The sequence below is a fragment of the Xyrauchen texanus genome, chromosome 6 (assembly GCF_025860055.1).
Source record: "Xyrauchen texanus isolate HMW12.3.18 chromosome 6, RBS_HiC_50CHRs, whole genome shotgun sequence".
Lineage (NCBI taxonomy): Eukaryota > Metazoa > Chordata > Actinopteri > Cypriniformes > Catostomidae > Xyrauchen > Xyrauchen texanus.
Window position 1 is genome coordinate 28,332,589 of NC_068281.1, and position 107,820 is coordinate 28,440,408.

Sequence of the window (107,820 nt, forward strand, 5' to 3'; positions counted from 1 at the left end):
GTTCTCCATCGGGTTTGCATACTGGTCTGAATCGGTTCGCGATTCACTTAGAATCAATCGGACGCCCCACGCACCCAAATACCACTCAAATCCTAACATATTAGGATTTTTTATATATATATATATATATATATACCCCTGTAGCAAACCTAACACATATACTACCAAACACAAACTGATACATTTTATTGGATATTGTAAAATAAGGAAAAGCACAAAACACACCCATATAATTTTTGAAGCTCTTAAAATGTATTTTCCTTGTTTATTTTGTTTTGGTGGATATTGTTGTGAATGTTACAATGGCACATTGTAAAGATTGATTGTGCTTGTATGTTATTCCTCAATGTTCAAGAAAATGAATAAAAGTATTTTAGTAATGTATATACCGTCATCTCTCACCCTTTTGATATAAAAGGTCTGCATTGACATGTGTCTCTCAATGTGATTTTGCTGTTTTATGGTCATTTAACGCATTTGATTGTTCATACTTGAGTGACGTGAGAACATCTCCAGTCACAGAACGACAGCTGAGCGTCTTACGTCACAGCTAGTGAATGCGCATGCGCATTGACACAACGTGACTATACTGCCCAGGATTTAATAACAGCTGAGCCGCTTGAGTGCAGGCGAGTCTGGGCAATTTTGATTCAATTAGTATACGTTATAAGCCAGTTATAAGCCAGTTTTTGTTAAAGTAAGAAGTCTCCACTATAGTACAGTTTACTGTTTGTGTTTATATTCGTGGGCTGACGTTGAGGATCATGAAATAACAGTGTTGCCCGTTGCATCGCGGCATGCCCTATCTGTGTTGGATTCTTTGATGGGGCTTTTAAGAGTGAAGATGCCGCCGAAGTTTCAGCTACTGGCTCTATTGGCCTTCGCGATTGCCATGATTTTCTTGGAAAACCAAATTCAGAAGCTTGAGGAGTCACGGGGAAAGCTGGGTGAGAATCACACTCCTTTACTCTTAATGTCACGTCCTGGTGTCAGTCAGCACATTTTATTCATTTGTTAGAGAATTTACTGGGTTTAACGAGCATTCGTGTGTTTTTTTGTGCTACATGTTCCACCATGTCTAAGGCAGCAGCTGTATTTTCATTCAAACGAGATACAAGATCAGTTTACTCAGTTGTTGTGCAATGGATATTTTTGTACGTCAGTATCCATCATGCATCTGTTGCACATTAAATGGAACTGCTGCATCAAACATGCCACTATTGCACATTAAAGTAAGTAGTTGTCCATTGCTTCAGGCTGGTCAGTACTCTTGGAACCCATTTAATTCTGTAAAGTAACATTTCTTATCTTTGTTACAAAAGAATTATTAAAGTAATCAATATACAAGAAGGTTAAAAATCTTTGGAGTTTCTCTGCTGAGTGTTCAGTTGATTTCAAGGTGTGATTTCAAACACAGGCCAAGTGTCTAACAAGTTCCTGAGCCAAGTCAAACCCACATGCCTAGAGTGATTGGATATGGGCTATTTCATGTCCTGAACTGGATATTTTGAATGCTTTACCAATTGGACTGTAACGCATCACTTTTGCTTTGTATCTGTTTCACAGCACCTTCACAGAGATGCACTATATCTGTGCCACTCTCAAGTTATTATAATTCTTTGTTTGTTTCTTTAAATAAATTACATTAATGCCTGGGTAGCTCAACAAGTAAAGACGCTGACTACCACACCTGGAGTCGCAAGTTTGAGTCCAGGGTGTGCTGAGTGACTCCAGCCAGGCTTCCAAAGCAACCAATTGGCCCAGTTGCTAGGGTGGGTAGAGTCACGTTGGGATAACCTCCTCGTGGGCGCTATAATGTGGTTCTCGCTTTCGGTGGGGCGTGTGGTGAGTTGTTAGTGGATGCCACGTAGAATAGCATGAACCTTCACACGTGCTAGGTATCCGCGGTAATGCACTCAATTTCAGCCACGTGATAAGATGCACAGGTTTATGATCTCAGATGCTGAGGCAACTGCGATTCATCCTCCGCCACCCAGATTGAGGTGAGTCACTACGCCACCATGAGTAGAGCACATTGGGAATTGGACATGCCAAATTGGGGAGAAAAGGGGAAGAATATGCTAAAAAACTACTTGACATTGTGGTTTAGTTTGGCTTAGCTGGTTCCCACCATGTTGAGTTATTTATTTTACATCAACTAATTGCCATTGCATATCTACAGAGAAATTTGAGACAAGTTAGCAGCCAGAGAGGTGAGCGAGAGGTTTTTTCCAACTGGTTCTAATAACTTGAGTGAGCAGTCCATCTCAGCGCTGGTAAATTGATATTGATTATGAACCTGTCAGTCATCCTCATACACATCTTGGTTAACTGTAAGACATAGATAGTGTAAACTGTTTTATAAATGTGCATCAATAGCTAAAGAGTATTTTCTCACTGTCCTTTATGTCAATTAAACACTTTGATTTATCTCATTTTTCCATTTACTGTAATGATGACAGCTTACAAGCACTTTCACGGTTCATCAGTATTGGAAAGTTATTTGATATCTAACCTGATAAATGTTTGTCTCCATTTGCTAATGGAAGTTCCGGGATTCCCTTTGAACACAGTTCAGTTTGGTACTGTTTTTAGCCCTGATGTGAGCTGTGAATGAATCAATGCCATGTATTATGGCTTGGCGCACACACACACTACTTTACATTTTTGGATCCAAAATAGCCGTGTTTATGAGGTCTAAAGTCACTTTGAAAGCACTGTTGATTGTTGAAAAAGATTTAGAAGTCAGCGGATGGCATAAAGCCTAAACAAAATATTTCTCCATCCTCCAAAAGATCTGATTGGAGGGTTTATATAAACGATAATGGCATTAAGTACACTATCCATGTACACTGGATTTGTAGATTTGCTACAATTTGTAGCATAAGTCTTTACCACTCTAACTTTTTTAAATGAAAGACAAATACATCTTTGTTTACATGTGACGAACAGAATTTCAACCAAACAAACTGAAAAATTAGTTTTGGAGTGCTTGCATTGCTCTCAGAAAATTACAGTTTATAAATAGGCTACTAATCTTACACATGTGTGTAATAAAAATTCAGAATCAGTTGGTAGATTTTGTGTTTACCCAGATGGTATAAGTACTTTATAAGCCTTAGACTTTACTGTTTTACAAAAAATTAAAGATTGAGACAAATAAGATTTAGCAAATAATAGCATGCTGTTTCAAATTAACAATTATATCACTGTTTCTACTTAATTTACTTGGCTCTAAAAAAAATATAATAACTCAGTCATGAGGTCAGTCATTAAACTTGATTCGTTGAAGAATAAAGCTGCACTTCAGTTATTCATATGCACAAGGAAAAATTACATGAATTGAACAGGATCCAATTAGACTACTAATGTAACACTAATCACCTTAATGGTGACTTTACATGAAACGGCTATTTATAGTAAAACAACATCAATAACACTGAAAATAGCAAAAATCTCTATGAATTGTTAATAGTTATAAACTTATTAAATGCCAATGTAAGTTCCTTTTGGCCAAACAAACATGCTTAATTTTTTTAAACCGCAATGGCTGATGGCTGTTCCCCAAAATCTCAGTTCAGTACTTTATTGTTTGAGTTGGTAGTACTTCAAATCTTAATTTTATGGATTTCTTTCAGGAACTTGCGATTTACTTTAATGTGACTCTCTAAGTTCAGCTTTTGTGTTGTACACTTTAATGAAAATGAAGTAAAGCTGAAAAAGTCATAAAATATTTACATTTTTGAGTTGAAGCCATACAATTTCATACGTTATGATGGTTGAGCCAACAAATCAGGTTTTTTTTTTTTTTTGTGTACTTGCATTTTGAGTCAATTTATACTGCATTGTTTACACTGAAGACACCAGATGGGTTTATTCTTTTGTACTGAAAATGCCACACTATCCCATTTACACAGCCTTAGTCGTTCTGTCAAGGCAGTAAACTTGCTGCATGAGAACTGAATTAACAGACCTTGGTTATCAAGGATCAACATAAAAATAGCCCCAAGGTGACCTTCATGTTGTCTCTCTGAATCATTGAAAAGACATCAGTCAGAGTAAAACTCGTCAGGTTTGACAGCTGACCGTGATAAATCCTCCTCCCCTCCAGAGCTGCTCGACACTTGTAGATATTAAATTTCATTCGCTCATCATATTATTTTAGGCCTTAACTGTAACAAGACACCTTTCCCATTAAGACGTTTTTGCAGTGTCATTTTACATTCATGAGTCATTATGTTTTAATCACTTTACTGTCTTTAAATGTAGTATTACTAATTAATTAATGCTTAGGACACAAGTAGCTTTTCTGCGTATGTTTTTCCCTGTTTTTTAGGAAAGTACAGACATGAATTGACTGAAAGACATGATGGCAAAAATTATTTTCTAATGCATAAAGACAGAATACCAAAAAAAAATGCAGGGACATTTCTTTCTTGGTTGTTGGACTTCTGAAGTGGTGCTCATCATTAGAGGCACAGCGTGTGAACTTCCAGTCTTATAGCATCAGTTACAGCCTGAGGGCCCTTTCACTGCCTGTCCAGTTTTAAATGAACACTTTCATTCAGCATAATGCAGCAGTTTTGTTTCCCTTAAGTAGGAAATAGGTAATGATTTTAAGGCATTTTTCTCATTAACTTCCAATTATATTATTACATTAGGCTGGGTTGGGAATTGCAGTAGTAATGAGAAATAAGATGCTGAAACAGCCTGGTACACGGTTTACCCATAAATGCTTGAGCTTTGACTCTTCTTTTACCTCAAAACAATTCCCCATTGCAGCTCGTCACACACAAATCAATTTAAGGTTGGTTTTGTTATATAGTGGAGGCAAAAGACTAATACAAGTTTGTGAATTTCTTTAGTGCAGATTAGTCTTATCTGGCACTTATCACGAATAGGGTACACTTTGGTGACTTATTATTTATTTTTTTAAAACCATAGCCACAAATCTCATGTTTTTTTTTCATATGTGAGAATCAATTATCAAACATTAAATTAACCCACAGTAGCATGAAAAGTAAATTGTCTGTACCCCGAACCCCTGCATTTATCAAGCTCAGCCACACAAGCCTGTCATCCAAGTTATTATGTTGAAAAATTAAATACAATTGAATTATTTTTCTTTAATGAATTGGAAATATAAGTTTCTCAATAACAGCAAACCTTTGTTTGGTCCTAAATCCAATCTGGCTGGTGTCTGTTGAGTGAAATCTCAATTTAGGCAAAATTTGTAACCCTGTTAACTGCAAATCTGTAACCCATTCTGTTGTAGTTATTTACTTAATGTTTAATTACAAGTTAAACAAATCACATTTTTAACATTTAATTAGTTGTTTTTATCATTTATGTCATAAGACATTTTGGTAATAGGTTTACAAAAATTGCACATTATCATATAAAATTAATACAAAATAAAATGACCAATAGTATTAAGTCTTGTTGGAAATTTCTGAAGGTTAATTACCTCCTTTCACTGACATTGGATGAAAAAAGGGAATGACTTTAGTTTTAGGACTTTATTCTGTAATTGTTTTTATAGAAAGTGTTTTCATAGAAAATTCAGTTTCCTGATGATTATAAAATAGAAATGCCATTCGCAAGAGCAGCAAGATCCTGTCATTTGTCGATGTCGGGTTTGACATCATAATGTGGGACAGCAACAGTTGTTGTCATGGGCAGCACCAGTTGTCTGTGTGTGATGGCTGGGGACTGGTTTTTTGAACAAGAGCAGTCACAGAGGGAATGTGCTGTGGTTGGCTTGACATCACTTTACAAGAGCAGCTGCCCGGACACCAGCTTGCATGCATTCACACACTAAGTGTCACCACATGACCACTGTCTATTGTCCATCCTGAGATCCCAAGAGTGTTATGAGTCCAGAAGCCAAATTTCCTTGTCTGTTTTGTCTAATTAAGTAGGCATAGTTTTGGCCTGTATTTTGCATTACTCAAATATGATATTGTGCATTTATTTAAATGATAAATATTCATTTAGCAGATGCTTTTATACTGCAAAAAGAGGAGTTGTACAGATTTCAGTAAAAAAAAAAAAAAAAACTTTTTTATTCCATAATAGTGTATGACCACCTTTTCTTTTCAAAGCTTCAGCGAAACAGATACAGTGGGGTTCATAGTTCTGAGAATTCAAAACATTTTCAAATATGGATTTCAAAACTTGTTCAAAACTTAAACCTGAAAAGAAACAGTAGGTTTTAGGATTTTTAACAATGTAAAACAAAACCATGTTATGAATTAATGTGATGAACATAATATGAATTAGAAATACTTAAGATGCTTAATATTTAAGATTAAGGAAAGGTCAGATTTCTTTCAGGAAGATTCTTAAATCATGCTGGCATAACATGGATCATCAGGCTAAAACTGCCCATGCTGTCATTAAAAGGGGGTCATACAGTACCAAATACTAATACATTCTGAACTGAAATGTTTCACATAAATTGTCATAGAAATATTATAGTTTTTACTGGAAAAAACATTATTAAAACAGAAAAAAAGAAGCATTGTCATGTGTGGACAAGTGTTCCTTGGTTGTTAATTTTTAAAGGAATTCACCCAAAAATTTAAATTCTCTCATCATTTATTAACCCTCATGCCATCCCAGATGTGTATGACATTCTTTCTTCTGCAGAACACAAACAAAGATTTTTGGAAGAACATATATGTAGGTTCAAATTAAATTTGGAAGCTCTAAAAAGCACATATAGCCAGCATAAAAGTAATCCATACAACGCCAGTGGATTCATCAATGTCTTCTGAAATGAAATGCTAAGTGTGTGTAAGAAATTGTTCAATATTTAAGTTTATTTTTACTAAAAACGTTAGCTTCGGCAAGCTGTGGTATGCATGTTTATGAGTGTGGAGTTCAAACTGTCTCTTGCATGATGTAAGTGCGTTGGCATGCCGATATCTCCGGATCCCTTGGCTGGTTTAAAATCGGCAGGGGAAAAAAGTTTCACAACACACCTTCTATATTTTGAGTGACTTGATGGGTGTATTGAGTCAACAAGCAGCCATAGTTTCAGTCCCTCAGGATCATTGATAGGGAATATGTGAAAAGTCTTTCCTCTTGCGATGAGACCTGCAGACGTCATCTAACGTTTTTCAGTAGGTTAAGGCATCCAGGAATACACAAGGAAGCACCATTTTGAAAAAGAGAACCAATTCAGCTTCTGTATAACATTCCTCCTTTTATAAACAACAATGTACTTCTGTATTTTTCATTATTCACGTGTCAGTTCTTGCATGATCTTGCCATCACACTTATGTTACATGAGAGGCTGCATGACCTCGACCCTCATGAATATGTAAAACATACCACAGCTGGCCGGAAGCGATCATTTGTAGTATAAAAAGGTTTACATATTGATTTCTTACACACCTTGTATTTCACTTCTGAAGACTAATTAATCCACTGGAGTCATATGGATGGATCACTTTTATGATGGAGCATCAACATTTTGGCACCCATTCACTTGCATTCTTCTAAAAATCACAATTTGTGTTCTGCAGAAGAAAGAAAGTCATGCACATCTGGAATGGCATGAGGTTGAGTAAATGGTGAGAGAATTTTAAGTTTTGGGTGAACTATCGCTTTAGCCATTTATTGGGATTCTAGTATTCAGTAACTAGTAAACTAGACTAGTAAAGAAGACTCCGATATTAATTTACCCTTAGGGGATGATTTATACAAGCTCCAGTAGTCTTTTCAATTCCGCTCAACTCTCATATGTTACTGCAAGCATTTCTGTACATATATTGTATGGCAAGTTAATTTTTTATATTGCATTAAACATATATTTAAATGGATCATGCAAAAATGCCTCCTCATCTTAGAGGTCAAACAGATTTGTTTTGATCATCTCTCCCCCTACATTGCAGAACGAGCAATTGCCATACATGAGGTACGAGAGATTGAGCAGCGGCACATTCAGGAGTGGGCAAAGGAGGACGTGCAAGAGGAAGACAATATGGTGATCATCTACAACAGAGTACCAAAAACAGCCAGCACCTCCTTTACCAACATTGCCTATGACCTGTGTAACAAGAACCACTACCATGTGCTGCACATTAATACTAGCAAAAACAACCCAGTCATGTCCCTTCAGGACCAGGTCAGAGACTACTTTCTTCTCAAATTATCAAATAATGCAAGATCAGAGTCAGTAAGCCAAAAGTGTGGGCTTTTGACTTGACTTTGACCTTACTAAATTGTTGTTGTACAATTTGTGGATGTTCGTTGTCAGCGTTTCCCACTTGCAGCCATCCAAAGAGCAGATTATAATACTGAAAGCATCCCTATGTTTCCATTTATTGAAATGCCCCAAACAGTCTCTAAATGACAAAAAGCATTTCCTTAATAGTAGAGTACAGCAGATGTTCAGTATGATTGCATTATATTATTCCATGCCTTTAGGAGACTTAAGAGGCACATTTTAATCTTGTGAAACTCTAGAGTATAACTATTATTTTTAACTTTAAAACCGAAGTGTGTAATTTTATCGCTACTAGCATCACCAAACGGAATTGCAAAAATAATGACATTCCTTCTGTCTTCCATTGGTAAAAAAAACAGTTTCGCCCAAATCCACACAATTGGTTGAGCCAGTGTTGCTATGTTGGGCTATTTGTGATGCTCAAACAAACAGAGCTATATTTTGATGGCACCAAAGACACCAAGTGTTTACAATTTTTGGGGGGAATCAACCTACAAATGGCTAACTTGGTTGTCGCTGCATATTAAGCTGGAAAAAGAGAAATTATTTTAACATTTATTTGTTTTTTCCAGGTAAGATTTGTCAAGAATGTGACATTATGGAAGGAGATGAAGCCTGCATTCTACCATGGACACATTTCCTTTCTGGACTTCACTAAGTGAGTGACGTTCCCCACCACTTGCAGTGATCATGTATAGAAATCACCTTGATGCTGCTGACTCCTGGTGGATTTGAAAAGAATTGCTCAAGTCCTCTCACTGTATATTCTTCTAATCTATACAATACAATGATGTTGTTAGTTTTCAGTTTTGTTGGTCTTTAAATACACTTTAAGAGGAATTTTTAGAGTGACACAGAGACATTGTGTTTACCTTTCTTTTTTTTTTATTTATCTATAATGGCTTCGTTATTATTGTCTATATAGAGAAAGTATTTTAACACTGAAAAAGTTACACACTTCAACTTTAAAATATAGATGCTGTTCCTTTCTTTCTCAGATTTGGGGTGAAGAAAAAGCCTATTTACATAAATGTAATTCGGGACCCAATTGAGCGCCTGGTGTCTTATTACTACTTCCTGCGATTTGGTGATGACTACAGGCCAGGCCTACGGCGCAGGAAGCAGGGGGACAAAAAGGTCATTTTTAGATGAAGTGTCAGTATTGATGTCATCGCTTTGATGTTAAAGTCTGTTTTATAAACTCTAAGATCTTTGTGTTTTTCAGACGTTTGATGAGTGTGTGGCTGCAGGAGGATCTGATTGTGCTCCAGAGAAACTGTGGCTTCAAATTCCCTTCTTCTGCGGTCACTACTCTGAGTGCTGGTAGGCTGTTCAGTGTCTTTCAGTATACTTGAGACTTATTTTCTTATTATTTTCATCTTATTTTCTCATCTTTTTTTTCCCCCCACAGGAACATTGGCAGCAAATGGGCTTTGGAGCAGGCCAAATTCAACCTTGTGAATGAATATATGTTAGTTGGGGTGACAGAGGAGTTGGAAGACTTTGTTATGATGCTGGAGGCAGCAATTCCCCGTTTTTTTAAAGGGGCCACAGAGCTCTATCGAACTGGTAGGATTGCTTAAGGATCTTGACTTTATAAAAATTGTAGATTCATTTTAAATTGGGTTGTCTTTTGAAACAATTCGTGGGAAAAAAAAACTAAACGTAGAAACACAGAGTGTGATGATTATCTCATATGTGTGTGTCTCTGTCTGCCTCTAAAGGGAAGAAATCACACTTAAGAAAGACGAGTGAGAAGAAGGCACCCACCAAAGAGTCCATTGCCAGACTGCAGCAGTCAGACATCTGGAAAATGGAGAACGAGTTTTATGAGTTTGCACTAGAGCAGTTCCAGTATGTTCGGGCCCATGCGGTGAGAGAAAAAGATGGAGAACTGTATCTACTGGCACAGAATTTCTTCTATGAGAAGATTTACCCAAAGACTACCTGAGACTCAAAAGTGCTCCATAATGTTGTATACTGTTGTCAGAAACACTGGAGGGGAGAATACCTTACATTTATAGGTACATTCTCCTTACCTGTTCTCCATCTGGATTTGTACATTTAGAGGAACCGAATTGAGTAAGTACCACAGGAAAGAGTATGGGTCATATTACTAATACATATGATTTCAAAACTCTCAGCTGAGCTTTAAGTGACAGCTTTATCTTGCCATTATTGAAAACAACCTTCACATTTCTGCCATATGCTATTTGACTTTAAATAGGTGCTGCCACATTTCTTGAGAGATTTTTCTGTAAAATGTCTTTGACAGTGATTTAATAATTTGATGGTTATTGTTGTTCTGTAACTGAATGCTGCTGCTTGAGAGTTTTTATATCTTATTTTAAAGTGGAAGTCTACTAAGCACTCTGAATATATTGAAGTTCTTTATCAGGCTCAGAATGGTAATTGAGCCCTAGGGACAAAATGTGGAGTTGGACTTAACATTTCTGGAACTTTCAAAAGACTGTTTATGGAATGTATAGGGAATACACAGATTAGATTAGACAGGATTATTGTACATTGTTAAAAATATGTCATTCTTTGACATGCCTGAATCTTTTTTTATATATATAATCCCAACCTTCTGCTCACAAACCTGAGGTTCATTCCTTCATTTTTTTTTTTTTTCAGCAATTACAGAAAATATATTTTTATCTAAAAATATATATGTAAATACTGGTCATTTTGTTATGGTTGGACCAAAAGGTTTAAATACGGGAGAATAAAGGATTGAAGATGAATGTTTTTTTTGTTTTTTGTTTTTTAAATGAACCATGTCTACATGTGGATAATTTTATGGTTAAGGATTAATGGCAAACATCAGTTGTATATTATTATTATTATTAATTACTTATTTGCTTTTATATTAAGAACGTTATGACTGCAGTGTCTTGTTTTTTTGTTTTTGTTTTTTGTGGTTTTTTGTTTTAGCTATTTCAGTTTTTTAATTTTTTACATTTGCTGTTCAAACCTAAATCTTTTGTCAGTCTTCTTATTGCAACATACCATTAGTTTACTTCTTTACCATTGCAAGATCTTAGACTTTAAATGTGAATGTTCATTGAGATGTGAAAGAATATGAAATGGGACTGCTTTGTTAGGAATGTGCCTTTTTTCTATGACAAATTCTGTGACACAGCTGTTTCTACAGCCTGTGTAAATATGACTTGACATCAGCATGTGAATATTTTCATTTTTACATGTTCAAATTGATGGTACATTAGCATAGATTGCTCTTCAAAAAATTATGGATGTGAATTTCAACTTTGATGTTTCAAAGTTAAAAAGAAATGCACCACTGTAAAATATTTTTCCCTTTGTAATGTTACTAAAACAGTGAAACTGAAGTTAATTTGGATAATGTGAGGTCTCATATGTAATAAGTGTTTATGTTGATATTTCTTGCCACAGATTTGTGCATGTTCCTGCTATACAATCAGGGTTGGTAGTAACGGAATGCATGTAACGGGATTACGTATTCAAAATACAAGTAACTGTATTCCACTACAGTTACAGTTTAAATCATTGGCATTAAGTTACATTCAAAAAGTATTTTGATTACTGAAGAGTTTACTTTGCATTTTATTGTCATTTGTTTCATTTAATATTTAGTCCTTTCAGATGGAAAACATTTATACATATAAATAATTCGATCCAAAGTGCATTTGAACAGCAGTGAAACACTTTCTTATGATGCAATTCATAAAAAATTAATACGAACAGACAAATAAGTACGTTTGAAGCAGAAAAAATAGAAATAAACCTTGTGTAAATTGTCATCTTTATACTACGATAAAATGCTGTTTCTAGCCATTTTACATGCACGTTACCAGGCATGATCATATTTTTTTATCAGGATAATTTACATTAGATCATAATTTCTTTGATATTAGGGCAAAAATTGTATTCCTGTTAATTTTTTTATTGTTTTCCTGTAAAAACATTTTTTACAAATCCTTAAAACAAGAACAATTAGATTAATCTTGTTTTAGAAACAACACTGCATGAGAATGTATTTTTAGTGTGCATTTTGTCTTACTGTACTGGGAGAGTTTTTAAAGTCAAAACAAGTGAAAATAAAATCTACCAGTGCTGAAGAAGAAATCTAAAGTATTTAGTATGAGTGAGTGGTGGTGGCATAGTGGGCTAAAGCACTGAACTAGTAAGCAGAAGGTTGGTGGTTCGATCCCCTTTGGATAAAAGCGTCTGCCAAATGCAAAAATGTAAATGTAGAATGCATTACTGACCTTGAGTAATCTAACGGAATACATTACAAATTACATTTTACAGCATGTAATCTGTAGTGGAATACATTTCAAAAGTAACTCTCTTAACCCTGTATACAGTATATAGTTTGCTTAGGGAAGAAAATGGGTGCTGGAATTGCACATTTGCCCCCAAATCTTCGAAGACACAATGTGCATAGAACAGGTCTTTGTGACAAAATCAGTATTTTGAGGTATTGCAGATCATTTTGAAGTTTTATGGAGTATCAATGCAATGTATAATGAAACACAAGAGTAGTGTTTTTTTGTTGTTGCTGTCTTTGTTTTCACTTCCAAATGCTGCTCTATTCTTTGTTCTTCATTTAAACAATAATGAGACTGCAGGAGATTTGCTCATCTTTTCAGCTTACAACATCGAGTTTGATTTTAAAACAGACTGATTTTTGTGTATGTCAGCCACAATGAAGACTGTTTGATTTATTTAGAAGGTTTTTGCTGCTATTCCCCAAGCAATTTAATATTAAGTTAACAGCATTGTCAGTTTTTGTCTTTGAAGAATATTTTCCTTTTAAACAAAATATAAAATAAAGCATAATGACGCATACCGTGTACATGGTGCCTTCATTATGAGACAATTGCATTGGACATTAGACAACAAAAACTGTGCTTTTGTTTCAGTGCAAACTTTTTGTGTTAAATTTAATATTCTTTGCCTTTGATTTTAACTACACAAACACAGAAAGTGTCTTCCTTTTTGAAGAATATTTTTTCACCCACAAACTTCTTTAATCTAATAAAATTACCAGAATTGCTCTTTATCCAACATAAGTTTAACCCATTGGTCTAACCTCACTCCGTAGCACACCACAGACATTATTATATGGGAAATACTTAAAACATGCAAAAACAGAGCTTGCCTTAGCAATGATGTGCATTACAGCAAAATCTTCTCCATCCGAAATTAAATGAAGGGCTGTCTGTAGCCTCTGATGGTCATTGTCAGCTGTTTTTAGTTCCCCCCGCTTAGATCTCGATGGTTGTTTGAGCTGTCATAGCAACTAATAAAGGGCTATTCAAATAATCCCTTTCTGTATTTGATCAACCGTCAGGCTCCATTTTATAATTGTTGGGTATGGTCAATAAGAAAAGGATACATTCATTAGGGAAATTTTTTTTTTTATTTGTCTGAAAAATGTTTATTTGCCTGATCAAAACAATTGCACATAATTTACACACACACACACACATGTATACACACACACATATATATATATATGTACAATATATGAGTACATCCAATACATTCAGATACCTTTTATAAATAATGAAATCTGTTTTGCTGTTTGCGTGTGTTTAGCTTACTGTATGCTTAGACAGCTCCCACCCTTTGTCACTGTGAGCCTTCACCTGATACATCACAACATGTCTCTGCTCAGCAAACAATTAAAGTAATGGAGCTGTGGAGAAAATGACTTATTTTTCCATTACACCTTATACCATTAAACTCCCCTTTCTACATGCATATAATCATGCAATTTCAAATACTGTGCTCCACCATTAGATCAGCGACTGGGACTTCATTATATAAACATAATGATCTAGTAAACGGGGATGGGGGATATACTGCAGTAAGGGTTGGTTTGCTTTTACAAAGAAATTTTGAATCAGTGTAACAGCGCATGCATAACATTCAGATACATTTGAACTTTCAGATGCTTTCATGCACATTTGTAATATTGTATGATTCTATGCTTGTGTTTTAGTTGCGTTTCAGTGGTAGGTTATCTTTTTTAATTTAAATAAAGTGTAAAGTTCACAGACGTTAGAGTTCATACAATGAAGTGTATTTGCAAAAATAAGCAGGATTAAAAGGATAGTTCACCCAAAAATGAAAATTCTCTCATAATTTACTCACCCTCATGCCATCCCAGATCTGAATGACTTTTTTTCTTCTGTTGAACACAAAGATTTTTTTGAAGAATATTTCAGCTCTGTAGGTCAATAATGCAAGTGAATGGTGGCCATAAATTTTAAGCTCAAAAAAGCAAATAAAGCCATCATAAAAGTAATCCATACAACTCCAGTGGTTTAATCCATGGCAAGTGCTCTGTTCTTTGCTGTGGTGTGCTGGGGAGAGGGTGCTCGCATGGGAGATCTAAATCGAGTCAACAAATTGATAAAGAATGCAGGATCGGTTGTGGGGACTAAATTTGATATGATCCAGCGTGTGGTTGAGAAAAGAATACTCTCTATACTAAAATCAATCACGGACAATCCCTTACATCCAATCCATGCTCTTGGGGTGATCAACAAGAGCACTTTTAGCCATAGATTGATCGCACCAAAGTGCAAGTCTGAACGTACCAGGAAGTCCTTTGTACCAGCGGCCATCAGAATGTTGAATGATTTATGAATATTCACCTGTTACTGAATATATTGTTATTAATTCTGCTATTGAATATCCTGTTTTGAATATGCATCTGTTACTGATTATTCGATATAGGTATTATTGTTATGTATTATGTATTGTTATTGAGTGTTAAAGCTGCCGTGACAATATAATTTCCTGCAAAGGATCAATAAAGTATCAACAACAACAACAACAACATGTCTTCAGAACTTTATACTCTTTATACAGAACCTATAAAACTCCATTTGCAAACTGCCCTCCTAAGCACTCTTCTCTCCCACGATTCCTTCTTTTGTTTTTGCCGATTTGCCATCGTGCATTTGGCCACCTACTGGGAAACAGATGAATATGTAAGTCTGTTTTTACTATAAATCTCTACTTTCACATCCACATTCTTCTTCTTTTGTTTCATGGTGATTTGAATTCTCCATGCATTTCGCCACCTACTGGGCAGGGAGGAGAATTTATAGTAAATAAGGACTTATTGATCTGTTCTCACCCAAACTTATCATATTTCCTCAGAAGTCATGGATTTCACTTCTGAAGTAGTATGGATTACTTTTATGATGCCTTTATGTGCTTATTGGAGTTTCAAATTTTTCTGGTTCCCATACACTTGCATTGCTCTTGCATTGTATGGACCTACAGAGCTGGGATATTTTTCTAAAAATCTTCGTTTGTGTTCAGCAGATGAAAGAAAGTCATACACATATGGGATGGCTTGAGGGTGAGTAAATGAAGATAACATTTTCATTTTTGGGTGAACTATCCCTTTAAAATAAAAATCAGACAGCCTATAGAAATAAAAGTTTTTAAACGCAAACAGCATCCTACACAAACACAACACTCTCCCCCCTCCTTCCCTTGTGTGTGTATACTAGAGTGTGCAGATTTGAATTAAGATCAATTGACAAGATAAACAGTTTTTCCGGGTTCCCATGACTACCACTTTTCAACCAAGCTAATTTGATTGTATTTAATCTGGTGGTAAGCAAGTCAAAATGTCTATGGAGAATCCTAATAAAGATAGCTACACCGCGTGCGCGCGCGTGTGTGTAATTAGGTCATTAATAAGGGTTAAAAAGCCCTCATTGTAAAGGACTCCAGATGAGAAATATGAAGCAGCTCTTAAAAGTGTTCTCTAAAGTCACTTTGACAAATCAGTTTTGGTGTAGGCCTGTATATGGAGGCCAGTTTTGTGATTTACAATTAAAATGATCAGCTCGTTAAATATCAGTGGTCAAATGATGACTGCGCCATTGAGATGTCGATAACATCAATGATAATGCAGTATCTACATTTTTCATCTGCTCGAGCAGGAGACCAAAATTTAGGAGACTGGTGATTGGCTGAAACGTGCCTGACGTCACCTAACGGATGGGGATTGAAGTGCGTTAACGTAGCGCTGCGTTCAGTACAACGTTAACCTACGGGCTTCGCATGGGTATGTCATGTTAAATTTAAGTTAATGAAGTCTCATCTGTATTGATGAGATCTCTCTTTTTTGCCTAAAATAGACAAGATATGGTCTGACATCGGTGTCAATACAAATTGGTGAACTGAACAGAAATAAACAGGATTTATTTTCTAGTGCAAGGACGCGTTTGGTGTGAATGGCTCTTAAATGTGTAAAGTTACATTTGTGTACTAGTTAAACAGTAAGATGGCTTACAGATGAGGTTCAATCGAGATTGCCAGCTGTTGCTTGTCCAGTTACTATAATTATCTTATGTTCTCTGTTATGAAACATATGTTTCGTTTACCTGAAATCTTTTCAGGTAGTGACAGAAATGTCATGGTAAACGCTCATGTCAGAAAGGGGACTCTGGCATGGAATATTTCCAACCGGTTCCTCCTGTTTGCTTTGTATGGATACTGGCACTGCCACTGTCTCAAGTGTTCCTGCTGACAACCACAGCTGGCAGAAATGGGCTCTTCGTGTTTCACCAAGCATGATCCTCTGCAAAAGAGACTATATAAAGTCAGACTACAGGAACAACACTCAGTTTTGTTGTTAGCTGCTTTATGAATAACATTTATAACTATAATCCAATTTAATTATTCTCTGTTACTGTAACAAGACAAATTATTTGCTAATGGTGGTGCCTGCAGGGCTTGCAATAAATCCATCCGGGCACAGGGAAATGTTTTCCACGTCAAGGTAATCCATTTTATTAAACTGAGTCATTCAAATACATTTAATTCGGAAATGATAAACATTTGTAATCCTGGTTTATAGGCTTTATGATAAAGTGTATTTTTATTGCTAGTGTGTGTGTGTGTGTGTGTGTGTGTGTAATGTAAATTAGGTTAACCATTGGAGACTGAAAAGCAATATCTTCAAGCACCCTTGTGTCATAATACATTATGGATTGGTTTGCACAGATTGACCTTTCTTGTATATATGGTACTGTACACCTGCAATAATTTTGTTTGGGTGTCTAATAGTCCTAAAATTGTGCTTTACTGCATACTGAACTTCAGTGGGCTACCTCTGCAACTGTGCCTGCTGACAATACACACAACCCCATCATTCACTGGTGTGTGAGTGACATTTTTCTTTTAATAATGGGATAGCTGTTTAACTTTTTAACAGATGTTTCCTTCAAGCAGTCCAACTTTTTTACCAGTTAGCTAACTAATCTGGTTCCCTGCATCTTTTGAGAATTCTTTCCAGGGATATCAATGGGATTATTGTTGTTGTTTTGTTTTTTGTTTTTCTCTAATGTGTGTCATGTAACATGTACTATTTTCTTTGTTCATTATAATTAAAATCTTTCAAACAAACTTTTAAAAGGAACTCTGTTTAATCATTTGTGTTCTCAGTATTTGTGATCAATATAAGAAGTCTAAAAACTAAATGGACAGACAGTAAATCTATGCAAAACATCTCCCTCTGTTGGCTGAAGGAAAACTGTAACTATCTATAGTAATTTATTTGCATGACAATAAGATAAGCATAAATTAAAAAAAAGTGTTTTCGTTATGCTGCATTGCAAAAACTATTAGCGTAATAGTTATATGCAGGATTAAACATGCACAAGTATTTTTTTTCCCCCATTAAAAAATGTACTCCTAAAGACAAGAAATTTAATTTTGAAACATATGTATAAAATCATGAGCACTCACATGAGATGAGAACTTTAGTCATATCAGTAACCTTATAAAAGCTGTTTTATATTTCATGGGGCAGGGGGCCCATGGGGGCAGCCATTTTAAAATCGCATGACCAGCTGAATACTACTCGCTTAATCTCAGTAACCATCTTGTCATTGGACAATTTCACTCTTCGATTAAATTAAGCATGGTTGACTGTGAATAGTGAATTTCTACAATGTCATCTGTAACTGAAAACTATTGATTTTAAATTATGCTGCATCCACACAACTAGATGTCACTGTAAGTCCAAGTTGACACAAACAAAAAGATACTGAGTGCGCCTTTAACACCTTAAATGTTTGTAGATTGGAAATAAAGTTAAAAGTGGAAACTGAATTTTTTATATAATAAAAAAGACTACAAGTAAACCTATGTGTCATGGTAAATACCATTTAAGCTCCACTCCATCACCTGCAGCACATATTCTTCTTGTGACCCAGTCCACGTTATAGATGCTTTTAGCCTACCATTTGACTATGCTTCTGCCTTCTTTCTTTACTATTTGTCTCTCTTAAGTCTCAGTCCATATTTCTGACTTTTCATCTTTGTTCTTGATTTGCTATTATAATTTTTTTCTAATAAGGATTTTCCCCTTAAATTATGGCATTCCTCCAATGAATGAATTCCATTAGATTAAGTTGTTCTGCACCTATAGCCTACCCCAAAAAGATGTGTCTTGCTCTTCCACTTAAAACATATTTTAGCCTATTCTTAAAATGTACGCATCTATTTTTTCAATCAAAATGAAGAAAAAAAAAAGAGTAATCTGTAATAGTACTTTGGAGTAAAAAAAATAATATTTTAAGTTTTATTCATTTAATTTGGGAAAATATTACACAATTCAATCTGATATAATTTTGCTGTGAAATTAAAATGCGTAAATCTTAAAAAAAATTTAGTGTACATAATAAATCATATTATAATTAGTTATATTGCATCTACAGAATAAATCCCCATAGACTAAGGCCTTAGAATGGCTGGTGCGAATAGAATAAGCCACAATAAATTATAAAACGTGGTGTTGCTTCTATAGAATATATCCAAATAAAATATCGAATTTGGTTTAAACATTGGAAAATGTTAAATGCACATATGCACCTTTAAAACAAATCACAATGGAATTAACGGTATTGCTTCCACAGAATAAGTGCAGAATGAGAAACGTGTTGTGTTGAAGCCTCTGTGTTTGTGAAACTGTTATTGATCACATGATCCAGGGTGGTCGTGGCTGCACTGGGTGCGGGAACAGAAACTTGCACTTGGGGCGTTCTACCACCCGCCTCCCCTTTCGATAATAGCAGCACAGTTCTGTGCGTTCACCCCAGATGCGCGGATCTCCGCTATGAGCTTTGAGTACATGGTCTTGATTCATAGCAAACCAAGAGCTCAACCAACCATGGGAGCCCCTGCGTCCACTGGTCATCCTGTGGATCGTACCCCATACACAGCCCTTTTCGCTTGAGACGGAAACACAACAGGGTTGTTTTTTGGGAGTGACTCACCTCCCCTTCCCCACAGAGTTTGATTCAAAAAAGTTCACAACCAAAATGGCCGCTGATCTCATGCAGGTAGGAAAAGTTTTGTATTTCATGAAATGTTGATGTAAAGTGCGCGTCCGATTGTTTGAACTTTTGGGTATAAAATACGACATGCACGCAATGCGCCGCTCACTCTCTCTCTCTTTCAAACCACAACTTTTCTTCTTTTGGCAAGAGCTGCTGCCTCCGCCGAAATCTTATGTCACGGGAAAACAGGGAATTGGGCCTGATAAACAGTTATGACAGGAGTTTAGAGGAAAGGTTTTTACTCTGTGAAGTTGCAGTGTCTCTGGATAAAAAAAAATGCACTGATTGATTTTATGCGATGTTGTCCAAAGGAAAACTTGGTGTAGTTATGGATTAAAATTCCCAGTTGTACACACTGGGGTGATTCTTACGAAACATGTCAAGAAAATGTCCATGTCATATTGAATCTCAAATCAATATGAAATATTTAAACTATTTATGAAAATATAATGCATAAAGAAAATGAATAAAAACATTTAAAACCAGTGAGATAGGACATTTTGTTTAGCACACTTAAGCATATTTTAAATATATATATATATATATTTAAATAATTTTGAAGTTAAATAGGACCAGAACATTTTATTAAATTGAGAAAAACTTTTCCACGCAATTAAATTAAATTTTTTTCCAACAAAAAATGCATTGGTTTGAACTGACTGGCTCTAGTTGCACAAACTTAAATTAATTTAGTCAGACTTAGATAAGATGTAATTAATTGTCTTAAGTTGGTCCAACTAATTAAATTTGATTAACCTATAGTATATGCCAGGTAAGCAATCCTCAACCTAAGAACAGGCGCAAATCTTCATCACAATAGTAACTCAAAAAACTCCAGCCTAACAAACATTCCTTTTAAATGTCAATATAGCCTAACACAACATTAAACATGAACACATCTCCTCCTGTTGTTATCTTACTCAAAAATGCACAAAACACTTAGTTTCAACATTTGTTAACCCCATCCAGTCACCTGCAAAGCATGCTGGGAAATGGAAATCCCCTGCCCAGTTTAATGAAGCTACAAAAAAGTATTCATGTATAAAGTATTCATCCTAATGCAAACTGATTAAGTAAACATCAATTTTACAAATTTAATTGGATAGAACATAAAGAAACCAAGTTATGACAAAGTGTATAAAAATGTGTTGCTTTAGTTCATTTTAATTAAGTAAACTGAACAACCTGTAAAAATAATTTTTTTGAGGGCAGGTTTTGTGAGAATCACCCACTGGCTGCGTCTCAATCAAGTGAGCTGACTGCCTAGATAGGCAGCATACTTGGACATCATGCTGCATTTTTATGAAGTTTTAAGACATTTACATTTATGCATTTGGCAGACGCTTTTTTCCAAAGCGACTTACAGAGCCCTTATTACAGGGACAATCCCCCTGGAGCAACCTGGAGTTAAGTGCCTTGCTAGGTTAAGACATAACCTAAAACAGATTTACCTATAGCTAATGCACAGTTGTAACTTAACAGTTTCTGTATGTTTTTAAAATGTGTTTAAATTGTGTTTTCCTACCAAAGAAATTGTGTTGATTTGTTTTTGTTTTCGGTATTGTGGTCTTGCTCCTTTTGAACATTTTGAAGCTGTTCTTAAAGATAAACATAAGCTGTTTACAGTGTACTCTTTTTCCCTAAACGCTACTTCGCACGTCTTGCCCTGAATCCAATGGCATAGCCAAGGGTGGGCTCAGAATATTACAGCTTATTCAAATATATATTTATAAAAGTAGTTTAAAAAATGCAGAAATTCAGAATTCTTAACGTGTGAAAGAATTATTTGAATGCGGTGCTTTTTGCAGTGGAATTTTGACAATTCTAATCCAGAATTGTCAAAATAGCTAAAACAGAATAAACAAGATAAGTGCAAAATAGTGTCTGGATCCTTTAAATAAGACTCTTGAGTTAACACATTTTCTCAAAGAACATCAAACGTTTACCTGAAGTGAATTATACAGTGGTGCTATTGATACTGAGCCCATCTACATGAGAGAGGAGATGAAATGGTAGATGCTTGAAATGTATTTCCTCAGTGGTAAGGTTCAGTCAGGCTTCCTAAGCAACCAAATTGGCCCGGTTGCTAGGGTGGGTAGAGTCACGCTGGGTTAACCTCCTCGTGGTTGCTATAATGTGCTTCTCGCTCTCGGTGGGGTGTGGTGAGTTGTGTGTGGATTCCGCAGAGAATAGCGTGAAGCCTCCACACGCGCTAGGTCTCGTGCTCAACAAGCCACGTGATAAGATGCATGGATTGACTGTCTCAGATGCGTAGGCAACTCTAAACTCTATCTATCAAGCTTAAAATTAGCTGTCAAAAATGTTGTTCACCTACCAGAGATGAGTGCTACAGTTGTTAGTACTGCATGTATCCAGCCATCTTGCTTCACTGCAGTGGTTCATGAATCCATTTGTGTTTGTTTTTCTCAGAGATCTAAACTCTTTAATTTCTGGTAGCTCCAGGCAGTCAGGGAGCATCCAGCCACCGAACAACACGGTTCGAATTTTAATAACATACTATTACAATCGTATTAATAGTAAAAACGTTAATCGTGTTAAAGTCACTTTGAATTAAGTGCCTCCTGCTGTTCTGAAAGAGTTTGACATCAAACCAGAAATGTTCAAGGGGCAAAGACGTTACTTCCTTAAACCGATGAACAGTCCTTGAAATGGTCAATAACGCTTACATCAGTAAAGGACGTGAGACTGTTAATTATTGACTTTAATTCTTGCTGAATTGATTATTAGTTCTACTCCATCTATTACACTTAGTTTGATGTCCAGGAACAGACATACTCACAAGATTTCTGTATTCTGAGCTTTTGTGAATTCAGTATCTTGGAATCCTGAATCATTTGTTGACAGATGTCATTTTGCCTGTGTATTCTGGAGAGTTGTTCTTAGTTCTCAGTTTCTCAGTTAAAAAGTTGAAGATGCACTACAGCTTAATAATTTGGTTTAATATCCTGAATAAGAGGTTTTAAACAGTGTTTTTTGAAAAAATTATAAAGAAGTCGGTGTTGGTTTGATCATTCAGAGCAGAAAGCCTTAATGATCAAAACCCTTTATAACTGCAACCATTATTTTTCTACTGCAGATTGTGCTGTTTTAATATTGTCATTTTGTGACCTGAAGTGTGCAGTACAAGCGAGGAAGAGATATGGTGCTACTGGTGTTTTCCCACTGATAGTACCTAAAATGTAAGACAGGACAGAAGTTGTTTTTCCATGACCTTCAGCTGACTCATGAGTAATAGTTGTCCGCTCAAGCAGAGTCAAAACATTTACATGAGTGATTTTTATTTAGCTGATCAGCAGACAGTGGGATTTCAAGTGGGTCACATAAGCTATACAGTTTCAGAAGATTCACTATGTTTCCGCTTTTAGTGATAAGAGCAAATCTAAAGTGATTTAGATTATTTCTGATGTAGAAGCATAATCAGCAGGATAATTTATGAATTCAAATGTACAGTAGCCCAAAATATTTATTGTACACAAAGCTGAAGTGTGTAACTTTGAAGTGTGTAACTCTGTGTTCAGATATTTTCTCTTATACCAGTTTAATGTGCAGAGACAATTCTAAGTCAATAAATCACACTTAAAAAAGTTTGATTGTCACTGCATTAAATAACAAAAGAATTAAACCAATTGCATTTAATTTAAAGAAAGCATTCTTTTGAATCAAAACATTTCACAAAATATTTGTTGAGTTTTAAGTAAATCAAAAGATGTCATGCTCCAAATTAGGATGGAAGTATTTGGATGATGTCAAACAGGAACATGTATAGTTAATGTGAACCACACCTGTTACTCTGTTAGCACATCTGAACTTGAGGGTCACTGACCTCATACATCCACTAAAAATACTTTGGGACCAGCTGGTTAAAATTACAAAAAATGGAAAGAAAAGTGTTAGTTTTGAAGTTAGGTTTAGCATCATGTGTTGGCAGATGCCACTTGGTCTGTGCAATGAACTTTAGACAATTTTAAGTGTTGCTAAAGTGTCCAAAAGTGTCTATTTGGGGCTGCTGTATTTTGAATGTATAATTGTCTGAAGCGTTATTGATTGACCTCACATTCACGCTCCCCTAGACTTAGCTTAATAGATCTGCCTTGTTTTTAAGCTTTATTTATGGCTACACTGTCCCCCTGGAGGAAGATTAAATGACCCGTGTTAGTTCTCTTACATGTTGTCTGTGAGCTCTTGAAGAGCTGGTCTAAGCAGGATTTGACTCACCCACTCAGACAAGATATTCTCCCTGCTGATGTCAGTGATACTGTGTGTGTTTATGTGTAAGTGCACCTGTGTGTGTGTTTGTGTGCACATACATTAATGCACGACAGTGGGGTTAGTGTGCAGAGTGCACTAGGAGATGAATGCAGTACAATGACTCATGTTACTGCAGGCGATATTTCTGATTTAGGAGGGAATTTCCTGCAGGTGCTTACTATGGATATGTTCTTTTTTCTTTCATTTTTGAAAGCAAAGCAATTATAGCATAAAGAGTTACTCTTGGACTTTTCTCAACTAATATTGTGCATAAAGTTATAGGACATTGATATATGAGTCATAGACAGCCAAATATGTTTCATTCGTGTGTTTTTCTTTTGATTACTGTATACTTAAACATTTATTTTGTACAGGCTCACATGGTTTCGGAGCAGCTGGGCCTGGGACACAATCTTGACCTGTCTGATACCATGGTCCAACAGAAGCTAGACGAAATCAAGGAACAGATAAAGAGGGAGATCCGCAAAGAGCTGAAGATCAAAGAGGGGGTGGAGAACCTTAGAAAGGTCACCACTGAAAAAAAGAGACTGGCATATGTTGATAATATGCTCAAAAAGTCCAACAAAAAGTTAGAAGAGCTGCATCAAGAGCTGCAGGAACTCAACGCCCATATTGTGGTGAAGGATCCAGAAGATCTCCTCTTAGGTATGAACAAGGCTCCTGCCAATAAATTATTTCAACCTTACAGATTTTGAATAATTTCCATGCCAGATTTAGCCTGGCATGGAAAAATTTGAGAGGGGTCTTTTGTTTAGTGACGCAACAGTAGAGGAATGTTGCCACACGCCACACCTCTGTGTCAATCTCTTTTGTCTGTGTCTATCTATGCTGAGCAGAAATCAGCAGATCTGCTTTCAGAAAACAGCCCTCTAGTGTGAGTCCCCCATTGATGATGTCATAGTGCTCTTCTGTTGCTCAGCACTTGTCAGGACTCCAGTGAAGTGGGTGAGGCTGTAGTGACCCGGGTGAAGCACTCTGCTTTGGACAGGCCCTGCCTGTGTGTTCATCTCATACTTCTGCAGTGACTGTATTTAATGTGGCAATTGTCCATTACATGTACTTCAGGGGAAGAATGTTATTTAATTTCAACAGAAATTGAGCAACTATGTCATTCATGACATGCCATACAGTACATCATATAATGTTTCTGTAATGTTTGAATGATTGAATGCAACTGCCATTGAGTAGCTGACATAAAATACATTGTAAAGTTTACATTGTCCTGTGTTATGACATGCCGTACTCCATCCAAAACATTTCAAACTACTTTTTGCTTATTCTTTTAAAAATATTACGTATGCAGTTTATTACCCAAAAACGTAAATTGTCATAATTTACTCACACTCATGCTATTCCAAATGTGTATGGCTTTCTTTCTTCCGCTGAACACAAATACATTTTTTAGAAGAATATTCCCGCTTTTGAGTGAAATATCCCTTTAATTTAATATTTGTACTTTATCACACCAAAGGGCCATTTGAAATGAACTAGTGAAGGTAAAGAGTTGATTAAAAATTAAGAAAAACTTTAAATGAAATGGTGATTAGTCACTGAACAGAAGACATTCACTTTGTCTTGAGCATTTGTTTTTAACAATTTTAAGCTAAAATCTTGATATTGATTAGCAAAGTCCATGTTACGTGTCAACTACCTCATTACACCATCAACTTAATTAAGTCACATCAGTGGCATCAATCAATCAATGGCACTTAGCTCAAGGTTCAGTATTTATTTTTGTGTCTAACATAGTTTTTTTTTATTATTATTGTTTATTTTAGTACATTGTAAATTTGTCCAGTATTTTAAAGCCTTTTAATCTGCTTTGAGTCTCATTGTAATAGATTGGTAATCCCTGCTGTGTGGATGCATTATTCTATTATACCCTGCAGTCTCTCATTTTTAAAAACTACAACAGAGGCATCTGTATTATGTAATGATGTGACTCCATAGTCTCCAGGTGCTCAACAAAAGACAACTCTTCCTTATTAACAATTGCTTCTCATACTAAGGTGCTCTGTAAAATAAAATAATTAATGACAGACTACCTTGCATCTGCATCGAACCACCAAACAGGCAATGAAAGATTTACTACACAACCATTCAAAATACAAAAGAAAAATAGCATATCAGCACTTGAATTAAATGTAATCAGCATTCCAACTGGATTTTGTATAAATATATATATTAATATTATATATTAAATTTACATTTATATATATGTAAAATACTCTCTCCCTCTATTGCACCTGTTGCCTCAGGGTAACAAATAAATATAAATAAATCTCAAAGTATAACTCACTTTATAAATACCCCTCAATAAAGAAGAAATGACTTAATAAACCAATCAAAAGCATTGACCTGGCCACACTACATCTTGGTGCCAATTTGGCAGATTTCTGTATTGGAGAACTACCCATAGAAAAGAAAATTCAAATTAGTTGGTGAGTAAACTATATTTTTAAAGGTGCTTTCATAATGCATGCAATGAAGGGTTAAGTTTCAGTGTTGGTACATATTGATTGATGTTGTTGACATAGTTGGATTTCTGAAAGCTGACGTTCTTGGCTGTTAAAGGCAGAAGTCAAACAGGTTGCATTCATCTTTGTGAAATAGTAGGGGTGGGGGAGTTTTTCTAGTCTGGACATGAAAAGTAGTGCGGTGCTTTATTTAAATGATATTGTTTTCCTCCTTTGTGTCTGTCTCTTAAATGTATGGATTGTAACTGTTCTATAATGTGGTTGTGCACTGATTGCATTCTTGAATTTTTAAGTCCATTAGTTTACCCAATATTAAGGGAATACAGGCTTAAGAAGAATTTTGATTATTGTTATTAATGTTTACAACCCATACATATGTTTATTTTGTTTATTATATAAACTAGGCATAAGAAATGATAAATCTTGGATAAGTGCAGATTCTAAATGTCACTCTTAATGAATCTCAAAGGTCAAACAAACAAACAGTCAGTTACACTGTTGCTACATCCTTCCTGTTATTTGTGGTTAAGCTAAAAATCTGGACATTGTAGCCATAGAGAACTGCATAAAATATTTTGTTGCTCCTAGACTAAAGTCTCACTCCTGGGTAGTATCCTTTTTTATTGATCTTTTCTGGTGGTGGTGTGGCAAAGTGGTTCAAGATCTTGTCTCGTTAATCAAGGTTGTAGGTGTTATCCATCCCCATTGTGCACTCAAGCATGACACCTAACCCTAGGTTGCAACAGAAGGGTTGACCTTGGAATTTCTTTGGATGAAAAGACCTGCTAAAGCCAAGCACACACTACAAGACTCATGCGTGTCACATTTGATGTTTTGATTTGGCGACTAGTATGTGACCAAAAGTCCCAGATTATATTGTGTGCTTTAATGACTACCTACTTTTCTGCCATTCTTTTTTCCAGAGTGCTCTCTCACGCTGGACAGCCCCAGAAGTGAAGCACGAACATGCACTAGCAGCAGCAGACTAGCTGCCCTGAAAAAACAGAACGACATTGAATTGAAGGTGAAGCAGGGGGCCGAGAACATGATCCAGATGTATTCAAATGGCTCAACAAAGGTAATCTACCATTTGTTTTTATTTATTTATTCTTTCTGCTTGAGGTTTTTTGTCCGGTGATGCAGAATCCAGGATTTTTATGTTTACAAACCACATGAGAGTAGGCTCTCTGTGATACAGATGTGCAGGGAAAAGGGCCATTTAAAATTTTTCAGAAAACAAACATGTTTAAGTTATCAGACTACACAATTTTTTTATTTAAAAACTCACCATTAATGACCCAGTTTACATGTACTTAAGAAAACAGCTTACTCTAGGGTTTTTGCAGAAAGCAAAGTTTTGAAATGTCACGTAAACGTGAATCCTGTTTTCCTTGCGTCATTTAAGGAATTAAGAGAAAGTAGTTTAACACACCTAGGTTTCTGCCGGAAAAAACATGATCGCATGGGAAGTCGGCATGTTTTTTCTGAGAGTTTCAATACCCAGGATCGTATCGGTTACCTAATGTAACCTCGGTTCTCTCTAGATGAGGGAACGAGTATTGCGTAAGCTAGCTTACGCTACGGGAAAGATTAATCTTTTCTGAGATATTGAAGCCAAAAAATTATCCTTAATTTTGTATCCATTGTCAACGCAGTGCGGCAGCTGCAGACCTTGAGCGGGCTAGCTAGCGAACTCAATGGTTGCTCTGCGGCAACTGCTGCAGCCTATAGACGAGCTTGGGCGAACTCGCATCCAATGAGAGGCGTCCGCGCGCTCACTGCATCAAAGCCCGCCAAAAAGGGCGTGACTAGAGTGCATATAAGCGTAGTTCGTAGGCTAGAACCCTGGTTTTCATTGACTGAAGCGAAAAGTCGCTCGTGGCGCGAGCACGGCCGGCTACGCAATACTCGTTCCCTCATCTAGAGAGAACCGAGGTTACGTTAGGTAACCGATACGTTCTCTTACGAGAGGTTTTCTCGTATTGCGTAAGCTAGCTTACGCTACGGGAACCCATTGTCAACGCCGTGCGCACCAAGCATCCACTGTATGAGCCCCAGGGAATTAAGGGGGAATCCGGGGGAGCCCTTATGAGTGGGGAAATAAGATTTGGCCGGCAAGAATGCGGGTCAGTGTTTGTGTAATATATAAGCACATAGTGGGAAGGGAACGACAGAGCGGCGGTGCCGGTCTGTGTGGAATGTGTCCCATCAGTGCAGCTCACCAGGGGAGCTGTAGCGTATTAAACCGCTAGTAGTTTTGCCTGCAGAGTGGGCACTTCCATATTGTAAAATCTGACAAATGTGGAGGGGGAAGTCCATCCCGCTGCCACACATATGTCGTGAATGGGAATCCCGCTGGACCATGCCCACGAGGATGCCATGCCTCTAGTGGAGTGAGCCCTAATGCCCAACGGGCATGGCAGGTCTTTTGACGCGTATGCAGCAGCAATAGCGTCCACTATCCATCTAGATAGTGTCTGTTTCGCGGCGGCGAAACCTTTGGTGCACCCTCCGAACGAAACGAAAAGCTGCTCAGAGCGTCTGAAAGCGGCGGAGCGCGTGGTATACAATCTCAGTGCTCTGACTGGGCAAAGGAGATTGGCGTCGCGTTCGCTATCGGATGCTGGTAGCGCCGATAGGGAAATGACCTGTGCTCTGAAAGGAGTACCGATCACCTTGGGAACATAGCCGTGTCTAGGTTTTAAAATGACCTTGGAGTCACTTGGTCCAAACTCAAGACACGCAGCGCTGACAGACAGCGCGTGAAGGTCTCACACACGTTTGACTGATGACAGGGCAGTCAGAAAAACGGTTTTGAGTGAAAGGTATTTCAAATCCACGGATTGAAGTGGTTCGAAAGGGGGGGGGCTTTCATAGTTTCGAGAACTATAGAAAGATCCCAGATAGGAACCGATGGGGGGCGCGGGGGGTTCATCCTTCTAGCTCCCCTAAGGAAGCGGATGACCAGCTCGTTTTTTCCCCATGACTGGCCGTGCAGGGGTTCAGCGAACGCCGCAACGGCTGTCACATACACTTTGAGCGTGGATGGGGATCTGCCCTTATCCAGCAGCTCTTGTAGATATACGAGCAGCGACGACACCCCACATGTCCGCGGGTCCAGGTCTCTGTCGGTGCACCATTTTGAGAACACAGACCATTTTGACGCATAGAGTCTTCTTGTGGAAGGGGCTCTAGCGTGTATAATGGTATTTATTACTCCTGGCAGAGCGACGGGTAGTCGTTGATCACCCACGCATGCAGCGCCCAGCGCTCTGGGTGGGGGTGCCAGATTGTGCCGCGAGCTTGAGAGAGGAGATCTGCTCTCACTGGGATGGGCCACGGCGCTGTCAGTGACAGCTGCGTAAGCTCCGGGAACCATGTCTGATTCTCCCAACGCGGGGCTATGAGGAGCACCGAGTGACGCGTTTCCCTGATCCTCTGCATTACCTGTGGCAATAGCGAGACGGGGGGGGGAGGCGTAAAGCAGGCGCCTGGGCCGTGAGAGTTCTCTTCTGACGCAAAGAGGTCTATCTCTGCTCTGCCGAATAGGTGCCATAACGTCTGGACTGTTTGAGCGTGCAGGGACCATTCCCCTGGGGGAATATTGTCTCTGGACAGTCTGTCCGGGCCGTCGTTCAGGTGGCCTGGCACGTGCGTCGCCCTCAGCGAGCGCAGGTGGCACTGGGACCAACTCAGTATGCGTTCCGTCAGATGGAAAAGGTTCCTGGATCTGACACCGCCCTGATGGTTTAGGTAGGATACCACAGATCTGTTGTCCGAACGGACCAGGACGTGGTGACCCTGAATGACCGGGAGAAAGCGCACGAGCGCGTACTCGACCGCTATCATTTCCAGACAATTTATGTGAAGGAGCTTTTCCTGAACTGACCATAGGTGGCCCAAGCCCGGCGAGACACGCGGGTGCTTAGCCAATGCTGAAGCGGGCGCATGTGCAGTAAACCCAGCTGAAGTACTGCTGCGGCCATGTAACCTAGCACTCTCTGGAATTTCTTCAGTGGCGTGAGGCTGTTCATCTGAAAAGATGCGGCTAGTCGCTGAACACGGCGCTGTGTAGATAAGCGAGCCGTCATTGCCACGGAGTCTAGTTCTATCCCAAGGAAGGAAATTGTCTGACTGGGCTGTAGTGAGCTCTTGGTCCAATTGACTGCAAGACCCAAACTGTTCAGATGGCTGAGGAGAACTGCTCTGTGAGACAGAAGCTCCATATGTGACTGAGCCATAATCAGCCAGTCGTCCAAATAGTTCAGAATTCGCAAACCCTGACTCCGCAGGGGTGCGAGCGCCGCATCCATGCACTTCGTGAAAGTACGGGGTGCTAAGGACAGGCCGAACGGAAGGACGGTGTATTGATAAACCTGGCCGTCGAAGGCGAATCTCAAGAATGGCCTGTGACGGGGATTTATCTGAATCTGAAAGTATGCATCTTTCAGATCGAGAGAAATAAACCAGTCCCCCTGGCGCACATGCGCGAGGAGTTTCCTGATTGTAAGCATTTTGAACGGTCTTTTTGCAAGCACCTTGTTCAAAACCCTGAGATCTAATATGGGTCTGAGGCCGCCGTCTTTCTTGGGAACAAGAAAATAACGGCTGTAAAGCCCCGACTCGCTCAGAGAGGGTGGCACTTTCTCTATGGCCCTTTTGCACAGAAGGCTTGCTATTTCTGAACGAAGCATGCACGCTGCTTCCGTGTTCACAGTGGTTTCGAGCCGCGCTCTGAAGCGAGGAGGGCGGCGATCGAACTGTAGCAAATAGCCCTGTTGTATTGTGCTTAACACCCACTTGGATATCCCTGGAATAGCTTCCCACGCTTTGAAGCGTAACGCTAGAGGGTGAATGGCCAATTCGCTCTGATTGCCGCACACAGAGCGCTGAACAAAATGTGTGAGCGCGTTTAGTGTGTTTATGCATGATTGCTCGCAGACAGCATGAACAGGCTGTTTTGTGAGTGACTTCCCGATTGGAATGAATGGGGAAAGAGTCACATCTGTTACGTGATGCGCAAGCATAGTCATGGGCACGGGACTTACACACAGAGGAATGTTTGCTGGCCGTGTAACAGAGCGGGCAGAGAATGGGCGCGCGCACGTATTCGTGGGCGCATTTATTGACTCTAGTGCTCGAGCAGTTCGTAACCGCTTTATGTGAGCGTGCTCTGGTGGGGACACGAGACATGCTGTGCTTGTGTGCAGAAGTGAACACTGGATTGTGGGCACGTTTTCTACACATAGGGCTGGTCGTGTGACAGAGCGGCCAGAGAATGGGCGCGCGCACGCATTTGTGGGCGCCTTCATTGACTCTGACGCTCGAGCGGTTCGTAACCGCTTTATGAGAGCGTGCTCTGATAGGGGCACGGGATGTGTTATGCTTGTGTGTAGGGGCGAACACAGGGTTGTGGGCACATTTTCTACACATAAGACATGTTTGCTCTTTACAAGATTTATTTGGGTCGCCGTGAAAACGGCGTTTGAGTGCAGGCAAGCGGGCAGTGTCACCGGCTTGTTGGCTGCTAAATTCACCACTGCAGTAGCCTGAGAGAAGGGGACTGACAGGGGGCGAAGCTTTGACAGTGGTCCGGCCGCGGCGGGACTGAGCCGTCGTTTGTTCAACAAAGCTAGGAGGACTTCGGTTGTTCAGGTTTCAGCGCAATCTTAGGCCGAGGCCCGCGGGGGGGCGGTGGTCTACGGCGGCTGTCTGAGCGCGATCTGGGGCGGCCGCCCTGTCGGCGCTGGGAAGTCTGGCTTTGTTGAGCTGGGCGCTGTGAAGATGCTCGCGCAGGAGGGTGGTTACTTGGGCGGCCTGCAGAGGAGCTAGCGCGGCGAGGCAGGAAGAGATTCATGGCTTGGGTGGCTTTCTGGACTTCCGAAAAACGGTCAACAATGCCACTTACCGCGGAACCGAAGAGACCGGACGGAGAGAGCGGCGCGTTGAGGAACGTGGAGCGCTCAGTTTCTCCCATGTCGGCTAGCGTCAGCCACAGGTGTCTCTCGGTTACAGTCAGCGAGGCCATGCACTTCCCTATAGCTTGGGCTGCAGCTTTGGTGGCGCGAAGGGCGAGGTCTGTCACGCTCCTTAGATCTGTAACAGCCTCTGGGTGCCTGCCTCTCTCATCCCACTCCCGAAGAAGGTCCGCTTGGAGGATCTGCAAGACGGCCATGGAATGCAGAGCAGATGCGGCTTGGCCGGCGGCGGAATAGGCGCGGCCAACACAGGCGGAAGTAGTTCTGCAGGCCTTAGACGGGAGCACTGGTTTAGACCGCCATCTCGCGGAGGGCGGGCAAAGGTGTGCTGCTACCGAATCCTCGACCGGGGGGATGGAAGAGTAGCCCTTCTCGGCGGCGCCGTCCACTGAAGCGAGAGCGGTGGAGACGTGGGATCGAGTCCTGGCCGAGAGGCGCGTTCCACGATTTAGAGAGCTCGGCGTGGAGTTCCGGCAGGAAGGGAGCGGCCCGGCCGCTGGCGCCAGCGGTGACAGCTTTGAAGAAAACAGCCGTCGAGTCTGTTGGGAGCCTGCTCAGGGGGCGGTGACCACTCGAGCCCGAGGCGGTCAACGGCCTGTGTGAGGAGGCGTATCAGTTCCCCTTCGACTCCGGCGCAGGTCCTGCTGGATTCCTGGGCCGTTGAGGATGCTTGTGACCACTCCTCGCTGTCCGAAGCCATGATGGAACAGCAGCCTTTGTCCTCCGCCTCGCTCTCCGAGGTGGCAGCAGTGCGGCCGCTCGGCGGCAACTGCGCGTCCTGGGGGGGGCGGGGAGGGTGAACGCGATGCTCGAGGGAGGGGCTCCGGCGAGACAGTCGCTTCTAAAACTGGTTCCGGCAGCCTTTGGGAGCGGCGCTTCTTCCGGCGCGGCGAAACAGAAGGCGCGCGGCAGCTCCGGTTTTGCGTACTTCGAGTCGAGCCCGCAGGGTCGACATCGGAAGCTCCTCGCAGAGGTCGCATCCGCCGTCAGCGAGGGCGAGCTCTGCATGCCCCAGTCCCAGGCAGAGAGCGCAGATTATGTGTCGGTCTCCGGCGCTGAGAGGAGCGCGGCATGAGCCGCAGGAAGTGCGAGGCATCTTTAAAAAGACGCTCGATACTCTTTTGTGAAGTTCGCTGAGGAACTTAGCTTGCTCTAAAAAAGGATATGTTGCCGGATGGTGTAGCTCGCAGGATGGCTGAAGGTGGCGAAGACGGCCGGCTTCTTCGAGCGCTGTCCACGCTTGCTAGATGCCCCTCGAACGGCGACGCGGCTTCCAGTTCAGAGATGCGAAGAGCTTCGCTGAAGAGATGAAAATCAGGGTTCCAGCCTACGAACTACGCTTATATGCACTCTAGTCACGCCCTTTTTGGCGGGCTTTGATGCAGTGAGCGCACGGACGCCTCTCATTGGATGCGAGTTCGCCCAAGCTCGTCTATAGGCTGCAGCAGTTGCCGCAGAGCAACCAATGAGCTCGCTAGCTAGCCCGCTCAAGGTCTGCAGCTGCCGCACTGCGTTGACAATGGATACAAAATTAAGGATAATTTTTTGGCTTCAATATCTCAGAAAAGATGAATCTTTCCCGTAGCATAAGCTAGCTTACGCAATACGAGAGAACCTCATCGTAAGAGAACAGTCACTTAACGCTGACCAACCAACAAGATCAGTCTCCGATCAGACAGGTTCGCATCGGCTCCAATGTGCTTGCCTTTCCCTGTGGCACAACTGGAAGCGCATTGCGTCAGCAGCGTGGGAGATCCAGGTTCTGATCCTGCATTGAAACCAGAAGTAATCACATTTGCATAATCAGTGATGAGTACGATTAAGAGTTTGCAGTTTTCCCCACTTGCATTACATTTTTACTTCACTTATGGTTAGGTATGGAATGATATTCCGGACATTATTCAAAAGGAATTGCAAATTGTATTTGCAATTGCGTTTTCAATTTGTGGACGCATAAAATGTGACATAATCCAAACGCAATTGCAAATCGCGCATTACGGTTTGCATTTTCGTTTAAGCGAACGCACAGTGACTGCCAGATTTCAAATGGAAAAGCAAAGTCCGTTTGCAACTGTGTTTCCCATATCTTACGAGTTTTGGCCCTGTCATATTTAAATAGCAATTTCAATTACCACGTCTGCTTTTTCACTTTCTCAGCGTCGTGTATGTAGCCAACCAAAACTCAAATGGAATACTATTTTTTTTTTTTTTTTTTTTTATTGCAATATTAACAAACAGAACAAGACGATACATACAAGAAATATAAACAATCTTTCAAAACAAAAGAGAAATTATGGTTCAGAATACATTAAGAGAGGAAATGTGAAAGAAATTTAAATATATTCAACAATAGTCTAAAAAGAAAAGAGAGTAAGAGAAGAAAGAAAAAAAAAAGAAGAAGAGGGCACAAAAGAAAAAAACATTAAGAGAGAATATTAAACATGGCACTAATTCTGGACGTTTTCATTGCTTTCTTGTTAACAGAAGTTGAAATTGTATTTAAATACATCTTCAATTCTTCTTTGAAAAAGCTAAAGTGGGGTTTACTTTTCATATATTTACATTTATGGATATGAAACTTTCCAATATATAAAAGAAGGTTTATACAAAAACATGCATTAATTAGATTCTTGTCTTTAACATAAAATCCAAAAAGAATGTGTCTATATGATAAAGAAAAGTTACATAAAACCTTTTGGACAATCAGAGCATCAATATTGTTCCAGAAAGACCGAGTAAAAAGACATTCCCAAAACAAATGATCAACAGTTTCAGAGGAGGCTTCACAAAAGAGCAGGAAGTATCAATATCATTTCTAAATTTCTTTAAAAAGTATTTAACTGGATAAAATCTATGAATAATTTTATAGGATATTTCTTTAACTTTATTAGTTAGAAAGAATTTCTGAGGAAGTGACCAAACATATGACCATTTAATATCATCAAAAAGGTTATTCCAATAAGAAATGGAGGAAGGAATTGAAGTAACAGGGTCCAAAAATAATGACCTAATTTTATAATTGGATTTATGTATTGAAAAACAAACAGAACCAACCACAGTAGATTCAGGGCTAGGGGAGAAACAGAAGTCACTGTAGCACTATTATTGTTTCTAAACAGCATACAGATTTCCAAAGAGATGGCCTTGAAAACTATATTAAATTCTTTACTAGATACTGGGAATTGGTATCCTGAAACAAAATCGGAATAATTAAATAAATTACCTTCACTATCAAATAGCTGGTTTACTAATATCACCCCATTATTGAACCAGTTTTCAAGAAATAAAGATTTCCTCTTATGAAGAATATTACAGTTGTTCCAAATTAAAAAATTGTGTGGCGAGAAAAAATGCTTGTAAATAAGTTTCCAAGCCATAAGCATCTGCTGATGATAATTGGAAGGTTTGACAGGAAGTTTACTAATTGAATAATTGCACATTAAAAGAAAATGTATACCTCCTAATTGAGAAAAAATATATCTTGGGATTATACTCCAAATAGAAGATTGATCGTGAAGGAAACGTTTAAGCCAATTAATTTTTAAGGTATTGTTAAGAGAATCAAAATCAATGAAATTTAAGCCATCTTTATTATAAGAATTCAAAATAACTGATTTTCTAATACTCAAGTGGAATACTAATTCCCTTAGTATTTCCATTTCCGATACCTTACACAGAAACCTGTCAATCAGGGTCAAGGGTTGGATTATGCTATGGGGCGTGTTTGTCTTGGGAAGTGACGTCACTCACAGTCCACGGTCAAGAGGTGATGCCCTGAACAGACGCCGATTTATCAAATCAAATCAAATCACTTTATTGTCATACTACCATGTACACAAGTGCAACAGTATGTGAAATTCTTGTGTGCAGTTCCGAGCAACATAGCAGTCATGACAGTGACGAGACATATACCAATTACAGTAAACAACATACTTACACAACACAATTTACATATCAAATGTACACATACTTACACAAAACAATTTACAAATCAGATGTACACATACTTACACAACACATATACAATGTACAGTAAACAATAAACACAATATACAATACAATAAGTAGGAGTATATGAAATATATATATATATATATATAAAGTAGTATATTGAGGAGAATATGTTGACAGTCCAGTGTGAGATTATAGATGAATAAAGTGTAGTGCTAATTATTAATCCTGATAGACTGTGAGTGATGTCACTTCCCAAGACAAACAGGCCCCATAGCATAATCCCACCCTTGACACTGATTGACAGGTTTCTGTGTAAGGCATCGGAAATGGAAATACTAAGGGAATTAGTATTCCACTTGAGTTTTGGCTGGCCACATACGCGATGCTGAGAAAGTGAAAAAGCAGACGTGGTAATTGAAATTGCTATTTAAATATGACAGGGCCAAAACTCATAAGATATGGGAAACACAGTTGCAAACGGACTTTGCTTTTCCATTTGAAATCTGGCAGTCACTGTGCGTTCGCTTAAACGAAAATGCAAACGGTAATGCGCGATTTGCAATTTATGCGTCCACAAATTGAAAATGCAATTGCAAATACAATTTGCAATTCCTTTTGAATAATGTCCGGAATATCATCACCACAACTCGCTTTGGCGCCCCTCCGTGGACATTTCACTTGGAAAATGGAGCTTATACATGCCCATACGCCTAGCAACACACCACTTTGGCCACTGGGGGGGGGGGGGTGCAGAGTTTCAAATTTCAGTAAGCACAGACCAATTTCAGCTAAAGAAAAGTCAACGTCTTGTATCCGATTTCACTGTGAGATCAGGCAGCAGAGAACGCAGCTTATGTGGCCATGTAAACACATTAGCAACATTCTTACAGGTTTTCAGAGAGTGTGCATGTGTGTTTGCGCTCAAGTGCACTGGGGGTATCCCACTTTGCAAAGTAATGCCGTGGCAGGTCTCGTTGGAAAGTTTTTAAACAAATACGGCAACAACTGTGGGACATCTGGAAAAATGCAAAGTAAAAGAAAAAAGAAACACAGATGTCCTCAGGCGCCATGTTCATCATTTACACCAGTGGTGCAGTGGTTAGAGTGTATCCCCCTGACAATGAACAGCTTTCTGGTATCCATGTAAATGAGCTTATAATGGAAATTTCAGTTTATCTGGGAATCAGGTAAAACCCTTCTAACTAGCTGGGGTCTCACAGCCACAAAAGCCCCTATCAACACTTCAACTGCATTGGCTTTGACTTGCTAATTTTTTTCTTGTGCCTTCAGTGCAAAAGGGTGCAATAATTGATTTCCTCATTAAAAAGTTTTACCCTTAAGGTGTAGTTCATTAAAAAAAAAGGTTTATCACTTAGTCATTTTGTTACAAACTCATAAGACTGGAACACATAATGACAGATGTTAGGCAGAATGTTAGCATCAATCACCATTCATTTTCATTGCATAATTTTTTTCCAAAACAATTATGTGAATGTTGACTAAATCACTCATTCTGATTTGAAACAACTTGAAGATTAGTAAATGATGACAAAATTAAAATTCTTCCAGAATTTTCAATTTAATGTATGCTATATCGGCCATCACAACATATGCAAAAAATATATGAGTATACTTTTAAGTCTCAGTCTAGACTGATGGAGAGAGATTGGTTTTTCTCTAGACTCTAGAGGTTAAATGGTCAAAAGTATCGATTTTAATTTACTCCATTAGAAACAGAGGCCCAGTACTGCTACCTCACTTTTAATGACATGTTAAAAATGCAACTACTGTGGCGTGGTTGAGAGGTTTGGCCACAGGAGCAGCCTGACTGTGAGCTCGCCCCTGTGGCTCAACAAACCCACATAAACGCACACCCACAAACGTGGCGTCAGGATGTGAGCTCTGCAGCATAGGCAGCCCTATGGGAAATTAAGCAAGGGCTGATGTCAACTAGGAAACAACAACTTTGTCTCACACAATGTCAGCACGGTAACCCTGGAATTTGGTGGAATTTGGAGGGAGCTTGATTACCATTTGACCAGCTTGCACAAAAGTGCAAGTACCAACATTAAAAATAGTATTACAAATGGTCTACAGAATTTGTCATAAACAGGTATAAAAATGATAATAACGGACTTTAGTTATAAGAGAATTTCTTGTCAGTCTATATTCCACCACTTAAAATCTGTGTTTGTGTCTTTATGTTTGCATGCGCCCTTTTGTGGTTAAGACTTGATTTGGTAACACTTTACAATAAGGTTCCATTTGTTGACATTAGTTAACTGCATTAGTTAACATGAACTAACAATGAACAATATTTTACAGCATTTATTAATCTTGGTTAATGTTAATTTCAACATAAACATTGCATTCTAGGACAGAAAACTGCTTGCAACAGCACAGCAGATGCTCCAAGACAGCAAAACCAAGATTGAGTTCATCAGAATGCAGATCCTCAAAGCCAGCCAAACCAGCGAACTCAGCTTTGACAACAATGATGTCATTGGTAATGCTCAAACTTTGTATATATATATATATATATATATATATATATATATATATATATATACAGTGGAGTATGGAAAGTATTCAGACCCCCTTACATTTTTCACTCTTTGTTATATTGCAGCCATGTGTACTTAGGACCATGTGATATTTCAGTTTTTCTTTTTTAATAAATGTGCAAAAATGTCAACAATTCTGTGTTTTTCTGTCAATATGGGGTGCTGTGTGTACAATAATGAGGAAAAAAAATGAACTTAAATGAGGAAAAAAATGAACTTAAATGATTTTAGCAAATGGCTGCAATATAACAAAGAGTGAAAAATTTAAGGGGGTCTGAATACTTTCCGTACCCACTGTATATATGTTCTACGAAATTATCTGTATTGTAACAGTTTGTTATTTGTCTGGTGGTGTTTGTGCAGCCAAGCCCATCATCAGTCCACTGGACCTGCGGGTGGAAGAACTCTGCCATCACACGCGGATAGAGTACGCTGTGGCTGAGGGGGCCAAGAATGTCATGAAGCTGCTGGGCTCTGGCAAACTGACTGAGAAGAGGGCTCACTCTGAGGTATATTCAACTGCATAATCATCAAAACTGAACTTTTTGGGATTCTTCTGGACTGTGGCACTCTGTTTCCTTGAAGGTTTGACATGTGGAGCAAAGTGCTGTCTGTCTTTTTTTGGATTTTTGGATATTTTAAAGTGCTGTAATCAATGTTAGCCATTTTGCTAACTTCTGCCACACATAGCACTGGTATTAGACCACATTCCCTCTTTCAAAAATCCTGCTCTCACCTCATAGTCTTCTTATTGGCTAACAACAGTTTTCTGCAAGATTCTTTTTTTGCTGTTTACAAGTGTCAGAAATTAACAAAATTAATAATAAATAAAATAAATAAAACATTTAATTCTCAGCAATTTTTTTCTAACTATTTTCTAAAAATATACTGTGTCATCCTTTCAGGTTAAAAACTTTAATTTAACCAGTTCATTAACAATAAGAAGAGATAAAATGATAGCTGGGCATAGAATAGAATACTAAGAACTGTACTAGATGTAATGAATAACACATTTATTATGAGGACATTTTCAACCTGCACATTTTAAAGGGAAATTCTGGGTTCAATACAAGTTTAGATCAATCGACAGCATTTGTGGCAAAATGTTAATTACCACAAAATTTTATTTGGAAAAAAATCTGGGTAACAGTGTGGCACTTACAATGGAAGTGAATGTGGCCAATTGTTGGAGGGTTTAAAACGCTTGCATTAATTCTTCTGTTGTATTTGTACTTTCTGTAGTATGAGAGCTGTAAAGTTGTTTAAATCGTTGTTTTTGAGGCGGACTACTAAATTACTGGGATTGCAGGGTTTAAAATGTTACGTCGTCATTGCAACAAAGTTGTAAAATTGGACTTAACTTTACACAGAAAAAGTTAGTAAGTGATTTTATCAAAAAAAAATTTTTTTGTGGCTATATCGACAGAAACAGTATTTTAACATTTACACATTGGTCCATTTGATTTCTATTTCCCAAGCCCCCCTTAATTTCTGACAGCATGCAAGCCAGAAATGAATGAAATAAATAATAAAAAGCTAGTAACGAATGCCACTTCAATACCTTAGTTGTAATCTTAGCATCTGTAAACAAAAGTACCCAATTTCACATCTATGCTTTTATGTAATTTCCATTAATTCGTCCTATGTTGTAATACTGTGTTATCCAGGCCCAAGCCAGATTCAATGAGTCCAATCAGAAGCTGGATCTATTGAAGTATTCCCTGGAGCAGAGACTCAATGAGCTTCCCAAGAACCACCCCAAGAGCACTCTGATCATGGAGGAGTTATCCCTTATGTCCTCTCCTGCTCTCAGTCCCCGCCAGAGCTTCGTATCCACACAGAACCAACACAGCACTGTGAAGAACCAGTGCAGCACCAAGCCAGCGGCACTCACAGGTGACCAAGACCTAATTCCTTCAGAATTGGCTTAACATGGTACTTAAGTGTTAAATGAACAGGGTTTAACGGTAAGGATGGCCCATGGCTGGTGAGAGAGAGTTTAAGACCAATTGACAGAACTGTCACTTCCCCTACTGGGCCAGTGTGGTGTTTTCACTTCAACTTAAATTAGTTGATCATGTGCATGTGTTTTTATGCCGTGCAAACTTAAACATTTGGATTTTTGTGATGTATTGAACATTGTTGTCCCCCAATGTAACATTATCTGTCTTGGATTTCACAAAATAGTCTTGGAAGCTTCAGTGAGAATGCATTCAAAATTATAATTATAGTCATTATATAATTTTTATAGCAACAGTTTTTTTTTGCTAAATTGTTGCTATAAAAATAGCTGTTTATCATATTTGTGGCCAGTAAAAATATTGTCAAATCAAGTAAAAATGTCAACCACTGGCTAGCAGCAGACATTCAAATAGTTGAGTCCTGATAGAGCTGCAGCTGCATAAAACTATGTTAATGGCGACTTCTATTGTCTTAAATTAGGTAAGTTAGAGGTTCGACTGATGGGATGCCAGGACCTTTTAGAAAATGTTCCAGGCCGGTCTAAAGCCACATCGGTGCCGCTGCCAGGCTGGAGCCCCAGTGAAACACGCTCTTCTTTCATGAGCCGTGGGAACCGCAGAGGAACCAGCATTCGAAATCTCTCCAAAACTGACGACTTATCCAGTTGAGTGCTTCTAAGTACTTGCCTACAAATCGGTTCTCCTCAAGCCTTTCTTTTTGTCATAACACAGTTAATCAGGCAAAATTATTGTGTCAATTGAGGGCTTAATTGTTTTCAGAAATATTTTTTCTATTTGTGTCCAGATGAGATTAGTGCTGTTCTGAAGCTTGACAACACAGTAGTTGGACAGACCAGTTGGAAACCTGTCAGCAATCAGTCGTGGGACCAGAAGTTTACATTAGAGCTAGATCGGGTACATTTTGGCTTTCATTTTAAGTTAAAACTGAAGTGTGTAATTTTTTCGGTGTTAAAATACTTCCGTTTAAAATGCAGCGCTGACCATGCAGTAAGTAAGCCATTAGTAGGTTGACTTCCTGAAGACTGTAAACACTGTTGCTCTGTGGTGCTATCAAATCATTGCTTTGTTGGAGGATTCTGACCAACCTGACATAGGCTGTCATTGGCTCAACCAATGGCATGAGCTTTGAGCTTGAATATATTTTTTCCTGACTAATGGCAGACCTTTTTTAAAAACCACAACAATCCATGTAGTGACAAAATGAAACACTTCAGCTTTAGTTTATTTACACATGATCCATTCATGTCAGTACTGGGTGTTTGAATATCCTACAGTAAATGTTTGTGTGTACCATAGTCTCGGGAGCTGGAGATCTCCGTGTATTGGAGAGATTGGCGGTCTCTTTGTGCAGTGAAATTCCTTCGACTGGAGGACTTCCTGGACAACCAGCGCCATGGAATGTGCCTTTACCTTGAGCCACAAGGGACTCTATTTGCAGAGGTACCTTTACAATATTGTCTCTCACCAATCAGTATGTTTCCACAAAGAGGCCTCTGATTAGCAGCCTAGAGAACTGTGAGAAAATCAAAGAGGAATTCCTCATGCTCAGTGGCCCATTAAACCCTCAAGCAGGTTTTCCCAACCTGAGCCAAGTAGTCCCCTCAAGTGACATTTGATTATTTTTTAGAGCGTGATCTAAAAGCCATGTTTGTATTACAGGTTACCTTTTTTAATCCTGTCATTGAGCGGAGAACTAAACTCCAAAGGCAGAAGAAGATTTTTTCAAAGCAACAAGGTGAGGGCATTTCTAAATGATGTTTGTAAGCTTTGGAAGTAGTCTGTTTGGTTGAGTTGTTTTTTTTGGTAAATCAATGATTTTTTTTTTTATTGCTTTATAGGAGTAGTTTACCCAAAATTAAAAAAACCTCTCATCATTTACTCACCCTCGTGCCATCCACAGGGTTGGGAGGGTTACTTTTGAAATGTATTCCACTACAGATTACATGCTGTAAAATGTAATTTGTAACATATTCCGTTGATTACTCAAGGTCAGTAACATATACTAAATACTTTGGATTACTTCTTCAGCACTGGTAGATATTTTCACTTGTTTTGACTATAAAAACTCTCCCAGTACAGTAAGACAAAATACACATGTTAAAAATACATTCTCTGAAAACCTAAATATCTCGTGCAGTGTTGTTTCTAAAACAAGATAAATTAAATTTAGCTTGTTTTAAGGATTTTTACATATTTTTACAGGAAAACAATATGAAAATTATTTGCCCTAATATCAAAGGTCTTACTAGAAAAAAGAAATTATGATCTAATGTGAATTTTCTTGATAAAAAATCATGCCTGGTGACATGTGCATGTAAAATGGCTAGAAATAGCATTTTAGCTTAGCATAAAGCTGACAATTTACACAAGGTTTATTTCTATTTCTTCTGCTCCAAACTTACTTCAATCTTACTTCTCTGTCTGCTTGTATGAATGTAATACATCATAAGAAAGTGTTTCACTGCTGTTCAAATACAGTTTGGATCAAATTATTTATATGTGTAAATGTTTTCCATCTGGACCAATGAACTAAATATTAAATGAAACAAATGACAATAAAATTCAAAGTAATCTCATTAGTAATCAAAATACTTCTTGAATGTAACTGTATTCTAATTACCAATTATTTAAATTGTAACTGTAGTGGAATACAGTTACTTATATTTTGTATTTTAAATACGTAATCCCGTTACATGTATTCCGTTAGGGCCATAAAGCCACGATTGTGAGTGTGATATTGCTTATTTACAACAGTTCAATGAACAAGTAAATTTTTTAAATTCGGAAAAACTGAGTACGGTCATAAAAAACGCGTTTGCACGTGGAACTACTTTCTTACATGGCGGATCAGATTTTTGTTATTGAAAAAACAAGGATGTGTGTGTGTGTGTGTGTGTGTGTGTGTGTGTGTGTGTGTGTGTGTGTGTGTGTGTGTGTGTGTGTGTGTGAGTGAGAGAGAGAGCATGTGCGATCACCTGTTGCCACACCCAAGCAGAGATGCTTACAGCTTTCTGAAGATCAGCTTTCTCAGTGGAAAAATAGCATCCAAGCAGGGGTATTTCTCCCTATTTCGAGGTAGCCGGTGCACAAGAGTAGATCACTATAGAAGCCACAATGTCCTCCGACGTTTTAAAGAGCACCCATTGTGTAATTAATCAGTCTGTTGTATCTCTCAGTTGTGATGAGCCGTAATGCTGAAGTTACAAGTTTAAAGCCGTTTAAAGCTATTTCATAACTTTAGAAGTGTAGTAAGCGATCAGGAAGAGCTGTTGTATGTAAACATGGATTCACTTCACGTCACCTAACTGGCTCATTTTACACACAAAATGTATCTTTTGCCACCACCTGCTGGCTAACATATGTAATGTGAAAAAAAAAAAGACAAACATAAGCTCTTAACACACATGCACTCCTGTTACTCTTTAGTTTAGATCAGAACGAACACAAGTGGATTGATACAAACAGTGAAGTATTGGAGTGCTGATGGTGTCAGTGGCCAATCAGATTCGAGGACCGGAACTAACTGTTGTATATATTCTAAATAACTACAGATCTCCTGAACACTATAGACAGGAAAATGTAGAAATATCACGTACAAAAACCTATGCATCCCACTTCACCTGTATTATACATTTAGACACATTTTTCATAATTTGCAGCACAACAGTGTATTCTTGTATTCAAGCTACATCATTGTATATTTGTCTGCATTCAGTTGGTGGGCTGTCAGATAAATTCATTGTCTGGTTGCCTTAATAGATCTAAAAAAACAAAAAAATTATATTATATAAAAAAATGTTCAAATGCATTGTCTACACATTTCCGTGCAACAATAAATCTCGCAGTTTTGCAATAAGTATCTTTTCACATTGAATTGAGCCAATAGGTCAGCTTGCGATGTTTCAGTCTAATGGGTCGCACGTCCCCTTGTCATACGTATTCACGGTTCAGAGTTCCCCAAACTTGAACTTTGGTACACAGAATAGTTTTTATATTTTTTTATTATTATTGGACAATGCAAATATACAAACAAATATGTTAATATTATAGAAGTCCTGAACCACAAGGTGGAAAATAAAATGGTGATTTTCTTTTTTAATATAAATTGGGTAAAAAAAAAAATTCTCTCATCAAAATAAACATTTGTCATAAAAAAAAAAAATCTCTCTCTCTTCGAAAAAAAATAGTTTTTGAAGATTATTTTTTTTACTTTGGCTCAGGAAGACACAATAGACAAAAACAAATGTACAAATGTCTCCTCTGCTATCTGCTAAATTATGTATCGTTTTATTTTGTGTTTGTGTATTTGTATTTATTCCCTTGGCAATGTTATTGTTGTTCAAGCATTAATCAAAAAATAATAATAATAAAAATAGGCCCCCAAACTAGCTCTTCTAATTGGCCAGAATTCTCTGATCTCTGAACAGTTCCCCCCACTGCCTCTACAGATGCACAAATCACTTTTGCTCCACATTTTACACAGATATGTGGTGCAAAAGTGAGAGCATGTGAAACTTGTCATTTGCAAGCGAAAAACAGTGTTTGAGACTCGTAGCAGCAGATTCAAGCAGTTGTAGTTATGTACTTGTGATTGTGCTAGAAAAATATCCAAGAAAAAAAAAATTCATGAGAAAATATCCTACAAGTGTGCGACTTTCATTGGATGAATTCACATATTGATTTGTGGAAGAGCAAAATTTGTCTGTGACTTCACATTTTTTGCTGCGAGTGTGTGAATGTGTTTTGCACCATATTTACTGCAACAACTGTAGCAAAAATGTGAGCGTATGAGTTTCTTAATTTGTGATTCGTAGAAAAGGATTTGTGCACCTGCAATGAAGAATTTGAGAAGGTGTAACTGTTGAGTTGTGTTTGTGGGAGAGAAAACAAATCTGCAAGTATGCATTTTTTTCTGATACACATGTGTGGCTATTCTCTACAACTACAAAATCCACTGTCACAGGCGCTCTGTTGTTTTGCTCCAAAAATCATAAATTACCATTAAATATAAGGGATGGGAGTTCGCATAAACCATCAATGGAGTTTACAAAAGTGTTTTGTACTAAATGAAGAAAAGGTACGCAGCGTAGTACGAATTTCCTTCGCATGAGCTTATGTTTCCTTTTTGCTGCATTCGGATGCATTTGAAAGGGAGTGAATGGAGCGCAAAGTGTAGTGCAACAGCACCTTAATGTCTAGATAATATAACACAAGGTACAGTGATATAAATACATGTAGAATCATGTACATTAAGAATAACAGGTATATAAAATGATCCAGAATATATTAAAATAATATAAATAAATATCTTGGCTCCTTGTCTTTATTAATATGATTGCAATATTTTATTATATTATCCTTGCAATACAAATAGCAGCTTGGATCTGCAATTCATTTGTTTACAGTACATAGCATGTAAAGAGTCTCTTCCGGGGATTTTCTACAAGCTCAGTGCAAACGAATTGCCAAGCCTCGCTGCTATATTTAATGCCATGAGAATATAACAGGCACATGGATATACATATTAAATAATGTGCATTAAGACACAAAAACCATAAGCAGACTTTCAAAAACAGAACAGGTTTATTTTTGCAGTACAAAGGTTTCATGCAAGTATGCCGGTTGATTAGCACCACCAACACGCTGGATTGAGCAGCTGCAGCGACTGACAAAAAGCTTGTATCTCATTGTTCAGTTAGTTTTCATCGCAGTCTGAAGGAGAAGAAAAGCTGAACACTCTCCGTAAAATAACAAAAAACTTTTTCGGTGAATGATTTGTTGTACCCGATGTGCATAGTGCCATAGAAATGCATTTACTGTACAAAAGATTGTTCTGAGTGAACTTGGTGTGAACAGGCCTTTATTCTGATGGGTTTCATTGAGGCCGGTGTTGTGTCGAAATCTGTTTCCCCCTAGCAGATCTGTATGGGGGAACGCATTCTGACAGCGGAGAATGTTACGGTCAGACACCGTTCCCCCAAACAGAATGCATTCCCCCGCACAAACTTGAGCCTAAACCCAGGGTTGTTTCAGACCATTCTGGCGCCCTAGGCCTCCTCTTTGGTGCCCTCCCAGCAGGTGGCACCCTAGGCGACCACCTAGTTCACCTATGACTAGAAACGGCCTTGCCTAACCCTTCCCTATCCTAATGTGCACTACCTACCCTAACCCGTGACAGCGCAGGTTGCCTTTTTCAGTTTTTTTGCCTATTTTATTTTATTTTTTTAAATTAAAAAACTAAATTCAAAGCATAATTTATTTTTTTGTTTGTTTTTTAACTATTCCATTAAGGTTTCTTGGACCAAAACAGCTGAAAATTAGTTTGTGTTGATCATTTTCGAACTTCTCTCTGACCCTTCGAATAAATGAGTCATTTTTTGTTACTGTACTTTTAAAACATCTATGTAAACACATTTTCACATGTGAAACGGGTAACAATATAGCCCAAATATGTGTTCTTGATGTGTAAATGTGGGTGGCCGTGTGTTAATGTATTTATTCTTGTGATGTCACAAAAGCACACATTTCAGAAAAGGTTATTTTTGCAGTGTAGTTTTAGTAGATAGTCTTTTTTTTAACTAAGGAGCGAGTTCTGAATGTTATAGCATATTTACATGGTACTTCAAACTGTTTTATTACAAAACATCAAGGAAAATGTGATCAATATTACCCCTGTAAGAGCAGATGTTGAAATTAAGCAGATGATTTGAACACCTTGAAAATGGGCCAAAATTGTGATGTCTTCCAGCCTCTCAGCAGACCTTTTATTTAGGCCCAGATCTGCACACCACCTACAGATTCTGGCAGCTTTCTTTTGTGAAAAAGCATTTGCTTCAAGTTGAGAGATTTTCTTTTGTAACCGCTTTGATTATACTACCCGAGTCTAAGTGTCTAAGTGAAGAGTTGTATAGGCGTCAGTTCATTGTGTTTCCTCTTCATGCTCTTGGATTGATCTGATGGCTGCTCTTGTGTGTCTATAGGGAGAACATTCCTGCAGGCACCTCAGATGAGCATTGAGACCTGGGGCCGGCTGGTGAGGAGAGCCATTCCCTCACCGAATAACTCATTTAGTCCACAAGTAGCAGAGCTGGCAGCTGAGACTGGCCACAGTAGTAATCCAGGAACCCCTGTTTTGAAGAGGTATGAACATACACAACACCCATACATTTGTAAGCATGCACACTTACACCATGCCTTAACCAAGCATGACAAGTGATAAAAGGTTATTTGCTGGCTTGGGCTAGGTTACGCAGCACTATCTTGTTCAGTGCGAACAGACAAATTGTTTGACGTTGGAATCTTCTGCATTGTGTCTGGTTTGGACACAATGTTTAATGCCAATTTTTGAAGATGGGGGCTTTGATTTTGTTGTTTGTGTTTGTATGTCCTCTATAGTGACCCAATAGTGACAAAACTAAACTTTGACAAAGATGCTACACCAAAGCACTACTCTCCTGTTAGTTTTAGAGAAGCTCTGCCTGAGGACAAGGTCACCAAGAAAGACAGAGTACAGGTAAGATTACACACTCATGTGGTTGCTGTATAGATAAGCAGTGCAGTTATCTGTATTGATACCATCTGTTTCCTGGAAAGGACGTGTACAGTTAAAGACTTCTTTAAACTCCAAGTATAAAGATCTTAAGCAGACATGTAATTCATGTCTATTCTCTCATCTTCTCCTTTATATTTTAAAAGAAAAGGAAATCCCTTTACCCTTACCCTCATTTAGCATAAAGATAACGTACTATTCCATCTCATCTTGTATAAATGGCTGAATTGAAACTAGTGGCGTAAGAAAGGCATATTTTTCTTACTTCTGCAGGACACCTTGACCACATTCGACTTTCGAAATGATAGGAACAGCATCATTGTTCAGTCTGATCTTGAAGATGTTGTGGAACATGAGACAAAGCCATCACCACAATTACAATTCATAGCTGTCCAAACAAACGCAGATATAAGGTGCAATATTTAATTTAATGTATATGTATATATGTATGCATGTATGCATGTATGTATGTATATATGTATATATGTATAAAAATTATGTACACATAATCTAGGTTGCTACAAATATTATTATATATTTTTCTTTTTTAGGGAAGAGGAGGACGAACAACAATTTCATTTCAGCCTTAAAGACTTTAAATGTGTTGCAGTGTTAGGCCGTGGCCATTTTGGAAAAGTAGGTGACTGGTTGTGCTTACCTTTTAATTTTTCAGTTATGAATCCATATAGTACTTTTCTTTTCTCCACAGGTGTTACTTGCCGAATACAGTATTACAGGTGAAATGTTTGCCATTAAAGCCCTGAAGAAGGGAGATATTGTCACCCGTGATGAGGTTGAAAGGTGATTCTTCTCCTTTGTTTGATGGACAGTGGTCCCAGAAGTATTTGGACACATAAGACAATCTATGAATTTTATTGCATTTAATAACAAAATATCAAACCATGTCAGGATTCCCACGCTTCCTGGAATTTTGCAATGCAGTTTTCCAGTCTTGGAAAAAAAAAAAATCAAATGTCCTGGAAAATAATTATTTGTCCTGGAAAATATTTTGTTAAAGAATCCCTGTCACATAGTACATTCTCTGCTCATCTGCCGTTATCGCTACTTCTCTCCGACGAAATTGTTTAAGTATTGATTTAGTATAAAATAATATTTTCTTTTTCTCGTTTCAACATTGCTAAGTAAAAAACACATAAGTTATATACTTTAGACAACAATGACTGTAAGACCACAGATTTGTCTTTTTTTTAAGTAATTCACAACCTGGGTAAGTAACATGGCGATTCAGCCTTAATACCTTGGGATGTGAATTAGTTTTCAATAATTAAATTATCGCAGTCAGCTTATAATGTGGTTACCAGATCTAATATGTGGCAAAACATGTACAGAATCACGGAATCTAGTTGTAAAAAATGGCATTAGCTGTAAAACACAGGAAATCATGGAATATTACTTATTCGGATGACAGTTAATGTTTGAATTAATGCACAATTAAACAAATTAAAATTACGATATATCCTAGTGTGACAATGTAATTGCAAAAGTATGTGATTTATTTAAACATATATAGTAATCTGCAAGTGATGCATGCTTCTAAATGAATGTGTGAAGCCACTCATACACTAAAAACACTACATGATCATCATGCGTGCGTTTGAGTGTAGAGAGCAGAGCACTTTGAAGTGCGCAGCACATACAGACGATGTATTTATTGAATTAAATCACAGTTTTACTAGTGTTAATAATCATACTGGGTCATGTAGCAAACTGCTTATCTGGAGGTCAGAAACTACCGTTAATAACACAGAAACGGCAAAATAAAAGCTCAAATTAAATGGACGCATGTGTTTTTGCTTCAATATTGAACTTGTTGGGCACATAAAATATCAAGTAGGAACTCTGCAAACAATCTGCAGTTGATGCTACATGCTTTTGTCAAAACTATCTTAACTTACTTGGGCATATTTGCAATTACATTCTTTCACCTGTTTTGCTTTATGTATGCGTGTATGATCTTTCTTTAAAAGTAAATGTCAGTTGGTTTGAATATAAAATGCAATGACATTCATTGATTTTTAAGTGTACTTGATCTACTTTTTGGGTCCACAATCTGATCATTTGAGAGCAAGACTTATCAACTAATGTCACTATTTAATGCTTTTTGTGTTGTTTTTGTTTTCAATTCAGCTTGATGTGTGAGAAGAGGATATTTGAGACTGTGAACAGTGTACGACACCCGTTCTTGGTCAATCTTTTTGCATGTTTCCAGACAAAGGAGCATGTGTGTTTTGTGATGGAGTATGCAGCGGGAGGAGACCTGATGATGCACATTCATGCAGATGTGTTTTCAGAGCCACGAGCCATGTGAGTGATACACACATGAGGACTGCAATGTATTGTTTCTCCAGCAGCAACCTGATCTTTTCTGACACACAACAGACGACTTCTCAGAGTGTAACGTGTATTCAGCTTTATTTTTTTTCTTTCTTTTTTGTTGTTTCAGGTTTTATGCAGCTTGTGTTGTCTTGGGATTACAGTTTTTACACAAGCACAAGATTGTATACAGGTATAAGGAAAAAAATGTTGGGGCTCTGTGGTAGGCTATACTGTATTCGCCTGTAATGGTATTCACTTTCATTGTAATTTTAATCCAGTAATTTGAGGATGATTAAATCTATTCTGCAGAGATCTGAAGCTGGATAACTTACTGCTAGACACAGAGGGATTTGTCAAGATTGCTGACTTTGGTCTTTGCAAAGAAGGTAGGGAAATGTTTGCTTTCTTATATTCCCTGAAGGCTGTACAAGCACCAGAGACAAATGTCATACTGTCTTCGTATTAGGAATGGGTTACCAGGACAGAACAAGCACTTTTTGCGGCACTCCAGAGTTTCTGGCTCCAGAGGTCTTAACCGAAACATCATATACACGTGCAGTGGACTGGTGGGGGCTCGGTGTGCTCATCTTTGAAATGCTTGTCGGGGAGGTCAGAGCTCATCCACTTAATCATTTCTTCTTCAACACCTCATAACCATTATCCTAGTCAAGGCAAATAAAGTTAGTGTGTCTAATGTTGCTTTCACACTAGCGTTTTTGGTGTAGACCTGAGTTTTATTGACCATAAAGTTTAGTTCATTGTTCTCCATTTCATGCTTTCTGATTTCAAGCTATATTACCTGGCGACTGTGCTTAAAGGAATAGTTCACCCAAAAATGAAAATTCTCTCATTATTTACTTACCCTGATACCATCCCAGATGTGTATGACTGTCGCATCAGAGTCCTGGATGAAAGTTAAAAACATTTAATTATCGACTTGTTTCTTACATAAACACATTGATTAGCTTCAGAAGAAATTAATTGATTGACTGGAGTCATGTGGATTACTTGTATGCTGCCTAAATGTGACTTTTGGACCGTCAAACTGCTGGCACTTGTTTACTTGCATTATAAGGATCTGACAGAGCTCTATCTTCTTCTAAAAATCTTCATTTGTGTTCTGCTGAAGAAAGACAGTCATACACATCTGGGATGGCATCAGGGTAAGTTCATTTTTGGGTGAAATTTTCTTTTAAATAGCTTCTAGTGTTGAAAAGGAAAGCATTTTGCAAATGTATCGCAGCTTATAAAAACATTGTGGGCAGGGGGACTTAGGCAGTCAAATTTGGGTACACATTCACTCAAGAAAATGTTCAGTGTGAAAGTGACCACAAGATCATTCATAAATCAGTTCATCTTGCAAAGGAAAAACGGTTACGTGTTTTTGTAGCCATTCTGTGTGACTTGTGTTTCCATAGTCTCCATTCCCCGGTGATGATGAAGAAGAGGTGTTTGACAGCATTGTGAATGATGAGGTTCGCTACCCAAGATTTCTCTCAACTGAGGCCATCTCCGTTATGAGAAGGGTTTGTACCAAAAGCAACTTTTCCATTTACTCACCAAATGGTCTTCTAGTACTAATATTTGTAGGCAAATATAGTAGAAATATCTGTCTGAAGTCTTATCCGTTTGTTATTGTTTTCCAATTTTGCCCATAGCTATTAAGAAGGAATCCAGAGCGACGGCTTGGAGCTGGTGAACGCGATGCAGAGGATGTCAAGAAACATCTGTTCTTCCGAGTGAGTTCAGAACCATCATCTGATATTATCTCTCTCTGAATAAATTATTACTTGTACCTTGATTTTTTTTTTTTCTTCTTCCTCAGAATATTGACTGGGATGGTCTATTAGCAAAGAAAGTGAAGCCACCATTTGTACCCACAATCCAAAGTTCCAGCGACGTTAGTAACTTTGATGATGAATTTACCTCAGAGGCTCCAGTGCTGACGCCGCCCAGAGAACTCCGGCCATTAAACCAGGAGGAGCAGGAGTTTTTTGCAGACTTTGACTATATAGCAGACTGGTGTTAGCCATGTGTCTGCACTCCTCCCTCTCACACACACACACACACACACATGCAAAAAATGTGAATCAGTCAATTTTATTCATTTGCAATGTCATAGCTGTCATTCTCAGTGTTACTGTAAGATCATCATAAAACCCTTTCCAGTTTTTTACTTTATGAAGAAACTTTATTTAAAAATATTGAGTATTTAGTTACCACCACATTCAGGTCTGGGATAAAAACAAATATTTTAATAGAAATGATTGAGCATCAGCACTGATCACGAAAATTGTGTCAATTGAACAGGTATTTAACTGTACAAAATAGTACTCGTTGCATTGTTTTAATGTAACTTGATAAGCTTTCCAGGGTCTGAGTTGATTACTTCTGGTTTGTCTCTCTGTCTGTGCCATCAAACAACCCCTAAAGTTGTTGAAGTTAGCAACAACCACATTTATCTTGCCCATAGAATTTCATCAGCTATGCATTAACTGTCATGATTAAGAATAATGTGCATTTATTTTTATGTATTTGAAATTTCTACAAGGTACCTAGTTACAGTGTTATAAAGCCATAGACTGAGATGATAGGTAGCCACTTTCAGATATTTTTATCTCACCAAAGAATGTCAATTTAGCCTCCATTACAAAACTGGCTTAGTATCTACATGTTTTTATTCAACAGAGTCTACACACCTCCTTCCAGTAGCCTACAGTATGATTCTATTATGGTCCTGCAACTGCAAGTTAGTGTAAACTAAAAATATAAATTACAATATTTACAACTCCAATTATATACAATATGTAATTGCTCTAAAACATGAAATGTTTGCTATATCTTCCATACAGTGAGTTGTTTATCTCTCAAGCTTTTAGTGGATTTCTATGTGACAGGCAGGCACATTACCTCATTTGAGTTGTTCTTAGTTGCCTACTTAAATTCCTCCAATACATAGGTCTTTGTTTACAAAACACTTAGTGTGGCTCAACTACTAGACATGAGGCATAACAGACTGGAATCCATAAGTGACACCACATGTCAAAATTAAATATATTAATAACTAGATGTTCCAACCTGTGAAAGTCTTGAAGTACATTCAGAGCAGAATACTCAACAAAATAGGCCTGACCCTTAATGTAAGGAGCTATCGAAATGGAGGGGTAGATGCTAGTTTTAGGCATGTTATATAGGCTATACTACATAAACACTAAGCTGGAAGCACTAATTCTTTATGCATTCTAAGTTATCCATGTTTTATCTGAATTGTGGACAAAATGGACTGTACAAAGATTTTAAGTCTGAGCATTATGCAAAGAAAAATGTTTCAATGGTACACAGTCTTGAAATTTAAGTTGACAATGATGTAAATAACCATAATTTTTAATAATTATTTCAATAATTTTTGCCAACAAATTGGCCATTATGAATGAAACAAAATTAAATGTTTATGTAATTAACAAACATTGTAAGTTTGTCTCTTTTTACAAAATTTGTAGAGCTGATGTAAATTTATTATTGTTACTTCTAAAAGGATTCTCTGGTGTTTGACTGTGCTGTGAGAACAGGAACAGAAACTTCTACGTCATACTCCACCCATCATGAAAATGAAAAAAGAGGGGAAATGATATAACCATTCATGAGTTATATGCTTCATGCTCACTCAAAGCTCAACCCGTTTTGGAGATTTCCAAGATGTTAAAAATGCTTTTATATATATAAAAAGCATTTATTTTAAAATGCAAACAAGCTAACAAAATTAAACTTTTACAGTAAAAAAAATAGATTCTAATCTTCAGATTCTCACTTGAATATATGTACAAATAATATATAGAGAGAGAGAGAGAGAAAGTACAGCCCCGCTATCTGTGTTAAACCTTGGAATATATCTTCTGTACTTTGTCAAATCCCTGCCATTGTCTTTTCAGAAGGATTGCGTCTTCACAGGGGAAGAGCAAACCTTGAACATTTCAAAGAGAAAAGGCGGACAATTCTAAAAGTACTACGCGCAGTGAGTGTGGGGCACACGGGTGTTCACAGTTGAGGCAGCTTATCCACTGGTGTGTCGAATTTGAAGTCAGGAGGAAAGAGATCTGCAGCACGGGGGTAGATTAGGCGATATGACTGACGGATGGTGACGTCTGCCACACCGGCACTGTCCCCAATTTCTGCACATAAAAGGAAAAAAAAACACTTCCATATATCTAGGCCAAAAAGCTTTAACCAAAATCACTATATTACAAAGTCTACAGCCAATTTATCCAGCTTGAATCAATAATTCTGTGTTATTCCACCGTTATTTACTGAAATTGTGGTGTTGGATATTTCAAGATACTAATGTCTGCTTGGAGTACGTCCAACAAATACAGCATAAATCCACATGCATGACTTTTGCAATTATTTGCATGCCAAATCTGAATATTGATGTCTTCAAAGGCTGGGCGGTAAAGCTAAAATAGTCATATTTAGATAGTTTTCAGATTTTTGACAATCTTGATATTTATGTTTTTGCCTGTATTGTTAAAATATATTGGGGGCATTTGCACTTGGTCACTTCATTCGTTTTTACTGATCAGAATAAGCACAGCCACATTCCATTTACTCTTGGCCACATCAATGTGTATCCACCAAACGAATATACAGTAAATATGATCCTCAATTCTTGCATCATATGCAAACGAGTTCACTTCTGTGATTATGCTAATGCCGGGCAGCGAATTTAAAGGATGTGATTTATTAATTGATTCGAAATTACTTTGCCCAGTGCACGTGTGTCTGTGTGTGCGCACTGTTTTTTCCCCTCTGGGCTTGCAATAGGCAAGATATGTCCATGCACGTCAGCTGTGCTTATTGTCAGTGTTTGGGTTCAGTTTCCTCAAATATCTTTATCAAATAGACACACTTTCAGTCTCTCTTCCAACACGCATCTGTTTCTTAATTTGGTAGTATTTATAGTGTGATGCCAGCCCTATACAAATATTCAGTCACAGCTATTGTATTTTTAATTTCCCTATGCTGAGGTAGCGCTGTTTGCAGAGCCGGTGTCGGGATTAATTGTGTCCGCCCTTAAAATTGAGTCTGCATCTGACGTCATAGCGATTTCTAACGATTCCATTGTCTCATAGGACTTTTAATGAGTACTATATTCACTGGCCGAGTAAAAATCCTTTAATGATGTGTCAACGTAACTTTGTAAATACAACATTTAATGACTTCTAAGTAATTTGTTACACATAATAGTATATTACCACAACTATAGATCATGAATTTAAACATATCTTGTTCTGTGATTTTCAGTTAGCTTCCATTTGGCAAGCTATCTGTTACAGAATTACTGAACCACAAATTCATATTTACACACCTTGCAATCTTATATGACCACCAGCAATTATGATGGAAAAAGCATTGTGTCCTGAGCAGTTACCCCCGGAGACACCCCCATCGGAAAGTCATTTATTTTAAAAATGAATTAACACAAAAAGGTCAAATAAAGTGTCTAAGGGGACTGTGATATCACTGAAAATAAAAAGCATTTTAGTCATGATCAATAAATGTTCGGCAGTGCAGAGAAGGGGGTGGATTGGCTCATGCATGCCCTTCCCAGACTGGTTGGCAGCTTTTTCTAGCGGCTTGGCCTCTCAAGAGCCAGCAGAACGAGGATCATGGTAACACGTTTTCTGGACCTGAAGAAACCGCTCTCTCTAAAGCCGCTCTCGGCATGAGTGACTGTTGTGTATTAACATTTGTATTTGAATACTGTTAACTTTCATTTGATTGGCTGTTATAATAACAGATAAAAAGGGAGCGTGCCTTCAAGTGTGCGCGCAGTATACCAAAAGCAATTTAAATTAAATTGTATGAGTTCCTAACGGACAAAATCTGTTTGGTTAATCAGCAAATAAAGATCATCAATCCAAGACTATCCATCATCGTATTATTGCGATAGTAAATACATGACAGTGACGAGGTACCATTATGTGACACATCACATACGTTTCTTCCCACTGCAAGTTACGTCAAAATAGATAGATTATATACTGTTTTATTACAGAGTGCAAATACTATATGCCACTATTTACAGCAAGTGATATGTATCATACCTAAAAAATAAATTTCATTAAATATATTTATTAATTTGTGCATATGATGTGTGCTTGTTTATTTAAAAAAAAAAGGCACTCTTTCATTTTTGTACTTCTGAAGTAGTTATACCCATTCTGATAAAAATGCTAAAATATCAACTGTAGTTTAAGCGTTACACTTTTAAATAAATAGACTTGTTTATTTGCACAATTTATAGGTGTACTTGAAGGTAGGAGGCCCCATTTTGAAAATTTGCTTAGGGCCCCCATGATGGTAGGGCGTTGGCTGTTTGGGCGGAGTAAAATTTGCATTTACAGTTGACCAAGTTGAGGTGGTTTGAGTCAGACATATATCCATCTTGAATCTGACTTAGAGAGCATTTACACTTGGTCTTTTTATGATCAGATTGTTAAAAAAAAAAAAAAAGTAACAAGTGAAAATACCCCCATTGTGACTATCTGATAGATCTCTCAGCTCTGTAAATACCACAAAAATGAGCACTGAAGCCTAAATAACAGATATATCATTACACAAGCCTCCTTCATGCCACACAACTAGAGTGTCTTACCCTTCTGTGTCTTTTTCTCAGCAGATGCTTGAGAGGCCATGTAAATAGCTGCAGCTGCCACTGAGATAGGACTGCGGCCTGGAACCAAGTCCAGTTCTACGGCCTTCCTGGCGATGTAGGTGGCCGCCATCTGCACCTGTTTGGGCAAACCCAAGTTGGAGCAGAAACGGGACAAGAAGTCTCCAGTTGTAATGAGGTCCACACTTGTCTTGTGGAGCTCGAAGCAACGACCAATTTTCTTCTTTGAGATGCGAGAGACAGCACAGATTTCTGAAGTGGAGGGAGATTTAGATTATTAATATATACAGTGCATCTGGAAAGTAATCACAGCGCTTTGTTATATTACAGCCTTATGCCAAAATGGATTAAATTCATTATTTTCCTCAAAATTCTACAAACAATACCCCATAATGTCAACGTGAAATAAGTTTGTTTTGAAATCTTTGCAAATGTATTAAAAATAATAAAAATCACATGTACATAAGTACATTCTTTGCTCAATATTTTGCTGAAGCACCTTTGGCACCAATTACAGCCAAGTCTTTTTCAGTATGATGCTACATGCTTGGCACACCTATTTGTGGGCAGTTTCTCCCATTCTTCTTTGCAGGACCTCTCAAGCTCCGTCATGTTGGATGGAGAGTTTTGGTGCACTTCCATTTTCAGATCTCTCCAGAGATGTTAATTCGAGTTCAAGTCTGGGCTCTAACTGGGCCACTCAAAAACATTCACAGAGTTGTCCCGTAGCCACTCCATTGTTATGTGTGCTTAGGGTCGTTGTCCTGTTGGAAGATGAACCTTCACCCCAGTCTGAGGTCCAGAGCACTCTGGAGCAGGTTTTCATCAAGGATGTCTCTCTGTACATTGCTGCATTCATCTTTCCCTCGATCCTGACTAGTCTCCCAGTTCCTGCCGCTGAAAAACATCCCAAAGCATGATGCTGCCACCACCATGCTTCACTGTAGGGATGGTATTGGCCAGGTGATGAGCGGTGCCTGGTTTCCTCCAGACATGATACTAGCCATTCAGGCCAAAGAGTTCAATATTTGTTTCATCAGACTGGACAATTTGGTTTCTCATGGTCTGAGAGTCCTTCAGGTGCCTTTTGGCAAACTCCAGGCGGGCTATCATGTGCCTTTTACTGAGGAGTGGCTTCCATCTGGCCACTCTACCATAAAGGCCTGATTGGTGCTGCAGAGATGGTTGTTCTTCTGGAAGTTTCTCATCTCTCTAGGCCAGCTCTAGGAGGAGTCCTGGTGGTTCCAAACATCTTCCATTTAACGGATGGAGGCCACTGTGCTCATTGGGACCTTCAATGCCGCAGAAATTTTTCTGTACCCTTCCCCAGATCTTTGCCTCGATACAATCCTGTCTCGGAGGTCTACAGACAATTCCTTTGACTTCATGGCTTGGTTTCTGCTCTGACATGCACTGTTAACTGTGGGACCTTATATAGACAGGTGTGTGCCTTTCCAAATCATGTCCAATCAACTGAATTTACCACATGTGGTCTCCTATCAAGTTGTAGAAACATCTCAAGGATGATCTGTGGAAACAGGATGCACCTGATCTCAATTTTGAGGGTCATGGCAAAGGCTGTGAATACTTATGTACATGTGATTTTTTTTCGTTTTTTATTTTTAATACATTTGCAAAGATTTCAAACAAACTTCTTTCACATTGTCATTATGGGGTATTGTTTGTAGAATTTTGAAGAAAATAATGAATTTAATCAATTTTGGAATAAGGCTGTAACATAACAAAATGTGGAAAAAGTGAAGCGCTGTGAATACTTTCCAGATGCACTGTGTGTATATATACACTCACCTAAAGGATTATTAGGAACACCTGTTCAATTTCTCATTAATGCAATTATCTAATCAACCAATCACATGGCAGTTGCTTCAATGCATTTAGGGGTGTGGTCCTGGTCAAGACAATCTCCTGAACTCCAAACTGAATGTCAGAATGGGAAAGAAAGGTGATTTAAGCAGTTTTGAGCGTGGCATGGTTGTTGGTGCCAGACGGGCCGGTCTGAGTATTTCACAATCTGCTCAATTACTGGGATTTTCAAGCACAACCAATTCTAGGGTTTACAAAGAATGGTGTGAAAAGGGAAAAACATCCAGTATGCGGCAGTCCTGTGGGCGAAAATGCCTTGTTGATGCTAGAGGTCAGAGGAGAATGGGCCGACTGATTCAAGCTGATAGAAGAGCAACTTTGCCTGAAATAACCACTCGTTACAACCGAGGTATGCAGCAAAGCATTTGTGAAGCATCCCACAAATCTCCATCAACTGCAAGATGCTATCCTATCAATATGGGCCAACATTTCTAAAGAATGCTTTCAGCACCTTGTTGAATCAATGCCACGTAGAATTAAGGCAGTTCTGAAGGCGAAAGGGGGTCACACACAGTATTAGTATGGTGTTCCTAATAATCATTTAGGTGAGTGTATATATATATATATATAAGTTTAAATATCAATGGCTGAATATTCTTTGCAATATTTGGAGATAACATCATCAGTTATTTGGATTAATAAATAATGTCAAAAGCCCATAAATCAGTAAATTCAGCACATTACATCAAGCAATGGAAAAGAATATGGTCTTTTTACCTTTAAATGTTCTTGGGACCCCTCCTGTCAACATGCTATGTAGAGGCAGGCTGAAGCTATTGCATCATTACTTCTGCCTTTCAGACTCTTCTGTTCATAAACTTGTTTAAACAAGTTGTTTGTTCGGTCCTGATGGATAAAGAGACCGAAATTTAAAAGGTGTGTTCTCTTACGAGAGGTTCTCTCGTATTATGTAAGCTAGCTTACGCTACGGGAAAGATTCATCTTTTCTGAGATATTGAAGCCAAAAAATTATCCTTAATTTTTGTATCCATTGTCAACGCAGTGCGGCAGCTGCAGACCTTGAGCGAGCTAGCTAGCGAGCTCATAGGTTGCTCTGCGGCAACTGCTGCAGCCTATAGACGAGCTTGGGCGAACTCGCATCCAATGAGAGGCGTCCGCGCGCTCACTGCATCAAAGCCCGCCAAAATGGGCGTGACTAGAGTGCATATAAGCGTAGTTCGTAGGTTGGAACCCTGATTTTCATCTCTTCAGCGAAGCTCTCCGCATCGCTGACCTGGAAGCCGCGTCGCCGTTTGAGGCGCATCTAGCAAGTGTGGACAGCGCTAGAAGAAGCCGGCCGTCTCAGCCACCTTCAGCCATCCTGCGAGCTACGCCATCCGACGACGTATCCTTTTATTCAGCAAGCTAGTTCTCACGAACTATTCACAAAAGAGTACGAGCGTCTTTTTCAAGATGCCTCGCTCCACTTGCGCCTCATGTCGCGCCCTTCTCAGCACAGGAGACCGCCACATCATCTGCGCTCTCTGCCTGGGACTGGGGCACGCAGAGCTCGCCCTCACTGAGGGCGGATGCGATTTCTGCGAGGAGCTACCGATGTCGACCCTGCGGGCTCGACTCGAAGCGGTCAAAGCAGAAACCGCCGCGCCGCCTTACCCTCAGCCGCGCAGGAAGAAGCGCCACTCACAAAGGCTGCCGGAAACTGTGGTTGAAGCGTCTGCCTCGCCGGAGCCTCTCCCTCGAGCATCGCTTTCACCCTCCCCGCCCCCCCGGGACGCGCAGTTGCCGCCGAGCGGCCGCACTGCTGCCATCTCGGATGACGAAGCGGAGGATAAGGGCCGCTGTTCCATCATGGCTCGGACAGCGATGAGTGGACAGGCTCCCAAGACTCCTCCTCAGCCCAGGAATCCAGCAGGACCCGCGCCGGAGTCGAAGGGGAGTTAACACGCCTCCTCACACAGGCCGTCGACCGCCTCGGGCTCGAGTGGTCACCGCCCCTGAGCAGGCACCCAACAGACTCGACGGCTGCTTTCTTCAGAGCCATCGCCGCTCTACACCCGCGGCCGGGCCGCTCCTTCCTGCCGGAATTACATACGGAGCTTGCAAAGTCGTGGAACGCTCCTTTTTCAGCCACGACCCGTTCACACGTCTCCACCTCTCTCGCGTCGGTGGACGGCGCCACTGAGAGAGGCTACTCCTCCATCCCCCCGGTCGAGGACTCGGTAGCAGCACACCTTTGTCCGCCCTCCGCGAGATGGCGTTCCAAGCCTGTGCTCCCGTCTAAGGCCTGCAGAGCGACTTCCGCCTATGTTGGCCGCGCCTATTCCGCCGCCGGCCAAGCCGCATCTGCTCTGCACTCAATGGCCGTTTTACAGATCCTACAAGCAGACCTTCTTCGGGAGTGGGATGAGAAAGGCAGGCACCCAGAGGCTGTTACTGATCTACGAAGCGCGACAGACCTCGCCCTTCGCGCTACCAAAGCTGCAGCCCAAGCTCTAGGGAAGTGCATGGCCTCGCTGACTGTGACTGAGAGGCCCATTCTCTGCCCGCTCTGTCACAAGACCAGCCCTATGTGTAGAAAATGTGCCCACAATCCAGTGTTCACTTCTGCACACAAGCACTGCATGTCTCGTGTCCCCACCAGAGCACGCTCACATAAAGCGGTTACGAACCGCTCGAGCGCTAGAGTCAATAAATGCGCCCACAAATGCGTCGTGCGCCCATTCTCTGCCCGCTCTGTTACACGGCCAGCAACCATTCCTCTGTGTGTAAGTCCCGTGCCCATGACTATGCTTACGCATCACGTAACAGATGTGACTCTTTCCCCATTCATTCCAATCGGAAGTCACTCACAAAACAGCCTGTTCATGCTGTCTGCGAGCAATCATGCATGAACACACTAAACGCAGCTCACACATTTTGTTCAGCTCTGTGTGCGGCAATCAGAGCGAATTGGCCATTCACCCTCTAGCGTTATGCTTCAAAGTGTGGGAAGCTATTCCAGGGATATCCAAGTGGGTGTTAAGCACAATACAACAGGGCTATTTGCTACAGTTCGATCGCCGCCCTCGCTTCAGAGCGTGGCTCGAAACCACTGTGAACACGGAAGCAGCGTGCATGCTTCGTTCAGAAATAGCAAGCCTTCTGTGCAAAGGGCCATAGAAAAAGTGCCACCCTCTCTGAGCGAGTCGGGGCTTTACAGCCGTTATTTTCTTGTTCCCAAGAAAGACGGCGGCCTCAGACCCATATTAGATCTCAGGGTTTTGAACAAGGTGCTTGCAAAAGACCGTTCAAAATGCTTACAATCAGGAAACTCCTCGCGCATGTGCACCAGGGGACTGGTTTATTTCTCTCGATCTGAAAGATGCATACTTTCAGATTCAGATAAATCCCGTCACAGGCCATTCTTGAGATTCAGCCGACGGCCAGGTTTATCAATACACCGTCCTTCCGTTCGGCCTGTCCTTAGCACCCGTACTTTCACGAAGTGCATGGATGCGGCGCTCGCACCCCTACGGAGTCAGGGTTTCGCGAATTCTGAACTATTTGGACGACTGGCTGATTATGGCTCAGTCACATATGGAGCTTCTGTCTCACAGAGCAGTTCTCCTCAGCCATCTGAACAGTTTGGGTCTTGCAATCAATTGGACCAAGAGCTCACTACAGCCCAGTCAGACCATTTCCTTCCTGGGAATAGAACTAGACTCCGTGGCAATGACGGCTCGCTTATCTACACAGCGCACGACGCCGTGTTCAGCGACTAGCCGCATCTTTTCAGATGAACAGCCTCACGCCTCTGAAGAAATTCCAGAGAGTGCTAGGTTACATGGCCTCAGCCGCAGCAGTACTTCAGCTGGGTTTACTGCACATGCGCCCGCTTCAGCATTGGCTAAACACCCGGCGTCTCGCCGGGCTTGGGCCACAGGCCGCCAGCCCATCAAGGTGACTCAGACCTGCATATCAGCTCTGCAGCCCTGGACAGTGGCCGAATGGTATCAGCGGGGAGTGACAATGGGAGCTGTATCTCGCCGAAAAGTCATCTCGACAGACGTGTCCAACACGGGTTGGGGCGCGGTCTGCGAGGGCTCTCCGGTTTTCGGCCTATGGTCAGTTCAGCAAAAGCTCCTTCACATAAATTGTCTGGAAATGATAGCGGTCGAGTACGCGCTCGTGCGCTTTCTCCCGGTCATTCAGGGTCACCACGTCCTGGTCCGTTCGGACAACAGATCTGTGGTATCCTACCTAAACCGTCAGGGCGGTGTCAGATCCAGGAACCTCTTCCATCTGACAAAACGCATATTGAGTTGGTCCCAGTGCCACCTGCGACGCACGTGCCAGGCCACCTGAACGACAGCCCGGACAGACTGTCCAGAGACAATATTCCCCCAGGGGAATGGTCCCTGCACGCTCAAACAGTCCAGACGTTATGGCACCTATTCGGCAGAGCAGAGATAGACCTCTTTGCGTCCAAAGAGAACTCTCACTGCCCAATATTTTTCTCGAAAAGCGAGGACGCGCTGGCCCAGGACTGGCCCAGACGCCCGCTTACGCCTTCCCTCCCGCCTCGCTATTGCCACAGGTAATGCAGAGGATCAGGGAAACGCGTCACTCGGTGCTCCTCATAGCCCCGCGTTGGGAGAATCAGACATGGTTCCCGGAGCTTACGCAGCTGTCACTGACAGCGCCGTGGCCCATCCCAGTGAGAGCAGATCTCCTCTCTCAAGCTCGCGGCACAATCTGGCATCCCCACCCAGAGCTGGGGCTGCATGCGTGGGTGATCAACGACTACCCGTCGCTCTGCCAGAAGGAGTAATAAACACCATCATACACGCTAGAGCCCCTTCCACGAGAAGACTCTATGCGTCAAAATGGTCTGTGTTCTCAAAATGGTGCACCGACAGAGACCTGGACCCACGGACATGTGGGGTGTCGTCGCTGCTCGTATTTCTACAAGAGCTGCTGGATAAGGGCAGATCCCCATCCACGCTCAAAGTGTATGTGGCGGCCGTTGTGGCGTTCAGCTGAACCCCTGCACGGCCAGTCATGGGGTAAAAGGAGCTGGTCATCCGCTTCCTCAGGGGAGCTAGAAGGATGAACCCCCGCGCCCCCATCGGTTCCTATCTGGGATCTTTCTATAGTTCTCGAAACTATGAAAGCCCCCTTTCGAACCACTTCAATCCGTGGATTTGAAATACCTTTCACTCAAAACCGCTTTTCTGACTGCCCTGTCATCAGTCAAACGTGTGGGAGACCTTCACGCGCTGTCTGTCAGCGCTGCGTGTCTTGAGTTTGGACCAAGTGACTCCAAGGTCATTTTAAAGCCTAGACACGGCTATGTTCCCAAGGTGATCGGTACTCCTTTCAGAGCACAGGTCATTTCCTATCGGCGCTGCCAGCACCGGATAGCGACGCGACGCCAATCTCCTTTGCCCGGTCAGAGCACTGAGATTGTATACTGCGCGCTCCGCTGCTTTCAGACGCTCCGAGCAGCTTTCGTTTCGTTCGAGGGCGCACCAAAGGTCTCGCCGCTCGAAACAGACACTATCTAGATGGATAGTGGACGCTATTGCTGCTGCATACGCGTCAAAAGACCTGCCATGCCCGTTGGGCATTAGGGCTCACTCCACTAGAGGCATGGCATCCTCGTGGGCATGGTCCAGCGGAATTTCCATTCACGACATATGTGTGGCAGCGGGATGGACTTCCCCTCCACCTTTGTCAGATTTTACAATATGGAAGTGCCCGCTCTGCAGGCAAAACTACTAGCGGTTTAATACGCTACAGCTCCCCTGGTGAGCTGCACTGATGGGACACATTCCACACAGACCGGCACCGCCTCTGTCGCTCCCGCCCTACTATGTGCTTATGTATTACACAATCAATGACCCTCATTCTTGCCGGCCAAATATTATTTCCCCACTCATAAGGGCTCCCCGGTCCCCCTTAATTCCCTGGGGCTCATACAGTGGATGCTTGGCGCGACGGCGTTGACAATGGGTTCCGTGAGCGTAAGCTAGCTTACGCAATACTGAGAGAACCTCTCGTGAAGAGAACGTATCGGTTACCTAACGTAACCTCGGTTCTCTCTAGATGAGGGAACGAGTATTGCGTAGCCGGCCGTGCTTTCGCGCCACGCGGCGACTTTTCGCTTCAGTCAATGAAAACCAGGGTTCCAGCCTACTGAACTACGCTTATATGCACTCTAGTCACGCCCATTTTGGCGGGCTTTGATGCAGTGAGCACGCGGACGCCTCTCATTGGATGCGAGTTCGCCCAAGCTCGTCTATAGGCTGCAGCAGTTGCCGCAGAGCAACCTATGAGCTCGCTAGCTAGCTCGCTCAAGGTCTGCAGCTGCCGCACTGCGTTGACAATGGATACAAAAATTAAGGATAATTTTTTGGCTTCAATATCTCAGAAAAGATGAATCTTTCCCGTAGCGTAAGCTAGCTTACGCAATACGAGAGAACCTCTCGTAAGAGAACACACCTTTTAAATTTCGGTCTCTTTATCCATCAGGACCGAACAAACAACTTGTTTAAACAAGTTTATGAACAGAAGAGTCTGAAAGGCAGAAGTAATGATGCAATAGCTTCAGCCTGCCTCTACATAGCATGTTGACAGGAGGGGGTCCCAAGAACATTTAAAGGTAAAAAGACCATATTCTTTTCCATTGCTTGATGTAATGTGCTGAATTTACTGATTTATGGGCTTTTGACATTATTTATTAATCCAAATAACTGATGATGTTATCTCCAAATATTGCAAAGAATATTCAGCCATTGATATTTAAACTTATATATATATATATATATACACTCACCTAAATGATTATTAGGAACACCATACTAATACTGTGTGTGACCCCCTTTCGCCTTCAGAACTGCCTTAATTCTACGTGGCATTGATTCAACAAGGTGCTGAAAGCATTCTTTAGAAATGTTGGCCCATATTGATAGGATAGCATCTTGCAGTTGATGGAGATTTGTGGGATGCTTCACAAATGCTTTGCTGCATACCTCGGTTGTAACGAGTGGTTATTTCAGGCTGTTCAACGCAATACTCGTTCCCTCATCTAGAGAGAACCGAGGTTACGTTAGGTAACCGATACGTTTTGCTGAATGGAATTATTAATTACAGCAGCAATCCTCTATGGTCATGTTGGAGAAAGAATCTCCTTTGGATTTTACATTTTAGTTTTTACTCGCCAGACTTGACAACATGCAAGTGTAATACAACTGAAAAAGATAATAAGCAAAGCAAACCAAAAAAGGGAGCCTCTTCATATATAGGAATTCACGCAATATAGTATGCAATATTGTACATTATATTTAATATTTTGCCTTATTATTTAATGAAGGTGAATGGGTACCAAACTTTTGAACCTCCAAAAAGCACATTTAGGCAGCATTAAATTAATCCATAAGACTCCAGTGGTTAAATTCATATATTCAGTAGCTATATGATAGGTGTGGGTGAGAAACAGATAAATATTTAAGACTTTTTTTTTTTTTGCTATAAATTTCAACTGTCACGATCTACTTTCGGTTTTAGCTATTAGCATCCTTTGTGCATATCGCCACATACTGAGCTGGGAGATGAGTATATTGTACAAAAGGACTTAAATATTGATCAGATTCTCATCCACACCTATCATATTACTTCTGAAAACATGTATTATATCACTGGGGTCAAAAGGATTACTTTTATGTTGCCTTTATGTGCTTTTTGAAAATTCTAAATTTTGGTACCCATTCACTTCCATTGTGAGGACCAACAGAGCTGAAATTTTCTTCTAAAAATCTATGATTACATTCAGCAGAAGAAAGAAAGTCATACACATCTGGGATTGCAGGAGGGTGAGTAAATTATGAGAGAATTTTCATTTTTGGGTGAACTATTCCTTTAATGCTTTGGTGATCATCATATTAGCAGCAGTAGTGAAGAGGAGTGGCAGACCACTCACAATGATGTTTCTTGGGAGGTTGATCCTGTCAGCCATAGTGGTGATCTCTTTGTAGGCATTGAGCATGGCTCGATCGGAGCTGCTCATGGTTCTACGATTCTGGTACTTGGAATTTCCAAACTCATCAAAGCTTGCTGCACCTGTTCTCTGAGAATGTATGAGGATATATATATATATATATATATATATATATAAAAACAACAATCACAATGAGGAAGATGATTTAATGTATGACTGGTTAAATGGGTGTTTGTATTAAGTCATAAGGAAGACTCCTCACTTTGCTGATCATTGTGGTGAGGTCTCCTCCATTGAGGAGAGGTTTCTGAGAATCACCAACACGAGAAGGGTCTTTCGTTGCTTTCTCATTGGTGAATGTTCTCCATTCTGACCCTACATCAATTACACGGTCACCTGGAAGGAAAAGCAAGTTTGTTTATTCTTAATCCCAAATGGACAAATAATTGATGTCATAAAAACCTTTTATTTATTTTTTCACTCAATATAATATAATACATAAAAATAATATGAAACAAGTGGAAATTCATAGAGTATCACACCTACTACAAGGCCACACTCAGGACAGATTATGTCTCCTGCCCTGTAGTCCTCCACCAGGAGTGCATCGAGGTGACTGGGGCATTGCACCTTTGGAAGTGAGTCTCCACTGTAACAGAAAGCAGATTGGCAGAAGATTTACATGAACTCTTGAACTCTACCGTTTGTCTGTGGATTAAGTTACAGTAAAAGCTACAGAAGTTTGCCAAATGAGACAGAACATCGCCACAAACATCAATCAAAATTAGGTTGTTGTGAACATTACATTATTGCATTTTTAGCATAAACACAATTTACATTACATTAGTTCAGAAACAATTTTTTTCTGGTCTCATGTGCACAGTCCAGGCCTGTAACTACCACAGACACCGTTATCTCTGATATTTTGCGAAGTACATTTTTACATGGTTGATTTTTTAAATGACAGCGTTTAGCCCACCAAATCAGAAGATATGGTTACATCCTTTGTAGAATCCATAAACTAAAATCACAAGATCTAAAATCTACTAATTGTGCAATGCGCATCAATCTTTGCATTACGATTTGTTAAAATATGGTATAATCATTTAAATATTTACAGTATGAAATATTTAAGCAATATCACACGAGCAAGAGTGCGATATGGCCCTACATCAGCACTGCTGTGATTCGGCCGCAGGCACGAGTGCTGTAGGTAATCATAGCAGTGCTGATTTAGGGCCATATAGCAAGATTGCAAGTGTGATATTGCTTATATACAACAGATCAATGAACAATTAAATAAAAAAAAATTAGGAAAAACTGAGTACGGTCATAAAAACACGTTTGTACTTGGAACTACTTTCTTACATGGCGGATCAGATTCTGCCGTTGCTGGTTCAAAACAAATGATGCGTCCAAACCTCCATTAGTAATTCAAAAACGTCACTTCAGAAATAGTATCACGGCTTGTGTCTTTTCGAGCAAGTTATTGAAAAAACAAGGATGTATGTGTGTGTGTGTGTGTGAGTGGGTGAGTGAGAGAGAGAGAGAGCATGTGCGAACCTGTTGCCACACCCAAGCAGAGATGCTTACAGCTTTCTGGAGATCAGCTTTCTCAGTGGAAAAATAGCATCCAAGCGGGGGTATTTCTCCCTATTTCGAGGTAGCCGGTGCACAAGAGTAGATCACTATAGAAGCCACAATGTCCTCCGACGTTTTAAAGAGCACCCATTGTGTAATTAATCAGTCTGTTGTATCTCTCAGTTGTGATGAGCCGTAATGCTGAAGTTGTTCATTTAAAGCCATTTAGAGCTATTTCCTAGTTTTAGTATTAGTAATACAAGCAATCATTAAGAGCTGTACAGGCGGACTGACTTCATGTCACCATCTGGCTCACACTACACACAAAAATGATCTTTTGCCACCACCTGCTGGCTAACATATGTAATGTGAAAAACAAAAAAACAAACAGTAACTCTTTAACACATCTGCACTGCTCTTACACTTTAGTTTAGAATGGCAGGAACACAAGTGGATTGATACACACAGTAAAGTGTCAGGGTGCTGATAGTGTCAGACCATCAGTGCTCATGGAACATCTCTCATCCAATCAAATTCAAGGACCGAACTAACTGTTGTATATATCAATATATGATTAATCTAATTAACTGTCCATTAACAAAGAACATGCCTTGTCAGGAGAACAGAAGTGGTTCAATGTTCCTGTTTTAAATGCTTGACTCAAGGACTGTAACAACACTGACTACTCTTTAATTTAACTAACCACTTGCCATCTGTTGATTTCACAACCACTCCAGTCCACAGTATGATTCATTCTAACAGACACAGATGTTATAGTCGTTTTTAAACCGCCACAATAATACACACACACACACACACCTGTTCAGTACCTTTAATGAGCATCGTTTATATTAGACATTTAACCAAATGAAATAACTTGCTGACAGTTTAACGTCGCTGTGATGTTGTTACTGAGGTAAGATACGTGCAGTTATCGCTGTTAGCGAAGAATTCTGACACCAACAAATCAAACAACACTCTGTCACCAGACCCTCAAATATATCTGAAGCATCAACTCCAACAGTGTGTTGAGTTATTTGCTGCAATCAGTTCTCATTTCGTCCCATTTCAAAAGCTCCAATCAAAGGCCTGCAAAATGTCAGAATGTGTTCACGTTATCAGAGACTGCTGCTTTATGACTTTAAAATCTGCATAAAGAGAACTTGGGAAGAATATTAAAGGACAGGTTTTAGTAAAAACCTTTTTAAACATTTTAGGGATTAGGACCTAAAATAGTCTGCTGGACTTTTAAAATGTAGAAGAACAGACATGATTTTTAAACAACACTCTGTGCAAAACTGCGCTGGGAAGTACACATCGGGGACATCCACACTGAGCCAGATTTACAGATCGCTATCAACTGACATGAGATGGAGTATTAAATGTAGCAGAAATAACACTCACTGGCTGATGGACGCCATACTGTTCGACAGTATGTTTCTCCACGGCAGTGATTGTGCGCTGCAAACAATAGATGCACTCTACCCCTCTTTATGGGTTTTAAAGTCATGTGTACATGGCAGAGATGGAGTGCTGCAAGTCCCAAACTTAACATAACAGTTCAAATCAACAACCATGTCAAATGTAGGCTACAACAAAATGCAAAACACACACACAGGTTGTTTCACTATAAGTGAGGACATCTCATAGACTTCCAATGATTTCATAGTAGGCTAATTATATATTCTATCCCCTCACCCTAAACCTAACCCTCACAGCAACCTGTGCACATCAGTATATTTAAAGCTGTTTGTTGGTACGGCTATTCTTATGAGGATTCTCCATAAACATAATGATTTTTATACCATACAAACTATAGATTCTATCCTCTAACCCTATCCCTAAACCTAACCCTCACAAAAAGATTTCTGCATTTTTACATTTTCAAAAAACACTGTTTAGTATATTTTTTTTAGGCTATTTAAATTACGGGGACACTAGAAATGTCCTCATAAACCACATTTATAGCATAATACCCTTGTATTTACCTGTTTTTAACCTAAACAAATGTCCTCGTATAGGCTACCACTTAATCCAATCCACACACACACACAATAGAATATATATAACAAAAAAAAATATATATATGTATAAATATAACACATTTTTAACAAAAACTAGAATCGAACTAAATAGAACAGAGCAATAAATTAGAATGACTTAACTGAAACAGAACATTATATATGTGGTTTTCGTGAATGTAACTATGGAAAATACATGTGATTTGCTGTCTCATCCCCAAACAAATTCTCACATTTCTTTATAATTATGTTGTTTACTAATGAGGCTATCAAATCTCCAATAATAATAATGCTCTATTTGACAATTATGTACCATTTGATCTTAAGTGCTGAATTATGCATATGTGTCATATGAAGCTATGAGTTAAATTTCAGGTGCAGTGCTCTCAAAAACCAAAGGTTGGGTGCTCTGTTAAGTGTGCCACCTCTCTTGAGATCATCTGCTCCCTTCTAATGACCCTCAAGAGCACAGTGAAAACAAATGCACTGATAAACAAGTACATTGTATAAAGACGTTACACTTTCAACTGTATGTGTAAAAAAAATATGTGTTAAAAGGCAACCTTGCAAAAAGTGTTGTGGTGTAAAATCATGTCCATCAGCACAGAAAAAAGTGTGGCAGTGTAAAAGATCATGTGCATCAGCACAGAAAATGAATATGCATGCAATAAACAACAGATCACCAGCATACGTTAGCAAATTAATGTATTTTATGAGAAACAATCGACCACAGAATTGTTAGTGGAGGGAAAATGACAGAAGAGGAAGAAAAGGCATGATGCAACACCAATGTTCCTCTTACAAACTAGCTGAAACCTGCAGAAACCATCTATGGTGAGCTGATTTTGCTTTTAATGCATCCAGTGTTACTTGTTGTAATTGTTTTTGTACTAGTAATATTTCAATTAAAGAGCTCTACAATACATTTTCTACTAGTAATAATTCCAATTATAGAGCTCTATAATGGATTTTTCACTAGTAAGAATTCCGATTACAGAGCTCTCTATTGGCAATTCTACTAGTACGAATGCAATTGCAGAGCTCTACAATTGAAGTATAGAGCTCTGTAATGTCTTTTCACTAGTAAAAACTCCAATTAAAGAGATCTACAATACATTTTACTACTGCTACACATACTAGAAAGAATAATAATTACAGAGGTCTGCAATGACATTGTTACTAGTAATAATGCAATCGCAGCGCTATACAATTTAATTACAGAGATCTGCAATTAAATTCTTACTAGAAAAATTGGATTACAGAGCTCTCTCGTTCAATTTTCACTTGTAAGAATTTCAGTTACAGAGCTCTACAATTGCATTCCTACTAGTAAAAACTTGTATTCTTTAGATGCTAAAAAAGGCTATGTGTGACATGGTAAGATATTAGAATGAACATTTTTACAAGCTTATTTAACAAACATATTGATTGCATTCACAGAGTGTCAAAATTCTTAAGAATATTGAGCTAAAAATACAAATATGCTTTGTTATTGAAGGATAATATATAATCATTATATTAATTCACCTCTGTATACTCTTGAAAAAAGTTCAAAGACATTTTCACATGTCAGAAACTCATATAGTCCACTAGTGTGGTCTGTGGCATCTACAGTTCGACAGAAACTTGTGGATTTTGTCCCTAAAATGATAAAAAATTCTATTAGTATTTTTTTTTTTATAAAAATGTTTTGAATGTTAATGTGTAGATTGTGTAAAAGTTTGCAAAGAGTACAGAGATGTACATGCAAAACAGTAGAAAGACAAGTAGTTTTAATTATTTTTTTAACGAATCATTAAGGTGATAGTACATTTTTCTTCTTTTGGATAGCTCAGCAAGTATTGACATTGACTACCACCACTGGAGTCAGGAGTTCGAATCCAGGGTGTGACTGCAGCCAGGTCTCCTAAGCAACCAAATTGGACCAGTTGCTAGGGAGGGTACATGAGTCACATGGGGAAACCTCCTTGTTGTCTCGATAAGTGTTTCTCTCTCTCAATGGAGAGTGTGGTAAGTTGTGCTTGGATCACGGAGAGTAGCATGAGCCTCCACATACTGTGAGTCTCTGTGGTGTCATGCACAACGAGCCATGTGATAAGATGCACATATTGACTGTCTCAGAAGCAGAGGCAACTGAGACTTGTCCTCTGCCACCCGGACTGAGGAAAGTAACCGCGCCACCATGAGGACACTAAGTGATGGGAATTGGGCATTCCAAACTGGAGGGAATAAAATAATGCAATTGAAGAGCTCATTACTTGCAATTCTTTCAAGTAAGAATGTAATGGCAGAGCTCTGCAATTCAATTATAGAGCTCTACAATTACATCATTACTAGTATGAATGCAGTTATGAAGAGTAACGCTGGGAACATTAAAAGATAATTTGGCCTTCCATAAACATCCGGGGTTTTCTACATTTCCTGCGTCCTGATTCAGCCAAACAATGATGCTCTAGAAGAGGCATTTATGCATTGCTGTCCTAGTTTCCTCAAAATGTAACGGGAAGAAGAGAGAGAGAGAGAGAGCGATGATTTAATTTCGGTTATTATTAAAGGTTATTATCACCTTTATTCGGGGTGTCGCTTAGTGGGCGCTGCTTTGTGCTTTAAGACTCTTTTTATGACCGTTCATCTTTAACCTTTGGATGTACGCTGAGTTTATTACGCTACACCGTCATTCGTCCAATGAAATGCGCGGTTGACGAGCAGATCAACTCCGTCATTGTCGGGAGAACTACAAGTCAGAGCAGGTAGAAAACGGAATTACACACTTCAAACCTCTCGCAGACTTTAAACCGGGCAGTGGCATTTATAACGTTGCCATGAAGATAATGTGCTGAAAGAGGTTTATTTGTTGCGGATTATATAAATATATTTGACTCTCGTAGTGCGTTCCCCCCTCAGCGATAACTTTTGACAAATACCGTCTGCAACAAAATGGCAATCGAGATAAAATCAACACGCTCTCTTCTATCCGAGTGAAAAACGTCCGCAGAAACAGTAAGTAGCCTAGTACGTTTAATGTATTCTTCTGGATTTTATGGAGATTTATTTTTTGCGCAGAATACCCGTCAGTTCCTTGAAGTATATTATGCCCAGGGGTTGTTGTGTGGCGCGCTTATCTGTGCTCATATCTACCTATGCTAAACTAAACGTAATGATACTAAATTACAGGAACGAGAATTAATTCTATTTTAAGACCATGTATCATTAGCCTACTTAAAATACACCACTTTAGAACAGCCTGGAAACATTTTCCTTGTTTCCTAAATAAGTCAGAGTGTCATGGCCTTCTTTACTTGTGTATCTCTTTAAACCCAGAAATAGTTAACGCGAATGAACCTAATGATTTACAGCTGTGTTTTGAGAAGCTATTTCACACGCACTATTCGGGGAAATAGCAGCCATGAAATTAGAAAGTTTCAAGACTAGTTTAGGCTTTTAATACCACCCACATGTTTTTTTTAGCCTAAACGTATTTGATTTGAATAGACATGTAGCACGTGGTCTCTTATTCAACACGAACATGCAAGACTTCTACACGCTCACAAGGGCTTGCCATACACTCACGACCTTTCATGTTGTTACTCGAAGCCACATGTAGTCTGCAAGTATTTGTAGTGTCTTGCGCAGTCGGTCACGTCACGATTGTGGAACTTTCACGCAAATCAGTTGTTTATTTTCTCAATATGCTTTCTTTGCGGTGGGTAAATTATTTAAATTTGTAAATAGATGAAACATCTCAGAAACAAACTCCGAATAATTTTATTCAAACATCCACTTACGTAAAGGAATATTCTGGGTTAAAAAAAAAAAAAAGAAAAGAAAAAAAGCAATCATCTGAGTTACACTGAGGCACTTACAATGGAAGTGAATAAAGCCAATCCATACACATTAAAATACTCACTATTTCAAAAGTGTAGCTACAAGATGTAAACAATATTTGTGTTAATATAATTTTAGTGTGATAAAATCACTTACTAATCTTTTCTGTGCAATGATATATACATTTCTTTATTTGTATGTCACTATATGTATGTAAGTTTACATGTATATTTTTGTATGTATGTATAGGCCTATACGTTGCATTAATTTGCACTGGAAGCTTCTGTCACCATGACAAATTCCTTGTGTGTGTGTGTGTGTGTGTGTGTGTGTGTGTGTGTGTGTAAGCATACTTGGCAATAAAGCTCATTCTGATTCTAATTTTACAATTTTGTTGCCATGACAATGTAACCCCGAAAACCTTGTAATCTTGCAAAAAATAAGATTTAAACAACTTTACAGCTGAAACAATACACAAGTTTTAAAGAAGAATGAGGGCAATGCTTTTTTTAAATTATAAGCTTCACATTTCTGCCTTCAAACTCTCAAAAATTGTGTCCATTCACTTCCGTTGTTTGAGTCTCACTGCAAACTTGATTTTTGCTTTTTTTAAGAAAAGGAGGGATACATTTAAATCATTTTTGTGGTAATCAACATTATACCACAAATGCAGTCGATTGAGCTTAACTTGTATTGAACCCATAAAATTCCTTTAATATGTAATGACTTCACTGCTTCTTTCTTGCAGAGATGTTTAGTCTCACTGAAGTCGCCTCCCTTAATGACATCCAGCCAACCTACCGCATTCTGAAACCATGGTGGGATGTATTCATGGATTATATTGGCATAATAATGTTGATGTTAGCCATATTTTCTGGGACTATGCAGTTAACCAAAGACCAAGTGGCATGCCTTCCCATTCTTGAGGAAAGGGTGCAATCACAGAGCGCAAGGAACACAACAAAAAATCCACTTGAAAGTTACACACCGGTTCTGAGCACGTCACCCCTAACAACTAAAGATCTTTCTGGCAACGTTGTACATGAAATTCATAACACCCAATCTCAACCTGGGCCCAAAGGACGTAAAACAAACCTAGATTATCAGCAGTATGTTTTTGTCAACCAAATGTGCTACCATGATGCCTTACCGTGGTATAACAAATACTTCCCTTACCTTGCACTCATACACACCATAGTGTTGATGGTAAGCAGCAATTTTTGGTTCAAGTACCCAAAGACCAGCTCAAAGATTGAACACTTTGTTTCCATTTTGGGTCGGTGTTTTGAATCACCATGGACAACAAAAGCATTGTCTGAAACAGCTTGTGAAGATTCTGAGGGAAACAAGCAGAGGTTCACCGGCAGTGTAGTTTTCCAGAAGCACGTATCGTCAGTGGATTGCAACAATCAGTCTTCTCCTTTGATTGAAACTCCTACGGTGCAGTTTCCTACTGAAAAGCTCATCGCAGAAGCCCCCAGCTTGACCATCTTGGACAAAAAAGATGGAGAACAGGCCAAGGCTCTTTTCGAGAAAGTGCGAAAATTTCGAACTCATGTAGAAGATAGTGCCTTCATCTACAAACTGTACGTGGCTCAGACAGTGATAAAAGCTTTGAAGATCGTTTTGATATTGAGCTATACATCAACATTTGCCGCCAGGATAAATTTTGGTCATATATGCAAACCTAAAATCGAACATTTGACTGGGTATGATCAATTCTATTGCACACACAACATGGCCTTCATGTTGAGGAAACTCCTCTTCAGTTTCATGGCTATGATATGTCTCTATGGACTGATATGTTTGTATACACTCTACTGGCTTTTCAGGAGACCTCTTAAAGAATACTCTTTTGAGAAAGTCAGAGAGGAAAGTAGCTTTAGTGATATTCCTGATGTAAAGAATGACTTTGCATTTCTTCTGCATATGGTAGACCAATATGACCAGCTGTACTCCAAACGCTTTGGTGTATTTCTCTCTGAGGTTAGTGAGAACAAACTACGAGAAATTAGCCTAAACCATGAGTGGACATTTGAAAAATTGCGTCAGCATGTAACATGCAATGCTCAAGACAAGCAAGAGCTTCACCTCTTCATGCTTTCAGGACTTCCTAATGCCGTGTTTGATCTCACTGACTTGGAAATCCTCAAGTTAGAGCTGATTCCTGAGATGAGGATTTCAGCTAAAGTTTCTCAAATGACAAATCTTCAGGAATTGCATCTGTATCACTGCCCTGCTAAAGTTGAACAAACAGCGTTCAATTTTCTCCGTGACCATTTGCGATGCCTTCACGTGAAGTTTACTGATGTTGGAGAAATTCCACCTTGGATTTACATGTTGAGGAGCCTCAGGGAACTGAACTTGCTTGGTAACTTAAATTCTGAACACAACAAGATGATTGGTTTGGAGTCACTAAGAGATCTGAGACATTTAAAGTCATTGTACCTCAAAAGCAATCTCAACAAAATACCCACAAATCTCACAGAACTGTCACCACATCTCATCAAACTGGTGATACATAATGATGGAACTAAGTTATTGGTACTAAACAGTCTCAAGAAGATGACAAGCCTGGTTGATTTGGATCTCCACAACTGTGAGTTGGAGAGGATTCCCCATGCCATTTTTAGCTTGATTAACTTGCAAGAACTGGATTTGAAAACAAACCATATCAGAACCATTGAGGAGATCATTAGCTTTCAGCACCTAAAGAGATTGTCCTGCCTGAAATTGTGGCACAACAAAATCATTGCTATTCCACCATCTATAGGTCTAGTGAAGAGTCTAGAGTCACTGATTATCTGTCACAACAAACTGGAGACCCTTCCTCCAGCTCTGTTTCATCTTCCCAAACTGAGGCACCTGGACCTCAGCCAAAATTCAATCTCTAGTATACCAGTTGAGGTAGGACACCTGCAGAACCTTCAACATTTTGCTATCACAGGGAACAAGGTAGAGTTTCTTCCCAATCAATTATTTAAATGTACCAAACTGAAAGTGTTATGTGTGGGTAATAACAGCATCCCCAACATCCCAGAGTCAATTGGGCAACTGATACAACTGTCACAGCTTGAGCTAAAAGGAAACTGTTTAGACTGCCTTCCATTGCAACTTGGCCAGTGTCGCCTTCTTCGCAAGAATCTCCTCTTTGTGGAGGATCATCTTTTTGACACACTGCCTATTGAGGTAAAGGAAAGTATCAGTAGAGACTAATGTGTCATTAACTAGTGGTTAATACGTGGGCCTCAAAGACAGAAAACAAAAACACATGTGGCACAATAGTATGGAGGAACATTGCACAAAACATGTTTGTGCTTACATCTGTACAGTTTGCTTCTGTTAGCCTAATACAGACTATGCTTAAATTGACACTGTTTTGCAATGTTTGTAACAAGCTTAGGCAATGCATTCATTTAGTTACAGACAAGTTAGTTGGTTTAGTTGCCTGATATAAATCACTTGCCCTGTAAATATTTGTATTGTTTACATTAATTTGCATTATTACTTTTAGTATATAAGAACAGTGGATATTTTGGCTATTGACCAAAGTGAATTCCTAAAAATAGGATGAGCATCTGTACACATGCACATACATTTCAGTTTAACCCTTGTGCATCAATAAAAAATGTTACTCAGAGGTCCTTCGAGGACAAAAATGTCAAAACTGCCATAAAAATATATATTAACATCAGTCCTGATCATAACTATCAAATATTCATTCAGGAATTAACCTTTAAATGCTTGTTTACATAATGCCACTGTTGTTTTTTACACATACAAAACACAATACACCCACACAATTTTAGCTGCATAATTTATTCAATTGGCCTGCATTGCACTATAATACAGCTAACAGAAAATAGGGGGGGGGAGCATGTATTTGCTTCATAGGCTAAACATAAAAAAAAAATGACACCAATATATTTTAAAGCCATGGCTCCGGAATGATAGCATTTCACAGATTTTATGCTTTAATGGCACTGGGATCAAATATTGCAGTTTTTATATATTTTTTTAATATTTTTTGTCTGAAGGTCCTGAGTGTAACTATTTTGTGTATTTTAGAAACTGAGGTTGAAATATATAAATTCCCCCCAAAAATGCACACCTTTGGCTAAAACCTAAGGTCGCACAAGGGTTAAAACTAAGTTACCAAAGGCCTGTATGCAACATATTATTTTTCTTTTTTTGCCCTTATTTTTTTAAAGGTTGCTTTTGATTGCATATTGTAAAGCAAATAATAAATTAAAATATGTTTGTATGTATTATGTGTTTTTGCCTTTCCCATAATTATTTATAGAAGTGGTGCTTCTCAACCTTTAATACACCCCAAAAGACATGATCTAGCATGACAAAAGACATGAAGAAAGTTTAACTTTTCTGGCAACAATATTATTGTGACATGCTGTTGACGATATTGTATATTGTTTCCTTTAAGAGCGAATCATGTTGTGTCTTTAACACTGCCAATTGTGCGCGGCTGATAAGGGGCATATCAAGAATTACAGAGTGCCAAAATTGAGGATGCACATCCTGCACATCTCTAGATTGAAACACAGTGACTTTTTAAAGCTGCTGGGGGTTCACTGGTTCTCCTATGCATTATCATTATGTTTGTATCTTAGACTTCATGCCTTAAAGAGCATCTTAAAAGCCTTTAAAAATGCACTCCCGTATAAGTAATGCATTTATATATAAACATGTATTTTTTTCTATTTTCATTGTTATTGTCATAATGTCATATATATGGACTAGGCACAGATACATATTACAATATTTATATATATATTTTTTAAATAGATGAAAAATTTATCTGCAATGCACTTAAACACAAAGGGCTTACCTTTGACATTTGCAAAGAATAGTACTTACCAGCAAAAAAATTAATAAAAATGAATTTGAGATACAAGACTTCTGTTTTATATTCTACGGTGCCTTTGGATCTTGGCTTGGCAGTCGTATGTGTACTGTCATTTCCTTTGGTAGATATAGGACTTTTCCTTAAGCTACATCATACAGATCTGTTTGAACTTGTCTTTCTTTTTAAACCATAGTTGGTTTAGAGAATATTTGCCCATCCCCTTACATTTTGTTGTTGTTGTTTTTGGCCCAAGACATTTTCAATATCTAGCCCGGGATGAATTTAACAAAGTGCAATCTTATGGGCTGCCACATTAAAAGATACCAAGCCCTACTGTACAAGATATTGTACTGCTAATGTTTGTGTAACAGCTAAATTGATTCACTAAATATATTGCTAAATATTATTACAATTTTGGTGACAAAAAATTTAAAAATCTGAACTTAGTCTTCGATTCTATGTGTGAAAAAGACCCTTGGCAATAGGATGACTGGAAAATATGAACACCTTTACATACATATTATGTGGCAATGTTACATTCACAGCTTAAACTAAGCTGAAGACAACAACAACAAACACTTTATTCTGAACAACAAAACTGTTTATAGAGATGTACATTTTCACATAAATTACCTAAAAAGGTTTATACACAAAATATTTTAACTGTAAAAAATGGTCTACACAAGTAACAGTTAATATTCTTTTCCAGCACACATGGCAAACTTAAGAGATTTAAGATAAAATCAAGAGGGTAATACCTGTATGTGATACTCCAAATGTTACTGGGACTTAAATGGTGTAATGAGGAAGTTATGACATGCATACTGTCTGTACTGCTAAATATAATTAGAACAATTTGTTTCACATGACTGATAATTGTATGGGGCAAAATTCATAATCAAGTAAATATATAGATTTACATTTCTATACAAATGCATTATCTTTGCACCTTCAAAGATTTATGGATGGGACATTTGAAATACTTAATAGTATTGGACCTCAAATTAAAATGGCTTGTTAAAAAAAAATCCCCAAAAAATAAATCAATATTTTCAGGTTTTGTAGAGCGCAAATCTGCCTCCACAGAATAAACCCAATATGCAAAGCCTTAAAAAGCAGCTGAGGTAAAAGTTGTCTTTTGGTGGTGGGTTCCACTAAAAATCTCAACACATTCACCCACCATTCGTAAGTTTATAGATCAACAACGTACAACACCAGCACAATGTAACAATACCTAAAAATGATGAAAGTGGATCCTCATTACGAGAAAATAAAATTTAATACAATATCGATGACCATCTAAAATTTAAGTGGGAACCAACCAATTTACATACAAGTGATATTCATGGGACAAATTTTTGTCTCTTAAGTTTCCTGGGCTTATGAGCATATTTGCATTACTGAAGGTTGTGCGTGTGGATCTGTGTTAGGGCAAGAGTCCTTGGGGAATGAGGTGACTTCCACCATTCCTGCCCCTGTGTGCGGTACAGCAGTATTCATGATGTGCCTCTGTAAATGCTTTATCCAGTCCTCCTGTACTGACAAAGGGCCCTGGAAGACTAGATCACAAAACCTGCACGTGGAAGCAATTACACATTAGATTAAAATTAGTAAATCAGAAACAGAATGAAAGCCTAATGGAAAATAAGAATCCAACCACACACTACAATCAAAATTCTTATTATAATTAGTAAATCTACTGTATATACAATGTATTACATATAATAAAGTAGTTACCTGCATGTAAGTGTATACTTTTCCTCTTGGCTGTGCAGCAATGGATGGATTTTCTTCTTTGACCCTGATCTCGATCTTTGCTTTCTCTGTTTACAGTCATAGGCTAAACAATGAACAATATATATATTAAAAAGAAATCTTAATTTGTTCCCAAGTGAATTCTGAATATTTACATTTTGTGTATTTGCTTAGATTATCTTTAAGCAATTCTCTTACAAGTATTTTTCATATGGCAAGATGTTTAGGGTAATGATTACTTCACAAACAAGTACAGAAAAACACATTATCAACATTAGCAACCATAACAAATAACCCAAGGCAGATCCACTGCATAGATGCATTTCTTTATATTAAAAAAAATGGTACGTACTAGTTCCATCTCGAAGGGCTTTTTTCTTTCTCTGTTCATATGCTCTCAGATGATTGGAGAGGCTGACACCACTGTGGAAAGTGGCATTACAGTGTATACACACTTTTGTATTGAGCTCACTTTTATCTGAAAGAAAATATATAAATAAAACAAAAGTTGCACAGTATGAATATCTATGGCAATATGAAAAAATATGGCAAACCAACGATATTTAAATAGTGGATATAGTATGATTAAGAAACACCCCACATATTCTAAACACTGGGTTCACTCAATGAACTTTTCCATGTTTAAATGAGATCTAAATGTTTGCATGAAAAGTCATCAAGTTTTCATGAAATCTGCAAGAGTTAGAGACTTCAAGACCACATTTTGTTTGGGATTCATTACTAGATGTCTTGGTAAGGATCTGGGTCTTGGCTTATGGTCTTAGACAAGACTGCAGTACATTTCCAACATACATAATTACTACATGTCACAGTATCTTAATCTCAGAGAATTGTTAAGTATTTCATGGCTCTGAGTGACTACTTTAGCCACTGTGTAAAGTGTTTCAGTGTTTTAAATCATCAATAAAATCAGCCTTCTCCATTTCAGTTCAATAAAATCTTTTCAAATTATTTGTAATCCAGAAAATATTCTAGGGAAAATACTAAATACCACTGAACACTGACATTTTGGAGATTCAAAAACTGCCTAATATACATAAATCTACTGCTCAGAAAGACTTTTTAACATGACAGTAAAAGTATTTCCAGGGAACTCTTGTTTAAGGGCCGAATTAATGCTTTAACTCATATATAAGTTACTAAAATACAAGTATCTAATCAAAGTCAATTAAGCAAAAAAAGATCATCTTATTTTTAGAGAACCCTAAAAGTTGAGAAAATTATATTCATATTTAAAATCGATTACAGTGTAATTATTTTTGTGCATGCAGACCAAATTAATGGCTATAGTGAAAACTAGTTACAGTATATACTTTCAAATGTGCACTATTTACAAAATTTGAGGGGGTATCATTTATATTGTGTAGTGTCAGGAATGGCCCTGCTGTTTCAACCTTTCTACAGTTGATCATAGAAACAAATTAAATACTACCGGTCACAGAATTCGGCTCTGCTTTGACAGGTTCTATCACCAGGCCTTGATCTTTGCCTGAAGACAAAACGAGAGCCTTTCTCGCTGTGTGGGATGGATGCTTGGCATCATTCTCCTCATGGGCCCTTCTTTTCTTCAAAATTCCAATCAGATCACTTGGTGGTGAGACTTTATTAGTCTCTATGCTTTTCTTTTTCTCTCTGGATCGAGAATACACATGCCGTTTGTGCCGTTTGCTAGTAGAGTTGAAGGTTAGATGGTTACTCAATCTTACAGCATATAGAGAATTGGAGGCACAAGACTTCTTTTTAAGAACCTGCAACTTCATCTGAAACTGTTTCTTGTCACGCATCAATTCTTTCAATAGGATCACTGGTGATTTTGATGATGTGGAAGTAGGTTTTCCCAGTTTCTTCAGATGGCCTCGAACATGATTAGACAGCCCAGTTCCAGTGACAAACCACTCCCTACAGAGTGGACAGACAAGCTCTGTCTGTTTGCAGTCAGTTGGCATCTCTGTCAGATTTTCAGTCTGGGTCTTGGATGCGTCCACCTCTGTTGGAATCAGAAAGCAACAGTTAAACCACATGTAATTTAAGGTAAGAAATATTATCTGTTCTGGAACTTCCACCAGATTTAACCACTGAATTAGACATGCCCCATTTTTCCAAAACCCTGCCCTCCAAAGACATTCATGCACACAAAAGGTCCTTGGACATCGTTGAGAGCGTCTCAATGTCACACATAAGGAAAATAAAATAAACATACAATTTGACGCTGAACTTGTATAGGTACTATAATGTTAGTTGTCTAATGCAACGGTCGTAAAAGTGTTATAACACAAACTGACAACTGCCTCATGCTCATATATGGGCTGCCTTGTAAACACGTAGAATGACTGACTGGCAGAAAGTGCTGCAGAGTCTTCCAATTGATAAAGAATCTGGCCATGACCAGCATCCAATATTTTTTCAGCTGTTTACAGAGCAGTCAGTAGTGGCCGTGCTGTTAGAATCTTAATACAGTTGATTATAGAAACAAAATAATACCTGTAAGTGAGTCTGTGTGGGATGAATGCTTAGTTTTGGTCTCTTCATCGGCCCTTCTTTTCTTTAAAATTCCAATCAGATCACTTGGGGGTGCGCTTTTATTATTCTCTTTACATTTGTCTTCGCTGGGTTGATTAGATGCAAAGGTTACTTTACCATTACTCAATATTATAGGATAGAAAGATCTAGAACCACGACACTTCTTTTCAAGAACCTGCAACTTCATCTCAAACTGTTTTTTGTCACGCATCAGTTCTTTCAATAGGATCACTGGAGATTTTGATGAAGTGGAAACAGGTTTTCCCAGCCGCTTCAGATGGCCTCGTACATGATTCGACAGCCCAATCCTTGTGTCAAACAACTCCATACAGAGTGGACACATGAGTTCTGTTTGTTGGTAGTCAGCTGGCAGCTCTGCCTGATGTGTGTCCACCTCTGTTAGAATCAAAAAGCAACAGTAAATCCACACATTATTCATTTTTAGTGCAAGTGGAAAAAAAAACTAGTGACAAATAAAGAACAAATATTTATTGATTGCCAATTAAATTTGATCAAATTGAATTAAAGCTCTGAGGTTTAGCATACTGATGCTCTATTCTGAATCACATCATACTTTATATATTTTCTTTACAATCAGAGTTCCGAAAGCTGAAGCTGCTTGTCTTTCATTCTGCCATTTTCCTTCTATGGCTAGAGAGGAGGGGATACAGATCTTTAGCCCAGCAACAAAATGTCTCTGCCATCATGTCCGTGAATTTGTGCTCCAACCACCAAAGGTCTAAGCCCAGGAAATTGGCATGTCTATTGACAGCCCAGTGTCTCTGGAGTGACACCCAATGCTAATTTTGTCAGAAATTAACTGCTCATTTATTTATGAAATGTGTCACTGCATAGCTTTGTCTTTGGTTGCTTTTAACACAATCCGAGGAACAAGCATGCAAGCACAGGGATCTATTGCTCACAAATCTGGAGCATTTGGCAGTGCCACCAGAATTTAGTGGCACTTTTTCCAGATTTTTGCGGCCCAAAATTACTGAATTTGCTTCGTCTTTTCTCAAATTTTGGGGTTGTTTTGCAGTGAAAAATGTACAAATCTTCATTATATACCTTTGTAATTGTGTTAATTACATTGTAAATGCAATTACATGTAATATTTTAGTGCACAATAACTGAATATGCAGTTAGCAAGAAAAAAAATAAATAAAAATAATTACAGCAAAAATAGGCTACAATACATTTAGGTGAAACCTGTGGGTACTGGAAGACCCTTAATTATTTTTGTTTTAAAATGTATGCCTCAGACAATGCAAGAAATCTTTGTTTCTTAGACATAGACTAAGTTTACAATAGAGGCACAATAAATCTGTAAACTAAAATTATCATTGAGGATTTATTAGGCCTGTTGCAATTATTACATTGTCTGCAATTGAAATCTGATATGTGGCCATATACAAACAAATACAATTAAGAGTTCATATATTTATATGTACAAATTTAAATTCCACAAGTGCTTCAAATGAACGTTACATTTGCATATGCTATCTTTGTCTTATTTTGAAATATACTGTATGTATAAGTGACCTTTTTATATCAGTTAAAAAACATTTATTTTCAGCACATAAGTGTTCAGCATAAATTGCCATTTTCAGATTCGTAACCTACTGTATTGAGCACTTCAAATCCTTATCACATTTTACTACACAACTAATGGGGATTTTAAGTGAATGTTAGGGTTTCTGTGTATAAACACAGGTTTTGTGTCTCATTCGCAGCACTCAGGGTGCAGACTAAATGCTAGCTGTGATGTATGTGGCATATGTGCGGTCTGGAGTCCCACGAAAGTTCAGACAAAGATTTTGAGATGAGGTAGAGACGCTTACACTGTTACTGTGGAGATAATTCACAGTAAGTAACATGAAGGAAAGTGATGAGATTTCAGATGAATTTTTATTGAGGAAAATTAGTAGAAATTATTAAAATTGCAAGCCAACGCAAAAAAAATTCGGAAAAATGCATTCAACACAGGCCGGGATTCCCTGTACAACGGTCATCCAGTCTTTGTCACCCGGAACGAATGCATAATTTTAGTGAGGATAAATTTGTTTTAAGTCAGATATTCGTTGAATGCTCGACAAATGTTACTAAAGGAACCATCTGAAAGGTCGACACACTGTTCTAAAACGTTGCTGGCTTCCAAGCATTCATTAAATTGACTTGAATATTTAAGAATGAGTACTTAGACACCACTGACATTTTAGCACTGTGGATGGAAGTTTTTGGGTTCCATACTTATGCAAAGCAATGAAAGAGCTTCAGAGCATTTTCAGGCATAATTCTGCAGCTAAAACAAGGACTGTTTTGAGTACAATGTTTTTCAATTATAAATTAACATTAACAGAATAATGATATTATTAGGTAATTTCAGCTAAACATTCACCATCATTTTAAGTTTTGCACTGTACAATGCAGCTGATATGGTCAGTAGGCAAAAACGTTTTAGGGAGTGGCTTACAGGAAATACTTTTGGGAAGTTGGCATGTCTTGTGGTGTGATATGCCATACTCCATCTAACACTTTCTACAGCATTTTAACATTTTTGATATTCATCACCACACCATGTTGCACTTCAGTCAGCCAAGAACAGAAAGTTGACACTACACCGCATAAGTAGATATACAGGTGTAGCTAATAAAGTGATCATTGAGTGTATATCCATGATTCAATACCCTGTTGACTAGTGCCATAACTAGGGCTGGGGCGGTATGGATTTTTTCTAACCGCGGTTGAAAAGCAAGATATTCCCGCGGTATAGCGGTAAACCGCATTAAATACATTACATTGGATCAGAGAAGTCCCCCACCCCCCCCACCCCCCGACAGACTTTGGCGCACACATCAGAAGTCGCTTTTGATAGACAGACTTTAAATATTGTCACCTACATCCGAAGAAAAAAAACGAGCACAATTTTAAATAGTCAAATTTTCATCAAGCAGTAATTTGGCATGAACTAATCACTGTATAGATTTCCTTATTTAAGATTATTCTCAGATACATTCGCATTGAAGATGGGTCAGACATGATTTTGACAACTTTATTAAGTTTTGTTTTGTAGAAAGCCTTTCTTTAACTTAAAATTTCGTTTTGTATAAATTGTATCTTAATTTTAATCACTGTTTCATTAACTAATTGCCTGGAATTAATAAATAAGAAGCAAATATAGCAGACATATAATCAGCAGCAGGGCGTGGAAGCGCCGATGCGATCTCTTGCTGCGTGAGCTCTCTCATAAATGAACCGAAACTCGCGGCTAGGCCTACTGCCTCACAGACATGAGAAATAAATAGAAATCTTAAAATGCATTTTAAACAAAATTCAAAACAAAATGATAAAATTTTAGGCTACAGTAGCCTAGTAGTCAGGTTTGCCGATGTGCGTTACTATTTATTTATTTATTTTTATCCCTGTGCCAATCGGAAACGGACTTCACTGCTGATATTCTGGGGATACAACATAGCCAATAGGCTATAGCCTACTAGGGACTTTAGCCTTTAAAATATCTTTGCTGCATTGGATCAGTCTCCTTTCTAGAACAGCCAAGAGCTTTCTAGCCTCGCGGCAGCAGCGCCTTGCATCGCTCAGACCTTAAAACAGTCAGCGCCGTGGATGCGGTTTTGAAAATGTATCAAAAAACGTTGGTGCGGACAGATGAGTTTTGTGATGCGGTTGCGGATTAAATAATAATAGCCCATCCGCGCATCTCTAATACAAATGGAATGTTATTATGTGTCATGGAACATTGCGCTCCCCAACTCGCGAAAGGTCGGATTTGCTCCATATTTTGACAAGTTTTGTTTAGAAAACCTTGAATCCATGTAGGCTAATATCATTAGACATAATCCATAGAATCAATGAATCCATGTCATTAGACACAACGTGCACACATGTGCAGGCCAATGTTTTTTTTGTTTTTGTTTTTTTGCGGTGACGACGGTGACAAGCTCAGACCCGCGGTTGGAGTCACGTGACCGCGGTATTGCGGTAATCGTCCCAGCCCTAGCCATAACATTACAGTGAGGAAAATAAGTATTTGAACACCCTGCTATTTTGCAAGTTCTCCCACTTAGAAATCATGGAGGGGTCTGACATTGTCATCGTAGGTGCATGTCCACTGTGAGAGACATAATCTAAAAAAAAAAAATCCAGAAATCACAATGTATGATTTTTTAACTATTTATTTGTATGATACAGCTGCAAATAAGTATTTGAACACCTGAGAAAATCAATGTTAATATTTGGTACAGTAGCCTTTGTTTGCAATTACAGAGGTCAAACGTTTCCTGTAGTTTTTCACCAGGTTTGCACACACTGCAGGAGGGATTTTGGCCCACTCCTCCACACAGATCTTCTCTAGATCAGTCAGGTTTCTGGGCTGTCGCTGAGAAACACTGAGTTTGAGCTCCCTCCAAAGATTCTCTATTGGGTTTAGGTCTGGAGACTGGCTAGGCCACGCCAGAACCTTGATATGCTTCTTACAGAGCCACTCCTTGGTTATCCTGGCTGTGTGCTTCGGGTCATTGTCATGTTGGAAGACCCAGCCTTGACCCATCTTCAATGCTCTAACTGAGGGAAGGAGGTTGTTCCCCAAAATCTCGCAATACATGGCCCCGGTCATCCTCTCCTTAATACAGTGCAGTCACCCTGTCCCATGTGCAGAAAAACACCCCCAAAGCATGATGCTACCACCCCCATGCTTCACAGTAGGGATGGTGTTCTTGGGATGGTACTCATCATTCTTCTTCCTCCAAACACGGTTAGTGGAATTATGACCAAAAAGTCCTATTTTGGTCTCATCTGACCACATGACTTTCTCCCATGACTCCTCTGGATCATCCAAATGGTCATTGGCAAACTTAAGACGGGCCTTGACATGTGCTGGTTTAAGCGGGGGAACCTTCCGTGCCATACATGATTTCAAACCATGACGTCTTAGTGTATTACCAACAGTAACCTTGGAAACGGTGGTCCCAGCTCTTTTCAGGTCATTGACCAGCTCCTTCCGTGTAGTTCTGGGCTGATTTCTCACCTTTCTTAGGATCATTGAAACCCCACGAGGTGAGATCTTGCATGGAGCCCCAGTCCGAGGGAGATTGACAGTCATGTTTAGCTTCTTCCATTTTCTAATGATTGCTCCAACAGTGGACCTTTTTTCACCAAGCTGCTTGGCAATTTCCCGTAGCCCTTTCCAGCCTTGTGGAGGTGTACAATTTTGTCTCTAGTGTCTTTGGACAGCTCTTTGGTCCTGGCCATGTTAGTAGTTGGATTCTTACTGATTGTATGGGGTGGACAGGTGTCTTTATGCAGCTAACAACCTCAAACAGGTGCATGTAATTTAGGATAATAAATGGAGTGGAGGTGGACATTTTAAAGGCAGACTAACAGGTCTTTGAGGGTCAGAATTCTAGCTGATAGACAGGTGTTCAAATACTTATTTGCAGCTGTATCATACAAATAAATAGTAAAAAAATTAAACATTGTGATTTCTGGATTTTTTTTTTAGATTATGTCTCTCACAGTGGACATGCACCTACGATGACAATGTCAGACCCCTCCATGATTTCTAAGTGGGAGAACTTGCAAAATAGCAGGGTGTTCAAATACTTATTTTCCTCACTGTACATTCACAATCTCAGACCGTTTTTTAAATCTCTTCCCTCGCATGTGTGAAGAGCATTCCGTAGCGTTTCACTACCAAGAATGGTTAGTGTCATTGCTTATGTTAACAGACTGGTTTTAACCATGTCATCCTCTCTCTTCTGCTACAATGTTACAAAGATTGCTATTTTCATTCGTCCACTAACTTGTCAGCTAGTGCCATTGTATCCCATTCTGGTCTAGGATCGTTTTTGTCTCTCCTCTTCCCAATATGTGTGAAGCAGAGCTATTCGTGCAATGTTTCACTACACGGAATGGCTAGTTTCATGGTTATACTAACACCATATATGTTTTATATCTTGTCCCTCTCGCTTCCTATTTTACAATTTTAAGGGGAAGTCTTCTAAATGCTTCTTTTACTAACCTATTTGTTATAAAAAATATAAAAATATTATATTATCGTGATAGTGGATTTGCCAGCAACATTGTCAATAATTTTTTACAGCATGCCTGACCAAAAGTGGTTGTGTTGTAGACCTTTAAAGAATGTTCCGTCTCTCTGTGATGATAATCTATGCATTGCGTTATGCTGTTTTGTGTTTTAATTGGGGTCATCTGCTCTAAGCTATGATATGCCATTTTCTGTTTGTTTCATGAACTAATAAGTGCAAATGTGACAAAAAACATGTATATAACTTAGGGACAATAGTTGCCATGATATAGCTTATAACATTATGCAAAATGATTATGGTAATCCCAATTCTGGTTCACGTAATATCTGCCAAACCATAAATAGAAGCAATTACGAGCTGATCAGATGGTCAACAGTCCAGAAGTTCAGATTCCAAGCTTTTAAACAACACCTATTTTGTTTCAAATGAGTAGTTTTTCACTTTTTAGCTAGCAGCTACAGCTTAAAGGGTTAAAATGAAAAAAGTAAAACTTCAGTATCAGCCACAATGAGCTGTTAATAATCTGTTATCATATTGAATGAGAAATTACATATCTAATCCTAACATTCTCAGAATGTTTTAATGTCTATTTGTAGATTTGTGTGTGGATGTAGGAAAAAATACAGTGGGCAGCTAAACAATTTTATAGTGTCCAGAAAAAGAACAGAAAAACAGATATACATGATAGTCTATGATAAATAACTACACTTTAACAAAAATGTTGCTGTAAGCCCACAAGTATACACTAAATATTCACCAAGTAGCAAGTATTAGAGCCTACAGTCGAAGTCAGAAGTTTACATAAACCTTAGCCAAATACATTTAAACTCACAATTCCTGACATTTAATCATAGAAAATATTCCCTGTCTTAAATCAGTTAGGATCACTACTTTATTTTAAGAATGAGAAATGTCAGAATAACAGTAGAGAGAAGGATTTAAGCTTTTATTTCTTTCATCCCATTCCCAGTGGGACAAAATTTTACATACACTTTGTTAGTATTTGGTAGCATTGCCTTTAAATTGTTTAATTGGGTCAAACGTTTTGGGTAGGTTTCCACAAACTTCTCACAATAAGTTGCTGGAATTTTGGCCCATTCCTCCAGACAGAAGTGGTGTAACTGATTCAGGTTTGTAGGCCTCCTTGCTCGCACATGCTTTTTCAGTTCTGTCCACAAAATTTCTATTGGATTGAGGTCAGGGCTTTGAGATGGCCACTCCAATTACCTTGTTGCCCTTAAGCCATTTTGCCACAAATTTGGAGGTATGTTTGGGGTCATTGTCCATTTGGAAGACCCATTTGTGACCGAGATTTAACTTCCTGGCGGATGTCTTGAGATGTTGCTTCAATATATCCACATAATTTTCCTTCCTCATGATGCAATCTATTTTGTGCACCAGTCCCTCCTGCAGCAAAGCACCCCCACACTTTACGGTTGGGATGGTGATCTTTGGCTAGCAAGCCTCAACCTTTTTCCTCCAAATATAATGATGGTTATTATGTCCAAACAGTAAAATTTTTGTTTCATCAGACCAGAGGGCATTTCACTAAAAAGTAAGATCTTTGTCTCTATGTACACTTGCAAACTGTAGTCTGGCTTTGTTGTAGTGGTTTTGGAGCAGTGGCTTCTTCCTTGCTGAGCAGCCTTTCAGGTTATGTCCATATAGGACTAGTTTTACTGTGGATATAGATATTGTCTACCTGTTTCCTCCAGCATCTTCACAAGGTCCTTTGCTGTTGTTCTGGGATTGATTTGCACTTTTCGCACCAAACTACGAGAAAGAATGCATCTCCTCCCTGAGCAGTATGATGACTGTATGGTCCCATGGTGTTTATATTTGCATACTATCATTGTACAGATGAACATGGTACCTTCAGGCATTTCCTATGGATGAACCTGACTTGTGGAGGTCCACAATTGTTTTTCTGATGTCTTGGCTGATTTCCCCATTATATCAAGCAAAGAGGCACTGAGTTTAAAGGTAGGCCTTAAATACATTTACAGGTGCACGTCCAATTAGCCTATCAGAAGCTAATTGGCAAATTGCCTAAAGGCTTGACATCATTTTCTGGAATTTTCCAAGCTGCTTAAAGGCACAGTTAACTTAGTGTATGTACACATCTGATCCACTGGAATTGTGATATAGTCAATTAAAAGTGAAACAATCTGTCTGTAAACAATTTTTGAAAAAATGACTTGTGTCATGCAAAAAGTAGATGTCCTAAACGACTTGCCAAAACTATAGTTTATTAATGTGAAAGCTGTGGACTGGTTAAAAAAATGAGTTTTAATGACTTCAACTTAAGGGTATGTAAACTTCTGACTTAAACTGTATATCTTATTTTCAGCTTCAGATGGACCACAGGCCGCTCACAGACCAACTGATGCATATTGTACACAAAACCTTGTTGCTGCTAAATAATAAACTACTGAAAAATATTTCTAGACTCCAATCAACCCAAATCAGTTTTTTTTTTCTTCAAATAAATACATAAATATTATATAATATATTGAATATAATATATGAAATTAAACAACAATAAAAAAGGCATGTTAATCCTGCAAAATGACAGAAGTTTCAAAAAAGGCTTTGGTTCCTAACTACTAATTATAGTGATTCTATCAATAAATGTAATTGATTAAAAACTCACTGCATAGATACAATGAATGCATTGCAAGTACATAAGAGAGACTAATACCTGACTCAAAAGCAGAAGGAAAGTAAGGACAAGAGTTTAGATCTCAAGCTCTGTGTCTGACTCACGTTTCACAGCTGGGATTGACTCAGAGTTGTCATCATAAACCTCTTCTTCCTTGACCGAAATCGTCCTTGGAGAACCATGATCTCTCTCAAAGTGATTACATGAGGCTCGAAAACGTCTCTTTGCCGGTCTTCTTATCAAACGTGCATTGACCTTAGGATCCTCTTTAACCTCACATTCTTCAGCACCAAGATCATGATTAGAATCACACAAAAAGTCTTTGTTGGATGTTTTATGGTTCTTTAAATTTTGTCTACATTTTGGAATATCTAAAAGAATATCATGTCCCTGCATATTGTGGAATGGTGTTGATGTTTTCCTTTTGGAGAGCGACTTTTTTAATATTTGCTTCTCCATACTTAAATTTTTGTGGTTGGAGGCTGACCTACTTCCAAAATCTTTAGAACAAGTGATGTTTCCTTCAAATTTAGAAGTGCTTTTTGCGTTCCTTTCTTTAGAATTAACTGATCTTTTCAGACAATTTGAAGGGGATGAACTCTTTTTAGTTCTAGATAATGTGGTTTCACAATCGAAGGAATCATGATTTAAGCATTTGCTTGTGTCAAGAAAACCTGTTGCATTGATTCTATCAGGACGCTGATGAGTGTTGCACTCTGAGGCGCTCTGGTTGCTGTGTTTCTTTCTGGATAAAAGTGTGTGAATTGATTTGTCAAGTCTTGATTGGCTTTGGATACTTTTTCTTTTAAAGGAGCAGGAGTATGAGATTGGATAATGTGCTGCAGAATTATTGTCTGATCTATCGACTTTGCGCAACTGAACTCCATCCGATTTCCAAATAGTCAGATCAGCATCACTGATACCGTGCTTATGAAGCAAATGACGTCTTAGTTCAACTTCATTCATTTCCACAAAATCACACTTATTGCAGCTATAGTAATGCTTGTCCTTCTCATGGGTCTTGGCATGTTTGACAAACGTGTTCGGACAGTCGGTTCCAAAGGAACACTGGGGGCACTGCAACCTTGCATCTTTAATTTTATGTACCTCATTTATTTCCTCCATAATTTTCTGTTCCTTTAACTGGTGAACATTTATGTGATTTAACAGTGAACTCTGATCTTGATAACACTGTCCACATTCCTTACATATAAATGGCCTTGAACTGGGTGTGTCTGTATTAATTGTAATTTGTCTGTATTCTTTAGATTGCCCTGTAAAACTTCTGTTACATGGAGAAAATGTAGGCTCCTCAGAGTCTGTTGTCAAATTTTCTCTAATCATTCCAAACTTGTGAGTCTTGCTAATATGTTTTTTTGCTGGTTTGGGAAAAAGGTGTTTGACTGCTTCAGCAGCTCCATTTAAACGCTTGGTAGTTTTCACAATGGGTGACCGTGACTTGGACGGTTTCCTTGGAGAGCGAATCTTCTTAAGAGGACTGCAATCTGTCTGGCTTCCTTCACCCTGGTGAATGCTTTTTGAATTTAAATCTAAATTAGGGTAGATGTCCTCTGAGGGATCTACTTTAGGTACAATTTTTGATTTACGTTTTCTTCTTTCATGGCTGAGCGGTGATGGAACCCTTGTTTTCTGGTTGATGGGTGAAGCAACAGGGGACAATTTTCCCTCCATTTCAAGACCATTATCATCATCCCAGAAGAACTTCAGAAATTCTTTCTGGGGATCCCAGCTAAGGTCGTTTCCATCATCAAAAATTTCTAATGAGCTTTCTGGTGATTCTGTTTCAAAGCCCCATATGCCCCTATTTTCCACATCCTCAGCAGTCAACGTTTGCTTAATTGTTATTTCCCCCTCTTTTCTGAGTGGATCGTGTCCTTCAAATTGAACGTTGGTTGTGAGAGAATTTTGTGCGTGTAATGATCTAGGAAGGAATCCCGGTACATTTTTTGAAATATCTAACAATATTTCATCTGAGATATTGGGTGAGGTGGATCCATTGACATAAGCAGCTTTAGCTGGTCCATCTGTGCAGATGGATTCCATAAAACCGATAGTGGTCAAGAGGTCTCCATGGTCATCGAGTAGAGCCATGGTGTCTTGAGGACAATGCAATGATTGTTCTGATGAAGTCCCCATTGAAGAGATTGTCAGGTTGTTCAAAAGGCACTGAGAGACGTTTGACATTGAGGTGTCATTTTCCTCTACTTTGCCACTCTCTGTCAAACCAGACATTCCTAGGTGTCCTAGGGGCTTGGGGGGGTTGGATGAAACAGAAAAAGAAACAGTAGTTGAGAACCTAAATTAAATGTAATCAGGATTCCATCTATATTTTTATCAAGCATTGATTTAACTTTTCACTCATCTTTTTATGTTTAATATACATGCTCTCTTTTCTTCAGAAACAATATGTACTATTGATTTGTCTCTCAATTAAAAAAATGGCAAACTTACAGCTGTTCACTAAACCAATTAATAACCATTTATATAACCACATTGCAAGGAACATCATGTCCATTACAGACTCATTATGGTCTGGGTCTTCAGTGGAAGCTTACAGTACATACACATGCAAAGTTGGTTGATTACATAATTGCAATTAATTATTAACAACTCCTTAATTGCACAGTATATTCACATAGGCTATACGAGTTAATATTGATCATGTAGGGCTTCAGACTAAAAAATGACTGGCAATATTTCAGATCTGTAGGTTCAATTCAAGTGAATAATGCCCAGAACTCTGAAGGTTCAAATGTCACATAAAGGCATCATGAAAGTAATAGAATCAACGCCAGTGGTTTAACCAATGTGCTCTGAAGCAATTCAATCAGTTTTGGGTGAGAACAGACAAAAATGTTATATTTTCTTCTCTATAAACCTTGAGAACAGTCTCCTTTGGCAATCATGATTTCAAGTTAGATTACACTTCCTATAACGCCATCTAAAATGGCAAGATGTAGTGAAAACAAGTTATATTTTGGTGTGATCTCACCCAAAACCGATTGGATAAAAAAAATTTAAAAAAAAAAACAGATTTGATTAAACCACTTGAGTCATATGGATTAATTTATGCCTTTATGTGGTAGTTGGATCTTCAGAGTTCTGGCCACCATTCATTTGCATTGTGAGGATCAACAGAGCTGAGATATTCTTCTAAAAATCTTCATTTGGGTTCTGCTGAAGAAAAAAGGTCATGGATAGCATGAGGGTGAATAATAATAGAATTCGTATTTCTATTAAATAAGAGAATTCTTATTTTTGGGTGAACTATCCCTTTAATCTCATTAACCACCCTGTTATTGGAAACTTTAACAAATGTATTAAATTAATTAAATCAAATCACTTTACTGTCACACTACCATGTACACAAGTGCAACAGTGGGTGAAAGTCTTGTGTGCAGTTCTGAGCAACATAGCAGTCATGACAGTGACAAGACATATACCAATTACAGTAAACAACATACTTACACAACACAATTTACATATCAAATGTACACATACTTACACAACACAATATAATATACAATGTACAGTATACAATACACACAATATAAAATACACATACAATAAAAAAATAAAATAAAGAGTATATAAAATATATATATACAGTAGAATATAATTATGAAAGTCCAGCGTGAGATAATAGATTAATAAAGTGCAGTGCTGATTATTGATCGTGAGAGATCAAGTGTTCAAAAGTCGGATTACTTGGGGAAAGAGGCTGTCATGTAGCCGGCTGGTGTGGGACCTGATGCTGCGATACAGCCTGCCTGTTGGTAGCAGTGAGAACAGCCCATGACTTGGGTGGCTGGAGTCTCTGATGATCTTCCAAGCTTTTTTCACACACCGCCTGTTATATATGTTCTGGAGGGAGGGAAGCTCACCTCCGATGATGTGTCTGGCAGTTCGCACCACCCTTTGCAGGGCTTTGCGGTTGTGGGCGGTGCTATTGTCGTACCAGGCGGTGATGCAGCCAGTCAGGATGCTCTCTACAGTGCTGGTGTAGAACCGTGTGAGGATGTGGTGGTTCATTCCAAACTTCCTCAGCCGTCTTAGGAAGAAGAGGAGATGATGAGCCTTCTTCACAATGGCCTCAGTGTGGACGGATCATGTGAGTTCCTCAGTAATGTGGACACCGAGGAACTTGAAACAGCTGACTCTCTCCACCGGTGCTCCATTAATGGTGATGGGGCTGTGTTCGCTGTCTTTCCTCCTGAAGTCCACCACAAGCTCCTTGGTCTTACTGATATTGAGGGAGAGGTTGTGCTCCTGACACCAGCGTGTCAGTGTGTGCACCTCCTCTCTGTAGGCTGTTTCATCATTGTCAGTGATCAGAACTACCACCATCGTATCATCAGCAAACTTAGTGATGGCATTGGAGCCATGTGTTTCCACACAGTCATGTGTGTACAGGGAATACAGCAATGGGCTGAGAACACAGCCCTGTGGGGCTCCAGTGTTGAGGGTAGGTGATGAGGAAATGTTGCCGCCCATTCTAACCACCTGACATCTGCCTGACAGGAAGTCCAGGATCTAGCTACACAGCGAGCTGTTTAAGCCCAGAGCCCGGAGTTTCTCATCAAGCTTGGAGGGCACTATGGTGTTGAATGCTGAGCCGTAGTCTACAAACAGCACTCTCACATATGTGTTCCTTTTTTCCAGGTGGGAGAGAGCAGTGTGTATTGTAAATGCAATGGCATCATCAGTGGAGCGGTTGTTGCTGTAGGCAATGGGGTCCAGAGATGTGGGCAGCACAGAGCAGATGTGATCTCTGATTAAACTCTTAAAGCATTTGCTGATGATGGGGGCCAGATCAACAGGATGCCAGTCATTTAAACAAGTGATTTTGGCTTGCTTCGGTACAGGCACAATGGGTGACGTTTTGAAGCATGTGGAGACACACTGAGAAGTTGGCGAATTTGACGTTGTGAAGAAGGCTCACCAGCACCTCTTCTTCCTGAGACGGCTGAGGAGGTTTGGAATGAACCACCACATCCTCATATGGTTCTACGCCAGCACTGTAGAGAGCATCCTGACTGGCTGCATCACCGCCTGGTACGGCAATATCACCGCCCTGCAAAGGGTGGTCCGAACTGCCAGACACATCATCAGAGGTGAGCTTCCCTCCCTCCAGGACATATACACCAGGCGGTGTAAGAAAAAAGCTTGGAGGATAATCAAAGACTCCAGCCACCCGAGCCATGGGCTGCTCTCACTGCTACCATCAGGCAGGTGGAATCGCAGCATCACGACACACACCAGCCGACTACATGGCAGCTTCTTCCCCCAAGCAATCAGACTTTTGAACACTTGATCTCTCACTATCAATATACATCAGCACTGCACTTTATTAATCTTATTATCTCACACTGGACTGTCATAAATTATATTCTCTGTACAATACAACTACTGTCCTTTTTTTATTGTATGTGTATTCTATATTGTGTGCATTGTTTACTGTACATTGTATATTATTATTACTGTGTTGTGTAATTATGTGTACATTTGATATGTAAATTGTGTTGTGTAAATATGTTCTTTATTGTAATTGCTATATGTCTCGTCACTGTCATGACTGCTATGTTGCTCAGAACTGCACACAAGACATTCACCCACTGTTGCACTTGTGTATATGGTCGTGTGATAAGTGATTTGATTTTGATTTGATTCTATGCAATACCATAAAGGTGTTGAATGGTTTATGCCAGTGTTTCCCAAACTGGGGTACATGAAGTGACAATGGGGGTATGCAAATTACATTGAGATTTTCCTTTCTTTCAATTTCATCACATTCTAAAAATAATATTCAAACCCAGTTTCTGTATTTCTCACTGGCAAAAATTATTTTGTGTGCCCTGTAATGTAGAAACACCAAAATGGTTGTGTCATAAAGGTCAGAAAAATATGCAATGAAATAACCCGATATTTCGCAGTTAAAAAATGCATTTACTCATGCGTTGTGCGTCACACAAGTATCTTTTTTTGTCCGCCCGGCCCAGTGCTAGGTGACGTAGCTTAGTGATAGGAAGTAAAATACTTCACTGTTTTACTAGACTCGCACATGACAGTCGTCCAAGATTTTTGTTTATTTCTTTTTTCTCAGTTTAAAACTTAATATGTATTTAAGGTTAGATTCATATGGAGTTTTAATTCTGATGGTATAAGTTCATAAGCTTTGATGACAGGTGTCAGACATTCAGCAGCAAATAATTTTCCATATTCACACACAGTAATTTTCCATCACATTTGCTCACAAGGTAGAGACCTTTTTTCACATTGTTGCATGATGTTGTTGCAGCAAATGAGCTCAACCTTGCTAAAAGTGTCAAATGTGACAGAAAAAGCACCTTGAGCTGACCGCGCAATTGTACAGATACTTACCAGTACCCGCAATGCTCGAATTCGGCCGGCAATGCCGTACCTACAATGATGCGCAATTCCAGGCACAGAACCGAACGCTATTCTTGCGTACCGCAATGCGACGAGGGGAAGAGTTTTCAAGTTATGCAGTTATATTATATCTAGCATTCCCATCTCAATCGATAAGTCATTTATTCAGTACACGTACATGATAAATATAACATGTACAAATATAACATGTTTAATATAAGGGAGTTGTTTTACAAAGATAATTGTGTTCATATTTTCAAATGACCTTGTGTGAATGTTATCTATGCATTAGTGAGGGGGTACGCGAAAGGATGTTGAATGTTTGAAGGAGTACGCCACTGCAAAAAGTTTGAGAACCACTGGTTTATGCATTTATTAAGCCATCTGGTGGACTAAGGAAACAACATCAATTTGAAACTCAGCTGAAATTAAAATTTAAAAATTTGGTTCATATGTAAATATTTATATATTTATTTATATATATATATTTCATTTTTAAAAAGTACAATACATTTTCATGGTTCAGTCAGTACTGTTTAGTTTTGTAATAAAGTTCAGCACTATTTTACTTTGAGTGTTATTTTTTCATTCAGTATCAATTTTAAAAACAATCGGTAGATTAATCGGTTATCAGCAGGTACTGCCCAACTTCGTTATCGTATCGGTATAATCCACTATCGGCCGACCTCTAATCGCATTAATAATTTGATCAATAAAGCTTATTGATAGTCGAACGCGTTCAGTAACCATGCTATCAGACTTTGTTAAGGCTGTCTATACAGTCACCTGCCGCTAGAGGGAGCTTGCGCACTGCATGTTATGTCTTGTCAGCATCAATGTAATTAGCATTGGAGCGTTTCTCTATAAATGAACATTATTTTTTTTGCATACTCTGTGTTAGTGTGTTAATGTACAAAATGAAAAAAAGCACAGTTGATTTGCTGGGTAGGGTTACACCAGCTGTGCGCAAGTTCTCACATAAGTTAGAATGTAAAGTTCACACTAATTATGGCACTTTTCCACTGCACGTTACGGTTCCACTCAACTCTAGCTTGCATTTCCATTGCAGTTTAGTGCCACCTCAACATGGGTGGGATTATAGTCTGAGCGTCATATTTGCGCTGCCTCTACTGCCGTGACATCATCATAAACACGACACAAACTGACCAAAACAATAACACGACCGCTAGCTGTTAGCTACTAGCTCATGGTGATTTTTTGCATGGTGATTTTACACAAGTGCAACAGTTAAATTGGCCTGGTTGTTTTAGAAGCAAGCTTTCCAGTAGCTGGCCAACTAAATAAAGTGAAGCTTTCAAGCGGAGTATAAAGTTAACCTAACAAAACATACCATCCTCCATTATGGATCAACGCCAGTCCAGGGCACTCTCCCTCCAATTGCTCGCAGGTTTAGATCGTATGCACTTTTCCTTGATAGTTCTGTAGTCACTTTTAAGTTTTATTTTTTTTACTTTTCCCTACACTGTTGGTAGGTCCGGTGGTAGCCGTGTGCGACCAACAGCTGAGACACTTCCTGAGAGACTTTATCTTTTCATGGCTTGGATTTGCACACAGCCATTTATTTTTTCACAATTCGAAAGTCGCGTGAACAAATGATACTGTTATCGCTGTTGCTAACTTTAAAACTAGCGGGTTGATGTCACGTGTCGGAAACCCAGTGACGCTGGTAGTGACGATTCTCCCTGACCAATCAGTGATCTGCAGGATTTTGATGTCACATTTTAGTATTGGCTCGGCTGGAACCTCGACCGAGGTGGTACTACAAAATCAGGTACCAGGTACTATCTACAGTGGAAAACCCCCAAAAAAGCGAGCAGAGTTGAGTGGAGTTGTACCGTGCGGTGGAAAAGCCCCATAAGGGCTTAGTAACTACTAGTTAATTTGTAACTAAGTCAGTGCATAATTTGGTTGCACCACCTGTTCTTAAGGCAAGACTTAACTAGCAGGTCGTAAAGCAATGCGTAGTTGCATAATATGACGTTTACCTGTATTGATCCAATAAAGAGCCTTCAAATTTGTACACAGAAGTGTTAAAAGCCGTGAACTTCAAATTTATCTTGTTAGGGTTGATGGTCAAACCTTGTTTGCGCACATAACTGTCAGCTGTAATAAATGATATCCCCATTAAAATACGATATGTAATAAAAGTAGATTTGATAAACAGTATATGCCTTGTGTAAATAATATATAGGAACTGCATCTAAAATAAACAAGGGGTGATAAATAAATACTAATACAACAGGCTGGAAAAATATAAATATTTTCATTTTAATATCCTATATATTTTGAATGTGTTGAAACTTGACATTGGATGATGCACCCTGAAAATTGCACCGTTAGAACAGTCTCATGGTGAAGAACCGCTTAAGTTTTTTCTTTTTCTCTCGTAATTGTAAACAAGAGTAAATGTCAACATCATACTGTATGTCGAAATGATTGATACCTGTCATGCAAAACATGAGCTCATTGATGTCATAAAATATCATTCTGCTTTTTTTTTTTTTTTTCAATGCCTGGTCAGAGGCTTCCGTAAACATTGAGTTCATATGTAGGGTTACAAGTTTAATGGTGCAATGCTTAAATATTTCGTAGAGTGTAAATTGTGACTTAGTGCCCATTTAGGCCACAACTAGGCTAAGTGGTAACTTATGTTTAGCTGGTGCAACCAGCCCCTGATCTCCTTGTTTCATCCCAGCTAGGGTTGCAATGGTATGACTTTTTCATGGTATGATAATCTTCTCAGAAAATATCAAGGTTTCACAGTATCACAGTATTACACAATTACTATTATCAGTTACAATTACTTTTAAAGGCGTGAAAACAGAAGTTTTTTTTTCTTTTTTTTTTTGGTTGAGCAAACACTTTATTATAATTGAATCTTAATACAATTTTTTTGTATTGAAGTATGTGTAAAAATAAGTCTGCCTTTTGAAAATAAAGGAAATAAATAAGAAAGCTAACAGAATTATAATTATAAACCGAATTATAATCATGATAAAAAAAATTGCATGTAACTATAACGCAAGTTATATATAACGTTATATAAAGCAAGTTAGTTCACATGTTAGCATAGCATGTTAAATTAACTACTAAATGAAAAATAACATCAGCTGTGTGAGCTTTTAAAGTAATGTCCTATGATTATTAACAATTAATGTAGGTGCGCAACAGCGCAGCCAGACTGCTCCTGTCTGTGCTCCTGTCTGTACCTTTAACTCGTGGTTCTCAACTGGTTTTGCTTCAGGATGCAGATTTTACATTGAAATCAAGTGGCGACCCACCATAGTAAAAAATGTATCCTGTATTTAATGTATCCTGGGTCACATTTCCTTTATGTTGCATAGTTTTGTTCATGGTTTTAAAGTACAAGGACATGCATCAAGTGACATTATAATTTTTTGTGGCAGTGGTGGCTCAGTGGTTGAGGCTCAGGGTTACTGACCAGAAGGTCGGGGGTTCAAGCCCCAGCACCACCAAGATGCCACTGTTGGGCCCTTGAGCAAGGCACTTAACTCCAGGTTGCTCCGGGGGAATTGTCCCTGTAATAAGTGCACTGTAAGTCGCTTTGGATAAAAGCGTCTGCCAAATATGTAAATGTAAATGTAAATGCTCCCTTGCTGTGATTTTATGAAATCCCTATGGAAGAAATGAATAGGAAAATGACTTGGGTTGGCACTGTTGAGCTCTATAGTGTAACTGAAGAGATATGTTCCTAACAATAGCAAGTAGCTATTAGTAGTAATCATGATTCATGGCTGTGATTTAAACTAAAGGCTGTCGACAATTAAAAAAAGGAGTTGAGCCCTTTTATTTTGTATTACTGAGTTGTACAATGTACAGTATAAGTAACATATGTGAGTAAAACCAGCAGAAGAACATCTTTACTACATTTACATATTGGCTCAAGTAATGAATTTTGAAGATGATAATGAGACAACTTAACAGACAATTAACTCTGACTAATGTAATGCCAATTAATTCATATAATCTAAACAGTGCACATATCGCAGCCCGATAAAACATGTTGCTGCTGAATAACACAGATGATTACATTTTGTACTTTGGACATTACTGTATTTAATTTCCTATTTTATATATCAGAAGTGCAGCACCAGATCACTGACACATTAAAGTAAATTATTCACTTTTGCTAACGCATGCAGCTTATCTGCAGCCGCTAAACAATGTAATTGAATCTCAGAGCATGTTTTGCCATGTATAAAATTTGTAGGCCAACCAGGCTCTATTGCACAACATGCATACATATGCCCAAGCATCCCCGCTGGATGGTCCTGTAAAGCTGAGTTTAAAATACTTAAACCGGCTAAAGAAGTGAAAGTGGTAATGAAAATCCCATATAAAGTTAGACAGTGTTTCCACATAAAATTATAACACTACTGTATAACATTAACTTAAAGTTGATACATAGCAGGAACATTAACACAAATGGTACAATATACATACAACATATAATAAGGCATTTTGATTACTTTTGCCTATTAATACATACTGTCCAAATAAAATATGAAACAACGCCAGATAGCGTTAGGAAATCTTTTGAACAGATAGTGACAAAAGTATGCAATTACATGTGGACGACTTCTCTATGAGAAAAACGCATAGATTGCACGTTTAAAAACATGAACTCTTGTCATGGACCCCGATATTAACGTCGTAATTTTATTCCACAAAAGCACATACAATTTATGATGGATCAAGTGCCATTATCCATAGTGGTTGATAAAACATCATTACATGCCTTGCAACCCTGAAACCCTACAACCCTACAAAAATGTATTTTTTATTAAATCAAGCTGGTAGTGCAGATAAATAATGCAGTGAAATAATTACTTGAAATACATTTTTGACATTTCTTTTGAATGCATTACTGTTAACAAATAATGTGAGTGTGTTAGCAAGGTAGCAATAAAGCCCATTACACTCCACATGAAGCTACAAACCCCTTACAACTGGAAGAAAATTGGAGACATAATTTCACCTTTAAATGTTGTTGGCAATTACGTTTTGGCCTACCTTTTTGCAGTTGCGACTGTGAACAATAACACTGAAGTAAAATCATTTCATTTTTCCTCGCTCTAGCTTTCCATCTATAGCGAAGCCGCCATGTTTGCTCGATGGTCCACAGGCACAGACAAAGTCATTACACTTAATCGAGGGGAACCCCAAAAGCTGGAAGCGATTCATTTCACATATGTTACAGTAGAAATTACGCTTCTGAAAGTATTTAATTTAAAACCACCTTTAAATAAAAAACACACATTTTGGATAGGATTAATTGGGTGAATATTAATCACTGTATTAGTCATGTGAGTCATGCCCCCCCATCTCCCAACAGAAAGTGGACTATTCCAAATAGGTGGCAAGTAGAAGTACTGACGGTATAGTGAACAGTGGAAGATAAGCGGTGGATGAAAGGAAACAGAACAATGGCGCTCCTGATATATGTTATTAAAATAACGTCCATAACGCGGCGTATTTCAGTTTTAGGCTCTAGGTTCAGTTATTAACACGTCAACTGCACATCAAGGTGGAGCTGGAAATAGAACAAATTCCTCAATCAATGTTTCTCCCCAAATACGTCTAGCCAGATATGTCAGTAGTATATAATGGAATTAAAAGGCATACATTTTTTTGTATTTAATCAAACATTGGGGTTTTGTGTTCTTGAAACACTTGCACGACTTACCTATTGATATTGTATCTGGTCCTCTTATTGAACTAAGATAACTATGCTTAAAAGTAGTAATAATACCATTACTACATACTCAACATCATACACTTCACAGCTCACATGCCTCGTGGGCTTGGTTAATGCCTTCAAGGGAGTAATAATAATAATGCTTTTTATTTATAGGTGCGTTTCAAGACACTCAAGGACACATTACAAGCATGAAAAATTAAATACCACAATATAAAACAGTACACTGTCCTCGAGCCCCGCTGACATTGTCCCAACAAATCTATTTTTGAAATTGTTTGATATTGTCGGCCCTTGTGTGGCAAAAATAATTAATCTGTCACTTAGATCTGGCTCAGTCCCCAACTACTTCAAACACGCTGTGGTAAATCCGATCCTTAAAAAGCCCAATCTTGACCCTTCAGAACCTAAAAACTATAGGCCCATATCTAAACTTCCATTTATCTCCAAAATTTTGGAAAAAGTAGTGGCATGCCAGCTGACCTCCTTTATGGAGCAGCACAACCTGTTTGATACTTTTCAATCTGGCTTTCAAAAATTACATTCTACTGAAACAGCCCACTTCATTGTCGAACCTCAGATTGAAGAGGAACAATGCGGTTTTCGTCCTGGCCGTGGAACGACGGACCAGATCTTTACTCTCGCAAGGATCCTTCAATACCATCATCCCAGCTATCCTCCAGAACAAATTGCACCAACTCTCTGTTCCTATGTCTATCTGTCAGTGGATCACCAGCTTTCTGACAGACAGGCAGCAGCTTGTGAGATGGGAAATTCACTTCCAGCACCTGTTCAATCAGCACTGGTGCACCTCAGGGATGTGTGCCCTCCCCACTACTCTTCTCCCTCTACACCAATGACTGCATTGCCAAGGACCACTCTGTCAAGCTCCTGAAGTTTGCAGATGACACCACTGTCATCGGCCTCATCCGAGATGACGACGAGACTGCATACAGAAGGGAGGCTGCCTGTCTGGTGCAGTCATAACAACCTTGAGCTGAACACTCTCAAAATGGTGGAGATGATAGTGGACTTTAGGAGGAACACCCCAACACTGACCCTCCTCACCATTCTAAACAGCACTGTGACAGCAGAGGATTATTGGTTCCCCCTTCAAGAACTACACTTCCAGAGGAGGAAAAAGGCTGGTAAAGTCACTCTGGACCCCACTCACCCAGCCCACTACCTTTTTGAACTGTTGCCTTCTGGCTGATGCTTCAGAGCTCTGAGCACCAGAACCATCAGGTACAGGAACAGTTTTCCCCTCAGGCTATCATCTCATGAATGGTTAAAATTGCCCCATTGAGAATAATTATGTGCAATACACTGTTTAGTCTTTTTTATATTTATCCAACACATCTACCTCTTCTCTTCTGCCATTTCTGCCATTTCATTCCTCTGAAAAAAATAAATAAAAAATTTGCACTGTACATAACAGATAACAGATTTGTATTAGAATTGCACTACGTATGTATATGTGTGTATCTAAGTATATATGTGTGTGTCTGTGTGTACGTATGTCTAGAATTATTTTTTTTGTATTTTTGTTATTATTATCTATGTCTTGCTGCTGTTTTTGTATTGTTGTGCACTGGAAGCTCCTGTTACCAATACAAATTCCTTGTATGTGTAAACATACTTGGCAATAAAGCTGATTCTGATTCTGATCAATAAGTGATGTGATCAAGACATGTATATGAATGGTGGTACTATTTGATGTGAGAGAGGGGCAGAAATGATTAATATTATGTAAATGGAAATACGCAGACCTATAAATATTATTGACATGCTTCAAAAGATAAAGTGCTGTGGAAAATGACAAACAGACTCAATCTGATGGGATGGAGAGACTACGGAATTGTTAATAATCAAAAAGAAACTGTCAGTTTTGGCCAAATTAGATTTAGTACCAAGTAGGAGAACCTCAGTTTTATCACTGTTGAGTTTAAGGAAGTTACATGAAAACCAAGATTTAATTTCAACTAAGCAATCAGAAAGGGAGGATGGAGGAAGGATAAAGTTAGGTTGGGAAGACATGTTGAGCTGGGTGTCATCTGCACAGCAATAGAAATGAATTCCAAATTTCCTAAAAACATGACCAAGGGGAAGAAGGTAAATAATAAATAAAAGAGGGCCTAAAACAGAAACCTGAGGAACACCAGTAGTGACTGGGGATGACTGGGATCTACATTTTTTAAGTTGGACAAAAAATCCAACTTAAAAAATGGAGGAGAATAAGTATAGATAAAAGTCCAGAATCAAATGCCATCTAGTAGATCATTAGTCATTTTAACCATGGCAGACTCTGTCCTATGAAGGGGCGAAAACCTGACTGAAATTGTTCAAACAATTTCAATTATTGTCCAAAAGATGAACTTGAACCTGTGCTGCAACTATCCTTTCCAATATTTTAGATAGTAATGGTAAATTAGAGATCGTCGATAATTATCAAAATTCATGGGGTCCGCACCAGGTTTCTTGAGTATTGGAGTTATTGCAGCAATTTTAAGAGATAAAGGAACAAGACCAGAAATAAAGGAAGAATGTACACTCACCTAAAGGATTATTAGGAACACCATACTAATACTGTGTTTGACCCCCTTTCGCCTTCAGAACTGCCTTAATTCTACATGGCATTGATTCAACAAGGTGCTGAAAGCATTCTTTAGAAATTTTGGCCCATATTGATAGGATAGCATCTTGCAGTTGATGGGAGATTTGTGGGATGCACATCCAGGGCACGAAGCTCCCATTCCACCACATCCCAAAGATGCTCTATTGGGTTGAGATCTGGTGACTGTGGGGGCCATTTTAGTACAATGAACTCATTGTCATGTTCAAGAAACCAATTTGAAATGATTTGAGCTTTGTGACATGGTGCATTATCCTGCTGGAAGTAGCCATCAGAGGATGGGTACATGGTGGCCATAAAGGGATGGACATGGTCAGAAACAATGCTCAGGTAGGCCGTGGCATTTAAACGATGCCCAATTGGCACTAAGGGGCCTAAAGTGTGCCAAGAAAACATCCCCCACACCATTACACCACCACCACCAGCCTGCACAGAGGTAACAAGGCATGATGGATCCATGTTCTCATTCTGTTTACGCCAAATTCTAACTCTACCAT

At 38.9% G+C, this 107,820-nt stretch overlaps 4 protein-coding genes and 1 pseudogene across 9 annotated transcripts; 3 read left to right on the forward strand and 2 right to left on the reverse strand.

Moving 5' to 3' along the window:
• The first annotated feature begins 604 nt into the window (after positions 1-604).
• LOC127644959 (heparan sulfate 2-O-sulfotransferase 1-like) lies at positions 605-13,230 on the forward strand. The gene is made up of 7 exons (XM_052128422.1): positions 605-947; positions 7,902-8,134; positions 8,809-8,894; positions 9,235-9,373; positions 9,462-9,559; positions 9,648-9,805; positions 9,961-13,230. The coding sequence occupies exons 1-7, from the start codon at positions 824-826 to the stop codon at positions 10,185-10,187; spliced, it is 1,065 nt and encodes a 354-aa protein (XP_051984382.1). The 5' UTR covers positions 605-823; the 3' UTR covers positions 10,188-13,230.
• Positions 13,231-19,285: 6,055 nt separating this feature from the next.
• LOC127644947 (serine/threonine-protein kinase N2-like) lies at positions 19,286-54,168 on the forward strand. Of its 2 annotated transcripts, XM_052128403.1 has the most exons (22): positions 19,286-19,605; positions 24,246-24,537; positions 27,293-27,447; positions 38,678-38,807; positions 39,229-39,374; positions 40,533-40,761; positions 41,308-41,490; positions 41,632-41,741; positions 42,144-42,287; positions 42,507-42,582; positions 47,828-47,987; positions 48,243-48,360; positions 48,670-48,809; positions 48,948-49,032; positions 49,106-49,197; positions 50,545-50,721; positions 50,861-50,923; positions 51,043-51,119; positions 51,200-51,342; positions 52,152-52,259; positions 52,392-52,472; positions 52,559-54,168. In XM_052128403.1, exons 1-22 carry the CDS (start codon positions 19,585-19,587, stop codon positions 52,760-52,762), a joined length of 2,934 nt encoding a protein of 977 aa, XP_051984363.1. In that variant the 5' UTR covers positions 19,286-19,584; the 3' UTR covers positions 52,763-54,168. The 2 variants fall into 2 exon arrangements, 1 of the variants encoding a protein (XP_051984363.1); XR_007970758.1 differs by lacking the exons at positions 52,152-52,259; positions 52,392-52,472; positions 52,559-54,168 and having other exon boundaries at positions 50,861-50,953; positions 51,200-51,258.
• Positions 54,169-54,333: 165 nt separating this feature from the next.
• LOC127644962 (transcription initiation factor IIB-like) lies at positions 54,334-68,703 on the reverse strand (annotated as a pseudogene).
• Positions 68,704-73,282: 4,579 nt separating this feature from the next.
• On the forward strand, positions 73,283-79,557 carry LOC127644949 (volume-regulated anion channel subunit LRRC8D-like). 4 transcript variants are annotated; one of them, XM_052128405.1, is made up of 2 exons: positions 73,283-73,383; positions 75,402-79,557. In XM_052128405.1, exon 2 carries the CDS (start codon positions 75,404-75,406, stop codon positions 77,867-77,869), a length of 2,466 nt encoding a protein of 821 aa, XP_051984365.1. In that variant the 5' UTR covers positions 73,283-73,383; positions 75,402-75,403; the 3' UTR covers positions 77,870-79,557. The 4 variants fall into 4 exon arrangements, with proteins under 4 accessions (XP_051984365.1, XP_051984364.1, XP_051984366.1 ...); XM_052128404.1 differs by lacking the exon at positions 73,283-73,383 and adding an exon at positions 73,398-73,828; XM_052128406.1 differs by lacking the exon at positions 73,283-73,383 and adding an exon at positions 73,398-73,578.
• A 434-nt stretch (positions 79,558-79,991) lies between these two features.
• LOC127644946 (zinc finger protein 644-like) lies at positions 79,992-104,114 on the reverse strand. 2 transcript variants are annotated; one of them, XM_052128402.1, is made up of 8 exons: positions 104,007-104,072; positions 102,415-102,511; positions 92,645-94,811; positions 83,775-84,209; positions 82,726-83,280; positions 81,625-81,750; positions 81,255-81,357; positions 79,992-81,090 (listed from the first exon to the last, which is right to left on the reverse strand). In XM_052128402.1, the coding sequence occupies exons 3-8, from the start codon at positions 94,791-94,793 to the stop codon at positions 80,898-80,900; spliced, it is 3,561 nt and encodes a 1,186-aa protein (XP_051984362.1). In that variant the 5' UTR covers positions 94,794-94,811; positions 102,415-102,511; positions 104,007-104,072; the 3' UTR covers positions 79,992-80,897. The 2 variants fall into 2 exon arrangements, with proteins under 2 accessions (XP_051984362.1, XP_051984361.1); XM_052128401.1 differs by lacking the exon at positions 102,415-102,511 and having other exon boundaries at positions 104,007-104,114.
• Between the last annotated feature and the right edge of the window lie 3,706 nt (positions 104,115-107,820).

Coding starts and splice junctions, on each gene's coding strand:
- LOC127644959 (XM_052128422.1), top strand. CDS start 824: ATGGGGCTTTTAAGAGTGAAGATGCCGCCGAAGTTTCAGCTACTGGCT. Junction 8,895..9,234: donor TCCTTTCTGGACTTCACTAA/GTGAGTGACGTT, acceptor TTTCTTTCTCAG/ATTTGGGGTGAAGAAAAAGC. Junction 9,806..9,960: donor CACAGAGCTCTATCGAACTG/GTAGGATTGCTT, acceptor CTGCCTCTAAAG/GGAAGAAATCACACTTAAGA.
- LOC127644947 (XM_052128403.1), top strand. CDS start 19,585: ATGGCCGCTGATCTCATGCAG. Junction 24,538..27,292: donor TCCAGAAGATCTCCTCTTAG/GTATGAACAAGG, acceptor TCTTTTTTCCAG/AGTGCTCTCTCACGCTGGAC. Junction 50,924..51,042: donor AAGCACAAGATTGTATACAG/GTATAAGGAAAA, acceptor TCTATTCTGCAG/AGATCTGAAGCTGGATAACT.
- LOC127644949 (XM_052128405.1), top strand. CDS start 75,404: ATGTTTAGTCTCACTGAAGTCGCCTCCCTTAATGACATCCAGCCAACC.
- LOC127644946 (XM_052128401.1), bottom strand. CDS start 94,793: ATGTCTGGTTTGACAGAGAGTGGCAAAGTAGAGGAAAATGACACCTCA. Junction 83,281..83,774: donor CCACACAGACTCACTTACAG/GTATTATTTTGT, acceptor TGATTCCAACAG/AGGTGGACGCATCCAAGACC. Junction 81,751..82,725: donor AGAGCCGAATTCTGTGACCG/GTAGTATTTAAT, acceptor ATTTTCTTTCAG/ATAAAAGTGAGCTCAATACA.